Source organism: Trachurus trachurus (genome assembly GCF_905171665.1).
Source record: "Trachurus trachurus genome assembly, chromosome: 14".
NCBI classification, from domain to species: domain Eukaryota; kingdom Metazoa; phylum Chordata; class Actinopteri; order Carangiformes; family Carangidae; genus Trachurus; species Trachurus trachurus.
Genome location: NC_139903.1, coordinates 13,623,019 through 13,734,987, shown reverse-complemented (window position 1 = coordinate 13,734,987; position 111,969 = coordinate 13,623,019). Strand labels below are relative to the sequence as shown.

The following is a 111,969-nucleotide window of genomic DNA, read 5'->3' as shown; positions in this document are numbered from 1 at the left end:
TGTGTGCACAGCGTTCGAGGCTGAGGTACAATAATGGTTTTTCCTTATTTTGTATTTAAATTGCTAAGGTTTTCCGATTCAACCTAACAATGAATCACTGAAGAATGATGACTTATTTGGGCGTGGTGGAAATGGCTGCTTCTCTCCTCTACCTCTTCTCTCCTACTCTCTCTTTTGCTTTCTTTATCACACACACACACACACACACACACACACACACACACACACACACACACACAGAGGTGATGGAATAATAATGAGATATAATTTAGCACCTACCTAGCTTATCTAAATCTTACCATGCTGACCCTCAGAAGCTTCACATAGTCTCTTTCTTATCTCCTTCCTATCCTTGACTTGTTACGTTTCATTATTTATGCTTCAGTGTTGAGCTATTGTGAAGTTCATACCTAAACTAGCTTCCCCTTCTGTTCATTATGTCCATGGTATAGACACTGCTTGTCACCTATTGTCCGCCTGTGCTGAGCTCCTTCAGCACCCATCTGCTGTCCCTTTCACCCTGCTTTCACCTCTACTGCCTATCATCCCCCAGATCCCTGTTACACCACAAAGGCAACTTCATAAATTGAACAAAGCGTAAGGCAAAACCCTGCATGTGAATCAACAGGCCATGGAAACACATTTTTGTTTGTCGCTGGAATAGAGAAACAGAAAATGCAAAAGGAACAACTATCAACTGGGGATGTACAAATCTTTAGTCTGTTTTCCGTCAACATGAAGATGAGTAAGAGGTATATAATGTCACTTCCTTTGCATGGTCACTGGGACAACAACAAGCTCGAGCTGATCACCACATCAGCTTCTCTTGATGCTCTGAGTTATATGAAGGCTTAGGGCTCTTCCTAGTGGTAATAATATCAATTACACTGAAGTGGCTCCCATTGCTCTGCTTTTGTAAAAGAGATGGATAGCAATTAAATATCATTCCCAGAAGATGAATCCTAATGAGTTTATTGACTGCCTGACTTTTCATCGAGCATCACAAATGCATGAAAAATTTCCTTGTCTAAGTTTATAACAGGATATTTATAAAGGGACGATGCTCCCATCTGCATGCAGGATTTTTATTTATAAATCGCATTGTTTCCTGTGCTTCTTTTATTCAAGCAAGGGAACTCTATATTTCATATACCACCTTCAGGCAAAAATGTAATTACTGAAACTCGGTACAAGCATGACAAGAACATTTCATGCATCTTGCACATCAAAAACACGCAGCAACTCATAGGACATTATATATAAATGTGCCTACCTGCACTTAGTTAGGCATCAGAGCATATAGTGAACAGTTTGTTCCATATCCCTCTCCAGAAGCAGCGGCAGTCTGGTAACGACCACAGTTTCGGTTATTTGTACAGCTGAAGGTGAAGCTCCTGAACTACACACTCCACTACCAGGCCGACTTTCTTCAGTCTAAACGCACTCCCACTCAGAACCGCTGAACCCAAACGGATAAAATTACAGCTCAGCAAAGGTAGGGGTAAAAAAAAAAAACCCTCAAGTCTCTCTTAGAGGGTAAAAACTGAGAGCTCGTGCCTTCATTGCAATGGTGAAAGATTTCATGCAGATTATGGCCTATAAATCCACTAGGAGGCGACAGAGATAAAATTAATAGTCCAACAAAAGTAATCAGATATGATGCTGATGTCTGCTTGTGTTAAAGGTGGAAGAGCTGAGTGGCAGCACAACATCTGTGAACTTGTACAGGGATCCCTATGAGTAGGCTATATCAAACTAAAGGTACAGGTCTACATCCACTTCACTCTCTTTATTTAGACCTTTGAGAAAGGAATCTGTTTGAGTGTTTTTGTAGCCTACTTATTAATTCACAATTTTCTCTTTATGATGTGACATTGTTTAGTTCTGAACCTACAAAAGAAATTACATTAATGCACTTTAATCTACTTTTTAAAGTTTTGTTTTTCTCTTTCAGGGTTGTAATAGTTGTTGAATTTAACAGATGCATATCTATCTATCTATCTATCTATCTATCTATCTATCTATCTATCTATCTATCTATCTATCTATCTATCTATCTATCTATCTATCTATCAAGTTTACAATTGATGTCTGCACTTTAAAGTTACGTAATATTACACTAGCTAACCCTAATGTCATATTTCAAAGACCTTTAAACTACTAACATTATCCCAAAACATTGTAGGCAAATAATTTAGGATAGCCTACAATAACTGGCCTACACCCTAATTATTTTTAAAACAGCCAGCTACACACCAGTCAGTTGCCTTATTTCTCATTGATAACTACAAAATCAGACCCAAATATCCACCTAAAGTTAGTTTAACTCAGTGAAGACTTTGGTTGTTTACCTCAGAAACCTAGTAGGGCCTACAGTAACTTTTCCTAATATTCAGTGATATTTAGCAGTTTTTATCTGGTGTAATGGGAAAATAATCACCTCCCTAAAAAAAAGCTGGCTGCTTTCAGACGTGTACGGAGGTCAAAATTGTGGAAATACATAGGAAATATGGCCGAGAAATGGATTACTCGTGAGTAACGAGCCCTGCAATAGGCAGCAGCAGCAGCAGCAGCAGCAGCAGCAGGATACTGGTGAGCTCGCAGCAGCAGCAGCAGCAGCAGCAGAGCACCGACCTGCTGCAGTTGTGTGAGGGCGCCGCTGGGTGAGTCCCTCTCTCCGCTGCCTCTGTCTCCACAGCACAGCTCCCTTTTCCCAAAGAAAAGAAGAGGAGAACTAGGTCCGGGGAGGAGGAGGGCCGCCGCCATTATCGGAAAGCTGGGCAGAAATACCACTTTCACACACACACGCACGCAATCTGCTCATAAATTGAGCAGGACATGAACAGATTTCGCTTGCAGTGGAAGCATATTTCAGACGAAGCACCACGGGGATTGCAACAAACTCACCGTTGTCTCGTGTGTGCGCGACCGGCCCAGCATTATGTGGGCACAACAATGGACAGAATAATTATTGAAAAAGCAACGTGGTGAACCGAGCAGAAGACGGCTAAGAAGATTTTTTTTTTTACACGCCCGAATTTCTCATGAGGAAAAAAAACTCGTGCAAGAACAAAACTGGATTGTTGTATTATTTGGGATATTTATTTCCTTCCTTTCCCCCCGTGTTTTAATTGCAACGAAAACAGTAATGTTTAATAAGAGAATCGAGACGTGGGTAATTGATATTTAAATCGAAATACCCCATTGGACATTATTATCAGTATTATCTGTGGACTTGAGACGAGCCATAGTGAATTCTGCGGCTTTATGCTTATGCACATCAGGCGGCGAGGGCTGCGGCAAGAGCTGGCCTGACAGATGCAAGAGGAGAAAGGGAGAAATGCGTTGGTATGTACCCTACAAGCTCACTCCTCTTCTTTATGGGCGATTTCTTAGTGCAGCTGTCGAGTGCTACACCCCAGACACCTGGGTAAATAAATTCCCCTTTTAACATTGTCTGTCGGTGTGGAGAAGGTAGGCTAACCCTGATTTCGGCTCTAATTTCATTATGTAGACAGCAGGCCTGGCGTGGTCAGCCCCTCTCTGTGCACCCTAAAGCCCATGTTAACTGTTAATCCTTTGCAACATATAGCGTTACAAAATCTTATCTGGGTAAGTAGGTTATGTAAATGGGTTTGCTTGAAGGTGTGCTTTGGTGGACTGTGTGTTTTTGATGTTTCTAGATAGGGCGTTTTTTGGTTGTTTTTATTTGCTGTGAACTTGTCTGTTCATTTGGATATCAGGCCTGGCTCTGCTCAGCTGAGTGGTGTGGACTGCCGGTTGCTTTTGACCCTGGTGCCAGAGCTGTTTGTTTCTAATGTGTGATCACTTCATGTGACAGCTTATTCGTGTCATCATCAGTCTGTAATTCCTCTTTTTTTTGTCGTGATGTTTGACTCCAGCGAGTCATATTACACATGAGTGAAATTCTGCTTGGTAATTTCCACCCTTCTACAGAGACCATGACTATGAACTGACTATTAGACCAGAATTGCATCAGTCGCTTAGTACAATAATGGAAGCACTAATCAATGCTGTAATAAGTTTTAGCATTAAGGGTCTTAACAGGATGGGCAGATGCAGTTTCCTTTGGCATGGATTGTACATGTGTCTGCGACTTTGTCAGCAAGTGGCTCTTTCATTCACTGTTTTTGGAGGTGGTGCTGATAGCTGTTGTTTCATTTGGCTGGAACAGGTGTTTAGATAACTGAAAAATGGAGAGTGAGGTGATAACAACAGTCATTTTTATGCCTGTCACCCTACTCACTGATCAGCTGACATTGTCATTTAAAGAGCACCACTCCCAACATGGTCTCTGCTTGCTTGAGTTAATAGCTATAAATCTTTTGATCCTAGATTGATGTTATCACAATAAACCACTGCTGATAAGTCACTTTAACAATTCATTGATTGATGTAAGAATTGATTAACATTCAATCAGAGTAATATTTAAATAGATGAAATATTGAAACATAAATATTTTGTGACCAATTTTTCTGCGAAGTAAACTGAATACCTGTGGGTTCTTAAGGTTTTCTAGGCAGATATACAGAAAGATGTTGTGTATTTTTGACATTTTTATACAAAGGATTTGACAAAATAACCAACTCAACAATGAGAATTATAGTTGTAGTTTCAGAGTGGATAATAAATCTGCCTGACAATTTAATGAAACTGGTAAAAAAAAATCAAAAATCAGTGTGCTTCCTTATTTGAAATTGAGTTTACTTGTGAAACTGAAATTTATGACCTCTCTTAGGAGGTATTGTGACCGGTTGCCATTAGTGGTTCTGTAACACTGTCTTCATCCTGCTTTTGCTGGGGGCTGGACATGTTGGCTAAACTACAGCAGTGTTATGATGACAACTTGGTGTGTGCAGTAATAATATTAAAACTGTGATTTCTCATATTAGTTAATATCTTTTGGCAAATCATCAGACCTCACACATGAGGGCACACTGGGCAGTAATAACTAGTTGATGTCAAAATTAAAGAACAAAAACTAGTTGTGCTTAAACAACATAGCCTTCACCATCAAGTGGTTCAATTTCTTCAATCATATTGGTATAGGCTACAGACGAAGTTAACACTAAATGGAATAAGATTTTGTAAACAAATATTGTTAATTACACTATAGCTTATTACCATATAGTAGTGATGTTTTTGTTTCGTTGTTTAGTATGCCATAGGATTGAGGGTGTGACATTTCCTTTCATTTCAAAATGTTTTTTTGTTGTTGAATGCTCACTTTGTCTGATTTCTTTTTTTGTTTTTTGTTTTTCTTCGACAGGATCTGATTCTTATAAGGATTGAATGAAAGAACCCTCTGCTGATCTTACTGCACCGTTATTTATTAAAATCGAAGCCCACCCCAGAAGAAAGTGAAATCTGATCTCCTCTGTGGATCAGCAACTTTATGGACAAACATTCAAGTGAACTCCTTTATACAGTGCCTGTTTATGGCAGGATGATCGTCAGCAGACTATGATGGCAAAAAAGCAAGATGCGCGATCGCCCATTTACAACCTCATTGTGGTGGGTTTGTCAGGAACAGAGAAGGAGAAGGGGCAATGTGGGGTTGGAAAGTCCTGTTTGTGTAATAGGTTTGTGCGACCCAGTGCTGATGACTTCTACTTGGACCACACGTCAGTGTTGAGCACCAGTGACTTTGGGGGTCGAGTGGTAAATAATGACCACTTTCTGTTTTGGGGCGAGGTGTCACGGGTCCTGGAGGAGGGGCCTGAGTGCAGGATGCATGTTGTGGAGCAAACCGAATTCATTGATGACCAGACGTTTCAGCCACACCGTAGCACTGCCATGCAGCCCTATATCAAACGGGCAGCTGGAACCAAACTGGCCTCAGCAGAGAAGCTCATGTACTTCTGTACAGACCAGCTGGGTCTGGAGCAGGACTTTGAGCAAAAACAAATGCCTGAGGGGAAGCTGCAGGTTGATGGCTTCCTGCTTTGTGTTGATGTCAGCCGGGGCATGAACCGCAACTTCGATGACCAGCTGAAATTTGTCACAAACCTGTATGGTCAGCTTAGCAAGACAAAGAAGCCCATTGTGATAGTCCTCACCAAGTGTGATGAAGGAGTCGAACGCTACATCAAAGATGCACATACCTTTGCCATCACAAAAAAGAGTCTGCCAGTAGTTGAGACATCTGCACGCTCAAACATAAACGTGGACCTTGCCTTCCTCACTTTGGTTCAACTTATTGATAAGGGCAGGGGCAAGCCCAAGATCATCCCTTATTTTGAAGCCTTGAAGCTCCAGAGTCAGCAGATAGCTTCTGCCAAGGATCGCTATGAATGGCTTATCAACCGTATAGTAAAGAATCATAATGAAACCTGGTTAAACACCAGCCGGCGCATGAACACCTCCCCAGAATATAAAGAATACGTCTTCTTGGAGGGAACGGCTAAGTGCAAGAAGCTTTTTCAACAGCATGTCTACCGTCTGAAGCAGGAACATATTGAGAGGCGTCGCAAAATATACTTAAGCACTCTTCCTTTAGCACTTAGTTCTTTGGTGCCTGACCTGGATGAGATAGATCAGCTAAGCTGGTCTGGGGTACAGAAGGTCCTAGAGTCTAAGCAGCACTTTGCCCACTGGTTCGTTGTTCTGGAGGACTCGCCATGGGAGGATACATCTCACATTGACAACATGGAGGATGAGCGAATCCCCTCAGACCTGCTGGAGACTGGTGAAGCGGAGGACATATTTAATGCCCACCTGGAACATCTGCGTAACGAGTGCAGACGAGCAGAGATGAGGCTGGAGTTTAAACACAAGTTGGCTTGCTCTCCCTTCGTCACACCTGGTAAACCATGGGAGGAGGCTCGCAGCTTCATCATGAATGAAGACTTCTACCAGTGGCTTGAGGAGCCGGAGTACTTGGACCTGTACAACCGCCATCAGAAGGAGATCATTGACCGGGCTAAGGAAGATTTTCAGGAGCTCTTACTGGAGTACTCTGAGCTTTTCTATGAACTTGAAGTAGATGCCAAGCCAAGCAAGGAGAAGATGGGGGCAATTCAGGAAGTTTTGGGGGAGGAACAGCGGTTCAAGGCGCTACAAAAGCTTCCAGCTGAAAGAGATGCTCTGGTGCTGAAGCATATCCACTTTGTCTATCATCCTACAAAGGAGACCTGCCCCAGCAGCCCTCACTGTGGAGACTCTAAGATCGAGCAACTCTTAGTGTCACGTTTCCCCACATGTTACCCCTTTTTTGATGTGAAGGCTCATTTTGGAGACACGAAGGCCGACAGAATTAACCTCGTCATTCTAGGGAAGGATGGACTGGCCAGAGAATTTGCCAATGAAATTAGAGCTCTCTGCACTAATGATGATTGGTATGTGTTAGATGGGAAGATGTATGAGTTAACACTGCGGCCTATTGAGGGAAATGTACGTCTTCCAGTGAACTCCTTCCACACCCCCACTTTCACCCCTCACGGATGTCTGTGTCTGTACAATTCAAAAGAGTCCCTGTCCTATGTGGTTGAAAGCCTTGAGCGACTTAGGGAGTCAACTCTAGGGCGGAGGGATAGCCAGCTGGCACAGCTGCCAACATCACTGCTTTTAGTCACTAAAAGAGGCGTAGGATCATACGTGGACATCGGTGGAGAAACTGCCTTAAACCTAATAACACAGGGACAGCAGGTTGCGAGGAGACTGCTGTGTAGCTTTTTAGATCCTGCTTCTCCTGGTGTGGGTTATGGCCATAATGTCAATGAGTGTCAAATCAACCAGGTGTTGAGGAGCCTTCTGGATATAAGGAGGAGCACATCCTTTAGTAGCAGCTCCCCGCCCCTCCTCCCCGAGCCTCAAGGTCTCCGAGACTCTCCCCATCAGCCGGCCCCAGAGGCGGACCTCCGTGTCGTCATGTGTTTAATGTGCGGAGACTCCTATGACATCGAGCAGCTCCTGTCTCCTTTCCTCATGCATCAGCACTGCAGACCCATGTCTAATAGCGGCACCTCTGTGCTGCTGGAGCAGACAGTGGGTGGACACAAGCTGGCCATAGAGCTGTCTCTGCTTTCCTACCACGCCTCCTTCACTTTGCGCAAGAGCAGGTTAGTGCACGGCTACATAGCGGTGTACTCCGTCTCCCGAAAAGCCTCCCTGGAGACTCTGTGTGCGTTCTTATGCGAGGTTCAAGACATCATCCCGGTTCAGCTGTTGGCAGTGGGAGACAGCCAGGCAGAGCTCACCGACAGCGACTACGCCTGTGAGCAGTTGATCCAGGGGGAGGAGCTAGCCCATGAGATCGAGGGTCGTTTCAACAGTGTGGTTTGTGGATCCGGCGGCGTAGTGGGAGGCCTGCACAGGATAGAAATGTTCCACTCTTTTCTGATGGAGGTGGTGGAGAAACGCAACATCGTGGAGGCCACGCACATGTATGATAATGTTGCCGAAGCATGCACCAATGAAAATGTGTATTCGCCACGCTGCAGTTCTCCCAGTCCCGTCACCATGTTCCTGGATTCAGAGGATGACGTAGACCCGTCGCCACCGTACTATGACGGTACGCTCACTTCTCATAGTGGGGGCTATAACCTGCAGGACTTAGATTCCAGTGACATCTCTGTCATCTCGGACATCAGAGACTTTGAGAACAAACTCAACAACAAAGTAGCCCCCCAAGTCAGAGTTAAACCAGGTGTCACTTTTGACTTCCGGAAAGTAAGCCGTAACCCGTACATCGATACACTAGGGCATCGTCGCTCCCTGCCCTCCGCCGTTACCTGGGTTCCTGGTGGCGATGTGGGCTACGACCCATCTGACTACGCTGAACCCATGGACGCCGTTTCAAAACCCCGCCCTAGCAACGAAGAGATCATCTATTCAGTGCCACACGACAGCACACAAGGCAAAATCATCACCATCCGCAACTCCAACAGGATGCACTCAAATGGAAATGGCTCAGACAGCGAGGCGGACAGCAGCTCTCTCGAGCGAAGGAGGAAGTTCTCGGCAGTGGGGGTGAAGCCTCGTCTTTACCGCGACCGCTCCAAGCGGCTTGGCAAGTTCAGCAGCTTCCGCACAAGCTTCATAGGCAGCGATGATGAGATGGGAGCTCTGCCCAAGTCCAAGGAGGACGACTATGGGACCCTGAAAGGAGAAAGTCTTGTAAATGAGGAGAGTGAGGACCCGAAAAAGAGGAACATTCTCAAGAGTCTCCGACGAACAGCCAAGGTTTGTATCACACCATCTTTTAAAGGCCAATGCTCATCCAGCATAATTAGCACATTTACTTTTCATTGCCCACACTGTCATTCAAATGTTACGTCAGTTATTATGATGTTTTTGTAATCTTATCTTAGATAGTGAAAGTCTGCAGTAATTGCTATACTTGGCTATCATAACACTATGAAGTCAATTTGTAATATGGCCAGGGAGCAATTTAGATATCAAACTATCTGACTAGATGTGAGGAACTCCAGATTTGCTGCTGATTAGGAACATCACAATTAGTTAAAGGCCAGTGAGTGACATTTAGTATCAACATAATTATCCCTGTTTGAGAGTCCTCCGTCTTCCTCTCTCCACAGAAAACAAGACCAAAGCCCCGTCCAGCTATTCCCAAGCCCGTAGAGAGCTGTTACTTTGGCGTGCCCCTTGTGAGTGTGGTGTCTCCAGACAGACCTATTCCACTCTTCATCGAGAAGTGTGTCCGCTTCATTGAGACAACAGGCAAGTTGTTTTGTCCTTTTTAAAGGGCCCATTTGCAAGTTGTGGCTTCAGTCATCATTGTGGTTACAGTGTAAAAGGTTCCACTCTTCTATAGGGCAGACACTATAGTGACTCAGTATCAGGAAGCAATGAGATGGTCCAGAGCTAGGTGGTAACATGTGAACATCAGTAGAAGAAATAAACAATAGAAATGGAAGGAAAATAAACAATAAAAAAAAATCAACAGCTGTTGATGACAATGCTGGCTATGTAGCAATACAAAAACTTCCAAATGGCTCCTTCAGCCTTTGTATTTGACCTATGTATTCTTTCTTTCTTTTTTTTTTGATATTTGTTTATTACATTTTAAAGCTAAAACAAAACAAACATACATTTGGCTCACATGTACTGTATATTCAGATTCATATTTGTACAGGCAAGAGATTGAGGAGTCACATCCTATACAAAGTTAAATAAATTGAGGGTATATTGTTATATATGATATATTTGCATGATCAAGAAAGGTATACAGAAATAAAAATGTATCAACTAGATGGTAGGGTGTCACTATTGAAGTAGAGCATTAGGATCTATGATACAAACCCTCTTGCGAGAACGGTGGAAATATTCAAACCAATATTTGACAGAAAGGGTTCCCATGTTTTACGAAAAGCATCTGACCTGTGTATTCTTAATGTGTTTTAAAATCTTGTCATGACATACTGTATAGTGTATACTATCAATGGGCCGTTATCATTCTCTGCAAGCAAATGTCTGTCTACTTAAAAGCTCATTGTCAGACCTCTAAACCCGTTTGCACCTGTTGATGCCCACAATGGTGAAACGATGTGAAAGTAATACAATGGTTTACTCAGTTTCAGTTAAGCACTCCTCCAGAAAATGCGAGCATCTGTATTGTCAAGTCTGTTTGCAGTGGGGCTAATGAAGTGTTTGTGCTTTGCTTGTTTCCCACTGTGCCCCCCGCCCACGTCTTCCCCCTTTCTTCTCTGCTGCGCTCTCACTCTTTTCCTCAGGCCTGAATACAGAGGGATTGTATCGCGTAAGCGGCAACAAGTCGGAGATGGAAAGCATGCAGAGGCAGTTTGAACAGGGTGAGTTGCTCATCAGACTTGTTTGAACCAGCTGTTTGACATGTAATTATGTGGCTGCCTAATCAAAATATAAACAGTGTCACCAAAGGAAAGTAATAGGCAACTGATTGTTCGGTCCTGATGACAGCTCGCACTGATGGGCTTATTTTCGCTGATCCCTTTAACTCTCTCTTTCTCCTCGCGTAGACCACGGATTAGACCTCGTCGAGAAAGACTTCTCCATAAACACTGTGGCTGGAGGCCTCAAAAGCTTCTTCTCTGAGCTGCCTGAGCCCCTGGTGCCTTGTGCTCTGCAGGTGGACCTATTGGACGCTTTCAGTAAGCAAACACTGCTGGGCTGGGAGGGTCTTTACTAGAACATAGAAAGATTATTTCTTTAGGGGGGAGAAGGGAAGGGGAAGGTTGTTGCGGACCTGCTTTCGCTCTGTTTTAGGTATTTCACTACTGATTTGACGGTATAGAGACGGACAGACATTTTAGCTTCATCTTACTGTGTGCAATGAACGAGGAGGCCTCAGACTTAACAACAACCTGTCCGTGTGTGCAGAAATCAATGACAGAGAACAGAGGCTGTACACGATGAAGGATGTCCTGAGGAGGTTCCCCAGAGAGAATTATGATGTCTTCAAATACGTAGTGAGCCACTTACACAAGTAAGTTCCTGCAGCACTGTTTCATCACTTTCATGGATTTGTTGGTCTTCTGTGATGGATCTCCATCTGTCTTTTTCTTTTTCCTGCACCATATGATGAGAGTTAATAGTTGTTGTGTGATCGTGTGTGTGTGTGTTTTCCCCAGGGTGAGCCAGCTGAGCCGGTTGAACTTGATGACCAGTGAGAACTTGTCCATCTGCTTCTGGCCCACTCTCATGAGGCCAGACTTCTCCACCATGGACGCCCTGACTGCCACACGCACCTACCAGACAATCATCGAGAGCTTCATCCACCAGTGTGCATTCTTCTTTTACAACCAGCCCCTCCTCGACTCCCCCACCGGCCTGGCGGGCCTCCCCGCCTCCCCCACCACCACCCTCAGTGGGAGCTCTGCCTACTCTTGTTACCGCTCCTCTCCTCCCCACACCACCACACACTTCAGCCCCCTGCAGCAGTCCCCACCCACCACCCCCCAGTCTCCCCTGCAGTCACTGCTCCCTCCCCTCCACCAGCACCCCCACTCCCACCATGCCCCTGCTGAACAAGAGACACTGTGAGAGACAATGAAACCACGTGTGCCCATGATGATGCTGGAACTTATCACCAACACGCACTAAAAGAAAAAAAAGAAAAAGAAGAAAAAGAAAGAAAAAAAAAAAACGTGCACTTGCACATCACATTTCTGATCATGGACAACCTAGGTTATGAAGAATGGAGATAGGAAGCGTCTGAGAAACTTCTCCAACCTGCCATTTGTATCCGTACTTGTGTGCATCGGGGCGGGCTGCCTGTTAGCAGTGACTCTCCCTCTGCCCTCTGTGTCCCTGGTCTCCTGGAAATTTGACATCAGGGCAGAAGTGGAGGACGGAGGACGGAGGTCGCCGTCACAGCAAGCCTCTCTTCTGTCAACAGCCACCACTTATTCTACACTACCAAGAGATAGAAACCTCTATGCCAAGCTGGAAGAAATGATTTGTGACCACCATGTTTTTATCTGTGTAAAACTGTTTTAGTTTTTTTTTTTTTTTTCTCTCATGAAAGTACTGCCACTGGATTTATAGACTGTTCCTCTTTAGGTCCTTTGGGCAGCGGTCTGCTCCGTACAGCAGAGGCTCCTCTGTCTGCCTTTTGGGGGGTTCTCAGCGGCTCTATTTGAGGGGTCAGCGTGGGGAGGGAAGGGAAGGGGAAGGTACACATCCAGGGATGCACTTTAATGATCACTGTTGTTTTTCCCTCAGAAGGGTTTTTTTTGTTTTGTTTTGTTGACATACTGTTTTCTTGTGTGTTTTTAATTTCACAGCTCAAAACAGCCATACCCATTGCCTCTACAGAGCTCTGGCAGATCAAACTTTGTTTACATCAAACTTGTTTTTGTATCCACAAACTTATCTGAAGCACTTTTTGATAGTGTAGTATTACATTTGAAGAAATGCCACATTGATTAATTGTCGATATTGTTTGTGTAGTGGTTGCGTGTGGCATCAGTGCAGGCTTGTGAAACAAGATCCTTTTGTAAAAACTTATGTTCATTAAAGTTGATCCAGAGGTCCCATTTTTAGGTCGATGGGAAATCTGAATCGGCTCATATTCCTCATTCATCCAGCCATGTGAAAATAGTTTTCTTTTAGTTTGTCCTCTTTCTAGCTGTTGATTGATCAGAGTGGATGTTTAGGGAAGTTTGGTTTAATTAGACCATTATATAATATCAGAGATCAGTCAAGTGAAGGAGAAATTTCGCCATTTTTGAATGTGTAACCTAGTCATACCATAACTCTACATTGCCATCTGGTGTCCATGGGAACCAAACGCTTGAAACATGATCGGTTGCTGGATGTGTTGCTGTGGCTGTCTATCAAACCAAGCTCTTTGTATTCATCTAATATTAAGGACCTTTAACTCAGAAGGTTTAGTATTCTCAACGCACTGTTACTGCTAGTCCTGCTATACAATACAATGACCAGTAGAAGTTAAATATTTGTGAATGAGACACATTCAGGAAGCACCACCGGCCGTTTACCTGCTCTAGTGAATTAGTTTTGTGGTGGCATATTGTCCTCCCTTTCCATGGAAAAACAAGCAGCACATTTTCAGTGGTAGCACTGTTAATGAAGACCTGATGATTTTAACCATTAAACTTACGAGAGGAAGCACTGTCTTTTCAATGGGAGCGAGTAAAAGTGGAGCATCAGACATACAAGTTCTGGATGATTGTGGCTCTGTTACGGTTCTTGGTTGCAACGATGACCGGACTGGTTGGATCATTGGTTGTATTAGTATTTGGGATCATCACTTGTGGTACTTTTGGAAATTGCGATGCTGGTGGAAGTCGGTCATTTTGTGTTCATCAGACATATAACAGAGGGCTCCTATCAAACTGCTCAAAGCTGTAATCTGTAACATTAAGACTGGCACAGAACCAACCAAGCAGCTGTTCCATTATAACACAATTTTTGGGAGTATATAATCTTTACCGCAACACAAACTTGGCAGATCTGCCGTTCAATGAGCAAAAAGTGAGTGCATACTACTCTATGATGGTTGTTTATTTGTATGTTGGGGAACGCCACCCTTTAGTCAATGGTAGAAAACATTTCTAGTGTGTATTTCAATGATTGAAAGTCCATTTTTACAATTTTTGTGAATGGTTCAAGGCCACTTAAGTTTAGTGCATGATTTAAAAGACACACACCAAGGGAGAAGGAAGAAAGCCTCTCCCTGTTTTAAAACATGAAATTAGTACAAGAACAAAACAAATACTAAAGTGAAATAGCTGAAACGTGAAAGTTTATGTACTGTGCACCAAGAGCAAACCATGGAATTTGTCTGACTGAGAATAGTGTTTAAAGATGAAGGCCTTATGTGAACTGTATAATAGTTAATAAATTAAATCTTGTAAAATTGTCCTTGGCTTTCTTGTGGTGTGTGTGTGCATGTGTGTGTGTGTGTGTCTTTGATTGATTCTTGAACAATTTGAGAGTTAACACCAACAATTACTGCCACAACTTGTGAACTTTGGATTGAAATGACATTGGAACTGAATTTAAAAAGTTGTTTTCTGATTAGATTTTACAAAGTCGCTAGATTAACACTGTCACAGCGATCAAGAACACCAAACCCCCTTCACCTCAGACAGGCTACTATTATCTGCTTTTCACTTTATAATAGTGGAGTGAGGATTTAACCACAGCACAGCATGGATATATGGCCACTGCAGTATCAGATAATCTCTATTGAAATGTAACGTGAACAGCATATTTTCTCCTCAAATTACCACAGTGGTAAATCCTTGTTAAAAAAAAAAAAAAAAGTGCACTGAACACCCATCTTATGAAAAGGCTAATCCGATACTGTACAAATAACATGAAAGAACTCTGCTGGAGTAACTAGAAGCTGTAGTGTGTAGGCACAGGTGCAGGTGACTCTGGAAAACATCAATTATTCACAGCATATCCGTCATGAGTGCCTGCACTCTTTTGGCAGACCGCTTGTCGTCACAGTATCTGTTGACGTCGGTGGAGGGAGTCGGAGGTAACAGTGATATGAGGCCATCTTGTGGCTGCAGAGCTGTACAGCTATGAGGACATGGCTTTTTGTGTCCATCCCATTACTGACAGTAGATTCACATGTGGCTTTTAAACATTATGTCTAAGATACAGTCATTGTACTCCAGTCTTTACAGCTCAGATTTCTCTCTATCTCATGACTCGTCCTTACTTGTATGCTTCACCAGTGCAAAACTGAACTGTGGTGGACTGCAGTGGGAAAGGCAGCTGCCCAGGGAACCCAGTCTCTAAAGAAGCCCCCAAAAATAAAAAGGTTCAGTTCACTATTCCTATGTACATTTGAGTAATCACAGCTTTGTTTACAGCTTGCACGCCTGCAGCAGAATGTGAAGTCTTCCCTCTCGTGGCCCTGACACTTTTGTTGTGTTGAATAATTGTAACAAAGAACTGTAAAGCTAGCAACCAACTATTACTTTTTATCATCAGCGACTGTTTTCTTTTATCTGTAAAATGTCAGAAAATGGTAAAATATGCCCATTTTTATTCCCTGGAAACAAAACCCTAAAATTTTAAGTTTACTATGATATAAACCCAGTTTCATAACTGTTGCCCTTCATTTTCAGCCAATCAACTGATCCCGTCAAAAGGTGCCCACCAACAAAGTGTTGCTTGTGGCCACCTAAGAGGTTGAAATGATATGTAAACAAACCTGTTGAGAATGACAGAAGCCGTGACGTATGAAAGATAGCTTTATTGCACAAGGTGTTAGAATGATCTTTTTAGTTTTTGCTTTCTTTTCATAGAAAATGTACTTTTGAACACAAGCAATTGCTATAACAAGCAACTCAAACAAATGTTTGGGATACCCTCAACATTTTTTTTTTTTTTTTTTTTTTTAGCTTTTGATTTTCATACATTTTTTCCTTCAATTTTTCCCTTTTAGCAAGCATGCAATGACTTTTTTGAGGATGAACAAAATACAAAATAATGATAATAAAAAAGTAAATAGGACAAATGACAACATCAAAAGACCTTTAAAAAAGAATAAAAATTCAACAAATTAGTATCAAAAACATAAAGGGAAAGAAAAATGTTTTTTTGCCCATTTCAGAAGTAAAATATTTTATTTTTGATACTATTTCAATTTTGAAATTGGGGCATTCAACCCTGATGTGTCCCCTGATTTATTCTGACGAAAATAGCTCTTCATACAAAACTGTGTTTTATGTACAAGACTTAAATCTATAAACAACACTGACAAAGGTAGAGATGATGGATCTAGTATGTTTAGGGTGGTGAATTTTTACTTTAATTTATCTGAGCAGGGGAAAAGGGCTGGAGTCTGAATGCTTCAGGTTTACAGACCAACTCCAGTCCAGTATATACACAATACAATAGTAGTTTGTGTGACCAAAAGAGCTACAAGTCCCTGATTTCACTTGGCTGAACTGGTTTTCGCCACAGGCCACATCCCTTAATACTGTTTGGCCTCTGGAACCAAAATTTTGACAAAATCCCAAATAAAAGTGAAATGAATATTAAAACTCAAAATCAACAGACCGACAGATACCCCCTCCCCTAAACAAATAAACAAACAAAGCAAATGGATAAATAAATATAAACCACAAAAGACTATCATGGAGATGCTTCAGAAAGACATTCCAATAGGTTCTTGTGTGAATGTACATTAGCGCAAAATGGAGGGGTATGGTGGTAAAGAAAGAAGGACATTTACAGTACTTCAGACAGGGCAACAACAAAGATATCAATTGAGTGAACATTATATAATTTTCAAAACTGAACTCCCTGACATATAACATCTCTCAACATTATATTATTTTTCATTCACATCATGACGGGGATTCCCTCAGCTAGTTGTCTTTCTCTCTTTGAAGAGCGAAGGTGGCTGAGCGGCCGAGTCGGCCTCTGCCGCCTGCGCCACAAACGGAGGCCTTGATACCGTATCGTAACTCAAGTCTCTGACAACTTTACAGCAACGTTTCAAACCAACATAAACACCTATCTGGGGATCCTCTGTGATACTGGTTTGGTTTCTTAATGTTGTCCTATCTACCAACATGCTATAGGCTCACAGCAGGCTTACAGGTCACAGAGCCAATATTCCCATGAGGAGGCTTTTCTGCCATGACCGAACATCCACAGTCAAGTAGACGTCGGACACCAGGGACGTTAGGATCTGTTCACTCAGTCAGCCAGTTCATCTTTTAAGGAACTGAAACTAAAACCAAGTGGACTATCTTACTTTTCCCATCTCAACACGGGGCTTGGATGGAAAGACCTTCTTTCTTTTCATACAGGAGCAAAACACTCTTCTACAAACAGTAACATACAGAAGATCCCGTATATATACTAAACTTTTTCTCTTTCTTTAGTCCAACCTTTTTAAAATTTCTATTTTTTAAATTTCATGATTGAGCGATTGTCTCGTTCTTAAATTTGACATTAACATTTAATTTCTGTATGTACCACAACACTATTGCGGTGCACACAATTTATACTTTGTCATAATTTAAATTAAATGTCAATAATATACCTACATAGAAATATATATGTAAATTCTTTATAATACCAAATATTCTCTATTTGTAATGTGAGAAATCATAGCTGGATCATTTGGGTTGTCATGATTTGTTTAAAAAGTTAGACACTGTTCAGCTGGAGAGATTCTGTCACATTAACATGATAGAAGTTTTTGTGTACCTGAATCATTTTCTTTTGGAATCACCATTAAGAGAAACTCTGCCAATAGATATTTGGGACTTTAAGAGACACATAGAGGGTGAAAGATACAGTAAGAATAGGGAACTTAACTGGAAGTCCTGCATATTGACAATAATACTCAAACTATGGAGGACAGTATGTGTGTGCGTGAGAGACAGGATGGCCACACAGCTTCATACTGGCTATTGTAGTCTTCATCATCATAAACACAGAGCTCTTAGCTCCTCAATTAAAGTCAATATTTTCCAAATGACCACAGAATCGCTTCCTGGTTTTTTCTTTTGCTGTGCAACTCCTGTGAGAACTGAGCGGAGCTGAGCACCAGGCGGCTGGAACTGTTAGTTGGAGTTAGTAGTCCCAGGTGAACATGAAAATTAGGGTTAGCTGGGTCTCTGTCTGGGAGAACACCTATCCCGAGGAAAATTAGACAGAACGCTGGGCAGTTCACCATTAGTTGGGTGTAAAGAAAGATGGTTGCATGCCCTTTCTGGCCCAGACTGAAGAGCGCCAGAGTGGGGGCTGGCTGAGGAGTGGGACAGCAGTGCATGTCTGTGCAAGAGAATGGACTACACCAATGTGTATGACTTGGAGTAGGCCCCCACACTCTGTTTCTGCAGTCTCCCCAGAGCAGAGGAGCTGCTCTCGAGCAGCGAGTCTCTGGAGCCCCCCACCTTGTTACTGTTGGTGGGGTTGCTGCTCGTGCTGGAAGTGGAAGCTGTTGCTGCAGTGTTGGAGCTGGGCATGGTGAGAGTCCTCTGGGGTAAGGTGGCCGTGCCTGAGCTCGAGCCCAGGCTGCCCAGCCCAGAGTGGCCCAGCGTCAGGGCCTGCTGCTTGACAGGGTCTAGAGTCTTGTGGCGTCCCTGGGTGTGATACGCCCGCTGCGTCATGCTGCGGATCGAAGCTTCCCGCGGTGGCACAGCTGGGCACGGGTCATGCAGCTCCCCTTGCTTGCGGAAGAATGGGTCTGTTTTCATGTAGAGGGGAAGGTTGCAGAATTCACCTGAGAGAGACAAGAGAAAGGTTTGATCAAGATCACGACACGAATGAGGCCATTTTAAATTAAAGTCACATTTGTGTCTTTTTGGCTGCTTCAGCTGAAGGATGCTGAAAAATTATTTCAAAATTCATAGTAATGAATATATCCTGGGTCTTTTCAACATTATAACACATGGTGGCTTGTGTGTGCCTTGGATCGCTCAGACGCATCAGACGACAGGCTTATAGGGATAGTTCAACATTTTGGCAAATTGGCCCATTGCCATAATCCCTATAGTTTTAGCAGTAGGTTTGTTCCCTTTAATTGTCGGTGCAAGCTATTTTTAGAACGGCGGAGCAGAGCCGTGAGCTGCTCAGAGCTGCACTACGGAGGCTAATGGGATTTCTTGGTTTCCCTCATCAAACTCATCAAATACACAATCCAACAACTCCAAAACGCTCTGGTGGACAAGTTGTGAGCTGCACATTCACCACGCTATGAGATAATAACGGAACGTTATGAGACAGAGTTGTTTTAGAGGTAAATTCATGCAAAACCACTGATGTGTGTTCCCGTCAGGAGCAGTTTTTCGGCAAGCAGTCTCTGCATTTGCCTCTAAAACAACTCCACCACACTATGAGATAATAACGGAAAGTTACAAGACAGAGTTGTTTTAGAGGCAAATGCAGAGACTGCTTGCCGAAAAACTGCTCCTGACGGGAACACACATCAGTGGTTTTGCATGAATTTACCTCGAAAACAACTCTGTCTCATAACTTTCCGTTATTATCTCATAGCGTGGTGAATGTGCAGCTCACAACTTGTCCACCAGAGCGTTTTGGAGTTGTTGGATTGTGCATCTGATGAGTTTGATGAGGGAAACCAAGAAATCCCATTAGCCTCCGTAGTGCAGCTCTGAGCAGCTCACGGCTCTGCTCCGCCATTCTAAAAATAGCTTGCACCGACAATTAAAGGTAACAAACCTACTGCTATGACTATAGGGATTATGGCAATGGGCCAATTTGCCAAAATGTTGAACTATCCTTTTAAGTCATTTTGGTCTAGAAGAGGCAATAACATGACGTCTATAATGAGTATCTTAACTTTAATTGAATGCAAAAGAGAAGAGTTCTCGTCTTTCATACTTACTTTTGTTGGCGCGGTGGGGAATGGGCACTGCCACATTTTTACCGCGGTCATAGTCCTGCGGTTTGGGTGGTGAGGCGGTGAAGCGGCAGATGCCCGGTTCAGAGGGCGTGCTGAGGGAGGTCATGCTGTCCGCCGGGTCGTTGGTGCCCGTGGTCATTTGGTCAGATGAGCTGTCGGAGATGAAACACTCTGTAATGGTGAACTTGGCGTGCTGCAGGTGCTCCTCCAGCTTGGCGTGCTCATAGGCCCTCGCTAGCTCCTCGTAGGTGGAGGAGGCGCTCTCTGTCGACACCATGCTGTTGCGGCCTTTATCTGGAAAAACAGAGAATGGGTAAGTGTGGCAACCATTGATTGAGACACTGACTGATTAAATCGTCCATTGCTATTTTGTTGTTTGTTTTTGGTTTCTTGTTGTTATTATTTAACATTTTGAAATAGTGTATAATATCGGTGTTGATACTAAGCCAATGTAATTATAACTATAGAAAGGGGCAGGTACCATAAGTTTTTCTTCATCCTCCTCCTTTTCATTTATGGTGATTATGTGTATGTATATGTGCAATCATGTGAAGTATGTAAACCATGAATGGAATAAATCGAAATTAAATGAAATGTATGTTTTTTTTTAGAGGTTGTAGAGGTTATAGATGGAGTAATCATTCTTTCTCCTTTCCTCCTTTAATTTGGTAATTTGACTATGCTTGTTCAGGTGTTTTCTGATCATCTGCCTCAAGATTGGTCTTAAATGAAACCATAAACTAAAATCTGAAATTCCTCTTAGGGGCACAAAAAAAAAAGTAAATGAGATAAAAGCACTATTAGCGCAGATAGTTGTGGTATCATAATGTTAGATGCACAGGCCGAGATCGCCCCACCTGTGTCTTGGGAGAGGCTGGCGCTGTAGCTGTCGCTTTCGGTTGCAGTGATGCCATGAGAGCCCATCGTTCGCCAGTCTGAGGTCAGAGTTCGTGCCGAGGCCGTCGACTGACTCTGACTCGGTCGGCTCAGCGTCCACTGGCTGGAGTATCTGTTCCTGGAGCTGTGAGCTGATTTGATACTCTTCCTGGACACGGGGTCTGAGAGAGAGGTCACAGTGATCAGAGGACTGCTTTGTAGCCCATAGGATGACTGCCCTACCTGCTCATTCCCTTCCATGTCATGTCACTGTGATATTTATTGCAAAAAAAAACTTCATGTTCTTCATGTTTAAGTTAAAACACAACTCACTTGTGCCTGGGCGGATGTCCGACATGTCAATCAAAGGCCCTGAGTTCTGGATGAGGGCCTGGTGGTGCAGAGACACGCCGGTACAGAAGTTCTGCGGATTCACCGACTGGCTAAACTCGGTGTCTGTCACTGGCACCGCTGCTTTGTCCTCCCCTGTTGCAACAGTTTAACAAAAAATGTTAATTACTAACTCTAAACTAATCCGTTGAATGACATTGGTGTTGTTGTGCTGCCATGTACCGATCTGTTTGATGCCTTCCTTGTCCTCGATGAGCAGCTGAACACGTGGGATGTCGATGTGGAGCCTCGGCCCTTGAGGAGGGCCCTTCACTGGAGTGTCTATACTGCGATTGTTCTTGCTGCACACGGCCACAAAGAAATGACACATACAGTTAAAGAGGTTTCTCTTATAAGGTTTTCCAAAAGAATATAGTATGTCATATAATAACTGGAGCTATTCCCATGCAGTCTGGCTCTTACCTGATAAGCATCTCAGCAAGGCTCTTAGCATCTATAAGAAGACAATAACTTAATTAGATTACAGTTGGCTGGGAGATAATCGTTTGAGCTTGTCATTCTCTGTTACATTAATCCATTACACACAATAACATTGATCTCTCTCTGAACTCTCTCTTTTCCCATCTCTCACCCCTAAGACGTTTAAGCCTCTTCTCCTTGCGTTTCTTGCGGATAATGAAGAGCAAAGCAACACCCAGAGTAACCAGGATGACGGGAGAGCCAATGGAGAACAGCTTTTTCACATCATCGCCCTCTCCACGAGCTGATTTGATGGGAGGGATTGTACCTGTGGAGAGAAGAGGAACAAGAGAAAAATAAAGATCGTTTAGAGAAACATTAGTGTGGACGGTGGAGGCGCGAGAAGAGTGATAAAGAAATGGGGATTCACTTACTACCATCGTAGTCAGTAGTGGCAAACTGGGAGCTCTGGTTGCCACACCCTGCGCTGTTGCAGGCCTTCATCTTGAGCTCGTACCAGGTGGCCTCCCGCAGCTCGCTGAGGAAGAGCTGAGTGGTGGAGTTGGCCTTGAGGCTCTGCCAGGCCCAGGTGCCTTTGGGTCTGAAGTCCAGCATCATGTCCGTGATGGGGCAGCCGCCGCTGGTCCAGCCCTGCAGGTTGAGCCCAGCATGGGTGGAGTTGATGTGGGTGAGCAGCGGCTGGTCCTTATTGAACACCGGCTCTGTAGAGAAGAGGAGCAGAGGAGGAAAAGCTGGTTAGAAGGAGAAAAGAGCAGTGTATGTATGTATGTATGTATGTATGTATGTATGTATGTATGTATGTGTGTATGTATGTCAAAGTCAAAGTCAGGTTTATTGTCAATTCCATAATATGTACGGGACATATAAGAAAATCAAAATTGTGTTTCTCTCAGACCCTCGGTGCCGACAGTAAAAAGACATACAGACAGTAAACATTTAAAAAACAATAAAACAATCTGTGAATCTAAAATACCAACCAAAAAAAATATGAATAAAAAACTCAGCTAAACTAGTAATAAAAAAATAAGTAGAAGGCACAATAGCAGCAGTAGTTAAGTGCAAAAGACAGTAGTGCGACTTTTTTTTTTGTACTGGAATAAAGTGTATGTAAAATGTATAAAAATGTATGTATGTATGTATAAAAATGTATATAATATGTATGTATGTGTGTATATATATATATATATATATATATATATATATATATATATATATATATATATATATATATATATATATATATATAGGCATTTTATGGTTGGATTAAATTTTTGGTCACAGTAGAGTAGTAGGGTTTTCGCTTAAATATAAGATTTTAGTATTTAGTGTAACAACTCAGTGTATTACCGATTCTGATTATATTCTCATTTGATGCTGCAGCAGAACAACAACACTGTGAAGCCATTTTGTGTATTTATGTTGCATTATTAAATTTCCTTTTGAGAAAATTTTAATATTTTAATATAGGATTAGGCAAATGGAAAACAATCAACAAAACCCCTCCTGTTATTTCTCAGCTTCTCTACAATTATACATGTTTCCAATGCACATAAACTGTGACGGGCAGCAGGCACAATTCATATTTTGGGTTCTTTGCACAACCATTAAATATGGAAAATCAGGTGAAAGTGAGATGTAAAATTTCTATTTCTCAGAGTCAGCATAGAAAGGTCAAAGTTAAACCAATATCTTTAAATACATCACGTCTTTCTACACTTTGGTTTTCTCTCCTCACCTCTCCCATGGGTCTTTGCCTCAATGATCTCGCTGATGCGCCCTGAGCCCACGCTGTTCTTCGCAGCCAACTTGACCTTGTACCAGGTGCCACAGCGCAGGTTGTCCAACCTAAAGGAGCGCTCGCTGGAGCTGATGAACACATCCCTCCACTCCTCTGTGTTGTCCACAGAGTACTGCAGCACAAACCCTGCAGAGTCACACACAGCACAGCTTCATGTCAGACACGAACAGCTACTTTAAATAAATACTGACAAAAAAATGTTTTAACTATGTGGATCCTCGATGCTGCTACATCCACCAGACACCAGGGGGCGACACGCAGCTACAAAACAGCTCTAGTTTGCCCAGAAACATTAAGCTTGTTGTTTACACTGTTGTATGCAGCATTAGTACAACTGACAGCAAGAGGGAGAAGCACAGGGATCTGGATCTGCCACAAAAACAACCAGAGTGTCGGGATCATACCTCTGATGGAGCTTCCTCCGTTGTCCCCAGGGATCCAGGCCAGGGTGATGGAGGAGGTGGAGGTGGTGGAGACCGTCAGACGTGGCTGGTCAGGAGGAACTGGGTGTAAACACACACACACACACACACACACACGGTGACTTAACAGAGCAGAAACATCACAAAACAAACATGTCTTTCACTCATCCGTCCCACTCTAATACATCCTCCGCTCGTTCTTTACCTTGCACCACCAGGTTGACTATGATGGTGTCAAAGCCCAGTGTGTTCGTGGCCGTACAGGTGTAGTACCCAGAATCCTCTGCTTTCACTGAACGCAGCACCAGGGTGCCGTTGGATAGGATCTGCCGCTGGCTGTCGGCTGTGACTGGGATGGCAGAGTCCTCACTGACAGAAAGCACAGAGAGAGGCCACGGATGTTAACACCCTCATCCTGCAGCAACTTTAGTTTGTTCGTCTAATTTTCTGAATGAATCGTGATGGTGACGTATTATAGATCGGTATATGACATGAGCAGCTCTGACCTGTCTTTGGTCCATTTAATGGTGGGAGCCGGCTCTCCCACTGAGCTGCAGGGCAGGCGCACTTCCTTCATCCAGGGTGTGGTCACTGTGCCCCCGAAGGACAGGATCTTAGCCGGGACTGCTCGCAGAAACACGCAGAAACAACAAAACTTTGTCACACACTTTCCCATTCAGATGATGGCAGACACAATAAGACAACAGAAATCATAAAGACGTCTCTCTGCTCATACTTGAGGTTGTCTACCTGCCTGTCTCTGCTGTTCGCTGCCCAGTTTGTCTGAAAGGCCTAAAACTTAAACTGCCGGGGGAATAGAAAGCTGTGGAGCAGTGTTTTAGTGAAGCCCCTCCCCTCGGCTTCAGTCTATCTTTTCTCCATAGATCCTCCCCTCTATTGATTCTCTCCTGCTACTTCTCTCCCCAAGGGTCATTTTACTGGATAGGCCCTGTTCATCACCACATAATTAACAACAGCGTTTCTTGCCACATAGCCGCCACTCAATCAATACTATGGCTGTCAATCAATAGCGGAGAGAGCAGACAGAGGAAGGGGAGCGGAGAGAGAGAGCGATGAAAGTGATATATAAACAGGACATCATGTTGCCGTATCATAGCCGTCTTTAGAGAGCTCTCCCTCATAACCTTTACAGAGATCGCTTTACCCTTCTCCTCCACTACAGGCTCGCCCGGAGGACCCACCTTTCCCAGCAGGCTCCACTGTGACCTTTGAGCTGATGTTGCCACGGCCGGCAGTTGTCACGGCTGCAGCCCAGATGTGGTATTGTTTGCCACGGGTAAGGTGCGTGATGCGGTAGAAGAGCATCTCTGGGTTGGCCTCGTACTCGCTGGGCGCCTGCGACAGAGGGCACGCAACATCATGTTAGGAAACGACCACGACACAGTGACACAGCAGGCCGGGTGGCCACTCCGATAGACGGAAATATGGATTGAAACAATCCGTGTGCATTGAAACTTTTCTGACAGTTATTTTTTTAAAAAAAAACAATTTTACAACAGGGAAAACACAGGTAAGATGAACTAACACGCGAAAGCTCAGCTGTGTTTAAGTGTCTGGTGGCATTTTGGGTTCCAGGAAAAAACATTTAAGGAAAGGACAGGAAAAGTCTATTTTAATCTTTTTGTTTTAGATTTTCTCTATTGTATTTTAAATCCCTGACCTCACTGAGAAACCAAGATGAACATATAGAAACACAGATCCCATTAGGAGGGTTTTAAAAATATTTTGCATGTGATGTTTAAGTCTTATATATGGAACAAGATGCATTACTGTATTTTATTATCTTATGCTCCCATAGGCTTTCGTAATTTTTGCCTTGTGAATCTGCATATTTACCTTTTTAGACATTATAGTATTTAGAATTAAAATTTTTGATTAACCTTAAACATCATATGTGTAACAATTTTATTTGTAGCCTCAATGCTTCATTAGAATTTAAGCATCCAGTTGTTTTTCCTGTTTTCTGTTTAATTCAGTGTTTCTTGCCTTTGTATTTTCTTTTTCTCAGTAATGTTGTTATCAGAGGCCTTTCTCACCATAAATGATCTCTTTATGGACTCCACTGCCGGATTTATGTGGATTGTCCTGTAAACTAAGTGATTTGAAAAACTAAATATGACTCTCAGAAGATTGCTGACACTAATCCTGAAGTAGGCACTGATAAGAAGTATTTCAATTTTCCTGACTGAAAGATAAATGATGGAAATGTCACATTGCACGGATTTGCCTGTTGTTGAATTTATTTACCTTTGATGTACAAGTTAAATGTTTAAATTCTAAATTAATTGAATTATTTCACTTTATAAAGATGCAGATACATTCACTGGATTATAAAAAAAATAACAATTGTGTCTTTAATTCTAGATTAAATGACGAGTTCCTGTGAATATTTCCCTGACAAGCACATCTTTAAGACGACATCCACACACGTGCACCTGCACACAAACGCCAACGCACACACACAAAAACACCAAAAACACTGTTTTCTCTCAAGTCGAGCCTCTGTTCTATCTCTTTAATCTGTTCATCTCTCAATGTTCATCTTCAGTTCCTTCACCATTTGCTTTTCCCTCTTTCCCTCTATCCCTCTCCGTCTAGCTCAGTGAAGAGGAGAGGATGGAGGGACAAGGGGAGGGAGGGTGTGTGTGTGTGTGTGTGTGTGTGTGCGTGTATGTGTGTGTGTGTGTGTGCATGTGTGTGTGTGTAGGGGGTGCATTCGTACATTCCTCCGGCATAGCGGTGGTGTTGTGGTGATCCAGGGAGTGATACAGGGAGATAATGAAAAGACGGACAAAAGCACTCTCATCTCGATGTGACTGATACCCTCCTCTGCTCCTCCTGCCTGTCTCTCACTCTCTCCCCCACTTCCTCTCCCCTCATCCCTCTCTTTTTCTCTCATTTCCCCTTGGTCTCTCCCTACCTCTAATGGTGTGTCTCTTTCTCTCTCTCTCTCTCTCAACCTCCTTTCCCCCTCCCTCCCTCCCTCCCTCCCTCCCTCCCTCCCTCCCTCTCTCCTCCCTGCCTGTGCTCATTTACATGGCACTCATGCTCAGAGAAGGAGGAGTATTTGTGAATAATAAGAAAGTGAGATTCTAGCCTGATATCACGATTTCACCGCGCGCTGGTGTTTGTGGTGAACATGATCTAACCACAGCTGAAATGCCGCACATACATGTATAAATAGAAAATATTGAAATGTGATGTCTGCGTGTGTGAGTGTGTGTGTGTGTGTTTCTGATGCGGCAGTGTGCATGTGTGAGCTTGTTCTCTGCCTCATTTGCATATCTACGTCTCATCACGTTGCCAAGACAACCTCATCTGTTCATCTGGGAGGGCAGGAAATAAAGCGATGGTGCAAACACAGTGAAAGAGAGACACGCAATGATTCACACACACACACACACACACACACACACACACACATACACATACGCACACACTTACAGGTTCAATTAATAAGAGTGGTTACAAATTAATTGTTTCAATCTGCAGTTTTTTTTTTTATCAAGTCCAATCACCTGGAACATTTTCTACTGGGCACTTGTGAGTCACGCCCACGGAGCAACAGAGACTTACCGGCTGGCCAGAGCCCGGGCTGGAGCAGTAGATGGTGTACTTGCGGATGACACCGTTTGGTTTGTGCGGAGGTAACCAGGACACGACCACACTACTTGGAGAAGAGGGAACTGCTTTGATGCCAGCTGGTGGTCCGGGAACTGGGGAAGGGAAAAAAACATATGAACACCATCAGAATGAATGGTGGTGGGAGACATATTGTATATTATATACATGTATGAGCTTCTGTGTGTGTGTTTTTGTGCACACACATGCTGGGTGTTAAGTGCCTATTAAAGTGAGCAGGCTTGTTTGCAGATTGGTGGTGTTATCCCTCACTAAGCTGCTCGGAGAGGACTTGGAAGAACTCCCTTTGGGTAGACGGGCCGTGACATATGTTCATTCAGACATTGGTCAGCGTTTCTGACTCTGTGACACCCAGCCTTCTCTTAACTCTCCGACACACACACACACACACACACAAACAGATTAGACACTATCGTCTGATCCTCTGCTTGCCACTTCAGCTTGACACTGGACACCGCTTAATACTCTTATTACAAGCTAAAGCATGAGAAGAAGGGGTTTCAAATGGTAGCAAACGCACACACACATCAGGACACTGGACGCTGTTTAAAGTGAACAACGGCGCTTTTGTCACGTCGGCTCCACAGCGAGAGGTTCACGGTGTCGAGTTTATTCAGTCGCCCACATAAATATACTTGTTCCTGACAGTGGGCCTCTACAGAAGGAGGCTACCACAGTGTAAAGACCCAGCCCTCTGAATCCATCCCCCCCTGTTCCTCCTTTTCTTATACGATATACCCCCGATTCATGCCATTCAACCCACCCCTGCCCTCAGGCGTCCTCACCCTGCACTTTACACTGTCAAGGAGGAAAAACAACACAAACTCAGAAAAGGGTCGATGTAGTGAGGCTGGTTTTAAAAGAGGGAGGCGGGGATGATACAGTAGGTGCAGTTCCTGGGGGAGAGATGACGATGGGATGTTCGGGGGGGGGGGGCATCATCATTATCATAACTGGACCTCCATGTTAAAGTAGGAGTGGCGGTGGGAGGGTGGGGAGGGGAGTTAAGTCCCATCTGGTGCCCAAAATCTGCCCAAATTTTGCTGACAGTCTGCCGCACAGCCAGCACAGCCAGCACAGCCCACAGCGGTGATGAGGGCGAGAGGCACAATGGCGCTGAGTGAGCGGCTCCACCTCCATGAATATATTATGCACCGCTGTGCCAATCAGAGGAGGATGTCACAGCAGACGGCTAATACACATTTCACCGATGACATTTCTATTTTGTCTTTTTTTTTCATCTCATTCAATTTTGTCAGCCAAGAATAATCCGTGTGATCACCTTTCTATCTTTCCATCTTCAACCCCGAGGCCCCTCCTCCTTCCCCCTCCTCTATGAAGAGACATGGATCTGGCTGTAATCCCGCCTCCAATGGTGTAAGCACAAAATTAATTCTCTCTAATCCAAGAGGAGTTAATCCTTACGCCCATGGCAAGAGGTTTGGTGGAAAAGACACAGACCCAGGCTGATGGCTGATTCTTGGATGCTATATGGTCCCAAAGAGCAGCCCCCCCTCCTCTCCCCCCAGCGTCTCCCGCCAGCCGCCCCTTCAGCCTTGAGCCATAGACCAAAGCCTCTTAATTCTCATTAGCACTGCTAATGGAGCTTCCCAGCACAAATGAGCTTTTGTCATGGGTTTGAGATACGGACCAGCTCCCTTTTTTTTATCTGCCCCCCTATTTTACCCTCAGCGCATACACTTAAATATAAGAATGAATAAATTAAACACTGAAATATTTCAGTTTCTGTTTTTGCTCCTGTGTATACTCACGATCTTCGCGGGTTTGGATGTACAGGACGTTGCTGCGGACTCCATCTCCAGCCTGTGTGTAGGCCAGCACCTGAACGCTGTAGTTGGTGAACTTCTCCAGCCCTCGCAGCTCCACCTGCTCGCGAGTTGTGGTGATATTCTGCATCTCTCCCCACTCTGAGAGAGAACAGGAAGGAAAGACTTGCTTGAGAGAGCACTGGTGGTTGTCGGGAGGACAGGCAACACAGACCAGCTCTTGCTTCGCCAGAAATGTTTTGAAGGAAATGTGACTACAGCCTGGATTACAAGGCAGCATCTGAAGGGAAAAGTTGGTGAAGGATATTAAAGCAGAGACTACAGTTTGTGTGCTATGTCCCGTATTTAGTTAGTTAGTTTACTAAAGCACTGGGTTAAGATTAAAGCAAGGGTGTCAAACTCGTAAAACCGCTGATGCGCGTTCCCGTCGGGGATAGTTTTTCACCAAGCAGTCTCTGCATTTGCCTCGAAAACAACTCGGTCTCGTTATTATCTCATAGCGTGGTGAATGTGCAGCTCACAACTTGTCCACGAGAGCGTTTTGGAGTTGTTGGATTGTGTATTTGATGAGTTTGATGAGGGAAACCAAGAAATCCCATTAGCCTCCGTAGCGTAGCTCTGAGCAGCTCTCGGCTCTGCTCCGCCGTTCTAAAAATAGCTTGCACTGACAATTAAAGGTAACGAACCTACTGCTAAAACTTATGGCAATGGGCCAATTTGTCAAAATGTTGAACTATCCCTTTAAGATGTTTATTGAACTATCCTTTTACAAAACATTGTGAACATCTTGAAATTTCATGAGAAAAATGTTTGCAATTTCAACAATGTTATGCCTCTTCTGTTGTCTATATACAGTAGTTTTCACACTTGGCAAATTCCTCCCACCGGCCGGATCGGACCCTCTGGTAGGCCGCAGGTTTGAAACCCCTGAATTAAAGAATAATTGTAATTGTATTGTCTGGATCACATTTCCCACAAAACACACTTGCTAATGCAAATGAACATATTTTTTGGGAGACAGGGTTGAACAGTCATAGGAGAAACACAAACACAGTCAAACACAGCACTGTCATCTCAGCGACCATCATCAATACTGACGGAGTTTAAAAATCCAACACGGACACAAAACAAGGGCAAACGAGAACCAATTCAAAGACGACACCAAAAAGGAACAGGGAGTGCTTCATGAGGAAGGTGCGGACACATATCGACACATCAGGACGCACGGCACCGACAGAGAGGTAAGTGGCGGGTGGGAGAGGGTGGGGAAGTTTAGAATGAGATAGGTGATAATTACTCTGCATCGGCCAATGGGCCTGGCCCCCACAGCACCCACCTCCGTCAGGGAAGAGGGACCAAAACACAACGCGGTAGCCTTTCAGCACACCGTGCAGCGTCAGCCGTGGAGGCTCTGCCCATGTGATCACCGCCTCGTCCGACGTCACCGAGATGGCTCGCACGTTCTGCGGAGGCTCGCTGGGCACTGGGAGAAGACAGAGGGAGATAGAGAGTTAGCGTTGCGAGGCTTTTTTTTAGGCTGTTTCCAAAGACTTCACCTTGTCCAAAAACCCTTGTTATTGCTGTCGCTAAGAAGACCTGACTGATTTAGCATGGCGACTGAAGCACTGATAATTAATGACTACTCAACACCACAACCCAGGGGCAATCTCTGCTGAAATAAATCAGTCAAATAAGCTCAAATTAGCTCTCAATAGCTCCTCGTTCACTGGTAGCTTTTAGAGCAGCGAGGAGAGAGGGAGAGGAGGTGTGGAGGTGTGGAGGGGGGGTTGATGGAAAAAGAGGAAGAGCTCTGAGAGAGAGCAACATGAATAGTAAAACAGCCACACCTTAAGGGGTTAAAATGCAGATGAGGTGGGTGGGCTGAGCGGAGATGTGGAGGATAAAATCTGGAGGAAGACAATGTTCATCTTGAAGGTAATTGCCGTTGTAGGGGCAGCTCCAGACTGCAGATCTGGACAATTACCATTACTGTTACTGTTACCATGATCAGGGTGTCTATTATTACTGTCCACACAGGGAAGGGGAGGGCCCCGTGGAAAATATAGAAAACATAAAAATAGACATGTGGAGAGATGAGGAGGGAACCGACTGGAGGAAGAGGAAGATGAAGAAAAAGGGAGGAGGAGAAAACGAGGTAGAGTGGGCAGACATTTAGAGAGTAATGGGGTTCCTTGTTCCTCTCTCACTCTCTTCCAGCCTAATGAGGGTGCTAATTAAAGTTGAAAGAATAATGGGGGATGTGCTGAAAATTCATTTCTACCATTTTGTTTGAGCATTTGTGTCTATATGTGTTTGTTAGCTTCCATAAATGTATGTGTCTTCCACCCTGTTTTTGCACTGGAGTCTGTTTACTTATTTATTCATTAATGACAAATCAAATCGATCAATAGATAGAAAAACAGCTGCCTGCTTCTCATTTATTCTCCATTCTGCCCTCACACACACTGAGCACTAGCAGTTTACTCTTCTCCTCCTCCTCCTTCATCTTGCCATCTACTTTTCCTACCATCTTCCAGCGTTGTCGCGTTGATCTCAGTACTGGAGGGGCCGGTCCCGGCTCTGTTGAAGGCCTGGACCACTACTCCGTACTGGGCAAACTTCTTTAGGTTGTCCAGAGTGTACACCTCGCTGTCGCCGGTCGCCTTCATCTCCACGATGCTGTACTGGCCGTTGCTGCCGGGGCCGTTCTCTCTGTAGCCGATCTGGTAGCCTCGGATCACCCCGTTCTGCAGCTCCTTCTTTGGAGCCTGAAAGAAATGTGGTGATATTATATTATTATGATATATACCAATTAATATAATAGACACAACTTATACCTTGTTAAGATGCATTAAAAAACCACAGTGTATCATTGGAAATAAAACACAGTACAAGATTAGAAAATGTTGCCAAAACCTGGCTCAAGGCATCTTCTCTTGTTTTACAAGATGAATGTTTTTGTGCATTGTCCCTGTTCTAAATAAATAAATTCCTATTCCTATTCAACTGTTTCTGCTGATGATCTGAGTTGTAATTGTTATCTTAGTTTACTTTTCATTATTTGTCATATGACAGTGACTCAACTTGACTCGTTTAAAATTAAAAGTGTGGCAAAAGCTTAAACATTTGTACCAAAATACCATAACTCTACCATAAGTTATAACTATTAATCATAAATTAAATGTTTGGGTTTTCCTAGGCCGTTTTCCTAGGCCAAGGATCATCTAGGTGGGGACATACATACACAACAGTTTAAGGACAATGTGTGGTTGGTTTTGATTAGTTTATTCAGATTTAGATTAAATCAGCAATAAGCACAGTTGATTATGGCTAATTACAGTTAAGTAATAATAGAGTTTACCCTCCATGTGACCCGGATGCTCTGGGATGTCATCGGCTGGAGGATTACATCCATCGGTGGCCCGTCAGGTGCTGTTGACACAAGATGTCAGTAGAGTCTTACTGTGCATAGGCCTAATCCATATTGACAAAATACAGGACAGACGTAAAAAGGAAACGTGAGGATTTTCAGAGGAGGACCCTGAACACTTACGAGCTTCCTCGGTGCTGATTGTGAGCTCTTTGCTGGGAAGGCTGCGGCCGATCTTGTTGTACGAGTACATGCGGATGCTGTAAACACACGCTGGGTGCAACTCCACAATGTTGGCTTGGTTGTTGGTGGGTGAGATGTTCCTGGTTGTGTACATGTGATCCCAGGAGTCTGCGCAAATGCAAGAACATCTCAAATTCAAAAATAACGTATCTTAAAAAAAAAAAAATCTGACATGATCCGTTTGATACATGCGATACATACCTGACTTGTTCTTGTACTCGATGTCGTAGCTGGTGATGATGCTGTTTCCATCAAACCTTTGGATCCAGCGCAGGTTCATGCTTCTGTCCTTCACCTCCCTCACTTCCAGTTCTGGCGGATCTGGCGGCTCTGTGTGAAGAGTGAAACAAAGTGAGCTCTTCAACCACTGGAGATAATGCTGCAACATTTCCTGTAACATAACTGTTTAGCCCTGAAGCTTTAGAATAGAGTCGTGTATAAGATGTGGATATATAGATACCCTGCACAGTCAGCTGGATGAGCCCTCGACCTTCTCCATAGGAGTTGATAGCATGGCAGGAGAAGAAGACAGAGTCTCCTCGCTCGGCTGGGTTCAGCTGTGGCGTAAAAACAAACAGGACGGGGGTCACAGTGTGTCTAGAAAAATCCACAGAAAATGCACCACAGCAAACAACAAACATCTTCCTTAATAACACACCACATAGACACCAATATTGTGCCTTAAAATCCGACTCTGTGACCCTGTACGCTCAATATGGAGCTGCCTTAAGGAGCCAGTTCACCTGTCTTACTGGTACAGCCTGCAAATGAGGAGAACGATTCCTAAAATGGCAGAACTGAGAGATTTTATTTCATATAAGATAATTGATTTGCCTGGAAGAGGTACACATTATTTCCAAGTGCATTTTCTTTTTTTTTTTACCAAAATAAAAGCTTTTCATGTAACTAAATGTTGGGCATATTGTGAGTTCATGGACTTTTTTTTTTTTTTACCAGATGTGTCCATTTCTCTAAAGCATCAAACTGCCTCTATATTTGTTTTAAAATTATGTGTACCTTTTATAGTATTATTTTAGTAACCTGTGCCTTTTTGTTTTGTATTGTACCGTCCGTCAAATGGACCAAGAGTCTGCAATAAAGACATGAATGAAAAACTCAGTCTGTCTCTGACCTTTAGAGTGGAGATGACTTCGTCCCCCTTCTTGTTGATGGTAATGGAGTAACGGGGGTTTCTCTCTGCGTCGATGACGGTGTCCCCTCTCTCCCAGCGGATGATGATGGGTTGCTCGCCCCGCGCCGTGCAGTTCAGCTCCTTGGTCTGGCCCTTCCTCGCCATGGTGGTGTTGGGGTGGCTGGTGATCATGGCAGGAACTAAGCAGAATCACAGACACATGTCAGTGTGACGAATAGTATTATATGCAGTAATGAGATGAGGGAACGGGGATGTGGTATTGGAAACCCAGGATATATTACAGATGTATAGACATCTCTATTTCTGGCCTTCGTTCTCCATTTTCATTTCACGCTTCAAGCCCCGCTGGATCTCTTAGACTACCTCCTCCCTGTCTGCCCTCTTCTACCCCTTCTTTCCAAACTCCTGCCTCTCTTCTTCTCCTCATTTCCTCAGACATAGATTATTGATTGAAGGGGTTCCTGTGGTTTTGTTTTCATCACTAATTCATCAGCCCCTTTTCCCCACACCAAGCTTCGGGAGCACACAGACAGCCAGCCAGAACACATCAATCAATATCAAAGATAGCCCTGGTTAAGGACGTGCAAGACAGACAAGATTTTGTGGGGTTCCACGCAGGCCGCACTAGCCCGGGGGCAAAAGTGCATCTTAGAGGGGCTGATCCCTCTCCAAAAAGACACGACTTATCTCTGTATACAGTACACAAGCCAGGAGACGTGGTTATATGAAAGGAAGTGTGTTGAAGCCAAAGAGAGAATGATTGACACTTACTCTTGACAGTGAGGATCATGCTCTTACTGATGTCTGAGCCCACTCCATTGGAGGCCTGACAGAGGTAGTACCCTCGGTCGTCCTCCAGAACGTGTCGGATGAGCAGAGAGCCATTTGACATGATCTGGATGCGGCCGGTTAGCGGGACTGGGTGGTACTGCTGAGGGTTTCCTACGCCTGCAACACAAAGCAAACGCGTGTCACTGTATTTATTTATTTCTCATTCTTCGTGTGAGCTTTGTAATAATATCGTAGGGATGATGTGCTGATTTTACCTTTGGCGTGTTTCCACATGACCTTTGGAGGCGGATAACCCTCCACAGAGCAGTTGAGGACTCCAGCTTTGCCGTAGATGCAGTCCTGGTTGTTGGGCTGCACAACAAAACGTGGTGGAACTGGGAAACGAGAAGATGCACTGAAGTCAAATAAAAGCTTTTACAGGACGAAAAAAAAAAAAAAAAAAAAGGTTGGATGTTGGATGTGTTCCTAAAATAACACGTTCAATTCCAGGCTCCCACTGCACATTAGCTATCACATCTGATCTGACCTAATTCATTATCACTGTGCCACTCTCCTCTCACTCCGGTCCCTCACCAGTGACAATCAACTGTCTCTCCCAGCTGACGGTGGCGGCGGCGTTGCTGGCGATGCAGGTGTAGTTTCCGTTGTGCTTCAGTGTCACCTTGGAGATTTGTAGGGAGCTCATGAACTCTTTGGTCTCTATCGCCACGCCAGAGGCGGAGCCTGGCACGATGAGCTGGCCGTCTTTGTGCCAGGTGATGCGTATGGGCATGTCCCCAGATGACACCACACAGGCGATGTACATGAGCTTCCCCACTGAGGTAGAGGGGATATCAAAGGGCTGGATGAGCGGCGGCACTGAGGAGGAGAGAGAGGAAGAGGAAGAGAGAGGAAGAGCGCAGAGAGTCAGTAGGAATAGAGGCGGCGATAGATGTGGAAGAGTGGCGGCGTGGCCATCTGGAGCAATGCTGAGAGAGAGAGAGAGAAGGTCATTGGCCAGTGGGTCTCCCCCCCTTCAGCCCCCATCTCCTGCAGCCCATAATAGCTGCTCTGGTTAGAGTCCAATTGGCAGGAGGAAGTCATTCCGTTGCCATAGTAATGGAGGTTGGGGTGGGGGTACTACAGCTGAGACATCTGGGGGATTTAATCTAGGCTTCATTATTATTCATCTAATTAAATCAGAGACACACTCACACGCAGGCGGCACACGCGCTCACACCCTTAAACACCTCTGCAGCTGCCCCGCTGCCATCGTGACCCGACTCACAGACCAAACAAAATGCAGACGCAAAATGTAGCAACACATCTATCCTAAAAACACAACATCTGTCATAAAGCATTAGTGCCTCTCCACAACTTTGCACATTGTTCCCACCAAATGGCGGTGACTGGAAATCTGTATTTGCATCTGTGAGCTGTACAAATTATGTTTGTTTTTTAACCAATCCAGTCTGTATGTCAAACTAAGAGCTGGTTATTACACTTTCTTTTTTTTTGGACAGATTACTTTCCCACTATGCATAAAGAAGTAAAAGTTACAGCAGGAATACTTGTTTCGGGTGGAGCTATAGTACATTACAGGTGTCTGGGATCACTAAAATGGGATTTTTAATACGTTTTTTTTTAACAAAATGAAATGTCCAGTGCATTTGTATCCATCTGTGCCAACTCTTCATTCCACGCTCACCTTTGACAGTGACGTGGACGGTCTGATTGATCGACACCTGGGGCTGGATCAGCACGCTGCACAAGTAGGTGCCCTCGTCCGCGCCCTTCTGCACGTCCGTCAGCCGCAGGGTGCCGTTCTCAAACACCACTTGACGATGATTATCAGGCAGCTGCATCCCGTCCTTCAGCCACTTGATGGAGTAATACGGGTAACCAATCACGCGGCATGTAATGTAGGTGTTCCTGCCCGCCACTGCGGTGATGTCCCGCATGGGTCTGATTCGAGGTGGACCTGGAGACACAGGGAAGAGAGGGAGGGGATGGAGGGGAGGAGACAGAGAGAGACACAGAGGTCGGAGAGAGGGGCAGATGAGGTGAGGGAGGTCATGGCAGAGTAAGGGAGCAGCCACGGAGACAGGAGGTGAAGAGATAAAGGTTGAGGGATAGAGTGATTGGGGCAAGTTGACAGGTGGAGAGGGAGGTTAGTTATGCTCCCTTTACTAAAATCTGATTGAGGATATTTGTTGATTGTAGCCTAATCAATACTGTGTATCTATGTGATTGGTTGTACTTTTTGAGGTGACCCTCAGACAGATAGATAGATAGATAGATAGATAGATAGATAGATAGATAGATAGATAGATAGATAGATAGATAGATAGATAGATAGATAGATAGATAGATAGATAGATAGATAGATAGATAGATAGATAGATAGATCAGTGTGATCTAAACTTCTCTAGCCCCTGGGTGTCTGTATGGAGTCAGGTGTAGAGTGCATTTATATTGAAAAGCAGACAGGCACCTCTTACGTTTATGCGCGCTTGGTACTCGGCGCTACCGGCCGAGTTGCGTGCGACGCAACGATAGACCCCCCCATCTCGAATGAGCGGGCTGCTGACGTTGACGTGCGACACCGTCAGGCCGTCCGACTGGGTGTACTGGCTGGTCTTGTAGGTGGAGTCCCGCACCACAGGCTCGTCGTCCAGCGTCCAGGTGATGGAGGGGGGCGGGGCTCCTTTGGCTGCGCACATGAGGGAGAAAGGCTCGCCGGGGTTGACCACCCGCTCGCTGAAGGAAGACACGATACGAGGAGTACCATCTGAGAGGAGAGAGGGAGAGAAAGAGAAAATAGGGTCCATTATTAAAGCCCCAGTTTGTAACTTATTTGGCTTTTTATTAGCAAAGTGGGGGTAATTCCTACACATTATACCTTTAACTCATCAGTCAAAGTTCAAATTTGTTTTTTTCTGTATATTGATCACAAGCTGTGCTTCCTCCACCACCTCTGTCCACTTACCCTCTAGCAGAATAATGGAAAAGTCCTGAGCGGTGTGGCCCTTTCGGGAGGCGAAGCACTGGTAGGCCCCGGAGTGGAACTTCTGCGCTGCAGTGATCTGCAGGGTGTCGTTGTGTTGTCCCTGGATGGAGATGTGCTGGTCGGGGACGATGGGCTCGGTGTTCCTGTACCAGGTAATGGTGTATTCTGGAGAGCCCTCCACAGTGCAGGTGAAGAACAGCGTGCTGCTGATGCCCGTTTTCAGATTCTTCGGAGATAAGGTCACGCGGAGTGGATCTGAAGAGATAGATGCACGCAAGAGGTCAGAAAACATGTCCACGCTTGTTTGAGCACAGATGCACATTGGTTTCTGAGCTCACTAAATATTATAAATATTTATTGCTGTATTGTTATTATTACTTATTACTTATATATGTATGTTTAGGTATGTATGTGTATATGTATGTGTGTATGGATATATGTGTGTGTGTATGTGTATATGTATCTATGATATTGCGATTTTTTTTTTATAACCTATTACAATATATTGAATTAACATAGAGAGAAGGGGTGGGATTTAATAAGCTTTGGCTTCTTCCCACTCCTTTTGAGCATAAATAAGTGTTAAGTCTTGTTGTCATTTTGTGTTGTTGTCTTGTATTTATTGTCGTTTGTTTCTTGTTTTTATTCTGTTCTTTTTATTCCATGTTCAAATAAACTTTCATTCATTCATTCATTCATTCATTCATTCATTCATTCATTCATATTGTAGTTGCTCCTTTTGGCTTCTTGCCATAAGTGCATAGGTTAAATGACACTTTATCTATTCACAAGTTATTTATTACTTATTACATATTCATTACTCATTTATAGAACACAATTATATATCCATTGGTGAAAATACAATATTTAAATATTTTATTGTAAAAAATGAACTAATATCAATTAACTGGATTCAAAACATGCTACGTGGAGTCATACACCGTCTGTATTTACATTCACAGAGATGTGGAGGAAGAGAGAGAGAGTACAATCAGCGGTGGTGACTCAATCAGTTTGACGCACTCATTAAAAAAGCAGCTGGAGATATCTCTTCACATCTCTGTCCACTTGTGTTAAGTGTGTCTGTGTGTGTGTGTGCTCGTGTGTGTGTTCATGTTTGAGTGTGTATGTACATGTATGTGTGTGTGTGTGTGTGTGTGTGTGCAAATGTCAGTGAGCAATAAGGCAGCTGGTGGTGTATGCTGGGGGGCATCGCTGTGCCTCCCAACCCCCCCCTCACCCTGTCAGAGTCACAGAGTGTGCTGCCATGATGTGCCCACTGGCGAAGCCTACCGCCTCTCTATTCTCTCCCCCTGTCTCGCCTTCTCCTGCTCTTTGTTTCTTTGTATACTTTACACAATGTGCATTTATCTCTGCCACTCGTATTGTCCTGTTATTACATTGTAGATAATGTCATTCCAGCACTGTCTGGATATCTGATCGACCCCTCTGTGACCCGTCGTCTTTATCTCTGTCTTCTTCGCCCTCTCTCTCTCTGTCTCTCTCTCTCTGATGGTGAATGGTGGTGGCAGCTGTGTTACGGATTCAGTCTCAGTGAATTAGTGCTGTGCTTCTCTTTTCGGGACTTGATATGATGGGGCATCATACAACTCACACATGTTTGTTACAGACACACTTTAGGTGCAACTTAGATTTGTGCCTCAAAGCAGCGAGAGAGGCGTTTGTGCATGTGTTGGCCTGCCAGACTTGTTCACCAAGGAGACAGCGTGGGAGCGTGTGTCTATGTGTGTGTGTCTGTGTGTGTGTGTGTGTGTGCTTGATCATGCTCACATACCTATAACGTGAAGCTGTCCAGACACCTCCTTTGAGCCAAAACTGTTGGTGACCTCGCAGGCGTAGCTGCCACTGTCCTCCTGCCTCAGGTCGCTGATGGTCAGCCCTGTCAAACGCCGTGTCCAGCGGGCATCCGAGGGCAGCGGGCGACCATCCTTCAGCCAGCGGACGGTGGGGCTGGGGTAACCTCCCGCTGTGCAGGGAAGCTCGATACTCTGGCCGGCGTGCACCTCCCCTGCTTGGAAACTGTCCAGGATGGTGGGCGAGGACTCGTTGGGGTCTAGGCGGTGGAGTAGAGGGGGGGGGCAAGACAGGGTCAACTTCTGACAGGACAGGGAGAAGAAATATCAAACCAACATGAGTTAAGCGCCAGGAGCGAGCTGCTCACCCATCACGGAGAGCCTGGCTCCATTGCTTTGTCGCGTCTCGCCGCTGTACTTGTGTTTGGTGATGCAGCGGTATGTGGACAGGGCGTCCTCCTTCTGAACGTCAGAGATGTAAAGAGCTCCGAAGGAGGTCAGAGAGAACCTGTTACCTGAGGAAGACACATTGGGTAAAAAAAAACAAAAAAAACACACAATTAATTAATTAACTCTTGACAGACAAAAACAAACAGTATAAAAACGAGACCAGGATGATCATTCTGGTACAAATCCTTTGTGCTCATTGTAAAAACCGTATTGTGCTAAGAACAAACAGCTGCCTGAACAGTTGGCACTACCTGCCTCATAATGTTGCCTCCCAAAACTTGGCACTCAGTCAAGGCCTGGAGGACACGTAGCGGTCACTTACGCCACCCATAGACAGAGCCGGGACAGATTTATTGTTCCTTTATGCACAATGTAAAACTCTTACACAAACCCCTATATCACCCGCAAACTATCTAAATGATCTTTCGGCTCCGGTGACACGAAATCAGAAACCCCCCAAGATGGAGAGCGCCAGGATGAGATCAGAGCGCGTAAACAACCGTAAGCTTTCCTTTGGTGTCAAGAGAAATGATGTGCAGGGGCTTTGTTTGCATTTTACGTAGCCAGTTTCTCTCTGTTGCATTCAGGTACACACATGCTCACACATTTGTTTCTTTACATCAAACGTCGCCATGCGGTTCATTTGCCCCTTTGTGTAGGTATCAAAATCAAAATGGTTGCTGCCAGAGAATAAGAGGTTACTGTAGCCTCCATTTTTCAACACTGACGATCACCTGTCTGGTTCAGGATGCAAGCCAACAGCTGGATATGTTGCATCCACTTGCACCTGTGTGTTTATCATCATCAATATTTTACACGCTCAGTGTTTGCCGGGGTCTTGCGGAGGTCTGAGTAGGTACGCCGAAGGTAGCAGTTATGAACTGTGCATGTGTTTGCATGGAATATACTGTATGACCCGAGAGGAGACACAGGCTGCAATTTCACTGCAGCCTTTGTTTGCCCCCAAGAATGAAGCCTTACAGGATAATGAGCACTTTAAGACTGCTACTCCCACAACACCGACGACTCGCCTGTCACAACACTCTGACATAGGCAGGGAGAGAGAAAGAGAGAGGGAGAGAGGGAGAGAGAGTCAGCTGGATCTGTCAAAGCCACACTTTCTCTCTTCAGCAGGGGGCTGAATCCATCCCATCTGCAGCCTCTGAAACAATACTGATTACACAATACACATCACATTATTTCCCCCACTGTCCAGCTTAACTCACTGGTTTGCTCGTTGTCAGTCTATCTTTAGTCGACTCTCTTTATCTCTTTGTGTAAACCCTCTTATCGCCCGTCTCACCCTTTTTCCTCTCTTTCGCTCTGAACCTCTTGTTCTCAGTCTCTAAGCAGAGTGGCAGACAGAGTAAAATATTAATTACTAAATCACTGTGCTCCCTCAGCTTTTATTCATGCTGACTTGACTGGATAACGAGAAACAGAGCCAATGTGCATCACACACTCAAACACACACACACACACACACACACACACACATACATACACACATGTGGACGCAGCTGCATCAAAACATGCAGACATGCATGCATGCAGGCGCTCTGAATAGCAAAAGGGTGTAGCAGTTGGCGTTGCATAATTTTCTTTTCTCCAACTGTGCCACCTTCATATGATATTATAATGTTACAGTCTCTCTCTATGACATTTGAAGAAACCAGTAATTTGTTCACTGCTTTGGCTCATCCATATTTAAAAAGCTTCTAGGAATATGTCTTAAACATGTGCATGTTTTTTTCTTCTTCTTCTTTTTAATCTAATCTGTTTGGAGAAAAGACGTGTGAACAAACAAACTGCCGCCCCGCTGGAGATTGCACCTAGGATTCAAAGCCGGAGCAACTCCTGCTGCTGTGTTGACCTGTGTTTCAATAGTGATCTTTTAATAGCTTTTAAAACTATCATATGAACCAAAGAGACCATTAGATAAAAAGATGGAAGCACTCATAGCTCTGAAGGAACCATTTACGGTTAAAGTATTTTTTCTATCAGTGGTTCTTTCACGCAGAAAGAAGCGCTTTAAAAGAAAAGCTGCATTTTGCCTAGAGGATGGCGACATTGTTGGATCTTGTATGAGTTATGTAGAGACTCAGTCAGATGCAGTCATGGAAAAAAAATCTTTCCTGGATGCACACAGAGTCCAGAGGACTATTTTAATAAGAGAAAATGTTAGTAGTGAAACCATTAAAAGTTATTCTCAATCTCTCAAAAAAAAAGAAAAGAAGAAGAAGAAGAAATACATGACTTCATAAAAAAGTTATAATTTGATCATATTTCATATCAACAAAAATAAGATTTCCTGCCTGAACCCACCCATACAGTTAATTCATTGCAAGGATTTCTTGGATGAAAAGGCAATTTTAAAAGCTCTGGTGCGTTGCTTTTTCATTCACATGTGCACACACACATGAGTACAAATGGAAATGTTCATATTCAGCAGATTCAGATCCACAGACCAGCTGAAAAGAGGGGAAGTACTAAGGCAATGTCACCTGTGAGCATGGCACTTAAAATCCAGCTGCATTAGTGACTGCTCAGTGGTGTTATATACAGCTACCAGCAGAAACGAGGCTAACGAACTAACTCAAACAAACCGCACTGTGCTGTATGTCCTTAGCAAACCTCTTCTGTGGAATAAAGGTTTGAAATTGTTGTTTTTTTTATCCAACAAAACGCCTGCTGCCTCGCAGTCACAACAACAGACCAGACCCACTGCTATGACAAATTCCACAGAGGAGAAAAGAAAAGGGAAAATAATGAAAATATAAATGTGCGGGAGAGAATAGCTAAAATAAAAGCTTGACAGTTTATAAATAGGATATATACTGTAGCCTGTGCGGGTGAATGTGTATATATGTGTGTGTGTGTGTGTGTGTGTAAATGTGAGTTAGTGGCAGCCTCATTTTCTCACATGCAAATGAAGGCGTCGGCGCAAAGATAACGAGGCCCATATTTCCACCTCCTCAGTGGGGCCATTATTTATTGATGTTCTGCACCCCCCCCCCCCCCCCAACACCCCTCCCTCCCACTCTCACGCTTTCTTCATCCTCTCCCTGTTGCTAGGGTCTTCTCACTGCCATCCTGTTACGAATTTGGTGTACTTTCAGCAATTATTAAAGCGCAAAAACGTGTTTACAATCATCAAGGACGGAGCAGTGAAACCCTCTGTGTTGTGTGACTGCAAAAAAAAAAAAAAAAAAAAAACCCACAGTAGCAAATAGGTGTTAGACGTCAGTGAAATTAATAGAGGAGAAAATGGCATCGGTACGAAGTTGCTAAATATAGCTTTTCAGATGCGAGTAGATTTCGTGCGGGATAACAAATATTTTACAGAAACATACGACGGTGTCTTCCTTTTTTCCTGAGCCTCAGTCTGAAGTTAAGTCCCGCTCAGTGTCTCCAGATAAGGACAATAAGCTCTTAAACCATTAGGGCTAAGACGTGTGTTAGATGTCACCATGAGGCTGTGAGTCTCACCTACTCTCAGAAAGTCGTTGGAAAAACTCGGGCCATGTTCATTAGCAGTTTTATGTGCAGTTCAGAAACTAACTTGGACCTCTCTACCCTCAACAGGAAACTAATTTAGCTCTTGGAAGTGACTCTGACCTACATGCTTTAGAGGGCCACACTATCTAGACTAGGCTATTTTAGGAGAGAACCTTTTTCCTCTCTTAGCAGGAATTATCTTGTGACACTAACCTGTCTGAAAGTCGGCTCATCCTGTCTACAAAACAAAAACAAAAAAGAACGGTGTGAACATTAGCTCAAAAAAAGAAAAGAAAAAAAAAACACTGCAGGTCCAGTGGGAGCTCCTGGTATGGAGCCCATATCTAATCAGTTTGGAAAAGGCTAATGAGCTATCGAACTCACATCCCTGCATCCCTTCTGGCAGATCACTGCAATCTTCTCCCTGGTGTCTGCGTCTTATTCAACAGTGTTGATGGTCAAAGGCAGTGGTTCCTTGCCTTGAAGGGGTTTCCCATGCAGTTAAATGGTTAGTGTATCTTCTCCGCTCATTACAGTGACTATAAGCTAACACAAGGAGAAAATGTGCCAAAGCAGCCGAGGGTCAGAGGTTTCACTCCTCCACAAACTGACATCCTCTGAGAAAAGCCTACAGCACAACATGTTTGTCTATCACAGAGATGTGATTGGAAATCATAAAACAAGAAGGAAATTGATGCAAAAATTCAAATCTTGATGCTTACTCGTGAAAAAATAAATAGAAGGCTGTTGCCACTGTCCATTATTGTATATATCACATTGCTGTAAGGTTTTAAAATGAAAATATATGTTTTATTACATGTCCACACATTGATTATAAAGCACAAATATCCAATAACTTTGTTTATAAAATGCAGTTGTTTCAAGTTTCAATCAAACCTCCACTGTTGTGAAGGTTCCTGCCCTGGAAACTCATTTATTTTGACTAAAAAATCATAAACCTTCAAAGATAAGCATCTTTGACTCCTCAAAGATGTAACTTTAATGATAAAAAAATACATTTTTTATCAGTGTTTTTCATAAATGCAACACTGAATTGATGAAACTTGATGACGGAGAAGCATTTTGCTCCATCAGATCAGAGGTCCAGGTCGGCAGAACAATCCCACACACAGTCACACATGGCACGACAAGAAAGTCAAAGTTTAGTTAGTTTAGTGACAAATAAATGAATTATAATCTGAGATTGAGGTTAAGAAAAAAAAAGCATTGTGTGTGTGTGTCTGCCTTGTATCCCCTGCTCTCGACGGCAAGGTGCAGAGAAGAATTTGAAAGAAGGTGAGAAGAGCGAGAGGAGGAGGAGGAGTGGATCAAAGACTTGTGACTGTCACAGAAAGAAGAAGAAAGAAAAAAAAACGCAGTATATTCCGGAGATATTCTCTGCAGTGCTGGAATATGCTTGGTGCTCACAGATGCAGACATGCCAGGCGCACACACACACACACACACACTCAACACACACACACACATATACACACAGAAACACGCAGGAACACCTACCAGGCTTAAAATAGGACAAGAAAAATTTCCCTGCTGGAACAAAAAATAATAAACTATGCGTTAAAATTAGCAGCGTGGAGTCAGTGAATGGCAGTGGTCCAGTTATGCAGCAGAGGAATGTGTTAAAGCAGAAAATCATGCAACACTGGACTGAATGACTTGATTTCGAGAAGGAGATGAGAACGGAGAGAGAAGACGGAGAAAAGACAGTAAAAGGCGGAAAAGCAAAGGGAAAGATGGAGGGCAAACTGTGGAGGAGATAACAGTCAACGTCTGTGTTCTCCCCTCCTTTCAAACCTTTATGCAAAAAAAAGGGGGGTGTTGCATCTGTATTCAAAGCGAGAGCCCACTCAACCCTCCCTTTGCTCTCTCCCCTCTCGCTGCTGTGTACATTAAAAGCCCAAGCAGAAGCAGGTGTCGGCCAATTAAATATATACACTTTCCTGGCTTTTATTCTGCTCTGCACTTACTTAACATCTATGAATGGCGCCCTCTTAACTCCCTTCAATTCACATTCAAAGCAGGTTTTATTGGCACAACTGATGTGCAACAACTAATTGTGCAACGGGCGCCCACCCTGCTGCATCTCCACCATAAAAGAGACTTTGTTAACCCGACCAAACTGTTCAGACGGAGCACGAGTCACGCTGCTAGTTAAGACTAACACTGCATGAGCAATATCTGAATCTCGCCTTTTCTTTTTTTCACCCTCTCGCTTCTTCTCTGTGGCTTTTTTTTTCATTCTCTGGAAGGGGGTGGTGAAGATGCAGGACGTTGAGGAGAGGAGGAGGAGAAGAAGAGGAAGAAGAAGAAGCCACAGCTCTGTCATGTTTTCATTAAAAAGCCACGCTCCACTGTCTAATCCTAACTGCTGTCCTCTTTCCTAACCAATTCTGACTGCTTACCTCATCTTTCAATCATGCTCTCCCTTCCCTGACCCTCGCTGCTGTGTTGCGTCGTGCTGTGTGTCGCACACCGACTCACCGTGAGTAAAGAGGACGTTAGAAAGTTGGGACGCGGCGGGGGGAGGCGGAGGGGAGTGGGGAGAGTGGGGAAAGGGACAGAGGTGAGGAGCAGACACAGGTGAAGGTTGAGGACAGAGGGAGGGATGAGACAGAGCAGACAGAGTCCAGTTTCCACTGCGATGGGACCCACGTCTCTTCTGCTCCACTGGCTGCTCTGTCCCAATTTGCCCTGTGTGACTTTAAACAGTAAACACTGGGGGAGGGGATGATGTGGAGGAGGGTGGTGGGGGGGGGGGGCGGCCTATTGAGAGGCTGAATGGACAGTCGGGTACAGACATAAAACTGATCGTATGCAAAAGATGTCGTTTGCGTAGATATAACTCAACACAACGCTGCGGAGACGCCATGTTCCCCCCCATAAAGCCATCCTAACCAGACAGGCCGACGATGCTGCATAAAGCTAAATGGACCATCTCAGATAGAGACAGCGCTGAGGAGATTAAGCATCAGTAGATGCATCAGAGGAAACGAGGGATGGAGGGGAGAGAGAGGCTGGGAGGATAGGAGAGAAATGAGGAGAGATGTAGAAATAGGACTCCATTATTCATGACGTGTGTTTCATGTGCTTGGTGACATCTGGGACAGCAGTGATAATGAGAGTCCCGGGAGACAGAAACCACATACACACACATTCGTAGTTACACACACACACACACACACACACACACACACACACACACACACACACACACACACACACACACACACACACACACACACACACACATCTCGATGCACTGCTCCATAGAGAAGCGTGCCACCACCATGGTCCGAAAACACACCCACCCTCCAATGGGAAAAGCCCATTAACTCCTGTTTAACTGTTACCTGTTCGTGTAACTTTCACAATTGGCACCAAGTGAAACTAAAACATCCGGCGGCACAAAAGAGCTCCCGCCTGTCCACCTTGTTTTGATTCAGCAGCAGATAAGAGACGGACTTGGGTATATGGTGTGTGTCTGCCATCATGTGTGTGTGTGTGTGTGTGTGTGTGATGCGGTGTACTCCAGCTTAGCCCATGGCCCGGGGCAGTGAGCTGCATTAGTGGCACTGAGTGAGCTGCCTGGTCCCTCCCTATTAGAGTGCTGGTGGCAGAGGAGTGTCACTGCCCAGCGTGGAGAGAGACGGAGAGAGAGAGGGGGCTTAACTGCTGCTACACACACACACACACACACACACACACACACACACACACACACACACACACACACACACACACACACACATTTACAGTGTTTACCAGAAAAGGACTGTTGAAATCCCTACGCGCTAAATGACTATAAATACACTCAAAGAATCACATATCACACGACTCACGTGGAACGAAATGACACAACAGGCTACAGTCACTCACCGTGCAATCAAATAAAGGCAAAAAAGCCAAAAAAATATACTTTAAAAAAAACAACCTGTTATCATGTGTCTAGATCAACATTACTGAGTGCAGACTCTATTGACACAAACTGAGGCCAGTATTTCTCCATCACATCATTGCATTTGTTCAATACTGAACTAAAATCATGGAGCAAAGACCCCATCATTGCACCCAGACTGACCCTCTAATGTTATTGATCCACAAAGCAAATAAATTCTGCTATTAGCTCTGTATCATCCCTATGGTACAGCATGTTGCAGTAAATATACAGTACTGTGCTGAATTGGTGACTGAGTGAGTTTTACTGTACAGAGAAAACAGACAGTCACATGATGCTGCAACCGTGTTGAATTATTGACTTACACGTAGCGTTCACATCCACAAACAGCGGAGGGACAACACCAACACTTTCTCCTCCTCAGAGCAACGTTTTTTTTTTTTTTAATCCATTCACTTTTTTTCCCACCTCCTGCAGTCGATCACTGTCTCCGATGTTGATCTGACCTCTGCGTGTGTTTGGACAGCGAACACTGAGCTGGATCAATAGGTCTGATTGAGAGGTCATGTAGGAACATGGCACTTTGACCACCAGGGATCCCATTTGATCCTTGATCATGTCTCCTCATGGTCCCCTGACAACCAACCAGCGGGGAAAAAAAGCAATCAATCCATTAGTATTATTACAGTGTAAAACCATAACCATACTGTAGGGTACGGGGGCTACACTTTCACTTATCTGCCTTTCGCTTATTGAAAAACATTTTGATTTCTAACTGGTTGTAATAATCCCATGAAGTCTGATGATGCTGATAATGCTCTTCACCTTTCTCAGACAAACAGAGAAAAAGATGGACGGGAGAAACTCAGACAAAAACTTCCTGCCGCAGCTACGAGCCACTGAGTAAATAAGCATTTCCTTAAATACAATTTCTTATAGAGCGTGCTGTAATCTCCGCGCACTAATCCCTCTTTCCCTGGCCTAAACAAAAGAGTGGAAGAAAGCAGGAGAAAATGGGTAAAACCTCTTTGCTTAAATCCTATTTCTTAGCCCAATCCAGGCCATATAAACCCTCTGACTCTTTTCCTTTAAGCCTTGACACAAGCCTTCCCGCTCTCACTTTCTTTAACGACTCAGGATGAGGTTAGAAGTGCGGATTAACACCTATCCTTCTTAGAGCCAGAGAGGAGACATCATTTAGTTACGCTCGTCTGATGAAACACTAAAAATAAAAACAAAACAATGTATAAGATAAATGGTCAGTTATTTGCTGTTTTTGGTCTGAGGAGGTTGAACTTTTGGATTGATGTCATTTTTGTTGAGTATCTTGAGACTAATGTTGGCGCGTCAGTAAACTCTCAGATATGGAGAGACTCATGTCCATTGTCATGACACCAAAATGACAAAAACTAAAGATAATTTGATTTGTCTGACGAAGATGCTTTCAAAGGAGAAGAAATTTGTTGATTTCCATTTCAAATAATTTGAGGTTTTCTCAATTAGACTCGGGATTATTGTCGTCTCTAAGCAATCACTTATGTTTTCAACGGAAATCAAGGTCAAAGCTGCAAAAATGAACTGTTATCATCAGTTAGGTGACATGGCTGATCCGTCTCTCGGTTGTTGTGCTCTAACGCGGCTCGGCTTGAAGGGTGAGACAGTGGCCAGCTTTCTGTCAGAGTGACGTGCTCGCAGGGGCTTTCCCATCTCTCCCTCTTTCACTGATTGACACTGATACACTGATGCGCTGTAAACATGCTCATGCTGCATGTGTGTGTGTGTTTGATGAAGACACAAAGCGAAAAAAAAAAGGGTGAGCGGCGGCAGCGGCGGAGATGGAGACGTGTGTGTGTACATTTCTGTGTTAAGTGCATGTGAGCAGGCGTGTGTAGTAGTGTGTAAATAGTCAATAATAGTCGACACTTGTCAGCCCTCTGCTCTGTACACACAAAGCCCGTGGTCGGGCCATTGTTGAATTTCGCCTCTCTGTGCCCCCCCACCCCGCCCTGCCACACCACACCAAACCCACCCCTCCCACCCCCTAACTGGGCCTCTCAAGCAGAGATAATTATGCCTATTGTGCCCCCTTGCACACACAGGCAACACGCACCCACAGACCCACACATACACACTTGTTTGTGCTAATTAACACACCCACCCACGTGCCTACTCAACCTAACTGAGTAAAAGATGGCTGCCAGCACCCCATCTGTTCCTGCCATGCTCTCAGACACTGGCAGCACACTGGGGCAAATGTGAGAGAGGGGCAAAAAATATCCAGAGAAAGTGAAAGAGGAACAGACTTTAGGTGAACAACCTGCAGAGAAGCTGGATTCAGGGAAAAAGCTCATCATGAAGACATCTTCACTTGGTGTTGTTTTGTTTTGGTCATTTTCCTCCTCTGTAAGTCATTAAGCGCAAAAGCTGCTCATTGTTTTGGCGCCATATGTTTGCATATGCATATACATAATAACAGCGCCTTCAGCTGTATTATTTGGTCCCTCGCTAACCCCCGTGGCCTGCTGTGTGCCACATGGGACAGAGGCGGGAGCAGAGGAGGGGAGAGGTGAGGGAGGGGAGGGATGGTGTGAGACCAGAGGGTGGGGGGTTAGGGCGGGGGGGGGCAGAGTCGATGGGGTTATGTTCCATGAGCCCTGGGGACGCCACGTGCTCCCCGTCCTCCTCTGTCACACCACGTCCTGCTGCACCCGAGCAGCCCGAGCACAACAACAGGACAGCCATCACACAGCAGAGCCGAGCCGAGCAGAGAGAGCAGCGCAGCCTTAATGTATCCTCAGTTAATGTTTAATGAGTTGCTCCATATTCAGCCAGGTTCATGCAAAATCTGAAAATGGCTTTATTGTGTTACTTGTGAGGGGGTTGAGTGAGTGTGTGTGTGTGTGTGTGCAAGCTTGTACATTTGTAGAAGTGAGTGTGTGCATTTGTGTTAAACCGGTGTTTACAAGAGTCTGCGCTGTCCCAGACAAGTGCATCTATTAATGTATTCCTGCTCTGAGTGCACAAGCACAGATTTACAAACAGACATTGTGTCCTTACACACCACTGCTCTCCATGAGGTCCCTCCGCCTCCGTCACCTCGCTGCTCGCTGCACCTGTGTGAAGCCTCACCACACTAACTTTGTAATTACTGAAGGAGAAACGCTGCGAAAACAGTGTCCGGTATCTTTCAGCTTGTCACCGCATGACTCTTTTTCTACTGCTCAAGTGGACGCAAATGATGTTTTTCAGGAAAAAGATGAATAAAATAGGTTGTCAATCTGCTATCAGGCTCTTGTTGCAAGGTGATTGATCAATGAGATTATTGACAGAAAATGAAAATGAATAGGCTAATAGAATTAGAAAAGAGTTGAGAGCTGCTACTTTAGTTTTAAGTTATTGTGAACTGAATATTTGGGGATTTTTTGGAAAATAACGAACAGATTAATTGATAATGAAAATATCCTTTTGCTATTATTATTATGATGTAGTAATGTAATCTTCTAAACCTTAGTGGACGGAGTGAAAGTGTTACCAACTTTATCCTCTTAAATTAAATTCAACTTCCTTATTCCACAAATTAATCAACTAAACTTTAATTTTCCAGCGGTTCACATCACAACTAACCCCGATGTGTGTGTGTGTGTGTTTATGGTTGTGCGTGTGGTGCATTATGTCTCTGTTGAACCGCCTGACTCACAGCAGGGACCCCAGGGGCAGAGGATTGATCTGTAACGTAGCCTGTAAGTGACCCCGCCACCCAGCGACGCCCATTAAGACCCACGCTCCCATTAAGGCCTGAGAACTCAGCGTTTACACACTCGGAGGTTAAGCACAGGTTAAGTCCACCTGACTTTCAACATCAAGGAGTGAACTACACCAGTGTGATTGAGTATTGTTGTACGATGAAGTGTCTGTTTTAAACTGGATCGACATCCTGCATGGAGACTAGAGGGTGTGTGGCCTGGAAAATGATGTGAGTGTAAAAGTAAAAAAGAAAACAGGGCACAGAGGGTTTAAAGTGACGAGAAGGTGAAGCATTAATGTGTTTGTCTATTCTTGTCTACTCACTCTAACTTTTCTCTTCTATTGTTGTTGGTTTTTATGGCCCCGTGCATCAAATTACTGTGCAAACACATAAACATGACCAAACTGTGTGGCAGGTGGATTACATGGAGCATGGTTGGGCATCTTCTGTGGACCACCATGTGGTCGCAGCCATCTGCTGGTCCAGTCTCTATTCATCGAAGCCACTCATTAGCTTTCTGCTGGTTAGACCGACGGCCTCGATCTGCAGGCTGAACCCTCTCTGTGTCCCACTGTTGTTTTTATGTCTGTCCACAAACTCTCCATCTCTCTGTCTCGGCTCCAGCTCTCCTCCTTCAGATCACTGCTCAGACTAGCTGGCCTCCATTGTCTCACACACACACACGCACACACACATGCACGCACGCACAAAGCTTAGCTACAGGCTTGGTATGGGACAGGAAAGTGAGAGGGAAATAGGTCAGTCTGCCTGCACCCCTCCCCGCTTAAACCCCCCCACTGTCCTGGCTGGACAGGAAAATGGGGCAGGCAAGAAGGGGACACACGTACACACACACACACGCACACTCGCATCACACACACACACACACACATAGACACACATTGCTCCAGATGGGGAGCATGTGTGTTTGACAAAATGGAACCTGTTGGGGCTCAGAGGGCACGGCAGCGTTGTGTTATGTCATCAACTCAACCTTCAGACCAGTATGTGATCATGATACTGATCAGAGGCTGCACATTATGATTCGTCTGCGCAGAGACTCGTCTATAAAGAGGAGTGAAGGAGGCGATTAAGACTTATTAAAAGGACATTTGTCAGTGGAGTGATTTCTGTATTCTCACTACCGAGATAGCGAGTGGAGGGAGAACAGTGGTGGGATTCAGCCTGGGGTCTGCGGATGAGATGCTTTGAATGTGGAGGATTTGAATGCATCATTTCCTCTAGAAGTCAGTGGAAACTATAAGGACATAAACAAAACAAAAAAGTATTAATGGAGAGAGGAGCCCAGATTTGGACAGAGGCATCTCCAGCACTCAGACATCTGTGGCTTTCACTGCTGGCACCGATAAAAAATGGGCCAATCACAGCCCAGGCCTGAGACCAAACGTTGTTTTTGAAATTCAAAAAAGGAGTTCAGTGATGGTTGAACGCTTTGACAGGCTGTTTGCAGTGGATTTCAGCAGACGATGTCCCACTTTATCAATACAACAGCAGATAACATCCTAGGCAGAATACGTGTTACCACGGAGACAGCTAATGGGAATCTGAGCGAAATGAGTGATGAGTGTGTCTGTTGTTTGATCATCTGGCAAAAAAAAAAGAGAGAGTCCAGGGTGTTTTCCTGTCCTCTGCGATCAATGTTTCCGATTAATTTCAACTGGAACTTCCCCTGCTGTGTTTCTTAAGCCAAGCAGAAGAAGCAGTGACAAGCAAGACAAGCAGCCGCCCACTCGTTCTCACACAGAGGGCTTTCAGTCACAAAATCAATTTTAATTTTCACATCTTCATTAGACTCATCCAGTCAGTCCCTTTGCTGGTCAAAAAGAGAGAAGAGGGGTAATTTCAGAGAGTTTGATGTGAGGATAAGAGATCAAAAGATTTGGAGATTAGTCTCAATAATGTTTCTTTATAAAACCACATGACATTCTGTCTATGGATATTCACTACATGTGTCCGTGTGCATGACCGCGTGTCTTCTGTGCATCCACGTGACGGCGCAATCACAATATTCAGATTGTGAGCTGTTCTGCAGAGGTGTTGTGTTTCAAAGTGACGGCGTGCTGCAGATAGGTGACTGTGCTGATTGGCTGCAGTGGGGGTGATGAGGTCACCGCGTTGTTGATCGGAGAGGAGGTCGGGGTCAAGGTTGAGCGCGATCGCACTGCTCGTTGTGTTTGTTGTGTTTGTGTACAACACAACACTGAAACAAATGCTGAGTTCAGTGAGCAGCTCATCATGTTCAGCATCTGATCCTCACACTCACTGCTCATCAACTGACCTATATACCCCTAATTACACACAGGCTGCCTCATGACTGTATACACAGCAACACCCCATGCACAGAAACCATAAATACATCCACAGAGAAGACTGAAGCATCCAAATACTGCCACTGTGAACCAAACTCTGAGTGAATGAGCCAAACATAGGAAAGATAAAATAAGCTGAAAACAGCAAGTGAAAAAAAATAACAGAAATAATGGTGGATGACTAGATCTAAAATGTCATCTGAAAATAACAAAGAACAAAAACTAAAATCTCTTGCAGTAATTCCTAAAGAGAAACTTTTATCCAGGAAACTTGCTGCTGTGTGTACAATTTCCATGTGTTTAACTGAAAAACAGCAAAATAAGAAGTTAATGTTTACATTTTTGTCATTGGGGAAACAAACTAATGTTGCAGCAGGTTTATGATAAACATTAATGTTAGAAATCGATCAGTTTTGAGCATGTTTTAGTATTTCCCACAAATTATGCAGCTCCTCAACGTAGCAGCTTTCTGCCAGAGCGGTTATCGAAGACAAAGAATTAACACACTATATTACATGAACATTGAAAATTAGCCAAGAAACATGCTGCAATGCCTGACAATAACAAACTACTGCAACCTTGGTACATGTGTATGTGTGACACACTGTCTCTGTGTTTTACATACATATAATATAAAACGCCATCTGCCAGGACCTGAGGCCGTTCTTGCCCTACTACCCTCCTTGCTTCTCCTCCTTTGGTTCATTTTTCTCCTCTATCCCTCATCCCTTCCTCCTACATTGTTATTGTCTACATTTTAAATGCTGAGAATAACCATGCATTTATCTCGAACACACGTTGCACTTAGTGTCTAATAACCACATAAAATACACATAACGTCTCTACAAACAACGAGACAACAGACACAAAGGGCGAACACTTCATGTCTCATTCTCGCTCTCTCTTGCACATACACTCACAAACACAAATGAGGTTAATGAAGATGAATGTGCAGGCACAGTCCTATTGACATCGTGGGTCTCTAATTGTGGCACTGTTCTTCAAGGACATGGTGCTAAGACAAGCAGGGAGAGGATGGAAATAGATCTGATGAAGAAAAACTGTGGAGTCGTCATGTGACTCGGAGGAGAGTGTGCCTAATGTCGTGTCAATCACCATTAAAAACTGTACACGGAGTGATGGAGATGTAAAGGAAGTGAGAGCGGGGTGGGAAAGAGTGAAATGGGTGAGAGAAAAAAAGGAGAAAGACAGAGGAGAGTGATGGAGGAGATGTGTGCAAGAAGGAAGGAGGAGGAGGAGGAGGAGGAGGACCTGGTCAGTGATCCAGAACAGTGAGCAGACAGAAGACACAAGTTAAGAGTTCGGTCAAACATAGCGCACAGCGGTGCAGCAAGCGTCACACACACAGGAAAATGAAGACATACCTAAATTCAGCTGTGGGGAAATCAATCAATCAAACCGCCACCACCCAAAACATCCAGATCCACCCATGTGCCGTCTTACCTGGGACGATGGAAACGGTGTCTCTCTCCCAGGACACGACGCTGACGTACTCCTGCACGGCGGCGGGGATGAGGCACTTGAACACAGCTACGTTGCCCCGCATCGAGCGTTGGTCTGCCACCCGCACCGTGTAGGGCTCCCTGAAAACTACACAGACACACAAACGATGAAACAATGAGATCAACCGCAAAACGGTTTCACTATCAATGGTGACACGCGCTGATTGACAAGCTTTTTCCTGCCAGAAGCAATAAAATACATTTAGTTTTTTTTGTTGTTGTTTTTTTTTAAATAATAAAAGAAGTCAAATTTGATATTGTTTATTTACACAGAACATGTTCAATCATCTATGAGGAATGATCTGTTGACAATGGATGAACATCGTGGTTATCTCATCACAATGTGGACAAAAACTCTAATCTGCTCCTGTTTACATCGCCAGCCTTTTCATCAATTACCACGGCTCTCCACATGTATTCACTGGAAATGACTTCTTGTGTTGTGTATTGTTTGAACTCTTCTAATCCAGCCTGTGCTTTCACCATAAATGGTGAGAGCAGCCATTAAGCGGGATAATCATGGAAATTATTTTTCAAGCTTTGCCGTGACATCATCATCACGAAACACTGATCCAATGTTTTTGTGCTGAACTTCATACGGAGGAGACGACACAGTCAGCAGCAGCAGCAGCAGCAGCAGCAGCAGCAGCAGCAGCAGCAGCAGCAGCAGATTCAAAACAAACGCTGGGGCTGCTGCAGCTTCGGTTTATGCAGGTTCATGCAATATTTTACACTCTGTTGAATGAGCGGGGACTCATTAGCAAAATCACATGAAAGCTAGGACGTATCCGAAGGTTGCTAAGAAACTGGTTAGGAATCCCTTCCCTGGTAACAGACACGATGACAGCATGCATACATTCCTGCTGTAAGAGGGACACACACATGCAAGTGCAAGGAAATTTACATCTTCTTTGAATAGATGAGCAGAATGAAACACATCTCTGAAGCTCTTTTGAGATAATAATATTGAAAGAACCGCCGCTGATGCGAATCATGTTTAGACGTTGAGTCGTTGTGGGTTTTTTTTTTTTTGCCGTGACACAGTAAAGCTGATTCAAATGAGGCCCGTGTCAATCACTGTTCAACAACGGCAGGGCGAGTTCAAAATCAATGAGCCCGCAAAATAAAATAAAAAAAGTCGTGTGTGAGTGTAACCTGTGCACCAGAGCTGCCAGGGCCCGACAGAGGCCGCTGGCTGCAGGATGTTTGGTTCATGCTAATCCCTCATCTCCTGAGGCCAGGCTTTTGGGTCATGTGGGAATGAAGGCAGCAACCGGCTGGCATGCAGCTCAGGGTCCTGGCTCAAATCCTCAACTTGGCGCTAGTATTAGTATTAGAATGAATATGAGTATTAGTTCAAGTCGGTGTTGGGAGGCAGAATATGAAAACAGATGTTGATGGCAGGAGGGAAGGGGGAGGGACCGACTGGCCTGAATGAACGATAGGAAGTGTGCGTGTATGTGTGTGTGTGTGTGTGGAAGGAGGGAGGGAGGGATGGGGGACAATAGATGTGGCCCAGCTGTAGCTTTGTTCCAGCTGTGGTTTGATGCCACTGTTCTTTGGTTGAAAAAAAAAAAAATTAACTTTCTTCTCCATGTATCTGCGTTCGCTGAAGAGCTGGAGGAACCCGAAGTCACAGAAGTACTGTTTTACTTTAGATGAGGTCTCGCTTATTAAAGCAGCCTCGCACGGTCTAATCAATGGAAAGCACCAATTAGGTTTGTTAATGAGAGATAATTAAAGAAGTGTGCTGTGGCTATATTTAGCCTGGCACAAGAGGACAGTTAGAAGAACGAGGGAGCAGGGAGAGGAAGGAAGACGGGGAAGAGAATATGATGGCAACAGAGGCAGCTTCTGGTCAAAACGTCCCAAAAATAGGCAACCTACAAAATCTGATGTGTCGATCTATTGATTCTTCACTGAAAAATAACTTAATCTCCTCTGTAACTATAAAATAACAATCACTTGCAGCTCAAAAAGAGGCCTGAGAGTGCTTTTGCAGTCACAAATATAAAATCTGGCAGAAATAAAAAAGTGGTGATGAGGTCACCGACTCTGAAGATCAAAAGTCTTCGATATAAAGGTGGAGATTTACCTCCAAACCCTAAGAAGTGCTAAAATAAGAAGAGACTGTGAAGTTCCTAGAGGCTCTGGCTGTCCTGACCTGTTATAAAGTGAAGGGCTGTCGATGAGGATGAGCCTGTAAAGTGATATAACCTATTGTCACACATCCTTCCTCCTTAGTTGAACTTGTTATATCATACCAAAATCACTTTGGAGTCGCCACTTAAGTCTAAGTGCTTCAGGGGTTGTGTTTTTTTTTTTGATTTCATGGGACCAGATGGCGTTGTGTGCGGTAGGCGAAGCCGAAGAGGTTATGTCAGTGTAAAGTGCAGCGGCTCATCACCAGCTCAGTCAAATAGGTGTGAGCGAAGGCCGAGGCCTGGTGTAGTGTATGTGATGCAGATGTTCTCTCTGTAGACTGTGTTCTAGGTCAATCTGTGTTCAGGTCGAGACGGGCTATTTTAGGGCAGGTGCTTCTGTGTGTGGGTTGGGCTTTTTTTTTTTTGCAGCTGCCAATCACATCTGCTCTACTTTATACGACAACAACTGTCTCTTTCTGCTCCGTTCCCCATCATGTTGTGACCTTTCGCTCCGTAGCCCCTTCTTTTCCATCTCCATCTCCCCAGTCTTGACCTTTACTCTAACGTTGTCCACTCCCTCCCATCCCTGACCCCGTCTTGTCCGACTCACCGGCTTTGATGCGGATGTTGGGGCTGCGGATCTTGCCAGCCTGGTTTTCGGCGGTGCAGAAGTAGTCGTTGTCGTGGATGTAGCTGTTGTAGGCAGAGGGCGAGAAGGGGTACAGTTGGAGGGTGCCATTGGCGTGCACGTGTCGGATGTGGGGCACGTCGTAGATGTCGTCGCCGGTGGCCAGGTACCAGCGCAGTATGGCACTGGGGGTGCCCCCTGCTGGACAGGGCAGGGACACCCCCACCGAGCTGGAGTAGGTTACCCTCTGCAGGGAGGCATTCACAAAGTACAGCCTGGTAGAGCCCACATCCTCACTGTGTACTGCAGGGACAAACAGACAACACAATATCACTTAGCGGGCTGAGGTGGAGGTGAGAGGCCGACAGTGAGCACCTGTTATGTGCTGCGGACACTGTGCAAACACAACAACACAAGTGCAAAAATAACCCAACAGGATCACAGTCATTGATGCCATTGATTTGGAGCAAGCGGCATCATATTAATGGACAAAAGATTGACAGAATGGGAAATGTCCTTCAAAATGCGTCGCAAAATAATCATAACAAATGTATGTCAAATGTCCAGCTGCAAACATCAGTCATGTGATGCAGAAAGCCAGGGATTTGGGCTAAAGCCTGTGGTGGTTTAGGTGGATCGGAGGGGGGGGGGGGAGCCTGTTACCTCCGTACAGTTGTGTACTGTGCACACATACACAAACAAAGACAGAGAGAGAAGAGAGGGAAACGCTGATAGGTTATGTGATTGGAATTTCTATGCCAGACACAGAGATTTAAGTCTATTTAATCTCCTTACATATTTAACACACACACACATGCACGCACAATCACAATCGCACACACACATACAGGAATGTTCTTCACTGGCATTCAGATTAAACACATACAGCTCCAGAGTGAGAAAGTGCAGGGTGGGTGTGGGTCTGTCAAATTTGGGGTCATTATAGGAAAGATTAGAAAAGAAATAAGTGGGGGGGACACTGCTGACCGACAGATGTGGATATTAACCACCACTGATTTCAAATTATGTCATCTAATACACACCATCCATCCATCCATCCACCACATGTTCAACCTGAACGTCTCTCAGACATCATCAGAGTTAGATAGTGAAGGAATGAGTTGTAAAGTGGACATAATTCGCACTCAGTGTATTGTATACTTATGCAATAATAACTTTTGTTTTATTTCATTTGATATCAAATCAATTTTTTTTCTTTTTGCTTGTTGAAATGGCTGAAATTTCTAAATAAAATTCCTATTGTGCTTTAAATTCATGGTTTGAATTCATAAACGGGATTCAAATTAACCAATTAACAAACATTTCTTATAGTGTAATCTGCAAGTTTTGATACAGTGATACATCATCTTTTTTTTTTTTTTTTTTTACTTATCCATTAAATGCATTTACAATTATTTAATGTTAAATTATGTGTTCTTTTTTTGCCATTTGATTATGTAACAAATCACATTTGACAAAACTACTGATCTATTTCTATTTTGGTGCAAGGTTAAAACTTGTTACTCTCTTGTTACAAAAATAATAAGTGAAGAGACTCAGATATTAAAAATACCATGGAAAGTAAGATTGGAGATTTTTCTTCAAAATGTATAACAGAAAGATAGTACAGAATGAATCTGTGATATAAAAACAGGTGATGCAAATACTAATTAATGGCCTTGCTGGTTAATTAATCAGTTAATCAACTAATCTGCAGACTGTGCTCTGAGCAGATGAATTATTTTGAATGAAAAAATGTCCTCGCTGTCATATATTTAGTGGTTTTCTTTGGTAAATTTTATTACAATTTTATTTCAATTCTCACAACTGAGCAACTACAACCAGGGAATATTTGGCATTTTTGCTTGAGAAATTGAGTAAACAATTAGCTTATTACGAAAACAGATGGCTGTTTTTTCTCTGTCAGCTGTTTGATGAGTGGTTAAAACCTACTGGAGGAATGAAATAAGTGTATAGCAACAACAATTAGTCAGAATAGCCAATCCAATCTGATTCAATTCAATTCAATTCAGAAACGCCACAGACAGCAGCACTGCAGGTAACACACGGCTCATCAATCACACCTGCTCCCTGCCTACGCTGGGCAAACTAAACAGCCATCACGCTCTCTGACGTTCACTGTCTGCAGATCCAAGTCTCATAACTTTATTTGTCACACACGGAGTTACGTCTTCATGATCGCGCTGTAGGATCATGGTGTAAAGTTCAGGAAACGAGGAACTGGAGATCAACCCTGCGTGATGTTTTCACAGGTGCACACGGCACAATAAGCTGTATAGTTGCAACAATCAAAGGAGGCAGTTGTTTAAACAGGGAGTATTAAGTTATTGATTAATGATTAATTAGTGGCATTGTCAGGGCCTGTCTGAAGCACCACAACAAAATGAGGATGAGAAAACAAGTGCTGTATCTGATCATCATCTCTCTTTGATGAAGATGTGGAGATTGTGACATAAAAACAGATTAGAGAAGGGTGCAACTATGTTTTCTTCTATCCACTGTGGTTCATCAACACTTTTTCTTCTTCGACTTCTTTTCAAAGTAGTGCTGCTGTCCCCAGACCACAGATTGATAATGCTGGGCAGCATGTTACAGATGGTATATGAAAATGTGTCTGGCAGTCCAGTGGTGGGCTGCAAAAACCAGGTCAGACTCCCTCCCCTCTGCAGATTACTGATAATGGCCCCTGAGCATAAAGCCCATATTAAAGATTGCAATATCTATAATCTCCCAATGGGGGGACAGGACTAAAGTGGAGGAGTGAGGGGGTCACCCTGAGAGCTCAGGCATGGGGGTGGGAGGAGGGGGGCTGGGCAGCAGGAGAACCTCTCTCACACAGTAGATTATATGGCCTGGGGGCCCAAGTACTGGGGGGCTTGGGAGCACTGGGACTGATGGAGTGGGAAGTGGAATAGAAAAGGGATCAGAGCAAACTCCCACCAATCAGAGCCTGTCAAAACCAGACGTACCACACATGCACTCACTCAAAAGACCCACACCCTCTCTCACACACACACACACACACACACACACACACACACACACACACACACACACACGCACACACACTCCAAAAGCAGCTCTCAGCGCTCAGTCACACTAGGAGGAGACAGAGTGGGTTGCCATGGTGGCGCTGGCACTTGAAAGCTGTGACTGAATAAAAAAAACAATGCAGCAATTTAACCTAACAACAGTGATCCACTGAAAAATCTAAATTTAGAAACTTTAAGTCACAGAGCCCCAAATTTAAGTTCGACTGTTGAACTGTTGAAGTGAGAAACTATGTTCAAATATGTTGCAATAAAACAAAACAACACAACAAGTTATACGCTGCCAACAATAGAGAGTGTTTCTGCGAGCGTGCAATACACTATAGACAGAAGTCAGTGTGTGTGTATCACTGAATGACACACCAGTTAGTGACAGGATGACAAACTGCTGTCTGGTTAGGTGTGGTCAGGCATAGCATCACTGGGTGCACTCCAAAAAACTCAACTGGCACGGTCCTGGTTTTTGCCGGACTGGCACAGTTTCCACTCCATTTAAAAGCAGCAGATGAAACATTACATACCACCTGTGCCAACCTGTACAGACAGCTTGTGTGGCAGGAAAACAAAATGCCACATGTACCGACAGTGAATTAGGCTACATGACACTGATGATGACTGCATGGTAAACATATCGATTCAATGTCGCACTCGCTACTTTCTTTTACGCATCCTGCAGTGGACACACCGAGTACAACTCTTCCCCGAATGTGTCTGTGTTCAATAATAGCTCAGGTTACATATAATGTATGTTCAATATGTTTTTCATTGTTATTGTTGCCTTTTGTGGTGTCTACTTTTTTTTATTATGTGTAATGTTGTATTGTTTTTGAACTGTTTTGGACGGGAACTAGCATCCTGCTATAATCCAGCATATTTACATGTTCTTATGTCCATTAATGTGCACTGTCCCATTCAAATAAACAAATAAATAAATAAAATATGAAGGTGTTGATGATCATTGCTGAAGTCAGGTCAGACATCAAAAATGATATCATCGTATTAATCGTCATACTGTCAAAAAGCCACAAACTCCTAGACTTGACTGTTTAAACTGATTACACCACACAGTCGCATTTTTGTAGTTACACTACATTAGAAAACCAGCCAATCAATGTTATTGATATGTTAAAATTCCACCAGTTTGCATTTCTACATTGACTGAAACCTGCATCTTGGCCTAACCCTCCATTAAAGAAGCAGATCTCTGTCTAAAAAGATGTTAGAAATGATTTCATGAATTAATTTTGAAGAGCAAACCAATCAATAGTTTCAGCTCCACATTAATGGAAGCTCATACATACTATATAAAGCTTGAACTATATGCCACACACATGGCAGGTGTCCTTGTTTATTTTGGGGCGACACCCCCTCTTTAAGTGATGCACGCCCATGGAGAAGTAACCCCGGCAGCTAGTGGACAGTCAGTGCCCTGGTAGCAGTGTTGACCACAGCTGTGGGGTTTCTGCTGCTGCTGCTGCTGCTGCTGCTGCTGCTGCTGCTGCTGCTGCTGCTGCTGCTGCTGCTGCTGCAGCTCACCTCCACCCAGGAGGCTTCATCAGCCTCGTTCAGACACGGCGCCGGTACGGAGAGAAAGGCCTCGCTGGAAGGTGTTGGGAGGACCGGCGGCGTTGCTGGGGCTTAAAGCTTATGCTGTCAGAGTTGCAGCCACTATTTTATACATCCTGCCAGAGAGCTATGCATGAATATGTATGTCAACCAGGCAGAAGTCATAACCTATGCAAGGTTTCATCATGCATAATGCAGCTGATCTACGCCTCTCCAGGATGTGACTGTGCACAGGAGTGTACGCACGCACACTCTCGACACTCAAAACTGTATTGTGATGAGGAGGTAAACAAACCCCACAACCCGCAATGTTTCACATACACCCAGAGCTCCCTGCGCCTAACCAGAGGCACAATACCCCCACATGTTCTTCCTCCTCCTCTCTCACTCATCTTTCCATTGTAATAAAATCGTTTTCACAGCTTTTGGACTTTACTCCATTTAATGGCGGACGAATGGTAAAGGTCAGTAGTAGAATTCATCTTGACAGAGAGAAGCGACACCGACGTGCACATCAGCCTCGTGATCCGTCACACACCTCTCCTTCATCACTCACAACCTCCAATCGGACTCTAACTCCTGTGTCCACTTCCAAAACAGCCTCCCCCCCCTTTTTTTTCACCATCGCTCAGGTGTTTTTAGGGCAGAAAGTTGTGAGTCGTCATTTCTGATGAGGAGGGGGGGGGGGGGTTGTAACTGTGTGGGGAAACAAGGCGACAAAGGAGGAACGGAAAGGAGACGCGCCGTATGAAGGGGTGCGAATTGAATATTAGTGGGACGCAGGGGTTGTAAAGATAGGTGTAAGCTTATGGATAATCCTCAGGGGTCCGGCATACATAAGTAGGTGGGTGGGTGGGTGGGGAAGACGCGGGGCGAGGTTGTCGGGGTTACATCTAATCAGTGAAGGGGTATCGATGCTCCCCACCCACTGTCTTTCTGTACACCCTGTCCCCAACAATCTGCTCCCCACCCCACCCACCACCACCAACAGACCCCCCTACACACACACACACACACACACACACACACACACCTCCCCACCCCCGGCCTGTGCTGTGTCAGTAAAAAAAAAAGAAAAAAAAAAGTGTGCTACTTCAGCAGTCCCCTGGGACCTGCTCCCCCTCACATCAAAGCAGCCAGTTTCTCTCTTAATGTGAATATCAAATCTGTGGATCACAAGTCCCAGCACAGTCTGCATAAACTGCCCCTCCCCCAACCTTTAATTCTGCCTAGTGATGAGGGAGAGAGAGGGAGGGGAGTTACTGCTAGAGGAAGTGATGGAGGGAGGGAGAGATGGAGGTAGAGAGAGAGAGAGAGAGAGAGAGAGAGAGATCCAACAAAAACAACTACTTGCTTCGGAGATTTGACATTTGCTGAACGCACCCTCCCTCCAAAAAATGTGCAGCTCCAGCATCCAATAAAATTTTGGAGGAGGTCCGACTCAATTTAGCATCAGTGTGGTGTTAAGATAGAAATCTTGATGGAAATAAATAAATAAATCCCCACAGCCGATAGTAGCTCTTTTGCATATTTTTTTTCCTTCTTTTTGTTGTTGTTGTTGTTATTTTTTTCAGTAATTAGTTGTTATTCAAAACCTCTGGGATTCATGACAGATTTAAGGACGAATGGGAGACGCCAGTGACAGAGCTGTAACATCCTATTGGTGAGAAGGGAAGTGCAATGAGCTCCGGCGCACACCAGCTCACTTTACTCCTCCATTTGACAACATTGATCAAAATTTGAATGCAGATTTTTCTTTTTCTTTGTTAATTTGTGAGAGATGGTCGACACTTGTGTTTGTTAATTAGATTTAATTGCTCTTTTAAAGACCTAAAGGTGTGGAGGATGTAAGTCGTAAATCGTTTGTTCAATAATCAGATGTTGATTATTTTTTATGTAAAAAAGAAAAGGCCAACATCAGTCAGGTTTCAAGACGTTTTTACACTTTGTCTCTTATTTAGAAATAAGAGGAATCGGAGTCATGAACCTGAGCCCCTCACATTTCATCTAATTGATTGTGATTTCTGCTTTAACCCTCTATACAATGGGTGTTTTTGCTTTCTGAAATGTAAAATTAAATAATGCCAGGTTAGAGCTGGTTAAAAAATGGAGGCCTGTGCCCTGCCTGAGTAATGATTGGCACCCCTGTGGACCACACAGCTTTGTCACTGAGTGGTGCCTATAGCTCAGGTTGCAGCTTTAATTGTGTAGCCTTGCAAAGACAGCACAGGGAATTGGACTGGAGAGGGAGGAGGGGGGGATTTTTGCATATATCTATTAGAAGGGGGTGAGAGGTGTCGAGGGGAGGGGGGGTCACCTTACTGCCTTACACACCTCAAATTTCAATCAAGTTATGTCATTTCAATGTTACACAAATCTTCTTTTTATTTGGTTTCATTTATTAGATGCTAAATTTAAAGCCCCAAACGGGCCCACAGCAGGCCTGTATATATATTACACTTGATTTTATTCACTGCTAATTAATCAACAATTACAGCAGCTAAACAGAGCCTTTGAATTTGATTTAAAATGATAGCTAGAAGAAAATGCAAGTTTTTGATTTCAAATCACCAATTAAAAATCACTATAACACCCTTCTTTAATAGTGTATGATATTTGAAATTAGTTGAAGACATTTTTGCTCTAATTGGTTAATTCTTATTAGCCTTCAAGCATTTTTTCCTGCATCCTGATTGCCTCGTAAACATGAGAGTCTCTGACTTCATTTAGCGACATTATTTTTAACATAATGATGAACGCTGTCGCTATATGTGTTTTTTTTTCCTCTAGTAAAGACCCCTGTAAATAAATAAAAGAGTTGACTCACAGTTTAGCAGGAATAACACCCAACAGTGTCCAACATTTACCAAGAGGGGGTGTCCCCATCACTTCCCCTCCACCGCGCGCCCATCAACACACACACACACACATACACACACACAAACACACACAGATACAGAAGCGCGAGCCGTGACGCACGCGCTGGGACAGGCGCGAGCACGTCCGCGGGGTCCAGGTGGGCTATTAGTGAGGAACATGACCGGGCAAGTCTATAATCTGCACCCACGCCCCTGGAGTTTCTCATTTGGTGAAATAAATTTGCGCATATTAATATGATTCCGCAGAAGCGAGAGAGGCTCAGAAATCACATCTGAATTATTGCTATAAATCAACAGCAGCAGCAAACAACCGACAGATGCAGAGAATTTAAAGGAGCTCAGTAAAACACAACACGAACAACAAACACATGTAGTTTGCTATTTGATTTTTTCTTTTTCTTTCTTTTTTTTGCTTTAAAAAAAGAGGCTAATCTAATGTTATAAAATGCCTGAACTTAAAATGGCAAATGGAGCGAGGTTAATGGCCTATTTTAGCTGCTTTGCATTGAGAGCAGCCATATCCCTCCCTGAAGCCAATCCACCACATCTCAGACTTTTTTCCATACAGCCTAAATATATTTACACCTTCTCAGGGCCCTGTACTAATAAGGACAAAACAAAATGTAAACATGGCTTCAACAAACAGACAAGGCTGCACAAAGGCCGGGGAAATGCTCTTATGTGGAGATGGTGTTGAATTTCTGTTATTTTCGACGCAGATTTGTTCAGGATTATTATAATGCACTGTAATAGCAGAAGATCAACTTTGCAATAGGGTCAGGGATTTGCTGCATATACTGAACAAGGAAGGGGAAAATGAATCCATTTAAACAAACACTCCGCCTTTTCTACATTTAGAAACAAAATTGAGCAAATTAATGAAATAAGGAGGAGAAATCTGAATTCACTAATTATGGCCTTTATGTGGGTGTAGACCTATTAAAGTAATAAGGCCGTTGCAGGGACAGGGGGGGTTAGGGTGGGGGGGCTTTTATTTGTCATCTAATTTAAAATGGCACTAATTTGTCATTACATAGAGGAAGAATTAAAAGCCCTAAAAAAAATCTCTCCTGAAAAACAGGAGCATCTTTGCGGAAGGGGAGCGCTTGTGCTAAACACAGCCCGTGAAAACAGCTGCAATTAGCAAAGGCTACACAATGAGAGCATCAAGATACCAAAAATCCACAAGCATCCTCCTCAAAACTTTACAGGCTGCAACATTTTCTGCGAAATTCTTGCTCAAATTGGTGATCAATTGGTATAATTGAAGGCCGATGCATGTTTTCATTTGTCTCTCACCCTCCCTCTGTATTTGCACCTCATTCTCCCTATTCAGCCATTTTACATATTCATAACTGGAGTTGGTAATGCGAAAACAATCCGTGCTATCAGCACCATCTGAAGCACCAAGGTGCCAAGCTGCAGAAAACCGCCACAAACACTGGGTAAAAATAAAGAAATCACTTTTTAACATCTTCACTTTCAAAAGATTTCTACCTGTTCAGCCGCAGCAGGTTTATACATTTTTTATTCAAACAATTAATTTCAGCCCATTCCTCATTACAAGCCACCCAATGATATATCCAACCACAAGCCTCACATATCATTCCTTGTATAGCCTATACTTATCAATGAAAAATCATTTCGATCATCACTTTTCATTCAACTTAAAAGCACTCAGTGTAGGCTACAGGGTGAGGAATATTTGCCAAGCATTTCTTTTTTCTCTTACCTTCTTGGAGAGAGTACAGCAGGAGTAAAGTTACAAGCCACATGCCATAAATAGCAGGTATATTTTTCAGGAATATCTGGCAATCCTGGCAAGTGTGAGGCGCGGTTTTTTGGCCAGGCGGGTCTCCGTGCTGGACTGGCGACTGTGCTCCCCGGAGGTCTCTCCAGCCCTGCTGCCCCGCTAAGCATGGAGGGGAAATGAGAGGCGCCTCAGCCCCGCCCATGTCCCCTCCTCTCTTCTCAAGACTACCGTGCATACAAATCCATCCTCCCCAACACTAATCAAAAACACCGCGGAATGATGGGTCACGGCAAAGTCGAGGGTCGGTTTGAGTTGCACAGTGGATGGTTTTTTTTGGGTCCAGTTGTCTCCAAAACTGGCGCTGTGGTGTGAGCCGCGCAGACGGATCTCTTGGCACCTTGGAGAGCGCACCCACCTGTGCGCCCCTGATGACCGCGTTTCTTTGCGCAATATGGATCTACTGAAGCCGCTCAGTCTGCCGCTCACACCCTAAACATTTTTTTTTGCTCTGATCTATCCCCTCTAAATTTTGGGCTTTAACCGCGGGGACGTGGAGCTGCAGCACAGACTACGAACTGCTTTTCTTTGTCTTTCCGACCCATGAAACGTGCGTAGACATTTGCGCACAGATATGCACTGCAGATAGAGATGAGGGGAGAGAGGGAGAGAGAGACAGAGAGAGAGAGAGAGTAGCGGGGTGTGGGGGCATGACACTTCTACACAGCAGGTAAAACACACGGCAGGTCTATCAAACCAATTATAACAGACATCGGTGAATTCTTGAACAACTTTGCTGCCTGTTTCCCCTCATTTCCCCTCGCGCTCTTTGTTGCTCCTGATGTGGAAAAGCTCCGCTGCATGAGCATAAATTAGCCAAGCAGAGGAAGTTGCAGGGCACTCCCAGTTCATGGAATATTTAAAGTCACTGTGGAGAGCAGCGGCGGATCTGGAAAGTGATCCTGCTCTGCAACAACCGCTACAGGTCCAAGTGTCCTGAACAAACCCTGCGCACAGAGACCAGTAAAACCACCAGCCATTTCAATTATTAATAAAACGATTTATATTGTGAGTTCATTTTAAAAAGTCGACATGAGGAATTATTATAATTAGTTTATTACTATTTTAGATTGTATTCATGTGCAGGCAGATTTTACTTTCAGACCACTAACAGACATAATCAAATTAACACCTGAGATGCTTTTACATTTGGTTCATAACCAAAAGAAACTGCCATGAAACTTTGAAACTAGGCTATACATTTCCTCTTATCTGTTCACAAGTCAAAACGGTCAGATCAGCATGGGAGAAAACGTCCCCCTGCTCACATTTAGCAGCAGAAGTCTGCAGCCTCAGGAGTTAGGCTAAACGTGAATATGTGTGTGTGTGTGTGTGTGTGTGTGTGTGTGTGTGTGTGTGTGTGTGTGTGTGTGTGTGTGTGTGATAGACGCTCAGGGGTCAGAGGTCACTACCTGAAACTTTTTCTGTCTTTGAACTTCACCAACTTGAAGAAAAGCTGAGCAGCTCCTCGTCTCCTCCTCCTCTCTGAGCTGCTGCTGCGATCTGAGCCGAGCTTCAGCCTCCACGTGCAGGTCGCTGCTGCCACCTGCTGGTTGAGCTTGAAACAGACATGAAGTGAGCGACCTGAACCCATTTTACGATGTAGTGTTTTATAACCCTGCAGATGCAGAAATTATTGTTTGTCAAGTTGCACTTTGTCGTAGAGATGTTTCACAGCGGCCTTAGCAGATGATGGAAAACATCCCTGAGGATAGTTTGACCTCAACACGATAGATATATCTAGCCTAAGGTAAATTAATAATAAAAACAATAAAATAGCAATGTACAAAATCAAAACTGATGATTTACTTATTGAGTCATCATTTCAGAAAGTTTTACAGCTAAGTCTGACTTTGGTTTAGAGAAGAAAATGAAGTCTGGTTTGATACTGCAGATCATGAATGAATGTTTTGAATTTATTATTTATTAATAAACCAATGATCAGATTATCTCCCTTTGTATGGGCTGTTGTCAGGGTGAAGATTGACCGGTAGATATGAGGTCAACATAGTAGGACAGGAAGTATGAGTTCATATTACAGCCAAGGACTGGCAGGCAAACAACTGAAGGTTGAAAAGAAAAGGATGTAATGACTATTTAAACTAAATATGTCAAGTAAATATTGTCTAGGACGGTGTTAGTTTTATATTTCTAAAAAGCTGGACACGGGCTTATAGAAGAAAAATGACAACTCAATGTTTAGACATCCTCACTTTTAGTCCACTTTTAGTCATGAGACCATCCCTGCCTGAAAATACCCACATTTTTCAAGCTTGGTTCGCAGTGAGGGCCTTTTCTAGTCAGTCCATGACCAGAAAACTGATCTAAAATCAGTGGAGTGCACCTTTAAAGTGGACTTTCTTTTTTTTTTAAATCTCCATCCTTTAAAAAAAAAACTGCACAAGTTCCCCTTGGTAGTAATCAGCCCAGCAGGAGGCACTGCTGTCACCGATCCTGTGTTGTACCGATAACAAACCACAAGACAGGGCAGAGTTTTTATTCAAAACTTTATTAGATTTCATGTTTCTATAATAAAGAGATCAAGAGCTGATATGCACAGATGAGAGGCTGAAAATGGGGACATCATCTGAGGACGAGCCAGAGCATTATAACTGTATATTTGTGTGCAGAGAGCATCAGTGGAGTATGACTTGGTGAGTCTATGCGCTCTGCAGGGTCTAACTGAGTACAGGGGCTCCAGTTCACTACACGCTCCTCTCTGGATGCTCCCCCATTCACCCTGCATCTCTCATCACCACAAACCCCTGATCCAGGGCCTCTCCTACAGTCGTATTGCTAACAGAACAGTCACAGTAACTCAAAGGTGCAGTGTGACAAACTGTCACTCCTGTTGTGGTTTGCATAGAGTTGCTTGTCATCATAAGGCCCTGACTGACACAATCTCAACCATGAGCTAGAGTTTTGTTTCCTCATTAAGTCAGTGCAATGTTAATTCAAACAAATCACATCAACAACCGGCAGAGAAAACCTTTTTTTTTTTTTTTTAACACTGAAGTTATTAGTTTTCCAATGATTTGATTTCATGGTCTTTACGGTTTCAAAGTCAGAGCAACAACAGTTTTCTCGATAACACACTTCACAGTCCTGCTAAAGCCAGACAACACACACTTAAAAGGATCTAAAGGATCCAATGAAATGTGACGATGAAGTCATTTTAAAAAAAGCACTTTTTTTTAGCACTTTTGCCTCCAGTTTTTATCAAATCAACGGCGTAGCAACGAGAGCTACGATACTCTGAGTAGGTGACGATACCATTTCATGGGACCCCGAAGAATCTCCTGACTCCTTCGCCGTGTGTGCTGCTGCTTTGTTTCTCCATCACGTCTTATTTGGATGAACAGTGTGACTGACAAACCAGCTCTGATTTGGATCACACACACACACAAACACACAAAAATAAAGTGCTCTTTGTAAGTGCCCAACACACCCCCACTTTATAATACTGTATATTGCTTCACACCAGCTGTTAAAGACTGGAGGCACATGATTATTGACATGGCAGAGGTTTTCAGAAAACCACCAGAAACTCACACCTCACCGTACAGTACAGTCATGTAACACCTGTTGCGACCGGAGAGGTACATTTATATCTGTCATGACACAGTGTTTACTCTGCCCCACTCTTCAGAGGTATTTCTTTTCTTTTTTTTTAAAGCCAGACATTCAGTGTCTTGAATGTGCAATAGATGTAGATTCACTGTAAATGCAGCTTCAAAGTATATATCACTGTCTGAGTTTGATGCAGATACATTCATCTCCTGATGTGATGCTCAGTTTGTGGCCACACAAGCATCTTTACACTTGAACTACAGCCCCCCTACTCAGCCTGCGGTCTGAGACCTGAGCCCATGATCATTTAAACATGGATGAGTATATGGATCAGCACCTGCATGCATGGGCAAGGTAACCGGGGAGTATATCGTTTTCACTGCAGTGCAGCAGGTGAAAATGATTTATTGCAAAGAGTAAAACACTGACCAGGTGATTGTTTGTCAGTGTGTAGGAGAAACAAGCCATTTCCATGAAGAGGCACATACTAACCAGAGGAAATATGTAGAGTCTGATCCAGCTCCAGGTCCACATCACCCAGTAGTGCTTGGCCTCAGCCAGGGTTAGCACGATGGAAGCAGCATGGCATAAAATGGGATTTACAGTTAACCTCAGCGCTGACGCTACCAGAGTTAGTATAATAGAACAAGTTTTGTCTTTTTTGTTTTTTTTTCTCCAAAAAGTATGCACGTCTGTTTTCAAGCACTGTGTCTAAAAATCTGCCCCATGTTGCACATGCTTAAAATGCATTGGTTATTTGTCGTCAAAGCAGCATCGTCAGAGGCTCATTCATTTTTCTAGAGGGCGGGGGAGGGATTGTTTTCGAGGGATTGTCTATCATTCCATTGAATAAGCTTGTTGTATTATGACTGCCTGCAGAGTTTTATAAACCGTGTTGCAAAACGACCGAGGAGCAGAGAAGCACTAACAGGCACCTGTGTTTATATCAAGCAAAGAGAAGGTACAAGATGAAGAACTGGGCTGAATCCTATAGTAGTTTGTCAGTGTAGCCTTTGGGCTGGTACTTCTATTTAAATCACCCATTGTTATACTATGTTTGGGTGTTTTGTGGAAAGTAGCTACAAATGGATCGGTAGATTATCCAGCAGAACGGCTGGACGTCATAGGACACCACTGTGATGTCAAAACCAAACACTGATTTCGACACACTACACTATGTTATTGAAGGACTACTGTGAATGTTGTTAGTTAAAGAAGGATTCAGCCCATTGTGTTATTTCTTATTTCAAGCACTTAAACAAAAAGGAGAGTCTGTTTGCTGTGACTTTAAATGAAAAGCAATCAGAGATTAGTTATTCAATCTACTCTGGCTGTGGAAATAGACCTTTCATATATCATGGCAACAAAGTATTTTAAACAGTACACAACTGCTCAGTGACATACAACTACATTACACATTTTAGTGATTATCCCGCACACAATACTGGGCACACATTACCCCTTAATCACATAAAACAAAACCATTGTTTAATAAAATGTGCACATAATTGGCTTTCAATCTAAAGAGTTCAATAAAATACATCTAGTAGAGATATATAACTCTGATTCTGAATAGGCCTAGCTCACTGTATCACACTGTCAGTATATTAACTGCTCCCTTGTGTGTTCAGTGCAGTCTATATTATCAGGTATGCATGCTAATACTCAAAGTGATATCTAATGGTCAAAGTACAAACATAAACCCAGAGAGTATGAAGGACATGCTAACAGTCAGTTTGTTTAACTGTTTGCTTGGAGAGGATGCATCAGGTGGTAAATGATTAAAATGGTCAAATATCCACTAGTAAATCCACAGATCTGCTTGTGTAGACAGAGGCTGCAGAAACTGTGGGAATTAAATGGTCCAATTAAACCTTGTGGGCTCTCTAACAGTAAGTAAACTGTAGATAGTTAAACAGCTGTCTCCTACCAAAGCAGCGAGTTTCCCACAGTCCCACAGTCAAAGCAGAGATAAGTCCAGACAAACACGTGGACTTTGTAAATTTGATATTCCTGTTCTGTGTGACAGCTGCACATTTGATGTTAGATTAGAAAATAAAACAATAAAAGTGAACATTATCATAATTTTAGTAAAAACTGTAATCAGTCCCATTACTGGTTTCCTTTTGCTTTCTCTTCAAAACACACATAGACAATAGTATTTTTCTGCTTATGTGTTGATACGAAAAAGGGGGTACATACTATTAGGGAGGTGAAATATATTTTTTGCATTTATCATTCAATGTAAATGCTTAAATTATGTGCACATTTTATATAACTATGAACGCCCTCAAGAGTTGCTCGTTCTTTAGTTGTATATCATCTGTGTGTGAACTGTTTTGTGCATTCCCACAGCCAGGCAGAGTTTTTTAAAATCCCAACAGAAATTAAGTGGTATGTGTCCAAAACACATGCGCATATCCAAATATACTCAAAGAAGGTATATAAATATGAGCACTCCCGTGGCTTAATATACATGCACCTTCTCATTTCTTTTTTGGTGTAGGTTTGGAGTCAGCTTTGGATCCTGAGAGGCCGTTTTCTGTGTTGTCAATCCCTGATGAAGTTACAAGGCACTCCTTACTGCAGCCGGGTTGGAGGAGAAGAGAAGAAGACAAAGTTGACATCAGCTCAAAGACACATTAAAAAAAAAAAAACTACTTCAGCATGTACAGTATCTGAGCTATTTGAACATGCAGCCAACCACCACCGATGTGCTCTGATGAAACAATGTGAAATGGTTGCACTGCCGATAAATACCCAAGTGGATGCGAAAACTCACTTTTTCTCCTCGAGCTTGGCTAGAACAAAGAGAGTGAAGTTTTTGAGCAACATGAAGCCCATCAGGAACGCAATGGCGCCGCCCACAGCTGAGGCTATCATGATGGTGAGCGTGTTGTCCACCACCCTCACTGCAGACAAGGACAGAAGACGACAGGAAAGAGGATGAAAAAATCTGCATAAATCTACATTATTTTAAAAATGAACATGAAGATATGGCAGCGCGGCGAGGGAGCCCCGACTGCCTGCTGCGCTGTTACAAAACCCTCAAACTTGAAACAAGCTGCTACTTCCACATGAGATTAGAGCGCACACACACACACACACACACACACACACACACACACACTTAACAACCTTCAGACTTTTATAGGTACTGTTGGCACTTTCCCAGAAGCATTTTAATGATATTTGGTGAATTTGTTTTAAATCCTGTCAGCCGTGAGTGGATGGTGGATTATTTGTGCTCATTTCTCCTAAATTTCTCCCTGCAGATTAAAAAAAAATTGCAATGCTGTGTCAATTTTAGACCAATTTAGTTTTTTTTTTTTTTTTTTCCTTAGCATTGAATTCATCACAGATTATTTGCACATCATTTGTTTCATCTCTGTCACTTTAGTTTTTGGATTCATGTTTTTGGGATGCTGGGTTCATTTTTTCCCCTCAGTTGACCGATTTACTTTTTATACTCAACATAAACAGGAATGCCTTCTAGTCTGTTTTCAGTTCAGTTTGCACTTTATGGTGGGATATGAAGCAAAGGAGATGTGTTGTCAGATTGGGGCATTTTTAATATAATTGGGCTCAGTGTAGTTGCTGAAAGGGGTGGAAGGTACAGTAGATGAATGTGTAAATAATGGGCATCCTTTTAAAGAGTAAGAGGAAACAGCTTTGTACTTTACTACTATAGAGCCGACATCCCAAAGTACATTCACAATAAGAGGAAAACAAACCAGACTGCACCCTGACGTCATGCATCTGTAGTAAGACTTTGACCACTCACACTCGTCCACCACCACGAGGGTGAAGATGGCACTGTGGTTCTTGAACTTCTCTTTAGGGTTCTTCCCGTAACAGGTGTACTGGCCTCCGTCCTCGAAGGTGATGTTCCACAGCAGGATGGAGATGTTGTTATGATGGTTCTTCCCTATAAACTCCACCCGCTCACGGAATATCTTCACATCCGGCTTCGATTCCTCCGATGCTATCGTTGACTCGCACACCTGACAGGCGCAGCAAGTTATTAGAAGTCAAGCAACGCCTCGACATGAGACTGTTCTTCTCTCCGACACAAATGGGGTTTTTACCTTTTGCATGGTGCCGTTGTCATTGAACTGCCAGTTGAAGTAGAGGTTCTCGATGCCGATGCAGCTCGCGTACGTGCATGGCAGCATGACCGTGCTGCCATTTACGGCCTCGAGGTAGGGGATCTTTCCCACTAACATCTCGAGGGCCTGAGCAGACCACGCACCTGGGAGTAGAAAAAACACAAGATAAGACATGTTACGTCTATATCAACTGTAGCTGTAATTTGACCAACTGTCCTGAATCCTAGGCAATAAAGCCATATTATTTTCCTCACTGACATCGAATGCATCACTTCTGTCTGTGAGTTCAACAAACAGACAAATAATCCAGTGTCATGGTAGAACAAAACATTATAATTATCATTATTCCTAAAGAAAGAAAACTCATCGACAGTCTTTCCTTTAAAGGCGTTCAAAAAGCCTAACACTGTGTCTGAGCTTGACTGTTGCATAAGCTGCTCACAACACAGTTTGTTATTCTCAGTCAGTGAACAATGAGAGTGAGTGAAGAGACAATAAATCTGCCTCGTACACACTAAAATACTAGAACACAACAGATTTATCATTTCTCTGCACTGTAGCACTCGTGCTGCTCTGCTCTGCACACTCCCTGGTGTACAGCAGAAAGCTCTGCATGACTCATTTAAGGAAATCATCCAATTATTCAAACATTTTAAACGTGTGCGATAGAAAAATATTTGTGTGTTTAAGTTTCATTCACTAACACCTTATAAAATGTCTATTTTTAGCACTTGATGAGTCAAACGCAGAGTAAAACAACACCACAGAGTCCTTGTCGTGACATCACTGTAAACAGGAGAGGATGCAATGTGCTGCACCTGGTGGAAACTGTGACGCTCCACCTGGGAGCACAGCATCACAGAGGACGCAGGTTCGGCTTTATTATTATCATTATTTGCATTTTACGTTTTGTTTTTGCACAATTACTCTTAGATTTTTGTAGGTCGTCCACCTCCAGCCGCGCGGTCCTGTAGTCAAACATGTGTCAAGGTCGCAGGTAGCAAATAGCTGCAGTAAATAATCAGCAGGTCAAGGACAGACTGTGCTACAACACTTTTTTTTTTTTTTTTTTTACTCCATCAAAACACCTTGTGCTTAATGGCTCCATCTAGTGTGTGAGCTGTGAACTACATGCTCACTAGGCACTGTGCAGAGAGCTACAGTGGTATAAACATGCAGAGGTTTACACCCAGACAATGTGACACCTTAAAACATATGATTCACGGTCACAGGAGCAGCTGTACAGGTTTCACGCAGCCTTTTCTAACGTTCACCCGATCCTGCCCTCCTGTTTTCTGCAGACCGTGTGACGCTTTCTTCATAACATGCTCAAGGTCAGCGTCTGATGAGACGGGCACCATTGCAGCAAATAAGAATTGCGTTGCTCAGAATTACAGACAGGACCGAACACAGCGAAGAAAGGGGCGAACTGTATGTGGGAATGTTATTGATTCAATCTTGTCTCACTCTTCCTCGTAAACTCCCTCACTCCAGTCTTTTCCTCAGCTGCTCCAATGCAGCACAGTGAGCTTGCAAAAAAAAAAAAAACAGTAACAGTAACAGAAACAGTGAGAGCAACAGCATCACTCCTACTTTCCTGTTTCCTGATACACATTTTCCAGCAGTGTGACTCAAGCTTTATCAAGCAACATTCCATTTTAAAATATCTTACAATATTTACTTTTCATGAGTTTCCTGTTTCTGTCACTATCATTACTGGAGCTACAGAGACCTATAATACCAGTGTCACTTCTTCCCACAGGAACCTTTATCTTTTTTGTGTTTTGTCTCCAACAACTTGTACTCTCCCGTATTTCAGTAACCTCTAAAAAATATTTTCTAGTTTGTTTTGTGAGTTGTGGTGGTTCAGATAAAAGTAGAACAGTGGTGCTCCAGTTTCTAGCCCACATATGTCAAGTTTAGAATAACGTTTTCCTGTGCGTACACAAATATATGCACTTGACATTATTTTAAAAGCTACTATGTCAGAGTACCAGAGAAAAAAGCCAACTGATAATAAATGGATTTCTTTGGAAAATGTGAAAAACACAGAAAAAACACATGAACATGGAACAAAAATTAACTCTAAAATGTTGCTTTTCCACCACTGTCCAGTCATAAAAACTCATGTTGGAAACAAACTACAGAGACATGAGTCGAACAGCAACATCTCTGAGACAGAGCTGCTTCCTTGAGGTAAAAACCTCCTTTAGTCTTTCTCATAGTCACTCTCCCTCTGTCCCATGAAGCTTTTATGATTTAAGTGCATTAAACAGTGTGGTGCCTTCCTCACCGCCTCACAGTGCATCACCAAAATTGATCATTTAAGATACTGTATATTCTCTGCTACTTTATCACGTTCATCATCATCACACTTACAGTATTGATTCCACTATGTTGTTATGGTTAAGAGGCCTAAATGTTTATCATTAACTTCATCAAATGCGCTTCAGCTTCTGAAAAATAGAGTGAAAGTATTCATTATCATTGGTAACTAAACAGGGAAGGTTCAAATGTAGTTTGGAGCCTTCAATTGCGTCACATCATGTTAAAGTTCAGGTTTAACTTTCTGTGTCTGCTGCACTGATGCTGCACTGATGCTCCACACCCATCAGCAGGTTAAACGATTCCAGGAAGTATAAATGTGATGGACGATGGAAAAATGTGGGGAAATTGTATTAAGACACATTATACTCAACGTTATTATAGTTCAAACTGTTATAGATATAACTGGAAAGCTATCATTGCTATCGTTATAGCTGTTAAATAGCTAATTTCCTGTGCATTTCTGTAAAATTGTTAATAATTTAATTTTCTGGTTGGGTGTCATATAAGTCTTAGTGTAATCTGAACTCACAGCTTTCACTGTGCACCCACCACACCTTCATCCACGTCACAAAGAGGCTAATCTGTGTTTGAATTTGCCTGCAACAACAACATCACTTCCAGATTCCCACTGTGCTGTTGCTTACAGTCTCTGCCAAGTTACTCTTCAGTCTCCCCCCTATCTCTCTCTCGTGTGTACAAAGTTCATGACTCAAATAAAAACAAAAAAATTAAGATGGTTTACCGGATGCGTGGGCCTGCTGGCTGCTCTGTTACTGCAGATGCACAAACAGTCCAGCACAATTTGCTTTGAATGGCAGGGCCCGACACAGCTGTTCCATCACAGGGTCGCTTTATTCTAAACCAGGCTCACAATCACAATCCTAGTCCACAGATACAGTACGGGTGCCATGTACGTCATACCAAACTGCCTCATCATCACTGAAACCTTCTTAGTCTTGTCCTGCCACTGATGTACGAAGCTGCTGTAGCCGCACACACACAGTAAATACACTACAATGCGTAGGTCAGACGCAGAAGGTCAATGCCAGAAAAGCTACAGTATCACAAAAACAAATGTTCATACACTGATCTCAGGCCCAAGCTGAAGGGACAACAACAAACACAAAGTTTTCAACGAGGAGAAATGAGTGTGTCACAATAAGCACGGAGCAAACGATGGAGAGGAGACGTACTGTACAGCACAGAGACGGACATTACCGAGGAGTATGGAGAAGATCAGGCCGACGGCTGTGTGTGGAGGGCCCGGCCTCGGGGGTTGAACCCCAACACTCAGAACCTCCATGGCAGCCAGATCAGCTCCAAAACAAACAGTGCTGCAGGATCCAGCCCGGGTTTAAGGACGGCCGGTAGAAATATCCCCCTCAGCACAACGTCGGTGCACTGGATCAAATCTTAAAAAGCTGCTGTCTCGGGCGTCTGGACCCCCACAAACGAAGCACGTCCCAATGTGTTGCACCACCAGCAGCAGCAGCAGCAGTGGTCCTGGTGAGACTAGTTGCCAGCCCCAGCAGCACTCCTGTGGAAGAGACTGTAGGTTAGACAGAGGGCACAGGAGGAGGAGGAGGAGGAGGAGGAGGAGGGGGAGAGAGGAGCAGAGGGAGAAGGGGAGAGGGGGGGAAAGGGAAAAGTGAAATCTTAAAAACAGTCAATATGAAAACACACAGTACAGTTAAAAAAAAAAAAAAAAAAAAAAAAGTGTGCGTTTGCTAAGAGCATGTACGTCTGCACATGGTAACCGGTGGTATACGACTGACAGAAGGAAGACGATGATGTGATGGTGAGTACAGTTCAAGTTTGTCATGCCTACCTGCTCGGGCAGCCGGTGCTCACTCAGAGGCTGGCAGGGCTGCTCGCACCGCACAGCTGAGTCAGTGTGGACAGGACAACGGCGGAGCGGCAAACGCTCACTGCGCACAGTCAGGGTTCACTCAAGGAGAATCTGCCAGCCAGCACTTTCACTGCAGAGACAGCCACATTGCAGCGCGCCGGCCGGGGATGAGAGACAATTAGGGGAGGAGAGGTGGGGGGGAGAGAGAGCGAGGGAGAGAAACAGAGAGAGAGAGAGAAGGACAGAAAGACAGACGGACGGACAGTAATGGGGAGAGACAGATGGACAGGGGGAAAAGCTGATGCTCTCGCTCCTCCTCATCCGAGCCCCAGTGAAGCCGATTCCTCTCCCTGCCCGTCCCTCTGGCTATTTCACAACTTTTTCCTGTCCTCTCCATTGGCTGCATGCCACCTCTCTCTCTCTCTCTCTCTCTCTCTCCCTTCCCCATCCCTTTTCTCCCCCCTTCCTCCCCCCTCCACACCTGCTTCCACATTCCTCTACCCCACCCCTCCGGTACTCTGCTACTCCCACCTCTCCTTTCCTCTCCTCTCCTCCCTCCTCCCCATCTCCTGACTTGGGGTGTGTATGCAGACTCAGGCACTTTTGTCAGAGTGTTTGTAAAGATCAGAGAAAAGTTCTGCAGTGCAGGTTGAGGGGGAGGTTGTGTAATGCAGCCCCGGACGCTCAGTCCCCTGTGCTCCATTCATAAATGGACAATGGAACTCTTTCACCGCCAACGTCACATTCGAGGTACCAGACCTCAGTATCACAGAATGGAAGTGGGAGGAGAAAACACTTTATTTGTTTTTCTTTGACTCTCCTCTCCTTTCCTTTCCTTTCCTTTCCTTCCTTCCCTCTCCTCTCCTCTCCTTTCCTTTCCTTTCCTTTCCTTTCCTTTCCTTTCCTTTGCTCTCCTCTCCTCTCCTCTCCTCCTGCAGGAGGACTCATATTCCCCTGCCTCAGGATAATCTACATCCACAGCCACCAGTGATGTGTGTATGCATATATGTACGTGTGTGTGTGTGTGTGTGTGTATGTTACATGGGTCCTGTTGGATGCCTGGAAGGTCAAACTACCTTGGATATCATGAGGCATTCATTACTGCTGCGAGTGCATTATGGTATGAGATGCAGTCATTTTTCACCACAGGACAGCTACTTTCTCATAAACGTACACAGGCATCAGTCAACAGCAGCATGCCGCTGCCTCGTGTCTGCGCCGCTCACTGCAGGACACGACGGAGGAAATGCTTAGCTCAGAGTTTCCAGATTTGATTAGTCTGTTTTAGACCTGACTAATGTTGCATTTATGAGCTTAAGACCATATGCCTGTCAAGCACCATCCATTACTCTGAATAGAAAGCGGCTGCATGGTGGTAATGGCTTTTTGGTGTGAGCTTATTAGAAAAAAAATCAATGGCTAGTAAGTAGTTAAATAGCCTGGAGTTTCATTCTGGAGCAAAGGAGGATTGTGAGAGGTAAGGATGCAACTGAGACCATGTGACAGAACGTGCCATCTGAGCTCAAGGAAACAGTTGCACAGGCAGAGGACACAGGGACAGCTGCACATCCATTTTGGACCTCCTGGCTGTTTTTTGCACTGCTTACAGAGCTGGCATTTCTTGTACAGGAAGAGTAAAGGTAAAGTTTGCAACCCTGAAGGGCTGCGACTCAAATTTACATCAGCAGATTAAACTTGCGTGCATTTTGCCTTACTTCTACTTTGCAAGAGCTTTACTTAATGCAGTAATCTATTATTCATCAAGCAGGTTATCATGGAGAGACTGTGGGGTGAGGTGTTTTTTTTTCTTTACAAGCTCATGCATAGTTTGCATTACCTATGTGTATTGTGTTATTCACATGAAATTTAAATAGTAAGCATTCAGCTGCGGTGCAATTGAATTGAATTTTTGCATCAGGAGGCAAAACTGAACGCAGTGTGAAGTGAGTCTATAGCAACTGATGTAATTTATCACCTGCAGGATGTGAAACAAAAGCAGCCACAGGGTAACAAACATACTCCTACAATCACCACAGATATGGACCACTGTTATACTTTAGGTCTCCATAATGAGCACATATAGGCAGGTGAAGTGGGATGTGAGGGGTAAGATCACGTAAACAGAGGTTTGTTTCATGGGTGCAGAGCTCTAAATGAGAGACTCTCTCTCTGGCCGGGCTGCAGGCTCTCTGCTCTCCTCTCCAGGCCCCTCCACTGGAGTATCAATGCAGCAGCAGTGGGAACTCTTCCAGAACTGCAATAAGAAAAAAAAAATTGCTGCAGAAAGACAGGGAGCTGCTGCAGACCTGTGCAGGACGACTGTAACTACGCAGACAGCACGTCATACTCTCTCAATCATAATAACCCCACACATGCACTGTGCAGATATTCATCATTTCATGTCCTATTAGTGCTCATAGGTGCCATGTAGGTGCACTAGGGCTGGGCGATATGGACCAAAAGTCATATCCCGATATATTTTGTCTGAATGTCGATATACGATATATATCCCGATATTTTTCCGCAAAGTGAGAGCAAATGTTCAGTCAAAGTTAAAGCCAAATATGACAAGTCACAGGTAGTTTTATTGAAACCGGCTATTTCACTGAACAGTTGCAAAATCAAATGAATAAATAATAAACAGGTTTCTTCATCTGGTTCATGAATAAATGTTCAGTTGCTCAAATAACAAAATGTAAACATAAATACTGCCTGACAAGAGTACCTTTTTGAAATCAAAGTAATGGAGTAATGGATTTTAGAAGGCGTGATTCCATAAGGCCTCTTCTAAGATCAATGTTAAAAGTTGGCTGGAAATTTGAAAATATTGTCATTATCATGTATAATTTATTGTAAGACATTTCTGTAACATAAACACCAGCTATAGCAGAGTCTTATAGAAAGGCACTCTTGAAATAAAAAAAACTATCAATTGTCTGCACTAAAAACTAAAAAACAACAACTGCCTTGTGTCTCTGTTATTTCTCTGAGATTTTTTTTTTTTAACCTGGAGTCACGTGACGTGCCCCACGTCTTTTTCGGTCAGTCGTCATGGAAACGTCACGTGACACTCACGGACCCACGGTTCGGACCAGAGTGAAAACAAACGTGTGTAAACCATGGATGTATTATATTATCATAGATCCATGGGGTAAACGCGAACCTTCCGAGCTGAATCTGGTGAAAGCACCGCGGCTCACAGGTCTGGAGCTCTGACGCTGCTGCAGGGGACGGCGTGCTAACGGCTAATAACAGCTAACGGCTAACAGCTAACAGCTGTGCTACAGCAGCTGACTGAGCCTCTAGAGCCGCGGCTCGGCTCGTTAACGGCAACGAGGTCGACGTGGACTCGGTGCGTTCCTCTCGGTCAGCTGGTGAAGCAGCGGTCTGATAATGAATAAAATAGTTAGAGGAGGGGCGGAGCGCGGCGAGCAGTGCAGAGAGCTCCAGATCAGCAGCCTGAATGGAGCAAGGATCACAGCGCAAATTTGAACTATATCGATATATGCGATATGGTCAAATTCCATATCCCATGAAGAAATATATCGATATATTTTTTATATCGATATATCGCCCAGCCCTAAGGTGCACACACGACTTGAAGCACATAGGTGTCATCTGTCCTTACTGCAGCAAAATGTCTGCTGCCCCACAGAGGCAAGGACACACATCTCATCTGGATGAATAAGTGAGTTATTGCACTATGAGTGTGTTCATCAGCATAATGTACTTAAAACATAAAAAGCACGGCCACTGTTTCCATAGAAAAATGCCCTCTGTGACTCAGCTTTATGCAGTGATGCATTAGCACATGAAGCCTTTTACAGTAACAACTGTATGTCCCTAGAGCCCCCCTCCCCCTCCCCTCCCCTCCCCTTCAATGTAAAAACAGCAGTTCAGGGGATTGAAACATGTCCTGACCTGTATTTGTAAATATTACAATTTATTTCCAATATTTCATGCCTGGAAGAATATTGTACAATGGCTTAAGACAATTCAGACAAACAAGTGGATCACACCATTTGCTTTTCCTTGATGGCAGCTGAAGGCCCGCCTGCCTCACCAATGTAGCTACATACAGGTAAACAGTAACGTAGGTCAATGTAAGTGTCAGTGAGGAATGGCTAACTTGTTTGATGCTGTTTTACTTCACTTTCTTAAAGACAATGTCGTGTAGACGCGTACAGACGCTAATTAGCTAAAACAACAAACAACAACAACTTAAGCTAACTGACGTTAGCTAGCATCCTTCAATTTATAGCAAACTAACAAAATGTCACTTTAGCAAACACAAATCACAACACATCTGGTTTTATCTCATTCTTAACAAACGTTTGTGTGGCTGTGGTGGTTTTACCTTACTTTACCTGACATCTTTACTTTCATGACGACGTCCCTGGTGCCATTTCCACTTGTTTTTATTTCCGGTACAGACAGGAAGCTAGGAGGAACTTGATTGGTCAACCAGCTAAGGCCTAAAATACAATGAGGACAATATTTATTTCCTACAAATACTAACTATATCCTTACAAATTACTTAGTAATTGTCATTTGAGCCAGGACTTGGTCTCACATGCACAGCTCTGAATACTTTATTTAGTTCAGTCAAATAATAGGCTACTTCTAGTAGGCTAATATAAGCCAGGCATAAAAATATTTGATCATGATGGAAAATGTCAACATATATGGGTGGTTTGTTTACATTCTGGTGCATATTTGCACTTCAATAATAATACATACAAAAGAAACATTAAAAAAAACAGCCATAGATTAATTAAACTGAAGTGAAAGTGTGATGTAGGCTAAAGCCAATTTGCATAAAGAATGAGAGAACATTCCATCGGCTCATTGTGACACTGACGGAATCCTGCAACTGAACAACGTTTACCCGCAGCAGATCAGCCTGAATCAGTCTGCTGGCACCTCTCAGACGTTTAGCAGCTAGAGAAAGTGCAAGTTTTTGTTTTAGGATTTCTTGACCTGCACCTATTTCCATTCATTCTAAGGTACGTTTCCAGCAGAGCTGCACACCTGACACTTATTATATTTGAACATGTTGCAAACTTGATTTGGCTTGTGACAGTGACATCAGTGACATCTTCTACCATTTTCCAGCCTTGGTGTGAAGAGGCCTTAGGCTGTTAGAGGCAGGATATTACAGAGAAGATGGAACTCCTACTGTTTCATACAGGGAGACATTACACAGGTAAGTTACTGTAGTGTTGTTTGTGTGCACTATTTTCTGTATGTAAACAAACTGGGTGTGTACTGCACACCACACTCTATATCGTCACACATAACAGGCTTTTCTAACTTATATAGCATCTTTAGACATCACCATCACCACAACATAGCCTATGTAAGGAACACATACACCGTAGAGACAAAGACACCAAACACTGCATCACATGTGACTATATACAACAACAAATGACAGTAACAACAGTAGACTAAGTATCACCATTCCCCTGTTATCAAGTTTTTATGAGAAAGGTCAGTTTCAGATGTTTTTTTAATATCATTGTTTTCAAGCTCTTAACAACCTGTTTGTTTCCATCAGCAACAGAGCACAGTTTTTCTGTGTGGAATGTGGGACTATTTTTTCTCAGCTTCCTTTTCGTTATTGGTGATCAAACATTTCTGGTGCCTGAGTACAGTAAAACCAGGAACTCAGAGGTTCCTTGTTAACAATAAACATAAAATGTCTAACCTTCTAGTTTTGTATCCACCAGGTCTGACAATTATGTAGCCTACCTGTCAACTGAGAGTTGCCCAGCAGGACATTAATTCACTTAACAAGTAAACAAGTAAGTAGTCTTTACCATCTTCATTTGAGTCAAGTCACATACATTAAGTCATTAAGTCACATACACTCCTATAGAAGGAAATATTGTACTTTCTACTCCTCTACTTCTGACAACTTTAGTTAAACAGGCAATATAATGTAAACACTGCAACACCTCAGTCCATTCAAGCACATGCCTGCAAGACGCAGAAAGTCCCTTTCACCTTAGAAAAAAGTTGACCCCCTGAGAGTTGTTATATAATTCACACTCTGCTACCCAGGATAAAGTAGCAGTCGGTTTCAGATTTATTGGTGAACTCGGTAGAGCATTAAGCAGTTAAAGAGACCAGAGACAGAACTGAAAGAGAGTAAACTTTGACAAAATATGGTGGACCTCATACAAACTCAGACATCTGAAGCATCTCCAGTGGCTGAGAGGTATGGCAACAACTGCTGTCAGATAAATGTAGAGCAGCAGTATAAAATAGCATAAAACTGAACAGCTTATGTAAACTTCAAGTGGCTGTAAACTGAGCACAGCTACTCTGGACCAGTGTAGAAATGATGAAATAAGAGAAGGACAGATCAATACTAGATTTCCTGTCCGTCCATGCCATGACAGTTCAGGTATTTGTCTTTCTCTTCTGTAATGAGGGGGTAAAATAAGTCATTAAATCATCTCCCATCATATTCCTTCAAAATGTACAGTATCTGTTAATAGCATACGACCCATTATTACAACAAAAGAACCAAAACAGTTCAAACAAAGAGCAATGTCACTGTAGACTGAATGAGACCTTCGCTGTGTTGAATCGTGTGGTTCGTGCGTCATCAGACAAGTTCCCACATGCAGCAGGCCACAGCCCCTCCCCTCCCTGACTCGGTAACCATCAACTTCACACTTCAGTGTTGTGAGTCTAATCTTAAGAGGGTGGCTGTGAAAGCATGGGCTGTGTTTAAAGTCAACAGAAAAAAACACTTTGAGTTGAGGACCATGAAAATGGAATTTTGTTGTACCATCACATTACTGTGCCCTTTTTGTGGCTGTTGTAGATTTATACACAACACAACTGGAAAGACACTGATTTTCTAGTGAGTAAGTGATTTAACACCAGTGCCTGTGGTTTTCGAAGGATCGTTCAGTGGGTGTTAATTGACCCATGAAGATTTTTTTTTTAAAAGAAAAGATTATTTCAACACGTTTCTAAAACAAATTAGTTGAAGACAAAAGCAGGACAAACTGTTGTATTATGCAGATTACTTACGCAGCTGGATTACAACATTGAATTCAGATGTTATTTTGGCCAGGAAATGAAACTGTAGATCATTGATATCATGTGCCACACAAACCGGTGGTGATGGTTTGTTCGGTTCCCACACTGAACAATTCTATCAAAAATACACTTCATGTCACTTAGTAATTTCAAAAACAGTCCTTTTATTAAAATTGCTAAAGTGAGATACACTTGAAAACATTTCAAGACTTGATTTAAAAAGTGTAAAGCTCTGCTTATCTTACACTATGTACATTATTAGAATAAAAAAAAATCAATTGCAATTTTGTCAAAACAGTAAACTCAGTTTGTTTATCGCTCATATATAAAGACCCAGTCTCTCATTTTGCCATGAACTACATTCAAAACCCTCTGTAAAGACACATTACGGTACATTTAAAAAGAAGCAGCTGACTAGACAAAACTTTTGTTTCCTCAACTCAGCTGCTTCTAGTAGGAAGTGACTGTTTGTGTGGCAGCGGAGCAGATAGAAAAAAACTATCAGGGTGTGTTGGTAACAAGATAAATGAAAAATCTTTAGTCCATTTACTTAACACGAAAATCCACATATTTTTGCATCGATCTGAGGCAGCACAGTTCCAGCAGCAGGTGTATGAAAATGCATTCAAATTAGTACAAAGGAGCAAGGTTGCAGTGATCATGTAAAGACGTACCGATAAAAAAGGCAGAAATTAAGGGGAGATGCATAATAAAATGTGATGCTAGTGGAGTCTGTTAAAAACAATTGAGTTCACCAGGCCTCTGTAGCCCACTCCTCATTTCTACTGGAGATTAGCAGTCTACAGATACGTTAGCAGCTACTAGCATGGCACACCTGAACGGCCAACTGAACTGTCAGTTTTTGAATTGTATGTGGCAAATGTGGGCTTCAAGCTATTACAAGGAAGAAGGAAGCACAGGAAAAATAAAGAAGTAAAGTTAATAAATAAACGAAGGCCCTGCTGCATCAAATTTGATCCTTATTTTCAGCATCACAGTGCAATGCTAACACCAGTGAAATACTTTTTCATTTTTTGTTACTTGTGCTGTAAATCAGCAATGCTCTGAAAAAGTACAATAAATTACACCAGTTAAAACCTTGTTGATACCAAAAAACAATGCCGATATAACTGGAAAGACAATCTCAATCAACGGATCTAATCATCATCATCATCACCACCGTCGTCGTCATCATCATCGTCGTCGTCATCATCATCACCTTCAAGACCATCGTCCTCCTCGTCATCACCCCCGCTGCTGGGCTCCGACTCCTCGTCTGAACTCTCAACTTCTTTCTTCACCTCCACAGCTTTCAGGTGAATGGCTTCTTCAACCGTACTGACCCAACACCCCGTGAAACAAATTCAGTCACACACACACACACACATCATGCACCCACACACACACACATAAATAGTGAGATGGGCCACTGGTGGATGGAAATCGGTGAATGGAAATCGCAGCAAAAAAACAAATGACCCGCACTGGTTTACAGAACAGAGGAGGAGGCTTCAAAGATACAATACCCCAAATCCTTAGGTTGAACCACACCCAGACAGAGTACCAAAGAGAATTGATATGTCGCTTCTTTCAGTGGACAAAGACGACCAAAGACATCGGATCAATACCATTTCTCCACCAAAAACCACCGTAGTTCTCTGGATTAGTGAAATTCTTCACCTGTATTCACAAATCAAAGTAACATTGAAGCAATGAAGCAGCACTTCTCACAGAGAAAAGGGAAGATTTTGCCCATAAAAAGTTCATCTGCTCTTATCTGCCATTACCTTGAAAAGTTAACCCATCTATAGCAGGAAATAGAGAGGATATATGACCTAATTCACCACAGCAGTGTCATGTCTGAAGTGCTCTTGTGCTCTTTAGAGATAAAATTATTTCTATACAAGACTCACTTTCAATCACAGGCAGTGTGGTCTTGTAAAACATGCAATAAAATGACTACGATTTCTTTTTTTCTTCTTTTTTTTATGTAAATCAACTCAGAAAAAAAGACTAAGTGCAGGCAGCATTGCTGTGGTGAATTGAGGTTAATGAACAAGTTTAAAGATCTGCATTAGTCAGAAGGAAATATCCATATTTACAACCCCTAGAGTCTACAGTTTAAAAACTTTGATAAATTTAGTTAGTAGTTACAATCACTGGCAACATCTAAAAACATATTAAAAGTGTACAAAGAATTGCCATTACAACAAATTGAATGGGTGGTAGGTACATAATATCACTAATACTGCAGTGAATGAACTGTGGTGATATCTGAGAGGTTCACATTGGAGGAGCAAACATGGAAGAAAAAAAAGCCACCCTCCCACCCTCAGCTTTCATTTGTCTCTTCCAGCAGAGTGGAACCAAGCAGCCAGTCAGACTCAACACCAGTCCAAAGACAAGAGAAGCAGAGGGCTCCAGCTCCCTGGTCCTCACCACTCGGTCGGGTCCTTCCACTCGCGCACCCGTGGCTCCATCTCAAATTCGCCTTCCATTCTCCTTCTCCTGCGGATCCTCACTGCCACGAAGATGGCGAGGAGGACCAAGATTACACCGCAGGAGGCTCCGACTATGATCGCCAGCATGCCGATCTCCGAGAGGGACACTAGGAGCAAAAATCAGTGATAGAAGTGGATGAAAGCGGCAGCAGAGAACACAATAGAGACAAAACACAGATAATACATTTTTTAAGCAATATGTGTACTGAAGTCCAGTTGAGCCACTGAACTCCATCCTGCTCCAGATGTGACCTCTGACCTTCCTGTTGAGAGGCAGAGAGTTTTTCTACCAGAACCAGTACAGTACAAGACTACTCTTCTACATCTAACACACAGATGTTGTGACAAAAAGTGAAAATCAAAGCTTCTTCAATATTTTTAAATGTCCTTTTGTTGCAATACATGTGATGCTGATGAAATATGACAGACTTAAGTTACTGAGTCTTCCAGGTCTGCAGCGCTGCCCGTCTTACCTTTGTCGACGACTTTGAAGTTGATCTCTCCGTTACTGCCGTGCACATCTGGACGGTTACGCACCTGGCAGATGAAGGTACCGTTGAAGGTCGGGGGCACCTCATGCAGGGTGATGGAGGCGTCCCGTCTAGTTATATCTCCCGACCACACCGCATGGTCTTTAAAACGCCCTTGCGTGGGAGGGTATGGTGTCTCATGGTAGTAAAACACCTGAGACACAAACACACATCCATAAATACAATAAAGAGTGGAAAATCCAAACTATAGTGATACCCAGGAACACATTTGCCCGCAAACATTCAAAGATATCAATAAAACCACGAAGGACACACCATGAACAACTCACTCATTCTAAAAAACTATTCAACTGTTGGTCACAGTTCATGTTTAAAAGCCACCAAGAGCCATATTTACACAATATTTCATACCATTCATGTGTTGTGCCATGTCTGCTGGAAGCCTTTTAAGATACATCATGTTTTGGGTTAGCCCTTAGTTTCCAGAACAGGATACATCTTGTGTTATATACAAACATGACATAAAGCACTAAACTGTAAGTGTTACCACTGGCAAATGCTGCTCTCTCTGGATATGACATGTAATGCATCATTTTTTACTCTTTGTGTGTTTTGGCCAGCTTCATTTGAACTTTGCGTGTGTGTATGTCAGAGCTGTGGACAATGGAAGACAGCTGTTCAAAGAATCTAAAATGTACTGACTATTGAGACAAGAATGTACTGAAGCCCTGAGAGGCAAGTGGGAAAAAAACAACAATCTTATTGGTGTTTGTTTCTGTAATACTAATTTCAGTCACAAGAGAGTGAAGTGCAAGAATTCACAGACTGTGAATTCAGATAGACGTAGCCTCCGAGAGTGGGCTGCTGGTGGTGACCGACTCTGCCCAACTCCGAGATAATCAAAAAACAAATAAAGTGTGGAGGAGCCGATACTTGGGTTAAGACTTCCCACTCACCCACTTGTCACTCAAAGCAATACACCCCCAATAATCCATAACTTTAATTACAAGAATTCAAACAAAAAGTGAGTTTAAAATATTCACCCTCTCTACAGTTGTTGTGGAGGGGAAATTAGCTTCAGAGAACAAAGCCATTTGTTGGACCTTTTAAAGTCAAGTGGCCATTCAAACTGCAGTTTTCAGCTTTTCAGTTTAATTGAGACTAAAAGCTTCAATGTTTTTTTCCAGGTGATTTTTCACATTTACTGTATGTGATATTTCTTTGTGTACTCTAATCAAAAAGGTATTGCGAGTTGTTATGACATACTGTTGTGTCTTTTGGCTACAAAGTGTTTGTTCGTTTTTTTTTTGTCTTTGTGCCAGAGAGGCTTCAGGAAGTTCGGGAAAGATATTATGAAAAGAACATTTAATGAACAGGTCACAGTGGATGTATATGGGTTAAACATTGTACTTTTACCAAGGAAAATGGGTTCTGAATGCTGTTACCAATTCTTGTGTTATTTTAATGTCATTTACAAATCACCTCTGGGTTTCATTAAGGAAAATGTTAAAACAGGATAAAAATGTATTTTCAGAAAAAAGGCAGTTTCTACTCACCGACTCATCTGACCCTGAATTAACGGGGCGGAAGTTCCAGGACACTGTGACGGACTGGGGCGTCACTGGATGAGAGGAAGTGAAGGTGCACTTCAATCTCACATTTGTCCCGTTGACCGCTTCCACCTCAGTTGGAGTATAAATTTCTATTGCACCGACGTGTCTCACCCCTGTGATAATGAATACAAGAAAGTGAGAACAAACACTCACTCATTACTGTGTCAATCCTCAGTCCTTCACTCCAAACACAGTCTCTACTGTAGTTATCACTGCTTCCTAAACAGAAACATCCTTGACATTTGAGAACAAAGTGACACTTGGAGATATCTGTTGTTTATTGTATAAACTGTATCAGTTTCTGGTGCTGCCTGAACAATCTTCCCCAGCCGCTGCCCAAGGCTGTACGACCTGATTCACCACTTATCTGCTTCACTTGAGTACCTCAGTGTGATAAACAAGAGAACAATTCATCGACATACAGTATATTCAAAAGTGGCTACACCGACCTAACACAGGTTAGACAATTAAAACAGTCTGCAATTTATAATCCATCATGTTTTAAGTGCAGTTTGGCAGCTGTTCTTTTCCATCAAGTGCGGTAAAGTTTACTGTAGCTAAACCTGGATCACAGTGTCGGGCCACAGTGATGAGCAGACCTGCAGACTCTTCGTGCGGATTAAAACATTCCTTCTGATAAACCAGTGGAGGAAGCCAAGAATGTCCTGTGATCCTGCACAGGCATGATATGAAATGTATGCCTCAAGATCAAAATTACAATAATAAAAAGAGGATAACAGCAACAGGATAAGACCTGTGTCAGTGGGTGAAGAAAATAGACTATATCATACAGCAGTTCATATGGTTTATTACGCTTCAATCTAAAAAGTCGTCTTTAAGATCTACCTCTTAAAGAAACAGAGAAAATAAGATAAAAGAAAAACAATGTCTAATTTGGTCTAATTCCTGACACCTTTAACATTATCACATTGTTTTATAATTGTGTGATTTATTTTTCCATACATAACAAACTGGGCAACAAAGAACAAATGGTAAATGTGCATCACGTTAAACCAGCACTGGCAGGGACAGAAATATGAAACATTTGTTTGCACACTTACATTATGGTGCAAGTTTAGGGAGGAGGGAGGGGGGTGTATTTTCCTGCTTTTAGTAATCAGCTACAGCCAGTTTTTTTGGTGAGAACAATACAGAAGCCAACCAGGAAATCTTAGCTCATCCTTAAGCCTAAAGGATAAACAGTCTTTTAAAATCACATGTACATAATCTACTTTAGATCATATTTATTACATATAGGCTGAGTTATCACGTTCTGTTGACACTAAAGCATGTTGCTCTCAGATTTCTCACCGATTCAGTATAAACTTGATTTAACTCATGTGTTCAACAGCAGATGACGACCATGAAAAATTAAAATGGTGTCTATGGAATTTGGCGCCATTGTCTGTTTTTGGAATAACTTAACTTCTTTTTGTCCATTTTCTGAGACTCGCCTCTCCTTCAACCTTCACTCTTTTATTAAAACTTCATTCATGAAAGGTTTTTCAACCCTTCCCAAGGCATTGCACATGAATCCTGTTGATACACTGCAAATTAAACAGGTCTGTGCTGCTGTGAGACCAGTCACAGTCTAGTTTCACTTCCATAACACACTGGGAAAAGCCTGGGAAACAAACCCTGCTATCCATGTTATCTGTCTGTGGTGATGTTATACATTCAGACAGCTGTCCTACAACTCATTCAACATTAAAGTTGAAAAGTCTCTGATCTCTGATTCATTTGTGTTATTTTCCACCATTGAACCATAAACTCAGGCATCTCCAAAATGCCAGGTCTTTCCATGCGTGCTTGTCCAAACAGCTCCTCCATCAACAACATTTGCAGTGTGTTTGAGCAAAACAAAATCCAACCTCAGCACAACAGAGAGACGTTATCATGTCTCCCTAGGAGCCAACGTAATACATCTGAATATCTTACATTTTGCTATACTGCAGGATCTGGGAGGGATGTGTTTAGATGAATAGTTCCCCCTGAATAAGTAATCCATGCCCTTAAGTTACAAAGCATTTCCTCAAACTAATGAGTGCACTCAGTTTACAGTACAAACTTCATTTCCTACAGTCAGTGATTTTAATTTTTATCCAGCAGCCCATCAGGTCAATCAGTTACTTTTTATTTGATTCAGACAAATGCCGTCTGAAACTGCAGCCGTGCACTGTTGTTTGTTCTCATCACTTGTTGAATGACACACAGGAACCTTAATATTGTGCAAAGGTATTTGTTGACTGATTCATAAGAAGTTGGCACATCTGACCACCACGTTTCTGTGTCAGAGGTGTTGATTCAACTCAGTGGTAGTTTGTGTTGGCCACAGGGTTTAAGTGTTAGGCAAATCTATTAAAGTCAACGCTGGTGGTGAACTCTGTGCTGAAACAATCCAGTGGATTTTGCCAAAAACGTACGTCCTCAACATGTCTTTGTGTGTATGACAATTTGAACAATGTTATTATCAGTGGTTGTTTATGCTTTAACTATGTTTTAACTAGTATTTTTAAATGGTTATTTGTTTCCCCTAAATGTTCTGTGTTGTTTCATTTTAGGAAGCCCTTGTAAGGCCTGACCAACAGATGGAAACTAGCCTTTTGGCTAAATCTGGCTATTTACTTTACTTTCTTTTTTTATATATGCTCTGTCCTTGTCAAATAAACAATTAAATAAAAATAAATAACCATCTTTTTAAATTATTGACTTGTACAGCAGGGGTTTTTAGTGACAGTCCCCATAATGAACCTCTAATTAACACAGATGTTTCATTAAAGTGAAACTAAGTAAATATTATGTTATTGGATCACAAAATTACCTTTTATCAACATGGAAATGTGATTACTGACAGTGACCACCTTTAACCACTGTGTCTGGGTAGGGGGAGGGCAGCAGGTCCATTACTTATTTAGGCCTACTTTATGTTAAAAACTAATGGTGCATTTGTGTGTTCCTCTGTCACATTATGGACCATATAAAACACAAGGTAGGCTATATAATCTATAATTATCTATATCAGCATGACAATAATCCATTGCCCCATAAACTGACTTGTAGCTACTTGTGCTGTAACGCTTCTACATTTAATTCTGTGAGATATCTCCTACAAATGACTGAAGAGCACATATGGCACCTTCACAGACCACTCCTATGTCTAGTCTATGAGTTAAGGAATGAGCTACTATTCACCAGTGAGAGCAGCTTTGAGATTATAAAGGTCGATCTCGACCAACTGCAGGTAAACAAGCTCAAAACACACATCAAGCTTCTTCTTGTTCTGCAGTGAAGTTGGTTCATAACCAACCTCTTCCAAAAAAAAAAAACCCGATACAAAACAAAAATAATTGAACGCACTGTTGCTGCTTTGTTAAAGTTTGGGGGGGAATATGAAGTTATATAGCCTGCTAATACTACCTTAGGCTACCTATAACTCCAGGAAGTAGCTGCACTCACCTGGCACCACGAATCCTCCCAGGAGAAGCAGAGGCCATATCCGACACACAGGATAAAACATTTGTTGTCTGCTGCCTCAACTCAGGCGGTTTGTATTCCTCTGTTAAATCCCCTCACCACGCCAGTTTAATTAGGAGAGTCATGAACGTGAACGCACCGCGGACAGCCGAGAGAAAACGTCTTTTTTGTTAGTCCACACTTCTGTGAGTCTGTGAAGAGTGAGTCACAGTCGACCTCCGTACACACCTGATGGGCGGTGTTTAGTTTATTCACTCTTCGTCTTCTTGCATAACCTGAATGCCGAGCTGCCACACACAACCAACACCTGGCTGTGTGTAGTGTGTTGGTGTGACTGTCGTTCCCACACGAAGCCAAGCGGTTTGTATCTACAGTCAAACTGGTTGTGTTGACAGGTCATGAATAAAATAGGCTACAGCAGGTTAAACTTTGAATGATAAAGCCAGTTCTCTACTGACTTCTACCACCTTGTGGCCATGGTGAAAAAACAGTCACTCATAAGTCAACTGTAGTCCTATGTGCTGTATTGTGAGTGCTATCTGTAAATGTAATGGAAATAGAGTAGTAAAAAACACCAATGTTGATATATTGGTTCATTGGTTGGTTATTTTTGACATAGAAGCAATACTTTTTCTTTCTTTCTTTCTTTTTTTTAATCACAACATATTGCATGAAAAGTGCCACTAACTACACTACACAAGCTTGTTTTCCACTAAATATCCTTGAAGAAAAAATATGCCTACACTGAATTACTTAATTAACATTTATTTGACTTGTGTGTATTGTCAGTATTTGCAGGAAACAATTGTTATGGCAAGATTTTAAACTTGAGGCAAAAGTATCTTTGACATTACTTGAACCAGCTGTTGCTCATAAACATGGCACAAAATGCTAAAAACTCATGAAAGGATGATGGTGAAAGTTTTTGTAGTCATCATCTCCATCACAAGGCCTTCCACACCCAGAGACACTTTATTGTGCCCCATCAGCATTAGTTTTGTTTATCATGCCTTTCTCATGGACTTTGACTTTTGCCTGCCAATTTTTCTTTGACAATCCTACTCGTTGTAGGCCTCATCACTGTTTTCATTATAAACGTCCTTCACTGCAGCTGCATACCTGCTTATCTGCATTAGGTCTGACTGGGAACAGATGTAAAAAATAAAATAAATAAAAGTCACAAAAAATGTGTATAAAAAAACACAACATACATAGAGGCCATAAGAAATCTCCAGTACACCAAAAGATCTAGTTTTTAATGAAATGTAAAATGAATGGTGGGAGGTTGCATTCATAGAGGATGTGGGATATTCAAACTTACCTTGCACCAGGAATCCTCCCAGGAAACCAAAAAGCAGCAGTACCTGATACACTGTATACATAACATGCTGAGTTAATTTAGAGTAAATTAAGTGGATAATTCATAAACACAGAACAGGGTAACTAAAAGTCGGTGATGTGAACTAATGTTGCAGTTCCTTGTGCACTGAGCAGCAATCGGTCTATGAGTGTATTCAATCGTAACCTCTTACTGTACAATACCGTCAGTGGCTGTTATACAGAGCAAGAAAACAGCTGAGCTGTTTTGGCAGATTAATGCCCTCATACACTTGCACAACTCAAATGAGGTAATGCAAGACATATTTTAGGCATCTGTAACATTTATTTAAGATGCTCAACAGTAAAACATAACATTTAGATAAATTGACAAGACAGCATGCAAAAAAGATGCATAGCCTATTCAACTATAATCCTGGACATACAATAGGCAATTTCTGCATGGCACAGGTAAACCCAAAACAACATCACTGACACAATACAGCATTACTGAAGTAAAAATAATAAACCAGGTTATTCTATTTATCTGTGTAATTTCAAGGCTACTGTTAAGTCACAAAAATGACCACATCATTATATAATCAAAACTGAATATTAGTCTCTGCATAGAAAAGTAATATAAATTGTGTAGTGTCAGTAGCTGAATGTATTGTGTGTGTTTTTTTCATAGTTGGTGCTGGTGTGCTTGATCCTGTTCAGAATTTGGTTTGTAAATTCAATTTTTTTCAACCAATGTAAAAAAGTTAAAAATAAATAAATAAATAAATAAAACGTCAGATAGCTATGACGTGTATGCCTCAGGGCGCTGACCTTGAAAATCAGTGCTTGCCGTGTTCAACCACTACTGTACTTTCTCCAACAGCCAGAAAATGGGAAACTGATGTTTCCTGTGTTTCCTGAGGAGCTGGAAGGCAGCAACAGGGGCTAACGTGACCATGATGCATTGCGATCAGCTGACCCAGAGACATCTAGGAACAAGATTGGCCACTGAGGTGACAGATCATTCAACGGCATGGCACAGCAAACATGTCGGCAAGCTGAAGTGTACCCTCCCTTTGTCATGTTTTCCCCCTCACAACTGGTTTCTAACATCCACATAAACTATTTCACACAGTGGAGAAGAATTTCGTTGCATGTGGATCCAAAATGTAATGTTTTAGGCTGTTTCGGATGTTTTAATGGCGTGTTCAAAGAATCCAGCCGCCCATGATTCATTGCGCGGCCAGTTGTGTTGGTGTATATTTTAACCCTTTGTTTGACCTTTCAGGAAAAAGAACATGAAGAAACTGTGTGACCTCTTTAAATGAAAGACAACATCAATATTTAGATTTAATTTATAGACAGCTAGCTCTCTAGAGGTGGCCGTGGTAAGCGATTGAGACTTAAATCTGGAAGTTACCGTTGCCTGACAGTCAAACCTCAGGGAAAACTACAGTTTTTTCATATGCTGCGTTCGTGACAACTCGCAACTCGGAATCTCCTAGTTGAAAGCTCCTTTCAATTTTTGCATATATTTATTTTCTGGCTCTTTATTGTTCATAATTATCCTTGCGCATCCGGATACATTGTATTTTTATTTGGTTTATTTATTTATTTATTATTTCATTTACTTATTTTTGTCAAGCTCTGCTACATGTATTACACACTCTCTACTTCAGTGTTGTTTCATACCGTAATGTTTAAAATGTGATAATAAAGTTTGCTGAAAAAAAAAAGTTTAAAACTCCAAATTCTGACTCCAAAACGTTCGAGAGGCAACACGCCAGAATAACCCGGGACAAACTTTGCATTCAAAGTACTTCACGTAGGGCAAAAAAACAAAAAAACATTAAAATTGGCACCAAAACAATTTTTAAAAAGAGAGGTTTAATGTATTTTGGCATTTAAATGCATTTTAATTGCAAGTCAAGTAGATAGGTCGGGAAAAATCCGAGTTGTCTCGAACGCAGCATCATTGTATCTCTCCTCTGCAGTGCCCTCCGCCGGTGTGGGAGCGGGTCGTCGCTCTCCTCGGCGAAGAGTCTCCGTGGTTCCCCCCTTCTTGACACACCTTTTGTTGTCTCGTCGAGCTGGAGTCAGCTAACGGTTGCTACAGAGCTGAGCATCACCCGCGTCGAGCTCCCGAGTCCGACACTGGTGTGTGAAGTGAAGCCGGGGTAGAAAGAAAAAGATAAAAGAGTTGAAGTGAAGCCGGGGAGCTGAGAAGTGACAACCGACAGCCTGTTGTCAGGTAGAGACTGGAGCAAATTCTGGAAATTTCCGCATTAACCGCCGGGCGCGTGTCAAACGTTATTGTACCAGAGAGGCAGCAGCGATAACTAGTCTCCAGTCATTAGCTGGCTAGCTTGGTGGCTAACAAGCTAACGGCAGATAAATACTATCCTAGCGGAGTTAATGCGATCTGCTTTGTGATCAGTAAGCACCCGCCTAGAAAGCGAAAGTAGCCTACATCCGTATTAGGACAGTCTGTCTGCCTGCCTGCCTGCCTGCCCCCGTAACGTTAAGCTGCTGCTGCTGCACCACAGCGGTGCTTTCTGCTCTCTGGTGGAGCTGGTGCCCTTTCCCTCCTCGCTGTAGTCAGTGGGCTGCACCAACCCTAAAAAAAAAAAAAAAAAGAGAAGAAGATCCCTACCGCCTCCTCTTATAGCTGTTATGTGCATGCATAGATATTAATTATGTTATGGTGTTTATATCCGTGATTGAGTAAACCGCGGTGGTGTTTTCCTTTAGGATGAGTGGTGATGAATTGAACCCAGCTGCAGTGGCTCAGCCGGTGGAGGATGTTCAAGGAGATGGCCGGTGGATGTCACAGGTTGGTGCTGCTGCTGGTGTTATTATTATTATTGGAGGGAACATTCAGTCCCCGGCGCCAGTGTGTATCATGAAATAGATACCAGATTTGTTCCACATGTTTATAGGCAAATGAAAAAACTACTCCTCAGATGATTACTTTCATTTCTGGGCTTCCACATTGGTATCGATTAACGTTACATCACATAATCAGTTTTATGCATGCATTGAACACCTTTAAAATTTCATTCATGGTTGCAATATATTATTTTAAATATATTCATGGTTGCACTGTTGCTTGCTCTAAAATCACAGAATAAACAGATAACATCCCACTGTGATGTCAGTCTAGCATTTTCACATATGACATACAGTATGAATCACTTCACTTTCCAATTTATGATTTATTTATTACTTTATTTGTCTAGCGGCCCATGTGTACTACACATTTTATAGGGCAGCAATAAGACATAGTTGAAGCTTTTGATTGATGATTGATGTTGATTGTGTTGAGATCCAGAAGGAGGTGACTGTTGTGTTTTCAAATAAAGAGGTGGTACTGTAAGGACATCTGTACAAATTTTGCCACAATGTTTGAGTGTAATTTTGCAATAATATTAGTGGCAGATGAGATTGATGTAGGTTATGATATGATTTGATTCCCAAGACTTGTATTTGTTTCAGACAGTCACTTTTTCCAGCTCTTTTAGTCGCTCCTCCTCGCAGGTCTATGCAAGGTTAATCCTCCCAAGCTAATAGGACTGAGACAGTCCAAGCCCTCTATCAGATGGGGCACCAGACGTGATGAACTTGCAGGATTTTTTTTCTCTGACTCAAAAGCCTAATTAGTATTATCCTCCCGCTAAGAAAGCTTATAACACAAAGGTTTTAGTTCAGACTGAAAGGCCTAATGTTGGACTGGACAGATCATACCGACGATGAGACTGTGTGTTTTCTTTTACAGCACACAAGATTTGTGCAGGAGTGTAAGGATGGTGAGCCGGACGTGCTTTTTGTGGGCGATTCTATGGTCCAACTAATGCAGCAGTATGAGGTGAGATACATGGCAGCAGCAGCATCCTCTTTTTCTTCTGATGCTCTATATTTTCACACATTACTCAAGATACATTATTTAAAATGTGCTTGTTAATCTTCAACATTTACACAAATGTATATTGTTGCATTGCATTTTGTTTCTGATTATACATTATTAGATATCAGTCACCAAAATAAGAGATTTCTGTTTTCCTCTCCACAGGTCTGGAGGGACTTGTTCTCTCCTCTTCATGCGCTCAACTTCGGCATCGGAGGGGACACCACCTGTAACGTGCTGTGGAGGCTGGAGAATGGAGAGCTGGAGAACATCCGTCCCAAGGTAAGAGAGGACAAGGAAGATATTTTCTTATAAAATAATTTTGTCTATATATTTTTGTATTATTTTTCCTGTTTACACTGTAGCCTTTTAGCTTTTTTGCATTAACAATTAAGGAATAACAATTATTCTCACCTTAAAATCAATAATCTGAGGTTGTTTTATATACAAATTATTATACAATTATACAAAACAAAATGTTGGCTCTGTGGAAATTTAACAAAGTGTGTGACACTGATAAGACAGGAACACATACCAGAAATGACTTTCACTGGCTTTGGGTCATGGCATCACGACTAAATATAAATATTATTTTCACTATTTGGAGGAAAATGCTTTGCAGTCAAAGCCTGCCCGAAACCTGTTACCTATGAACTTCACCTAATGCTGAGTTTGCTCCCTTGAGATGCTTTGTCAGGACTTTACTGCTGCCTCGCCTCGCTCTGTTGCTGCTTGTTGATTGGTTTTGTCTCTGCCTTCAGTTTGGTCTTAACTAAGTGAGACACATTCTCAGTTTGGTTGAGATCAGGTGACAGTGACACACGTACTACTGTATGCCCAGAGTGGACTTGATCTAGGTAGATGTTACGAAGGGGTTTTTTTTTTTCTTGGAAAATCTGTTATCATCCACTCCAAATGTTTTCTATGGTTTTCCAGGCCTTGAGGTGTTGGTCAGCTTGTCAGTGAGTGTACCATTTTTAACGAATACACCAGAGTGTTGATTTGGGCTCTCCTAAAGTTTCTGCTTTCTTTCTGAGAGGTTTGTTTGGGCTGCGTGCTGCAAAAACATGCAAACTCAAAATTTCTGTAATCAACTCCACACCTTTCATCTGTTACATTTGTCCTGGACTGGTATAATGAGGGGACAGGACACACTTGTCTATAAAACTACTTGTCAGTCAGTTGTCCAGTGACTGTCGAACTTCTGTAAATGAAGGAGTTTGTATAAATGTGTCACTGACTGTCCAAGCGCTCCTGGACCTGACTGTATGTACTGTAACATCTCAGGTTCAGATTCAGAACAAACTTTTGTACAATATGCATGTAATTTCTATAAAAATGAGCTTAAATAGTCATACCTCTCTGACACAGAAACTTGCACATGCACCTTTGGTCCCTCTTATAGAAATGTACAACATGTCCCTGACCCCCTCATCTTTTGAATGTAGTAGGAGAAGGTGGCCTGGTTGTCTGTAGTGAGAGGAAACAGCATTTTGTGACTGCAGCACTCATGTTATTTTAGCTGTAGCTGCCTTTACGAAACACTGCAGCACACTGTGTCTGTTTGATCCCTGGCTGTCGACACCTTATACACTCTCTAGGACAAACTCACAAGAAGTCACTTCGTTTTTTTCGAGTTGATGCGGTTTTGACAACAGTTCACTGTGATATGTGAGCTCAGTGAAAGTGAACACCACATCCGTCTGTGCTCTTGTCCAGGTGGTGGTGTTGTGGGTAGGAACCAACAATTACGAACACACAGCGGAGCAAGTTGCAGGAGGAATTCTTGCCATTGCACAACTGCTCACCTCCCGTCTCCCGAAAGCAAAGATCGTTGTACTGGTAAGTTCTTTGTCTTTTGTTGCACTTTGGTTGTTTTAACAGGTATGTTGACAAGTATACGTCCTCATTTTCTCTCCTCCTTTCTGTCTCTGTCGCTGTCACACTGACACAAAGCAGCTTTTAAGTGCCACTGAAACACTGACATATTGGTATTTGGTTTAAGTTACATTGGCCTTTAATATGATGAACACTGCATGATGTAAAAAAGTATCCAAACTTAATGTAAAACACAAAAACTGTTGACAAGGTCAACAGCTGTTTAGTTCCAACATGTTAAAAGAAGGGGTCAGGAAAAAAATCACATATTTCCACACAAATAAGAGGTTAAAAATGCTTTGAAATTCGATTATTTCTTCATGTTAAGGCAAATGCAGGTTCAGTCCAGTGAGAAGGCAACTAACTTGTCCTCCGTGAATAAGCAAATTAAGATGATGAAATAAATAAAAACTGTCTCTATTTCTATGCTTAAGCGGCTCTGCCAAAAGGCTACTGTACTATAAAGAAGAATAACAAGAGTACAAATAGAGTTCAATCAATGAAATAAACAGTAAGAGCTAAATATGTCAATCTTCAAGTAATAAAGAATCTGTTTAGCATTGTTTGGTCTGTGTCTGTAAATTTCAGTGGTAAGTGTTTTTTATCCTAAAGGATGTTTTTAAAAAACTGCTTAGAATATCAAGGTTCAGTAGTGAGTTTGATGAATAAGTTGACTATATTTGTCTTCTCCTCAGGGCCTGTTGCCTCGAGGGGAGCGCCCCAACCCGCTGAGGGAGAAGAACGCCACCGTCAACGGGTACCTGCGCTCCTGGCTGCCTCGCCTGGGGCCTCAGGCTCAGCTGCTGGACGTGAGCGGGGAGTTCGTCCACTCCGACGGGACCATCACCGTGCAGGACATGTTCGACTTCCTCCACCTGACGTCGGCGGGCTACCGCGCCATCGCCAAGCCCCTCAGCGACCTGCTGCTCGAGATACTGGAAGGGACGCCGGAGGAGAGACGGGCGTCGCTGGTCTGAGCGGCGTCCGTGGCTGAGCGGCGAAATCTATCCAGAGGCATGTCTCACCCGCTGCTTTGGGAGATGGGGGAGACCTGCCCCTGGGGACTGGAGGAAGAAGGGCTCACTCACAGGCGGGGGGTCGACCCTGGTGTGAGTGGGCCCACTTAGGGGTGTGGGATGACATTCATGAGTGGAGGGGTTGGGTGTGGAGAGACCTCACTACAGACGTAGACACTGTGATCGCAGTAGAAAGCTCTATTGCAAAAGGATTTACCCAAGGTCAGACCACTCTGAGTCACACACAGATACACTGAGATAATGTGGGACTGCAGTGGCGCACACACACAGATTAATCTCGGCCCCTTGGATAACGAGAGTGTCGCCTTTGCCACGGATACATGACACAAAACAGAAAAACACAATCTAATTTCTGCCCTCATGTTCTTGCCCGATTTGTCCGCAAATGTGTGTTAGCTGTGCGGCCTCACTATTAACACGAGAAGTCCAGCGCACACACAAACACAAACACACACACACACACAGAGGAGACAGACCGTCATCCAACATTGTACAATGTTATGAGTCTGACCAGAGCAGTGGTTCCCAACCCAGCAGAGACCAAGACAAAACTGAGGAATCAGAGGAAGGAAAAAATATTTCTGTGAATCAAATAATGTTTATTTTTCTAACATCTATCTCTTCTTTTCTCTTTGAAATCGTGAAACACTGGAAACCTCTCACCTTCTACAAATGCTATAAACATCCAACTAAAATGTTATTGTATGTAAAAAACAAAATCCCTCCCTGTTGTCACATGAAGTAAAAAAAAAGGTTGGGAACCACTGCTGCAGAAGCACTACTGCCGTGATGCATACTATGTGATGTGAGCAGTATTTAAAAGAAATAACACGTGATTATATGATTTTATTTTATTTTTTGCACACAGTGTAATCTTGCAACACACACAACTGCGTATGAAATAATTTATACACATTTATCCCAGTAGCTTTGTCAGTCCAGTTCTTAATGTGTACTGTTTCACATACTCAGCCAGACAGGGAGCACTTAGTACTAAATATTCACTTTTAAACTCAGTGTGTAACTATTTAGATGTCTCTACAAATTGTTAATCGATATAAAAAATAATAATAATAAAAAAAGATCAATGGATATCCAGAGAGATCACACATACAGTAAACCACTACTTCATTTCACTGAACTAGATGTTCAACTCAAACCCGATGTTGGTGTACGCTGCATGCATGTTATAAGGTGAGCCTCAGCTTTGGTGTAGAAAAGTCGGCCAGTGCTTCTGTATTACATTAAATATACATGAATTATTTATGTACGTTAAATGAGTGAACGTCAGCCAACGTCATGTATCCATACGTATCCATTAGTGATGTCGCGCTGTTGAATCTGCTCGCTCAATAATCTACATACGTCTTCCAAACACCCTTAAACACGCAGCTTACGTGCAAAGTTTAGGTCACACGTTTTATTTGTAGAATAGCGTTTCAGCCATGAGGTCCAAAAAATAAAAACATGACTGTGACATTTCATCTTAATGTCTAAAAAAAAAAGAAAGTAGTTTAACAGTTTCAATTTTGTCTTTGTATTCACTACATCCTGTCAGCTTCTTAAACAGCAACCAGCCGCTCCTCTACTGGGTCCTGTCTTTTCAAGGGACATTTTTTTCAAAACAGTAATATCATAATTTCAGGTCTTGATATTTTTCTGCTCAGATTTTAATTTTCACAAACAAGTAAGAAATCTTGAGTCAAAACAAGTTGTCACGTTAGCTCTGGTCCTGACTCCACTTCACTCTGCCCATCCTGAGTTATTCCAGATGAAAACAGACAGATGTGGGATGTGCACAGTTTCTTCCAGCATCCATATCTCCCACTAAATATTATCCAAATATCCACAGTCAGACTCTCAAACTTTTAAGTCAGGCTGGCTCTCTCTCCCTTCTTCATACGTATGAATATACAGAATTATCTCTTTTCTGTTTTATTTTTTTCTCACCACCTCTGTTTCTGTTTCTCTTGTATTTGTAGTTGACACCAGCCACCCTGGGACTTGACATCTTGACATTGTTACAGATTTTTCTTCTCTTTTTTTTTTCTAGGGACATAAAGTCGTCACATGGTTAAGCTACTGAACACAGCTAATACTGAATCTCGTCACGCTACATGCTAAAAAAGCGAACACAGGTCATGTACATAGAAGCATTCGTCTGTGAGCTTAAACCGTAGCTTTTTTCTCCGTCGCTTCAGTTTGTGGCCGAGAGTCTCTTGTCGAGCATCAAATTATAAACTGCTGTCTTAAGCTCTGCACATTTTTGCGTGCTGTGTTAAAATATGAATAGTGTATGTGTGTGCCTTAAGTGTTCATGAGGATGGTTGTGTACAGTATGTCCGGTACTGATTGGTGTCAGTTGGATGTGTGAGTGTTTAGAGGTGACCCCAGCTGTGCAGAAGACAAGTGAAGTGTGAGAAGAAAGATGGTGCTTGAGGAGGGTTCAAGATTGTTGGAGTCTGTGTTTGGTGCAATACAGTATTTGCACTGTTTCGACTCACTGTCACGTTATTGCGTTAAAGCATTCCAATAAAAAAACAAAACAAAAGCAAAGATCTGATCATGTGTGAGTGGTCTCTTCTTTTTCTGCTCACTTCTCTGTGTGTTTGTATATGTTTAGTGCTACACACTGACTCGCCAACAGAGGGAGCCATTTCATAGAAGATTAAATTGAGGAAGACTCGCTGCTTGTTCCACGCCTCTGCTCTTCCAGCTAGAGAGTGTGTGTTACTGCCTAATTAATTTGCTTTCACCAAGTTTATCTCTCTAATGTTGTAATAATTCACCAACAGCACCCGGAGGTAAAGCAACAGAGGCAATCTCCCTGTTAAAAACGTCCTCATTAAACATTTACATGTAGTTAGGCATGCTGGAGTGTACATGATTGCTGGGAAGTTGTAAAATACCTATTTAATAAACCATTTGCTCACTTTTGATGTTGCTATCATTAATTTTAACTGTGACCCAAAACTGTCCCCGTGTAGCAAAAAATAGAGCCTCCATTTGGAGGCCCATACTGGAGGCTGGGTGTGAAGTCTGAAACTATCACCACACCGGACGACCTCAAATGATTGTCCTTGGATTCACGTCGTGAGTTCAGTTCATGTTTCGGTGGAATAAAGCACTTTAGGAATTTTTAAATATTTGAGAAGCTTTCAAAGTAAAAACACACAATATGTTACATAAATGAGGATTACCTGAAATAGTGAAATGTTTCCTACATTTAACACACAGGGGAATGAAAATAAACACATGGACACATTCAAATACCCACTTCATGTTTTTATAAGGCTTTAAACTGCCTGTGCAGACTGTAGATAAATATTCCGCCACTCCCTCTATCAACATGTGTGGAAATGGGAAATGATAACTTTCTAATCCCAGCAGGCATCAGCAAACGTGTCACATACAAGTGAGCTACACCCTGATAAAACCTCTGGCCTTGCACTTTTTTTTTGTTTTTTTTAACCTTGTTTAGCATCCAAACAGCCTGTATTAACCTGGGAGGCAAGAAGAAAACATTGAATATACAATAATGAAGTTACTTTATGTATGAACCTCAGAGATATAATACGATGCCAAGTGTGAGAAATAGTGCAGTGGCTCCAACATGCATCTGTGTAGTGGACCCATGTGTCATCTGCTGCAGGCTGTAGCTTTGATACTGTGTCTAATAACTCAGCATGGAGCATGGAGACTCTGCTGTTAAACATGTGGCCCAGAGTGGAAATAACCAGTGGTACATACATACTCTGAATAGCTGCAGTCACCAGTCATTTACTGATGGTGTAATTCTCTGTTTGACAAGTGTCCCTTTCACCGTCTCTGGCACACTTATGAATGAAATGAGAGTGTGCTCTATACATAATTGCGGTGATTGAATTTACTCCTTGGAAAATAAGTGACTTTGTGCTTTGTTTGGTCTAAATGAGTCAAATTCCCCTTGCGCGCCTCAGTTTCCTTTGATCACCATGAGTTGCGACTGTTTTTTGGAGGATGCCATTTCAGATGTCATGGCTACTTCTTTGTGCATATTTGTGCCAGTGCCATGTGCTGTGTGACCCTTGTGATGTTGCAGCAGTCCTTGGTGCTAAATGAAAATAAAGCTGTCACATGTTTTAACTTCGTTTTAAGATTTTATTCAAGAGGAAATGAAATACAGAAGTTGTTGTCAATGATTAAAAGCAGAAGTTCAGAAAAACGCAGAAGCCTCTCGAGAAAGCTCTGGGTTATTTTTGATTTCACGCTTAGCAGCAGAGCAAATGTTTACATGAGGAATCTGCCTCTGCTGCCGTCTCTAAGATACTGCAGGGTTTTTTATTTTTCATGAGGAACTGTGGTAGTAACCTGCATCAGCCAGGTGAAGGCCCTCATGAGCCCTGTCTAATGCAGTAAGATGCACTTCACAGCTTCACTGCAGCAGCTGATGTGACAGGATAAGGTGCAAGAGAGTCCTGACTGGTGATAAACTGCAGATCTTAAGGTGTTGGCAGGTTACAGGAAAAAATCTCAATGGCTTAACCTGGGCAGCATTTTCTTAGAGTGAACTTTGAGGATTTATCAATATAGCTTGTCTCTGTGATTTAACATAACACTGCATATAGGGTTTAAATCGAAGGGTCATCTTTCACTATCTGGCCTCGGACCGACACTTTTGTGGGGAAACGCCCACTTCCTGACGCACGTTAACCACCGTTTACACCCACCCAGTGCTCCTGTGACCCAGATTTCTACACATCTTTTGACACATGCAGCACCTACCTCTTGTTGTTCCTCGCCAACCTTATCTGTACCCATGAGTCATTCACATACACATACAGTATTCAGCGTTCACGCTCGCCTCAGCCCGGGAGGCTATGTTTATCATATCTGATGTGACATCCATACTGCTCCATTCACAGTCTCAAAAAACCTGCTGTATTTCATGAACAAAGCGGCCTGTCAGTGTCTGGAGAATCACACACTCAACACACACACACACACACACAACAAATCACATCTCCATGAATATGGGAAATGTAGGAGGGCTTGCAGTGGAAAAGCAGTTTCACCTGCATTAAGGCTCCTGTCACGCCGACTCTGTGTCACTTGAACAGTGCAGAGGATTTCTAAAGGCTGTTTCTACCCCACGACCAGGTCATCGAAATTCATTTATATCCATTGATTTCTGCCCGGCACCTCTCGATAATTGCCTTGGTTCTTAAGCTAATTCAGCAGGTCTCAGGTCAGGGTCATCCTGTCCTATTTACTTCTCTTTCACCCAGGGCGATCGTTCCTCCACTGCAGCCTTTTTTGACATTACTTTAACACATTAGACTGACATCACCCTGCTGCACACAAACCAAAGCAGCCTAACATTGCTCCTGCTGTCAATTAAAGCCTGCATAATGTTTGTTAAAGACAAAGACATGCATTTTTCTTTTTTATTTTGGGTCCAAATTATCAGCAGAACAGAATGTCCTTTGGCCCGTTTGAGACAAAGAAACCAATCACTGCAGCATTTAGATAGCTGCATGCCCATTATCTGTTTCTCTTTTGTCCCTTTTGTTTACTTGATTTAGTGACGAGCATTGTGACTTTTCAAGAGTGGGTGTCACTCATAACCTCAGGCTTCCTGACATTGTGTACGAACTCAGACACGCCTATACCAACCAAATTAAAAAATTCATTCCTTTCCCATCCACGTTAGGATATCTATTATAAGACAAGATTATTATTGTCAAAATATGCATGATATGAATTCAAGGTTTCCCCAAAATAGAGATTTATCTTGACAGATGTGACATTTCAACAATGTTTTAGTGTAACTGAGCTGAAATCCAAGACTCCTGTTTGCATCATTTAAGGACTCTATTTAAACTTTTAGGAAATCTGAAGCAGTTTTGGAGCTCTGAGCATGAATATTAACGCTCACTGCAGTGCACACAGAGGCCTTAAGGTACCCTTCGCTTCAGGTTTAATTTGAGCCCATACCATGTGTTTGATTGAGGTGGGATGAGACAGTTCAGACACATCAGCCAGTAGGCGTCACTGGTGCTGCATTAACAACATGATCCTTCACCGGCTTCCCACCCAGCGACTGCCAGTTACTTTCATCGTGGCCAAGCCAAGAAGAGCTCCACCGCTGTGGATTGAAGCCATGTCTCTGCAATGGTGTGTGACAGGTTTTTCCACTGGGTTGTTCGGTGTCCTTACTCCACCTTACTGACTTTACCAACGGTAGCATTAGTTCCAGCCTGATAATCAGACTCAATGGCCACTTCATCTGCTTCAGTCCTGAGGTCTGGAGCAAGACTACAGCCTCAAACCCTTGTGTCCGTCATGATGACTCAGTTTAATGAGAATTTACAGACATATATGCTTCCTGAATGTTGAATTATCTCATATGTCTCATACACATTCACAAGCTGATGATGCAGCATCAGGGACAGATACTGTAGAGGTTCAGGGTCTTAGGGACGCAGGAGGACACGTTCTCTGGGGGACTGAGGGATCGACTCTCATGTGGCCTTTGGCTGTGATTGGAGTCAGCCCTCTACCAGAGCCACCAGAGCATGGAGGGCTCCACCCCGTGTCTTTTTTCAACTTTACGGTGGTTAGGTGTTAAAGCAGGAAAAGGTGTTACATCAGTTTCCCCGTTGGCATTTTCCCAGACAGCCTAAAGGTTCAACCTGGCTTCTCTCCAGTCACCTCTCTAACCTCAGTGCTATCATAACCCCCGTTATGCCCCTGTATGGCAGCAGGGTGCATTCCTCTGCATGAAGCCAGTGACGTGTTGGTGTTTCCACACTTTCATTTAAATCCTGATGGAATGAAGAAAATAGCTCCTGTGTCAAAAAGGCCAGACACCAGCACTCTGCTCCAGTCTGGCTGCAGAAACGTGCAAGAGATTAAGACCGCAAGATAAGGATCAGAATTTTGTTTGCTTTAGCTTGCTTTGGGAATATTTCAAATGTGACAAGTGGCTTTTTACAATCTCATTAATTATGTTGCCATGCATAGTAGAGTGGCCGCCCATAAGTGAAATGAATTCATGTGTTATGAAAACTCAACCTCAAAGTTATTGTGTCATAATTTCCCCTGCATTTACATAGTTTCCTCATTCTTCAGAGCAGAACGAATACAACCACAGACTTGCCTAACGATAACAGAATATAAAAAGAAGAGGGGTTTGTAGTTTTCTCTTGGGCTTGTCCTCTAGCCCTCTTATTACAAACCAGCTACAGCAAATACTGTCACAATCACTGTGTATCTATATGCTTGTGGCTCAGGAAGTAAAAGCACATTGTGGACCAGTCAGGAGGTCACTGGTGCAATTTTCGGCTCATCCAGCGTGTCAACTTAACTGAATTTCAAATAGCTCCCAGTGTAACATTGGATAGTGAGAGAGTGTGTGTGACAGAAAAGCAAAGTATGCATAGAAAATGCACTGCAGTAAATGGGTGAATGTGGTGTGAAGTGTGATGTAGAGGTCAGTTCGAAAAGCACTCTCCGTGCACAAATGCCGTCCGTGACAGTTCAGTCAATCTCCTTCACTCGTTTCACGCAGATTTACTGAAATGACCTATTAAATGAACCGTGAACTGCTAATGAGTCACTTAACTCATTCATAAAACAATCAGTATTGAGTTACACTTCACTGCAAACAAGACCTGATAAGATTTGCAAAGTCAGGGAGTTAATTATGTGTGATAACGTCTGCCAGCTCAAATGAGGATGAAGCAGTTACTTGCAAATTTTAAATTGTCTGTTTGGACGTTTTTAAAGACCATAAACTGAAATGATGTAAAACCTTCAGTTGGTGCCACATATCAACTTTCTGTAGATAAAGATGCAGAAAATGATCAATTCAGAGTTTCTAGAGTTAAGATACAAATGAGGAACATAGGCTACTGTGTAATGGAGGGAATGGTAAAAATCCTATGATGACAGCAAAGGGGCTGATAAAAGGTCAGAGAATAATTTTAAGAACTGAATCTATTACAATTTGCTCTGCTTTACTCAAGTAGTCGGACCAGCTTTGAACATTTCATGAATTATATTTGTGTCTTGAGCACACAGCCGACAGTGTGTCAGTGAGGCGTGGCAAACAGCAGGAAGGAATCAAGAGTCCTCTTATAAAAGTGTCTTCTGAGCACGTTATGGTCATGAACCCTTGAGATAAACTAGTGCTGATGTATTGAGTATAATGTGAAACGCTAAGAGCTCACTTGCGCCAAAGCAAACCAGTCTGCTGGTGCTAAAATAAATATTAGTGTTGAAATAATAAATACTTTCTGGCAGTTCTAATTATCTAAACGACAGCTGAGATGGCAGCTGCTGTCCCGTAGAGACTAATGTGCTGAGGCTCGTCAACACTACAGTTTTAAAATTAAAGACATTATTCAAAAAAAGCTTTATGATTATATCAAAAGGGAAGTCGTTTCTGTATAAAGTCTTTCTGAACTGTTTACTGAACATGTTTGGCTGCACGGTGATCAAGCATGTCATAGATGCAGTTTGCAGTTTTCTTATGCTCCAAGTGAAAATAATGGATGAGAAAAATAAAAATGACAGAATGAAACATAAGAATATTGCACCTCGTCGACAAACTGCATATTTACTGTATTACTTTCATTTGCTTTAATCATTGCTTGTTTCTCTTGAATACACAATATTATATTTTAGTCTTGTGTGTCAACTGTGCATACATAGCTTCCTGTTATCAGACAATGAGTAAGAAGGAAGAGGAAAAGGAAGTCTTTTTGTTTGTCCTCGCTTTGCAATGATCAGTCCTTTTTTGGAGCTCTCTGCTTTCTTAAATCCTGTTCAGTCCTGACCAGTACTCTTTCTGACCCGGACCACCTTAATCTCCTGTGCCTGACTCCTTTAGGACATTTCTTGTCTTCCCATTTCCTACTCTTTTTTTTTTTTTTTTTTTTTTTTACAAGTACCTCTCCCTCTCCTAGCCGTTGTCTCTCTATTATCTCTTTCTCTCATCAAATCTAACTTTTTCTTTTACAATCCTCTCTCCCTCCTGCTTTTCTTCTCTATCTCTGCACTTTTTCTGAGTCAGTTCATGCTGAACAGTTCAGCCTGTACTATAAAAAAAAAAGCAGCATAAACAAAACCTTGGCAGGGGATACAGATCGTCCTCTTCTGAATCCCCCCTTGTTTCTCTCACTCCATCCAACCAGAGAAAGCTCCACCAGAAAAATCCAGGTTTTATCCCCATCCTTCATCACTCCCACCGATCGTTTTTCTCCTCTCACCTTTGGGCAGATTGCCTTTTTTTTCTTTTATTTGCAGACTTTATCACAGCCTCTTATCTGTGTGGAGCACAGCTCAGGTTTAAAGCAAACAAAAGTAGGTGTAAGGCTACAGTTACCTGTAGAAATCTGATGGTTGCCAAGTGCAAAACATGAATCCATGTCTTTTACTGTTTACCTGGTGCCATGTTATCAAGAAGGGCTCAGCACAGTGTGTGATCAATAGCATCATCAACAAAGCTCTTAGTCAATCTATTCATCACACAAGAGGCTTAGTTACAGTAAAACCAAACTTTATTTCAATATCGTCCATTAACCTCTAAAAGAAAAGGGTCCAACATCAATTAGAAATGAGTTAACAGACTGTGTTATGGAGCAGGTAAAACACACACAACTTTTTTTTTCTTTTAAAAAAAAAACATTTTAGGCAGTTCATTTTCTAAACTAAACATGTGG

General features: G+C 43.0%; 5 protein-coding genes across 7 annotated transcripts; 2 read left to right on the top strand and 3 right to left on the bottom strand.

Moving 5' to 3' along the window:
- The first annotated feature begins 2,747 nt into the window (after positions 1-2,747).
- arhgap35b (Rho GTPase activating protein 35b) lies at positions 2,748-12,582 on the top strand. The gene is made up of 7 exons (XM_083987098.1): positions 2,748-3,348; positions 5,291-9,204; positions 9,561-9,702; positions 10,716-10,793; positions 10,980-11,111; positions 11,341-11,446; positions 11,592-12,582. Exons 2-7 carry the CDS (start codon positions 5,485-5,487, stop codon positions 12,001-12,003), a joined length of 4,590 nt encoding a protein of 1,529 aa, XP_083843224.1. The 5' UTR covers positions 2,748-3,348; positions 5,291-5,484; the 3' UTR covers positions 12,004-12,582.
- A 5,675-nt stretch (positions 12,583-18,257) lies between these two features.
- Positions 18,258-67,310, bottom strand: LOC310997196 (cell adhesion molecule DSCAML1-like; the record flags this gene model as incomplete). Of its 2 annotated transcripts, none has more annotated exons than XM_083986873.1 (33): positions 18,258-18,691; positions 19,817-20,128; positions 20,692-20,892; positions 21,044-21,196; positions 21,284-21,402; positions 21,524-21,554; positions 21,693-21,848; positions 21,955-22,242; positions 23,277-23,465; positions 23,744-23,842; positions 23,967-24,130; positions 24,268-24,385; positions 24,964-25,117; positions 27,341-27,498; positions 29,197-29,352; positions 30,509-30,694; positions 31,739-31,979; positions 32,573-32,643; positions 32,765-32,932; positions 33,026-33,154; positions 33,285-33,381; positions 33,957-34,156; positions 34,749-34,925; positions 35,024-35,143; positions 35,343-35,627; positions 36,457-36,729; positions 37,243-37,539; positions 37,738-38,013; positions 39,554-39,832; positions 39,941-40,087; positions 54,976-55,122; positions 57,789-58,109; positions 67,055-67,310. In XM_083986873.1, the coding sequence occupies 33 exons, from the start codon at positions 67,308-67,310 to the stop codon at positions 18,258-18,260; spliced, it is 6,402 nt and encodes a 2,133-aa protein (XP_083842999.1). The 2 variants fall into 2 exon arrangements, with proteins under 2 accessions (XP_083842999.1, XP_083843000.1); XM_083986874.1 differs by having other exon boundaries at positions 27,359-27,498; positions 30,548-30,694; positions 67,055-67,277.
- A 2,467-nt stretch (positions 67,311-69,777) lies between these two features.
- scn4bb (sodium channel, voltage-gated, type IV, beta b) lies at positions 69,778-79,471 on the bottom strand. Of its 2 annotated transcripts, none has more exons than XM_083986208.1 (6): positions 78,968-79,471; positions 78,358-78,688; positions 74,791-74,954; positions 74,487-74,706; positions 73,485-73,614; positions 69,778-73,285 (listed from the first exon to the last, which is right to left on the bottom strand). In XM_083986208.1, exons 2-6 carry the CDS (start codon positions 78,440-78,442, stop codon positions 73,189-73,191), a joined length of 696 nt encoding a protein of 231 aa, XP_083842334.1. In that variant the 5' UTR covers positions 78,443-78,688; positions 78,968-79,471; the 3' UTR covers positions 69,778-73,188. The 2 variants fall into 2 exon arrangements, with proteins under 2 accessions (XP_083842334.1, XP_083842333.1); XM_083986207.1 differs by having other exon boundaries at positions 78,358-78,676.
- Positions 79,472-86,191: 6,720 nt separating this feature from the next.
- LOC310997363 (myelin protein zero-like protein 2) lies at positions 86,192-94,410 on the bottom strand. Its single transcript, XM_083987038.1, has 5 exons — positions 94,109-94,410; positions 90,596-90,765; positions 89,022-89,232; positions 88,487-88,655; positions 86,192-87,394 (listed from the first exon to the last, which is right to left on the bottom strand). The coding sequence occupies exons 1-5, from the start codon at positions 94,167-94,169 to the stop codon at positions 87,205-87,207; spliced, it is 801 nt and encodes a 266-aa protein (XP_083843164.1). The 5' UTR covers positions 94,170-94,410; the 3' UTR covers positions 86,192-87,204.
- Positions 94,411-97,512: 3,102 nt separating this feature from the next.
- On the top strand, positions 97,513-104,756 carry pafah1b2 (platelet-activating factor acetylhydrolase 1b, catalytic subunit 2). The gene is made up of 6 exons (XM_083986370.1): positions 97,513-97,694; positions 98,195-98,276; positions 99,219-99,308; positions 99,513-99,629; positions 101,067-101,189; positions 101,921-104,756. The coding sequence occupies exons 2-6, from the start codon at positions 98,196-98,198 to the stop codon at positions 102,200-102,202; spliced, it is 693 nt and encodes a 230-aa protein (XP_083842496.1). The 5' UTR covers positions 97,513-97,694; position 98,195; the 3' UTR covers positions 102,203-104,756.
- Positions 104,757-111,969: the final 7,213 nt, after the last annotated feature.

Coding starts and splice junctions, on each gene's coding strand:
- arhgap35b (XM_083987098.1), top strand. CDS start 5,485: ATGATGGCAAAAAAGCAAGATGCGCGATCGCCCATTTACAACCTCATT. Junction 11,112..11,340: donor GGACCTATTGGACGCTTTCA/GTAAGCAAACAC, acceptor CCGTGTGTGCAG/AAATCAATGACAGAGAACAG. Junction 11,447..11,591: donor GTAGTGAGCCACTTACACAA/GTAAGTTCCTGC, acceptor TGTTTTCCCCAG/GGTGAGCCAGCTGAGCCGGT.
- scn4bb (XM_083986208.1), bottom strand. CDS start 78,442: ATGGAGGTTCTGAGTGTTGGGGTTCAACCCCCGAGGCCGGGCCCTCCA. Junction 74,707..74,790: donor ACAACGGCACCATGCAAAAG/GTAAAAACCCCA, acceptor TGCGCCTGTCAG/GTGTGCGAGTCAACGATAGC. Junction 73,286..73,484: donor GCCAAGCTCGAGGAGAAAAA/GTGAGTTTTCGC, acceptor ACCCGGCTGCAG/TAAGGAGTGCCTTGTAACTT.
- LOC310997363 (XM_083987038.1), bottom strand. CDS start 94,169: ATGTTTTATCCTGTGTGTCGGATATGGCCTCTGCTTCTCCTGGGAGGA. Junction 89,233..90,595: donor ATTCAGGGTCAGATGAGTCG/GTGAGTAGAAAC, acceptor TTTGTGTCTCAG/GTGTTTTACTACCATGAGAC. Junction 88,656..89,021: donor CTTCAAAGTCGTCGACAAAG/GTAAGACGGGCA, acceptor TTTTGCTCCTAG/TGTCCCTCTCGGAGATCGGC.
- pafah1b2 (XM_083986370.1), top strand. CDS start 98,196: ATGAGTGGTGATGAATTGAACCCAGCTGCAGTGGCTCAGCCGGTGGAG. Junction 99,309..99,512: donor AACTAATGCAGCAGTATGAG/GTGAGATACATG, acceptor TCCTCTCCACAG/GTCTGGAGGGACTTGTTCTC. Junction 99,630..101,066: donor TGGAGAACATCCGTCCCAAG/GTAAGAGAGGAC, acceptor GCTCTTGTCCAG/GTGGTGGTGTTGTGGGTAGG.